The sequence below is a fragment of the Henckelia pumila genome, chromosome 4 (genome assembly GCF_033568475.1).
Source record: "Henckelia pumila isolate YLH828 chromosome 4, ASM3356847v2, whole genome shotgun sequence".
In the NCBI taxonomy this organism is placed as follows: domain Eukaryota; kingdom Viridiplantae; phylum Streptophyta; class Magnoliopsida; order Lamiales; family Gesneriaceae; genus Henckelia; species Henckelia pumila.
Genome location: NC_133123.1, coordinates 215,607,026 through 215,751,204, shown reverse-complemented (window position 1 = coordinate 215,751,204; position 144,179 = coordinate 215,607,026). Strand labels below are relative to the sequence as shown.

General features: G+C 37.9%; 3 protein-coding genes across 3 annotated transcripts; 2 read left to right on the top strand and 1 right to left on the bottom strand.

Annotated features, from left to right (window-relative positions):
- Positions 1 to 31,975: 31,975 nt before the first annotated feature.
- Positions 31,976 to 82,522, bottom strand: LOC140862757 (uncharacterized). Its single transcript, XM_073265792.1, has 11 exons — positions 82,400 to 82,522; positions 77,587 to 78,304; positions 77,464 to 77,494; positions 75,917 to 76,313; positions 44,361 to 44,518; positions 43,408 to 43,904; positions 43,088 to 43,329; positions 36,586 to 36,743; positions 35,636 to 36,132; positions 35,316 to 35,557; positions 31,976 to 31,990 (listed from the first exon to the last, which is right to left on the bottom strand). The coding sequence occupies exons 1-11, from the start codon at positions 82,520 to 82,522 to the stop codon at positions 31,976 to 31,978; spliced, it is 3,078 nt and encodes a 1,025-aa protein (XP_073121893.1).
- On the top strand, positions 82,295 to 83,351 carry LOC140867768 (eukaryotic initiation factor 4A-13-like). The gene is made up of 4 exons (XM_073272807.1): positions 82,295 to 82,461; positions 82,584 to 82,653; positions 82,747 to 82,853; positions 83,019 to 83,351. Exons 2-4 carry the CDS (start codon positions 82,586 to 82,588, stop codon positions 83,126 to 83,128), a joined length of 285 nt encoding a protein of 94 aa, XP_073128908.1. The 5' UTR covers positions 82,295 to 82,461; positions 82,584 to 82,585; the 3' UTR covers positions 83,129 to 83,351.
- Positions 83,352 to 114,653: 31,302 nt separating this feature from the next.
- LOC140865364 (dehydration-responsive element-binding protein 2A-like) lies at positions 114,654 to 116,413 on the top strand. The gene is made up of 2 exons (XM_073269977.1): positions 114,654 to 114,771; positions 115,290 to 116,413. The coding sequence occupies exon 2, from the start codon at positions 115,292 to 115,294 to the stop codon at positions 116,111 to 116,113; it is 822 nt and encodes a 273-aa protein (XP_073126078.1). The 5' UTR covers positions 114,654 to 114,771; positions 115,290 to 115,291; the 3' UTR covers positions 116,114 to 116,413.
- The last annotated feature ends 27,766 nt before the right edge of the window (positions 116,414 to 144,179 follow it).

The following is a 144,179-nucleotide window of genomic DNA, read 5'->3' as shown; positions in this document are numbered from 1 at the left end:
CCAACAGAGGGGTTTGGAGGAGTTGGGAGAAATTTTGATTTCTCTTGCCAATAGAGGGGTTTGGAGGAGTTGGGAGAAATCCTGATTTTTCTTACCAACAAAGGGGCAATGCGGCGTCGGAAGTATTCTCGATGTCCTTGCCGGCATAGTGTACTAAAGCCATGATTGGTCAAATTATTAAAGAAAACGTCACAATCAATGATCTAAGTTCTCAGAAAAGAAAGTAAAGTTCAAGGAAAGTTTATGAAAGTTTCATGTTCAGTTTCAAGTTCAGTTTCAAGTTAAGTTAAGAAAGATCAAAAGTCTCATAGCGTGAGTTGGCGTGAGTTCATTGTTTACAGGTTGTCTCATTCTCTTGTATCATGCATATTTTCAGTTTAAGTTGCAAAGTATATTATGTACAGTACTTTAAGTATTGCCACATGTATTTTTAACCCTTGTTATTACAAATTTTATACTTGTTGAGTCATTAGACTCACTATGCTTGTTTGGTGCAGGTTAGATTATCATTGAGATCGAGGGGCAAGACCATCGAGTGGACTGCGATGCGGGCACGTCACATCCCTCCGACCTATGCTAGACTTCCGCAAAAGTTTACTTTAATGCTTTAAAGTCTTTCATTTTTGTTGATTGGATAAATGTAAGTTAAAGGATTTACCGAATTGTTTGTGGGCATGTAAAGTCAGAATTTTGAACTTTTGGATGTTGTATTTTCGGAAGATTATGATTATCGTGTTTGCCTTCCTTTTTAGCTTCTATTATATTTTTGAATTGCTGAGTGAGACAGGTTGGTTTTAAGTATTTTCAAATAGGTCATGACAAAATTTTTAAAAATCCGTATTTTTCTTTATTATTTAATTAAGTAGAGGTTAGGGTCGTTTCAGTATGAGTATACAATATTATATGTGCATGAATGCAAATGTACGGGTACCAAGACTCGAGGTCATGAACAAACTAGGTCCTTGGGTAGGTAGCACGTTGTGCCGTCGTTTCAAGAGGTGATCTACATATCCAACTGATGGTGACCTGACAAAAGTCCATGTGTCCAACCATCTACTAACAAGATAGGGTAAACACCCTACTATAGGATATCACAAGGATACAAGCTCAAGATGATCATGCATGCAACATAATAACATGTCATAATATATGCAGATAAAACCATGTCATATAACTCATGCAACACATAATACATGCATACTCAGTCAGGGTATCTCGAACAATACTTTTGTACCTTAATTCTACTAGGCAAGCTACACCAGCTCTATGTCCAAGCCTATAGTCTGCACTACAATGCAAAATACTCATGCATCATAATCTTATTCTAAAATCCTTAAATAAGCTATAGCATACTCCCTATTTTCTATAAGGAGCTAGAGCTATACCTTCGTCCGTCGTCAGCCCGCTGATGACGATGACCCCAGAACTTGGCCACTACTCCGCTGAGACTTCGGAGCACCTCGACAACTCCTGGAACAAGCCTAGGAAGGTTGGAAACCCTCCAAAACAACACACAACACGAGAGCAGAATTTGGGAAAGGTGTGAGAAATCTGAATCTTGGAACCCCTATTTATAAGCGGAGATCGGATGCTCCGATCAAGGGTTCGGATGCTCCGATCTCTGCATGCAGACCACGTCACTGCATGAACAGGTCGGACGCTTCAAACTCTACTTCGGAGGCTCCGAACTTCATCGTGTCCGATCAGTGTTGACACCTCAACAGCTGCATGGCCTAACTAAGTTCGGACGCTCCGAACTCAACGTAGCCTCCGAAGGGTTCGGACCCTCCAAAATGTCCTTGTCAAAATCCATAATTCGTCCAATTAAATACAAATTAAGTCTCTAATCCATGCTTAAACATTTTTACTCATTTAATCTTGTAAATGGAACCGGGCTACTATATTCTCCCTCACTTAAGATATTTTCTCCCTTGAAATAAATCTTAAGTAAGCACACTGAACTTTGATCAAAATATCCATTATTTAAACTGAAAATTTTACAAGATACAACTTGAGATACAAAACAGTTAAAACAACTCTGGATAGTCTGTACACATACGACTCTCAAGTTCCCAAGTGGCTTCTTCAGTGCCTCGCCGCTGCCACTGAACTAGAACAAGAGGAATGATATTGTTAAGCAACACCTTGTCCTTATGACCTATAATGCGCAATGGTCTCTCTACATATGTCAAATCTGTATCTAACTGAACTTCAGACGGCTGCAAGATGTGAGACTCATCAGCCACATACCGTCGCAACAGTGATACATGGAACACATCGTGGATATTAGACAAATACGATGGTAATGTCAATCTATAAACTAAATCTCCAACACTTTCCAGAATTTAAAACGGACCAATGAATCTAGGAGATAGCTTACCCTTGAGACCGAATCTCAAAATCCTGCGAAATGGTAAAACTCGCAAGAACAATTTCTCGCCCACCTCAAACTGCAAAGGTCTGCGCTTAACATTCGCATAGCTAGCCTGTCGATCCTGTGCAGTGTTAATCCGCTTTTTGATCTGCCCAACGATATCAATAGCCTACAGGACTAATTTTGGTCCCACTACCTGCCGTTCCCCCACTTATTCCAAGAATTGTGGAGTACGACATTGTCGTCCGTACAATGCTTCAAACTGTACCATACCAATGCTACGGTGATAACTGTTGTTGTACGTGAACTCAATTAATGGCAACTGGTCTTTCCAAGTTGGTCCAAAATCCATAGAACAAGCTCTCAACATATCTTCAAGAGTACGAATCGTACACTCTGACTGTCCGACAGTATCTGGGTTATAAGAATTAATCAAACTGAGTGTAGTGCCTAATGCACGCTGGAAACTCCCCCAGAATCTAGAAGTAAACCCGGGGTCTCGATCACTGACAATGCTCACAGGCACTCCGTGCAATCGTACAATCTCCAAAATGTACAATCAGGCCATCCTGTCAAAACTATATCTCGGTTATAAGTAATGAAATGTGCTGACTTGATGATTCGATCCACCACAACCCAGATAACATCGCAATTCCTTGAGTATACCAGCAAATGGGTCAAAAAATCCATCGTGATAAACTCTAATTTCCACTCAGGAATAGGCAAACTGTGAAGCAATCCTCCAGGTCGTCGGTGTTCTTTCTTTGATCTGCTGACACACCAAACATCTCAAAACATACTGATACACACTATGCTTCATTCCTTTCCACCAGAACCGAGTACACAAATCCTTGGACATCTTGTTGCTCCTTGGATGAATACTCAACTTATTACGATGAGCCTGGGATAAAATCTCTTCCCTCAGAGTATCATCCTCCGGATCTACAATACGGCCAGACAAACAAAGAAAACCATCTGACTGATAATGAAATCCTGACGTACTATCCTCGTTGGCTAGACGGGCCAAATGTTTGGTCTTCGGATCAAACATCTGAGAATCTCGAATCCGAGAATAAAAAGCTGGCTTAGATAAAATTGCAAACATCTGGATACACTGCATAAATTTCTTATGCTTGAAGGTATACCATGAAGAATAACAATTCTCAATCGCACTGGATACCAAACAAGTCTGAAGTGTGGATACTCTCACCTTGCGTGAAACGACTAGCTACTACTACTCAAATAAATAAAAGAAAATAATACGCGGATTTTCAAAATAATTAAAATTTGCAAAAAATTTTTGGCATGACCCGTTTGTTTATAGAACCAACCACCAACACAGACAACAATTCAAAATATTCTAAATAAAGTCTCCCAAACATTCAACAAGTACCTAAAACAAGTAACATGATAGTTGAGTGCCACACCGGGCAACCAAACGTAAAAGCGGTACAATACAAATGTTTCTAAGCAGGGAAACACATCCTGCTACCAAATAAAATGAGAAATTAAGAATGTAAATTTATTACAGACTCTCAAACTGAAATGACACAACGGAAAATAAATGGAGCCATGGTCACAGGCCTGCGCCTCCGGGAATCTCACCCAAGGGATCCTGCCCCTCAGTCCACTGATACTCGTCCTCACCTCAAAGTAGGAAGAAGTGGGATGAGTCTAAAAGATCTACCAAGATCATTGGGGGGGGGGGATAACGAGTACTACATAACTACAAGCACACACAAAATTCAAAATAGTGCATAATAAAATAACCGTTAGTGCCCCTGAACTTAAAAGTTATGAACATGTATAAAAAATGAATGCATGAATATGACATGTGCAAGCTTAAGTCAAATAACTCAATGAATAGCATAAAATGTACTGAACATGGTCATATGAATTTTGAGTGAACTCCGATCCATGAATTGTGACTCTGTGATTGCGATCATGATCATGGCTATAGTGCACAATGCCGCAAGGAGGTCGAGATGAAACTCAACCCAATCTTGCCCTAAATTGGTAAGGGAGACCAGAATAGCTCCGGTCCCACATGAACACATGCTAAGGTAAGAAAACCCATAATGATTTGGTAAGGGAGACCAAAACGTCTTTCAGCCCCACACAAACACATGAATATGTAGTCACAACCATCTCACTTTGTTCAAAAATATTTCTTTCCTTTATTGAATTTGAGACTTAGCATGCACATGTTGATGTAAAGTTTACGAAAATATTGACTCAATGAACATGCAAAGGACTCGATGGTGAATGCCTGGAATGGTGATACAAGGGAGTACCAAGACGGAAATCTAAACCATGAATAAGGCACTTAGGTGAACAGAGTTGTACACTCTATAATCTTATAACTCACTAAGGACTTGTCCAAGAGAGGAATCTACTAGAATCAATACTTTCCCTAACCTTTTAACTTAATTCCAACACCGAGTCCCTAACCCAAATCTAAATTTATCTTTGTCTTAAAAGCTCAACTTGAACAGAAATCTTATAGTCTAAAATTCTGCCCCTCTTTAGTCCCAAGACTTAAAACCTAGGAAAAACTCAACCAAATTGGATTCCATTCGAAACGTCATTTCCCTAACACGGATAGGTACCACCATCACCAACGTTGCATCGAATCTAACCTCAACCTTGCTGTGGACTCCCCCTTTTCTGGACAGCTCACCAAGGCACCAAATTCTGCTCACCTTACTTCCCTCCAAATCGATCCAAACCTAAAAAATGGTCTTTCAAACCCCGAGCCACTATCCTAACATTCATGCTAGCATCTAAGCTTGTCCACAGCTCCTTCGTATACAAAAAAATCCCCTCACTCACGCTCCTTCTTGACCCCGCCATACACAACTCCTACCCTTGCTAACCCAATCGAAAACTGCCCTCTATCAATCTCCATCCCATTTCGATCATCCTAATGCTACCACGTGAACTACATATCACCCGTGGTAGCTCCTAATTCCCCACACCAATCAACACCATCAAACATACGACAGAAAATTTAAACATGAAAGCCAACAGATTTCTGGGATTCTCGAAAATGCACTAGCATGATAAACATTCATTCCAAAGCTCTAAAATTGATTAATCTATACATATGATCATCATACAATCGACTACAATCAAAATCCCAAGCAAGAGTCGATCGGCCGTGAGAAAGAAATCAACACAGGGCATGCATTCATCGTTTCATTTCAAAAAAATCAAAAATGGGGAAATGCAACATATAACACCAAATGCAAAACGCAATAATCATATATAAAATGCGAGGAATAAACCACAATCTTGCCTAAACTAAATCAAGCAAGAATCAAAATTCTCGAACAAGAAGTGAAGCTGCGGCGTGAGTGAGGCGAGGGGGAAAACATGAGAGAATCGCAGGACCCGAGCTCCAACCACCATTCTAGCTAGCCAAGGAACGATTTCGTGGAGGAAAAGGATGGAAAAATTGATGGTCTCCCGTGAAGATTTGTAGGACCGAACTCGCTCAAGAACAGGGGAGGCGGAAATGGCTTTTGCGCGATGAGTGAGTGTGTGTGTGTGATTTAAAAGCTAGGGATACCCAACCCTAGGTGTAAAGTGCCAATTAAAATTTAAAAAGTGCTAAACTAAGGTGATAACTTTACATTTCTAAATTAATTCGCACCAAAATACACACCAGGATTTTCCAAATCAAAATAAAAGATCGAATTCGATAGCCCAGAAATTAAAATACTAATCCTCGTAGAGATTTAAAAGAAATGGCTCAAAAGCGCGGGAAAATTAAATTTAAAAGCGACTGTCACCGAAAATTTAAAATAATTAAATAATATAAAATTTAAAATTGATTTAAGCAATTAAATACCAAAAATTAAAAATTATAAATATTAAAACAAGTTTAGGCACAAAAATCAAATTATGGAAATTCTAGGCGTCAAAGTTCCTCACTCCCTAATACAAAATTTCGTCCTCGAAATTCGAGACTCACCAAATAGTTCCGGATAACGAGCTCTGATATCTGCTTCTATTTCCCAAATGGCCTCTTCATCCGAATGGTTCTGCCATCTCACCTTGATAATTGGAATCGACTTCAGTTGTTTAACCATGTATGAATTACATGCATGAAGTACTGGGAAAGTAGTAGTGACAAAAGAAACTGAAAGTAAATCCAACAGAATTGCAATTGCCGATACTAAATTTCCAAAATAAGGAAGCAGAAAAAAAGATAACAGATGGTTTATGTAACAGATGGTTACTTCAAATCCGAAATAAGATCAACTTTTCGAAGAATTTTAGTTCGAAACTACTAAAATCGTCATGATTTTGCGATTTAGATGTAGTAGATTTCGACAGATTCAAGAATATGCTGTATTAGATATGATACAGACATAAAGAGATATTTGTTAAGAAGGTAGCAAGATGATATGATTACAGGAATTCATAAAATCTATTGTCGAGATATAGACTTTAGATTTGTTGGCTAGATTGTGGCACTGATTGTCAGATGTTCTGAGTGTTTGGTTGTATGAGATTTAATTATACCATCATCTGATTTATGCACTGTCAGATATGACTATCTAGTTTTTCGAGGATATGCTCATAGCTATAGTACTAGATTCGGTACTAGCTGATTGACTTTCTGCCACTTGCTTATGATAATTCCTGTGAAAGTTATCGGATAGATATAGAGACAGTGTTTTGGTTCTTAGATAAGACGAAATACAGAATTGTCTTTATATTGAAATGATATTTCAGAAGTATCAGCTATTAGATCAGATATGAGTCAAGAAAAGATAGAGAATGTGAAGATTTCTTTGAACAGAATAAGAATAGAGCAGCATAGACAGAGTTAACAAATGAGCAACAGATATAGATTTTGAAGCCTGAATAGAATGCTCAGCAAGGAAGTTTTTTCCCGAGCATCATTAAGTTCGGAAAGAGATTTTAGAAGTGAATCAATAATTGATCTCTGTGAGTATTTGATCTAGCTTATTGATTAATACTCAATTTTAAATTGTCAGATAGATGAATTGTTATCCATATGCATTGGCGGAAGAATATCAACTAGAATATGTATGTGCATTCAATTCAGATAAAGCAGAAGCCGATAAGATTTTACGCAAGGCAAACTAATCGATGCAGAGTTAGATCACGAGAAAGAGAAACTTAGATATAAGTTGACTCGGTGATTATATGTTAATGAGAATAGATATGATTGCAGAAGCGATCAGAAAGAAGAATAAGATACGATAAAAGAGAAGATATCTGAATAGATATCTAAAGCTCACAGAAATGAAGTAAGTATTACTTCAGTTAGCTATACATCTTACGAGAATCAGCAGTAAAATCGAATGCGATTTCAATGACGAAATCGTTCCTTAGAGGAGAAGAATTGTAAGGCCCAAAAAATATTAATTTATTAATTATGAGATTTAATATTTAAATTTTTAATATGAGAAAATATTAATTGGAAATTTATGGAAATTAGAGATTTTAATTTCGGGTCAAAAATATTTAATTTGAGGATTTTTCGGATTTTAAGATTTTAATATTCGGAATTTTTAAATTAAAAGATAAAAATATTTGAATTAAATATTTATGGAATTTAAGATGTAAATTCCAAGATTATAAATATCATTGATTTAATTTGAGGATGAAATTCGAGCAAGTACCAATTTGCAAATATGGAGAAGTTCAAGGACTAAAATGCGATAAGGTCCAAAATTATTTCATTTTAATCCAAGAATATTTAATTTTAGAATATTTAGAGTTTAGAATTAAATTCTAATATTCTTAAATTATTTAGGATTGAAATTGAATTAAATCGTTTGTCCGGCGACTGATTTGCAATTATGCCAAAGTTCAGGGACCAAAGTGCAAATTACCTTGCAACTTGCTTTTGAAACGTGTAAGAAGAATGGAATGCATCAGATTTTCAGCCCAAAAATTTAGAAGCAACCGAGAGAGATAAGGGCAAAGCTTCCAAGCCATTTTTGATTCTTTTAACTCCGATAAAAATTGATTCGCCCGGTAGATTTTTGATTGATCATATATTTGCGATCACGGCTTTGAGTGATACATTTTGACGTAAGTTTTACGAATTTCTACCATGTTTGAATTTTATGATGTTGTTAGAATTAAGATTTAATTGTATAAACGTGTTCTAGTATATACGACGATAGCATATCTAAGACGGATCAAGAAAAGATCGTCGTTTGAACATGTATTCGATTTTGAAAGACTTTTTGAAATTCTGATTTTTGGGGGCTGTATAATTCAAAATATAGCTGCTGAATTGGTGATGATAATGAGTTTAGATGTTTGTTAAGATGGTGTTTACGCTTTCGGAATTATCGATTTCAAACTGTTACGCCGCCGGTTTGCATTTTAATCCGATATCAGCTATAGATTGAACTTAGCACTAAATATCAGATGTGATAATGATATTAAGCATATTTTACACCTCATTTCAGTTGGGAATTGAAGTTATCGAAGTGGAATCGACGAGTTCAAGCCGTTTGAACAATTAAAGTTAAATCAAAACTTTGATCAACTATCAACGTCAATGAGCAAGCATGAATGAATAGACGTTTCGAGATGCCATCTGAGTTGAAGCTAGCAAGATTTAATACGTCAAAATGACGATTGGAAGGTATGATTCGACATTATCCTTGCCAGGTAGAACAACTCGAGAACGTGTTGGTTTTTGAATTTTTTTAAAATCACATACTTACTTGTTTAAGTGCTCTTATGTGATTTACTTGTTATTATTACCTTGCATGATTCTTGAATGGTGTGTTCAAGATTTTTATGAGTATGTGTATGATTTAATGCATCAAGATTATGTTGCATTCATCTTGAACCCCTACCTTAAAAGCATAAAGAGCAGATTGGCCCAGATTGCGAAATGACATTTAGAGAACTATAGTTCAGTGGCATGGATTGTAGATTCGCTTTCAGAGCTAGAAGACTCACTATAGTTGCACCAAAGTAAGGGAACTTGAGATATTTGACGCCACCTTGATTGGGAGAGTCGGTGTTAGTTAAAGATTTTATTTTCCGGGATCCCAAGAACCAAGATTTATTCTTATCAAACTTGATAGCTTATTCCTTAAAACATGCATTGCATTTATGCATTAGCCTAGAGATTTATATGGTTTGAATATGCGTTTATAAATGCAAGCTTGTTATTATATGTCATTCAAGATGTGAATGTGTTTATATGCTTGATATGAGATTGCTAAAGATGAAAAGATATGCTATAAGAAATTAGTATGCTTTTATGAATTTACATGTCCTTACATGTTGGGAAATAAGATAGCATATAGATTTATATCATGTCTTTCATACTGAGATTTATTCTCACCGGAGTTATCCGGCTATTGCTTTATTTTCGTATGTGTGCATTGCAATAGGTTGGGCAGGAACGAGTCAGACGAGACTTGGTTAGCTCAAGATTGAAGAAGTTAGAAGTGGAGACTCGAGTTAAGATTTAGCAGATGTTTTGCTCTTTAATGTTGATCAAGCATATTCAAATGTTAAGTAAAATATGTGTTGAAGAATACATCTTGAGTAGGTTATATACTCTAGTTTTCTCATGTATTTAGATTACTAGATGATGTAAGAAATACATGAAACCATGTTTGGAAACATGTTTAGAACTTGATAACAGTGTATGTGCATGTTTTAGATTGAAAAGATCAAGCTTTGGAGGAGATTAAACATAGCAAAGTCTAGCTGCAGAAAACAAGGCAGATTTCTGCCTATGGCAGCGCCCGAGCTACAGAAAATGGCAGCCTGGGAGCAGCCCTGTGTAACCCAACCTGTAGGTTGGTTCAAGAGGGAGCGCCCGAGCGGTCATATATGGCAGATCGAGCGCAACCCCCTCCGAGATAAAAAAAATTAAAAATTTATTTTCGCGACGTGAATTTGCGTCGCCAAATGTATGGTTTTGCGTCGCTAAATGACTTAAATGATTTTTGGTTTTTATTACTTGGATTAATATTCAGATTGAATATGTCTTATGAATTAGACTTAAATTGTTACATGGAATTATTGTGATTATGAGATTAGCACCCGAGGTCCCCACATGAAGTCTATAGATTTATTACCATACCTATTCCACCTTTATCAAAGCTACATTTTTGCATGCTCAAAATATTATTCAATTTATTACTACTAACATTGAATTTATCAAATGATTCTTTTAAGTGAGCTATATCATCCTTTAATCTTAAGTTTTCATGCTCCTTAAATTCTAATTCATTTTTAAGACTTCTATTTTCCTTTTTAAGTGATTTAGCCATGTCAAACATAAGTTTATAGACATGTATTAATTCATCATACGAAGGTACCTCATCATCGTCTTCAGAGATGATGTCATCATCCTTAGCCATGAGACAGATATTGTCTTTCTCATCGTTGTCGTCACTGTCGCTCCACGTTTCTATGAGTGTCTTCTTTTTTTTCTTTGTCAACTTTCTTCTTGAGAGGGCCTTCATTTTCATAGTGCTCTTGTTGTTGGCAATTGTAGCATGTTACTTCCTTCTCCGGCTTCTTCTCCTTTTTGAATGTATTCCCTCGTATGAATTTCTTGAATTACCTTGCGAAGAGTATCATAACATTATCTTCTTCTTCTTCAACTTGGCTTGATAAGGATATAACCTTTGATTTGATTTTTTCATCTTCCTTCTTTATCTTTTTTCTTGTGGATAACTCTAGTTCATGGGTTTTTAGGGTCCCATGAATTTGATCAAGATCATAGGAGGCAGTTTCAACTTTGTTGGATTCAATGACCGACATTCTCTTTGCATCTCACTCCTTGGGTAGTGCTCGAAGTGCTCTTCTCCATACTTGTTTGGTTGGATTATTTTCGCATAGTTGGGCAAGCTCATTGATGATTTGAGTGAGCCTTCGGAACATGGTATCAATATATTCCTTGGCATCCATCTCGAAGGTCTCGTATTTTAGTTGTAGAAGATCAATCTTTGTCTCCTTCACTTGATTTGTTCCCTCGTGGCAAATCTCCAATTTGTCCCAAATCTCTTTTGCAGAGGAGCACATAGAGATCCGGTTGTACTCGTTCATATCTAAAGAACAATGCAAAATATTCATAGCTTTAGCATTTTGAGAAATTAATCGCATATCCTCTGTTGAAAAGTCGTCCACTCCTTTCGGAATTTCGATACCATCCACTATTTTCATAGGGACGTAGGGACCTTTCACCGTCACTTTTCAAAGTTCATATTCTACGGATTGGATATATAGAGACATTATATTTTTCCAATAACTGTAATTTATGCCGTTGAAAATAGGAGGACGATTGGTTGATTTATCTTGAGCATAATCACTCGCTAGATTTGTCATAGAGCCTTTTGAAAAATATTTTCAAAATGTGGTTCTGATACCACTTGTTGGAACTTAATGGGGGGATTAGGTTCTATTGCAACTTTAGAAATTTAAAATGTTTTTGCAAAAAACGCAAGCGGAATACTTAGGGCAGTCAAATATAAATGTAGTAAGTAAATAAATTAAATGACAGAAAGTAAATAAAGCGGTAAATAAGAGAGGAAATGTTTATGGAAGTTCGACGATAAATTGTCTACGTCTCCCCTTCTTGGTTAAGATCGATTAACCAAAGTATCACTATCACTTCGACTTGGTCTTTATAGCTCCAAGTATAGCCGATACAAAAATAACACGATCACCGCGTTTCTTGGCCTTGAGGGCTCCAAGGATAGCCTCACAACAACTCGAAACACTTGGCCTTAAAGGCTTCAAGGATAGCCACAACAACTCTTTAAACTCGGCTTCACACTCGAGTGTATACAACTACGATTTCCAAGCACTTATACAACTCGATACACAAATATATATTGAGAAACTTTGAAATGGGCTTAGAATGCTTGAAGGATTGCTCAAATGGTTCTTGAATGAATGAGAGAGTTGGATGTTGAGTTGTGATTCCAAATGACCTCGGAATGCCTCTATTTATAGTGTTGAATCAGGTGAGATCGGACCGTCCGATCTGGGCTTCAAAGCCTCCAAACTGTACTGATTCAAATTCAAATATATGCGGCTATGGCACTATTCGGATCGTCCGAACTGAAGATCGGATCGTCCGATCGGCTGCATTAAATCCATTGTCGATCAAAAGTCTCCGGACAAGATCTGTTATCGCCATAAAGAGATCGAAGCGTCCGATCGGGTCTTCGGATCCTCCGAAAACTGGCTTCATGCCCTTCAAACTTGACTCCGAAGATTAAAATATTTATTATATGGTTCGGACCGTCTGATCTCCAATCGGAGCGTTCGAACCCATGCTTCGTGTCCTCCGAACTAGCATCCGAACATTTAAAAATTGATGTAAATACTTCGGACCATCCGATCAGGCATCGGATTGTTCGATCTCTGTAGTTCGAAATTTTCAACTTCTGAACATGTTCTTCGATTTTAAGCCACCAACTTTGTTCTTCGATTTTCAATATTTTTCTAACACGAAAAAATAATATCTGCAAATTTCTCACTTAAAAATATTAGTAACAATTAACCTAGTTTTGTAATCATCAAAACATAATATTTGAGACTTGTTAATGCATTAAAAACATTAATCTTACAACACGAGATTTGTATGTGTTTTAAGGCGTAACAGAGGTTTTTGGGTTGATCAGTTTAGTAGAGGCACTTCCATAATGTGTTCCCTGTCGAAACAAAAATCAGAATCGACTCTTAGTGTCATCAAGAGAAAGCTTTGATACCAGATGGAAAGTATCGATAGGACATAACAAAAAAAAAAACTTATGGTGATTAAAAACATTGGTGTTGTCTTATGGTATTGAGAAAACCAGAGACAACATCAACTAACAATTAATAAGTTCGAATTAAAACGTTTAAGAACGAACATTTAATTACGCAGCAAAAATAAATATTAAAATAATAAACAATTAACACAAAAATTAATATACACTAGTACAAATACTTGTGGGATATCTTATGGCAAAAAAACGATTACTAGACAAATGTAATATTTGATTACAAAATCAATACTACTATTCCAATAAAAAGTTAGATTTCTCATTACGTTGAGAAATTCAAACTACACTCTAAAATCAATACTAGATTGAAAATAAAAACCAAAGAGTGTAAAAGAAAAACCAAATATTCTCAACGAGTTGAGAAATTAAAATCGCACCCTAAAAACTATAATACGAGTATATAAAAAAAAGTTGTAGAAACAGAAATAGAAACAAAGCCGCAAGGTAAGAGCCAGAAAAGTCACAGTGTTGTGTACCAGTGTCACTACAACAAATATGCTAATTAACCACACTAAAAAGACAACGGTTTTATACATAAACTGTTGTATTTTGGCCTTTAACAACGGTTTTTAACAAAACCGTTGTCGTTGGCCATATTTTAATGAAAAAAAACAACGGTTTTTAAAAAACTATTGTCTTATATGTGTCAAAGACAACGGTTTTAAAAAACCGTTGTCTATGAGCAAGTTTTATGGTCTATGACAACGGTTTTAATTAACCGTTGTCTATGTGCGTGTTTTTTTGGGGTCAACGACAACGGTTGTTTTTTACCGTTTTCTTTTTCTGTTGTTTTATGTAGTTTAAGACAACACTTTTGTCAAAACTGTTGTCTTTTTTTTTTTCTTTTTAAATTTTTTTTTTAAAAAAACCAATAACTTACGTATTTGAGTAATATATATATTTACCTAAACGCTGCTTAACATAAGAAAGAACATTTGTCAAAAAAAAAAAAAACAGAAGAAAGAACAAAGGAAAGAAAAGAAAATCCAAACCCTAGCTTCAATCCATTGCCCCTTAGACCCAGCTTAACTCCGACGCCGTAGTCACCGATAGATCGTCGGAAACAGGTTGTCCGACCTCCTTTCAGTTAGGAGCCCGACTGTGTGTCACTCGAAGCCATGTTCGTGGTTGATTCTGCACCAGGTGACTGTCCTTCTCCTTTATTAGCTATTTTGGGTCGATTAGTACTGTTTTAGCTTTGATTCGAAGTTTAGGGAACCATTCTGAAACATTCCAATCTTGTGAGCCGCGGCCGCCGCCCTCTCTGCTCTAACTCCGGCAAAACATTAAGAGAAATTGACGGGTATCAAGTTATGGTTTTTGTTGTGGTGTTTCTTTGTATTTTTTTGTTAAATTCGTTGAGGTGTATCTAAGAATGAGAATGATATTTGGTAACTTAAACGAGGAGCTGATAAAAAAAATTGTAATATATATATTTTAAAAAAATTATGGTGATAAAAATCTATTAATTCTACATAAAGACATTTGCGGCTCACAAGATTTGAAGTGCACCCTTATGATTTACGTGTCTGCTTCTGCACTATAAATAATTTGCAGGCAGATTGGCATAAAGACATTTCCTAGGCAGTTGCTGAAATCTCTTTTGTACATTGTTTTGGCAGTTGAGCACCACTGGGTCGTAGAGATTGATAATATCAACATTAATCTGGCTTCCTTAATCGCCTCCGGTGAGCTTCTTATAAACCATACTTGGTCCATATACAAAAAAAAAATTAAAAAAAAATAAACAAATCATCAAGATTCCAAGAATTTGAAACTTGATAAATGTGAGGTTCATGAAGGGGCTACAATAGCCGGATTAGTTCAACAGCTGAAGGGGCTTTGAAGATCAATAATTTGACCGTGGCGAGACACAACCATCAGTCTGACTGTATGTAAAGGATGGAATGTAAGAAAAACAAAGAAGATACATGATTAGGATACATAAAGAAGGTAGTTTACTAATTCCTAATATGTTGTCGAGTCCTAGGAGTGAAAAGAGAGTGAGGCTTAAATTATCAGAGGGTTTCCACAATCAAAGGTACAAAGAGAGAAGATCATGGGCGAAGGAGAAGGAGAAGGAGAAGTTGAAGCGGATTGCGGCGGTCGCCTACAAGTTACGATTATGAGAACGATGAGCGGTGGGCGGACTACTGGTCAAACGTGCTCCTTCCTCCTCACATGTCTTCCAGATCTGATGTCGTGGATCAGTTCAAGCGCAAGTTCTACCAGCGGTACATTGTATGCTCTTATTTTCTTTATTTTCTTTTGTATTTAATTGATTTTGATATGGATATGCTTTTAATTTTCGTTAGTTTGTTTCTTTATTTTCTTTATTTCTTTTGTAGAATTAATGGCATCGAGGTTTAATCTTTTTATTCCCTCTTCAATGTTGAAAATTTAATCTTGGCTATATCCATAGAGTTTAATTATTTTAATGCTTTTCGTTTCTTCTCGCTTGAGAATTATGATGGTTTTAGCTGCTTAGTTGGTGTTTTTCAAACGAAATTAACAAATTTTATCTGGACCGGATCGTTTTTGTGGTATAGATGGGCAGCTGGTGAACATGGGAATATGGGAATTTTGTTTATTGGAATAATTTTTCATGGGACCGCTTCAGTTTGCTATTTTAAACTAAGGAACAATTATTCGCGAAATAAATCGAGCTGAAGGAACTTTTTGAGCCAGTATGTTCTTCGTCCAGGTAACCTCACTAACCAGCATCAAATTAAATTAGAGTCGCTATGGATAAAAATTCTGAGTCTACTGCAAAAAGATCGAGGTGGAAGGAACTTTCTGAACCAGGAGTTAAACATGCATTGGTATTAGGTGTCGGAATTCAAATTCTTCAACAGGTAAATATGCTCTGCCAACTGAAGAATGTACTTCTACCATTTTAAACTATTTTAAGCCGAATATACTCTTAGATATGATATCGTAATGTTTGCTGATGAAGGTATTGGGAATATAGTTTCCGGGTATCAATGGAGTTCTCCACTACACTCCTCAAATTCTGGAACAAGCGGGAGTGGGAGTTCTGTCGAATTTGGGCCTTCATTCGGACTCTGCATCTTTCCTTATAAGTGCTCTCACAACATTGTTGATGCTTCCCTGTATTGGTGTTGCTATGAGACTTATGGATATTGCTGGCAGAAGGTAAAATACTCTTCCAAGTAAATTCCTCACCTAAAATTCCAAGTACTAAGTTGATAGTCGTGTTTTGTTTGCATATTTTAATGTTATTTTGTTAGTAGTTTGCATGCATTTATTTGCTTTTGTTCATGTTTTATCTTAGTTTTGTCTTTTGCATGCATTTAGCTTCATAACATGTGCCCGGGTTTAATGTGTAGGAGATATCAAGTTGAAGAAAAAAAGGGCAGAATGTTGGCAAAAACTCATGCGCTCGATCCCACGTACTCATAGGATCGAGCGCGGCATCTGGATTGTAAAGGCAGTGGGCAAGGCATTTTCCATGCGCTCGAGCGGATGAATTCACACGATCGAGCGCGGCTACGAAATTTCAAAACAGTGAGATCGCATATTTTTGTTCGCTCGAGCGGACGTACTCATGCGCTCGAGCGCGCAAGTCTGTTTGGAAATAATTTTTTTAATTTTGGAAACTTTGTTATTTTGGACTCTAGGCTTTATTAAGCTTTTAATTTCGTTTTTGAGGGAATTATCAGACTTGGACATTCTCTCTTGGCGGCTAGGTTTTATTTTCCATCTCTCTTTCAAGTTTTCTTCTCTTCTTTTGAATTTTTCTTGAGTTTTTGGATGAATCGTTGTAGCTAAACTTTTATACTTGGTTGAGGAAGACGAAACCTTGATATAATTTATTCATGAGATTCGATTTGTAGTGTTTAATTCTTATTAAGTATCAATATTTGATCTGTTTTATTTCATGTTTGTATGCGAGATTTTAGGATTGGTCATCTTAGGATTTTTCCATGCAAACTATAGCTAAATTATAATTCAAATCCGTAATTGTTTGAAATAACTAATTTGCGAAGCAACTACGTTTGATATTTTCTGCTGTTGAATTTATTAAATCGTAGGATCAATTATTGACTAGGCTATACAACCGCTGATGTTTGTGTTGTCTAGATTCGTCAGTTTTACTAGATTGAATGCTACCATAAATTTAAATCTAGATCGCTGGAATCCGGATTAATTGGTAAGGGTTAATTTAGAATGCTGTTTTTTAATTAGCTAAAATTAAGGTGAAACAGGAATTTGATTTCCATTGATGAATATTTGATAGGATTAATTATTTTTAGGGGATCGATGATTGAATAAATGAATATCAAGGATGTAGTCGACCGATACCAAGTCTCGTCTTTTATTGATTTCTCTAGTTGAATTTTCATTCTTGCATGATAGTGATAATTTTAATTTTAATTGCTTAAAATTTTCAGTTGTTAATCTCAAATCTCAAAACCCCTTTTTTTGTTTATTTAGAACACATTAAATTTACCTTTCCTCGTGGGAACGATCCCTACTCACACTACTACATTTTTCATTGTTTAATCTGAGTTGGGTTAATTTGGGTGCGACACGACTAAGTGTTACCAAATTTTGGCGCCGCTGCCGGGGAACGGTGTTTAATTTATTGTGTTCTATTTATTTTTGTTTTGATTTGTTTAATATCACTTTCTTCTCTTTTCTTTGTTTCTAGTTCTCTCTTGTTCATACTTTCAGATGATTTTGCTGAAGAAGACTTTCTCTACGACCCGGAGATTGAAAGAACTTTGCACAGGCGAAGGAGAGAACTTTGTAGACAACAACAAGAAGCAGCTGCTCGAGTTGCTTTTTCAGAAGAAGAGATGGCTGCTAATGCAAACCTGAGTCTTAGACAATTGGGCACTCCTGATCCCAAACAACAACCTTTATGCATTACTTTTCCTACACTAGAAAATAATGCTACTTTTGAGCTTAAGTCTGGATTAATTCACTTATTACCTGCTTTTCATGATCTTGCAGGTGAGGATCCGAATAAACATTTAATGGAATTCCACGTGGTTTGCACGAGTATGAAACCACATGGAGTGACAGAGGAGCAGATTCAGCTGAAGGCCTTTCCTTTCTCTTTGAAAAGTGCTGCTAAGGATTGACTATATTCCTTGCCCTCTGGTTCTATCACAACATGGACGGAGATGAAAAGGATCTTTCTGGAGAAATACTTCCCAGCATCTAGGGCTGCAAACATCCGGAAGGAAATCTATGTAATCAAGCAATACTCCGGAGAATCACTGCATGAGTACTGGGAGCGGTTCAAGAAGCTTTGTGCTAGCTGTACGCATCACCAGATAAGTGAAAATCAATTAATACAATTTTTCTATGAAGGTTTGTTACCTCATGACAGGAGTATGCTAGATGCAGCTAGTGGAGGAGTTTTTGTGACAAGACTCCGGTACAAGCGAGAAACTTAATTGAGAATATGGCTGCCAATTCTTAACAATTTGGCACCATCAGGAATGAGCATGTACAAAAGAAGAACACCGAGGTAAATGTTTCTTCCCTTGAACAACAATTAAATTGAATTGACATCTCTTGTGCGTCAGATGGCTGTAAGGAATGGACAAACTGCAAAAGCATGTGGGATTTGTGCTGCTGTGGGACATGCTACTGATATGTGTCCCACACTTCAAGAAGAATCGGTTGAACATGTCAATGCTACTGGAGGATTTCCTGGACCACTATAGCGGAAATACGATCCCTATTCCAACACATACAATCCTGGTTAGAAGGATCATCCAAATCTGAGATATGGGAACCCTCAAGCAAATCAATCGGGGCCTCAAGCACCACCGCACAATCAAGCTTATAGGCCACCGTACCCTCAACAACAGCAGCGACCTCAGATACCAACACCAGGTGAGTTTCTTGAAAACATTGTTAAGGATCTTGCAACTAATACGGTAACTTTCCAACATGAAACAAGAGTAAGTATCCAAAACTTGAACACCCAGATGGGACATCTCGCCACCGCCATCAATAAACTAGAAGCACAACATTCCAATGCTCTACCATCTCAAACAATTCCGAACCCAAGAGAAAACGCAAGTGCAATAACTCTAAGGAATGGGAAGGAATTGAAGATCAAGGATAAAGAAGTGGAGGCTTCACCCAAGGAGAAGCCACAAGAAGAACCGAAGGCGACTGATGGAGAAGCATCCAAGGAAGAAGCCCAAGAGGTAAGTTTCCTCCACTTTCTGAATATAAGCCTGTTGCCCCTTTTCCCTTAGCACTTAAGGAATCTAGAAAAGATGAAGGGATAAAGGATCTTTATGAGACTTTTCGTAGATGTGAGGTGAATATTCCGTTGTTAGACGTTATTAAGCAGGTGCCTTGATACGAAAAGTTCTTGAAAGAATTGTGCACAGAAAAGAGGAAGCAGACACTGAAGGGTTGTCAAAAAGTAGAACTTGGTGAGAACGTATCTGCTGTGATCCAACGAAAATTGCCCACAAAATGCAAGGATCCAGGTATGTTTTCTATATCATGCTTTATAGGGAATGTTAGACTTGAGAAGGCCATGTTAGATCTAGGAACATCAATCAACGTTATGTCATATTCTATCTATGCATCCTTGAAACTTGGTCCATTGAACAAAACTGGTATTGTTATTCAACTAGCTGATAGGTCTAATGCATACCCTAGGGGAATAGTAGAAGATGTGTTAGTGCAAGTGAATGACTTGGTATTTCCTACAGATTTTTATGTGCTAGAGATGGAAAACGGTGATCATAATAATCCTATTTTGTTAGGCAGACCATTCTTGAAAACCTTCATGACTAAAATTGATGTTCACAGTGGCACACTGACTATGGAATTTGATGGCGAGGTTTTGAAATTTAATATTTATGATGCCATGAAATTTTCTGACAACGATGATTGTGTATTTTCTGTTGATATTATGGATTACTTGGCACAAGATTATTGTGAGCATGCAGGAAAAGATGATCTAGAGGTAGCTCTCGTTGCACCCATTCAGCAGGATGATGGAATTGGATTCAGCGAAGAAGTGAAGGAGATTGAAGGAATTCTGAATAATTCGCCTGAGCTACCTCAGTCAGGTAATGTCTCTTACATATCTTTACCAATCTCTAATACTAGGCGCCTTTCATCTGTTTTGCAGGCACCAGTGGTCGAACTAAAGACGCTTCCAAACCATCTTAAGTATGTTTTCCTTGGAGAAGGAGAAACATTACCAGTCATCATCTCAAATAGTTTGGAAGCCAATCAAGAGGAACAGTTAGTCAAAGTATTTCAAGAGCACAAGACTGCAATTGGATGGACCATAGCAGACATCAAGGGAATTAGCCCTTCTACATGCATGCACAAAATTTTGATGGAGGAAGGAGCGAGTCCCTCGCGTCAGCCACAAAGGAAGTTGAACCCACCCATGATGGAGGTGGTAAAAGCTGAAATTCTAAAACTACTTGAAGTTGGGGTCATCTACCCAATTTTTGACAGTCAGTGGGTCAGTCCGGTCCAAGTGGTACCCAAGAAAACCGGAATTACTATGGTGAAAAATAAGGATGAAGAGATGGTTCCCACCCGTATTCAAAATGGGTGGAGACTTTGTATTTATTATAGAAAGCTGAATGCTGGAACCCGAAAGGACCACTTTTCTTTACCCTTTATTGATCAAATGATTGAACGTTTAGCATGTCACCCTTATTATTGTTTTCTTGATGGTTATTCTGGTTATTTTCAGATTGCTATTGCACCAGAGGATCAGGAAAATACGACATTCACTTGACCGTTTGGCACCTTTGCATATCGACGAATGTCTTTTGGACTTTGCAATGCACCGGCCACTTTTCAACGATGTATGGTTAGTATCTTTTCAGATTTCATTGAGCATATCTTAGAAGTTTTTATGGATGATTTTATTGTCTATGGTGATTCATTCGAAAATTGTCTGTCTAACCTTGCGCTTGTCCTTAAGAGGTGTGTTGAAACCAACTTAGTCTTAAATTCTGAAAAATGTCACTTTATGGTTGGACAAGGTGTTGTATTGGGACATGTCGTTTCATCTAAGGGAATAGAGGTAGATAAGGCTAAAATTGATATTATTCAGTCTCTCTCTTATCCCACATGTGTGCGGAAAGTGCGTCCTTTTCTTGGTCATGCAGGTTTCTACAGGAGGTACATTCAGGACTTCGCCAAGATCGCATCCCCCATGTGCAAATTGTTGCAAAAATATGTCCCGTTTGAGTTTGATGAACCATGCAAAACATATTTTGACAAAACTCAAAGAATCATTGACATCTGCACCAATAATCCAACCACCGGATTGGAGCAAGCCATTCGAGATCATGTGTGATGCCAGTGTCTATGCAGTTGACGCTGTTTTAGGCCAAAAAGTTGGGAAAGCATCGCATGCTATATACTACGCTTCGCGTATCCTGAACGATGCCCAACGGAACTACTTCACCACTGAAAAGGAGCTTTTAGCTGTAGTTTTTGCATTAGAAAAATTTCGCTCTTATTTACTTGGTGCTAAAGTCATTGTTTATTCTGATCATGCAGCTCTTCGCTTTCTGATGGCAAAGAAGGAGGCAAAACCAAGGCTGATACGATGGATACTACTTTTGAGCGAATTTTATGTGGAAATTAAGGACAAAAGAGGGACCGAGAATCGAGTTGCTGACCACTTGAGTCGCCTAGTTCATGTTGATGAGGAGCTGAATTTGCGAGAATAATTTCTTGATGAGCAATTATTTTCAGCAAGCGCCGAATTACCCTGGTACGTAAATATTGTTAATTATTTAGTGACTAAAGGGTTTCCTTCTGAATTTTCTAAGGCGCAAAGGGACAAAGTGCGGAGCGATGCAAAGTATTATGTATGGGATGATCCATACTTGTGGAAACACTACACTGATCAGGTTATACGTCGATGTGTACCCGCGAGTGAGGTAATCCCTATCCTCACGTTTTGTCATTCGTATGCATGTGGTGGCCATTTTGGTGCGAAAAGGACAGCAAGAAAAGTGTTAGATTGCGGATTTTTCTGGCCATCTTTATTTCGAGACTCTTACGTGTTCTGTAAGTCGTGCGCTCAATGCCAAAAGACAGGTAATATCTCCCAACGTAAGGAGATGCCCCAGCAACCTATTTTAGTTTGTGAAATCTTTGATATTTGGGGCATCGATTTCATGGGACCTTTTCCAAGTTCATATGGATTTATGTATATATTACTTGTTGTGGACTATGTCTCAAAATGGGTGGAAGCAAGGGCCACCCGTACTGACGATTCTAAAGCGGTTGCAGAGTTTATCAAGCATAACCTTTTCTCTAGGTTTGGAATCCCGAGAGCCATCATCAGCGATAGAGGCACACACTTCTGCAACCGAACTGTGGCTAGTTTGCTTAAAAAGTACCATGTGATGCACAGGGTCTCCACTGCATATCATCCACAATCCAACGGTCAAGCTGAGGTATCAAATCGAGAAATTAAATCCATCCTAGAAAAGACCGTGAATCCAACAAGAAAGGACTAGAGCCTGCGTTTGGATGATGCCTTGTGGGCGTATAGAACCGCATTCAAGACGCCAATTGGAATGTCTCCATATCGGCTGATTTTTGGAAAACCATGCCATCTGTCAGTGGAATTGGAGCATAGAGCCTATTGGGCTATCAAAAACTTTAACATGCAGATGGATGGGAGTGGCGAGCACCGAAAGCTGCAGTTGCAAGAATTGGAAGAAATCCGCAATGATGCTTATGTCAGCTCCAAGATTTATAAGGACAAAACAAAGGTCTTCCACGACAAAATGATCTCTAAACGGGACTTCGAAGTCGGTCAGAAAGTTTTGCTCTATCATTCACGACTTCGGTTGTTTCCAGGTAAGTTACGTTCACGTTGAAATGAACCGTTTGTTGTAACTAATGTCTTTCCTCATGGTGCAGTCGAAATTCAAAGCTTGGACACATCCAAAACATTCAAGTTAAATGGCCACCGGCTTAAACACTACTATGAAGGAGTCCAAGCAAAATTAGGAGGGGATGAGCATGATATCACTCTAGATGCTCCGTCAAATGTCGACTAAATCGCGGCAAGCAGTCGAGCTATAGACTGACTGTAAATTTAGCGCTGACTGGGAGGCAACCCAGTATTTCTTTCCCTTCTGTTTTTATTTTCTTTTATTGTGTTTTGGTTTATTTTTTGCTTTAATTTAATTTTCGGAAAATTTTGGAAAATTATAAAAAAAATATTTTTTTTATCATTGTGCGCTCGATCCTGCGTACTCACGCGATCGAGCGCACGTTATTTCCCTAGTTCTCTGCCCGAATTTTTTTTAGGGCGCACTCAATTCTGCGTACTCACGCGATCGAGCGCACGGTTTAACCCCTGTTCTCTGCCCCTGATTTTTACGAGGCGCGCTCGATCGCACGAACTCACGCGATCGAGAGCGCGATCCTGTGCGTGTTATATCTTTTCTTTTCTTTCTTTTTCCCCTCACTTTTCATTCTCCCTTTACTTGGTTAAACTAGAACCCTAAACCCCCAAATTTCGAATTTGCTCAATCTTCACAAATTTTTCCTCATCTTTTGCAGGCATCCTTCCAAGGCTTGAATTCATCACTCCTCCTCTCATCTCCACTTCTCAATCGCCCTATTTTGCTCAGAAACATCGGAAACTTTGGTGCCCGCCAAGTGTTTGATAAAATTGCAACGGTCAAGTTTCTTGCTATTCTCACACCATTATGGGCCCGAAACGCACTCAAGAGCTCGGCAAATCTTCTCGCCAAGGAACAAGGGATGCCCACGATTCACTCAACCATTCCGGCCGATTCGTAAACCAAGCGGCTCGAGAAAGGTACGATCATGCGAAAACCCATCGCTCCCCTATTACTGAGAGGGGTTTTGATATAGCGGCTTACGACAGCGATGTGGCTAACCAAGTCGTGAACCGTGGTTGGGAAAAATTTTCTCAACAACCATCTCCGGCTATTGTCCCTATTGTGAGGGAATTTTATGCTAATGTTGCGGAACGCGCGGATAGTAAGGCCTTCGTTCGAGGCATTCTGGTTTTATATGCGCCCCAAGATCTGAATAGCCTTTTGGAGACGCCCGATGTCGATGATAGTTTGTACCAGAGCATAGCCTTCGCCCCAGATTTGCACGAGGTCATTCAACAATTATGCATGGCAGGGGCTGCCTGGCGGGATCCTGTTGCGTTCAAGTGCTTTAAAGAGAAATACCTGCTGATGGATCCGGCCACTTGGTACATTTTGGTTGCCCGCCGTCTGATGCCCATTTTACACACGAGTGAAGTGCATATTGAGCGTGCTATGCTCCTCTACGCTCTTGATCTCAATCTGCCGGTCAATGCGGGCCGAGTGATTCACGCACAGATGCGGCATTCCATCGCTACCAGGACATCGGCTCTTTTCTTTTCGATGATCATTACGCAGCTGTGCTTGCGTGCCGGTGTGCCACATCGACCCGACGAGGAATGACTGCCACCAATGCGCCCCATTGACAGCGTGACTATCAATGACAAGCGTGCATATCGGATGAGCCAATTCGTAGTGGACGATGGATTCGTGCCGATCCCGATCCAGTACGTCCTCCACCGCTCCCCCGCCGAACTACTACTGTCACTGTTAGGGAGTAGGCCCACCAGGCTCAGTATCAAAATTCCTTCAATTCCGCTGTGGCCTCAAATTTTCAAGTCCTGGACTATATTTGTCGTGGCATGTCTGAGAGACTCGGGATCGACCCTACCACGCTTCCATTGGATGTCCCATTTCCACATCCGTCCGAATTTCCAGGCGCCGATCCTGTCCTTCCTCCCCGAGCATGAAGAGGAAGACGCCGCCGACCATTGAACAAGGGGAGTTTTGTTTTACATTTTCGCATATCATTTTGTTTACGTTGTTTGGTTGTGTTTTGTGTTGGGATGCATTGGGGAAAATGCTTAGTTTAAATGTGGGGGGTTGCATTGCATGCATTTTATTTCCTTTATTTGTATTGCATTTTCTTGTTTTGTTTTTGCATAGTGTTGTTGTTGTTGTTGTTTGTATTTTTGTGTCTTGTATGCATGAGTTGAGGATGAAATTGTTAGCCTATGATGAGGTAGTTGAAAAATTATGAATTTTTGAAAAATTTTCACTCTTGATCAGATTTGAAAAACCTTAGGTTGTTTGTTGAATATTTTTAAGCACGCATGTTTAAACCGGTGAAGTGTAGCGATGTATTAGATATCGTGGATGTCTGTTGGACCATTGCACGACAATAGGTGTTTGTGGAACTTGATAGTTCTTGAATCTTGATTATTTCTTTGATATGATATACACTTTCTTGGGTGCACCTCAAAATTTTTTGTTTTATGAAAAAGAAAAAACAATTTTTGGAAACCAATTAACTCCATCCGGGTTGCGAGCAAGATGTTTGAAATTCTATTCATCTTGTTTGTGGCTAAGTATGCGGATTACATGAGGTTAATATTTTGAAAAAAATAAATAACTTTTAATTCCATCCGGATTGTAAGCAAGGAATTGAAATCCTAATACCTTGTTTATGGTTAAGTTTGCGGACCAAATGGGATTGTAGTTCCATCCGGGCTATAGACGAGGGGATTGAAATTCGAATCCTATCTAGTTATAGCTAAGTATGCGAGTAATTATTGAGACTTTAAAAATGTCGGGTGCAAAATCCGATGGTGCGTAATTATTCTCAAGGAAGTTATGTTGTGTTGAAGGATTGTTGAGAGGAGGGTTCTTGATTGTGAGACTTACACTGAATTGTTATAGGTCGGCGAACAGTCTTGAAACTTTGTATTTTGAAGTTGCATGTATCTGGAATAACATGACACACTCACACACGTTCGCATTCGACTGAAGGTGTATCATTGATGATTGAGAGTAGCTATGAACTTGTTTTGGATGAAAGTGGTTTTCTCTGAGGCTATATTATGCATGATTGTCCTTACTTATGTGTTTGTTTGTTGTTTCATTCCGTTTTTGCATGACTTGCTCGAGGGCGAGCAAGGATTAAGTGTGGGGATATTTGATAGTCGCGTTTTGTTTGCATATTTTGATGTTATTTTATTAGTAGTTTGCATGCATTTATTTGCTTTTGTTCATGTTTTATCTTAGTTTTGTCTTTTGCATGCATTTAGCTTCATAACATGTGCCCGGGTTTAATGTGTAGGAGATATCAAGTTGAAGAAAGAAAGGGCATAATGTTGGCAAAAACTCATGCGCTCGATCCCACTTACTCATAGGATCGAGCGCGGCATCTAGATTGTAAAGGCAGTGGGCAAGGCATTTTCCATGCGCTCGAGCGGATGAATTCACGCAATCGAGCGCGGCCACGGAATTTCAAGACAGTGAGATCGCATATTTTTGTGCGCTCGAGCGGACGTACTCATGCGCTCGAGTGCGCAAGTCTGTTCGGGAATATTTTTTAATTTTGGAAACTTTGTTATTTTGGACTCTAGGCTTTATTAGGCTTTTAATTCCGTTTTTGAGGGAATTATCAGACTTGGACATTCTCTCTTGGCGGCTAGGTTTTATTTTCCATCTCTCTTTCAAGTTTTCTTCTCTTCTTTAGAATTTTTGAGGGAGACGAAACCTTGATATAATTTATTCATGAGATTCGATTTGTAGTGTTTAATTCTTATTAAGTATCAATATTTGATCTGTTTTATTTCATGTTTGTATGCGAGATTTTAGGATTGGCCATCTTAGGATTTTGCTATGCAAAGTACAGCTAAATTAGAATTCAAATCTGTAATTGTTTGAATTAACTAATTTGCGAAGCAACTACGTTTGATATTTTCTGCTGTTGAATTTATTAAATCGTAGGATCAATTATTGACTAGGCTAAATACAACCGCTGGTATTTGTGTTGTCTAGATTCGTTAGTTTTACTAGATTGAATGCTACCGTAAATTTAAATCTAGATCGCTGGAATCCGGGTTAATTTATTGGTAAGGGTTAATTTAGAATGATGTTTTTTAATTAGCTAAAATTAAAGTGAAACAGGAATTTGATTTCCATTGATGAATATTTGATATGATTAATTATTTTTAAGGGATCGATGATTGAATGAATGAATATCAAGGGTGTAGTCGACCGATATCAAGTCTAGTCTCTTATTGATTTCTCTAGTTGAATTTTCATTCTTGCATGATAGTGATAATTTTAATTTTAATTGCTTAAAATTTTCAGTAGTTAATCTCAAATAACAAAACCCCCTTTTTGTTTATTTAGAACACATTAAATTTATATTTCCTCGTGGAAACGATCCCTACTCGCACTACTACATTTTTCATTGTTTAATCTGAGTTGGATTAATTTTGGTGCGACACGACTAAACGTTACCATAAGTGCACACTCAAGCTTGACTAACCTTGCAATGATAACCCTTCCAATGAGCAAATCAAAGATTTCTTACAAGGGGGGTATTTCCCTCAAAGCTCTCCAAACCGCGCTGTTACATTTGAAACCCGACCCTAATGCGATCTGCCACACGCGATTCCCTTTAAAGACCCTGCCTTTAGCTTCAGTGTAGTCCAATATGATTTGCATGTTTCTGGCCATGGATTGTAGCAAGATATAATTACTCCCACCTTTCCCAAACAAGAATTCTGACAAGTACTTTTATATATATATATATTATATCTCCGATTCGATCCGATTCGCTTTTGGCTTATCTATACTTCTGTTGTATATAGCAGCATCCAACGCATGTATCTTGATTGAATTCATGTTATTTATGAGTTATGCTAAAGAGGAAGTATAGTGATCATCTTGATTTTCTCTGAAACGGTCGCGGTTATTTTACAAGATTTGTTTTTGGAAATATTTGAATTATCATCTAATTTGTTTAATTTTAAAAATCATAAAATCAGACACCGAGTTTGTTACCGGAAATTTCAAGTTGTCTTTAGGGAGTCTGATTTTATAATTGAAATGAACTTGACATTTACTATAATATACTAATCAATTGTATACAAATATATTGATGTTGATTATCATTTCAAAATAAAATTAAATATTGGTCCTTAATCTCTCGTGGTCATATTTTTTACATGCATGTCTCTAAGATGCAACGTACTTAATTGGATTCCATAGTATATTATACATGTGCTTATACTTTTTTGTTTAATAATTAATTATTTCTATATCTATTTCTTTAATCAGTGCATACGCACAACAGATACCGGATCTCTCGTGCCCAAGATGCAGCGAAAGTTTAAAATTTTTATTTTAACGTTCAAAATTATCTTGGGCATTCGTATGGTTAATATAATATTCGTAGAGAATAAAAGATTTATACCTATCAATCTTAAAAGATTGATGATGGCTCCAACTATTTCGGAATAAACATAAATAGCTCTTGTTGTATATCCCTACGAACAATCAACTGGATTTTTCCTCCTTTCTTCAAATCAGGTCCACGACCACATTTCCTGCTCCTCTTCTAAAACACACTTAAGAAATAGAAGAAATTATGCGTTGAAATAAAAGAAGAATACGACTGGCCGTGAGAAGAACTACGAGCAGAGAAGAAAACTTTTTTCTTCGTTCTATTTTTTCTGAGAGCATCGAATGAATGCTATCATTCCCCTCAATAAATTAAAGTAATTGATTGAGGGAAAATGAATGAGTTGTCGGCAGAGAACTCATTCAATTCAATTCAATTTTTTTTAAATTATAATAATATAATATATATATATATATATTATAAACATAAGGTCCCACAATCATAAATATATATTATATATATCCATATATATATATATATATATATATATATATTGTATGGGTCCTTAAATCCAAGTCCAACTCGAGCAAAATTAATTAAAATTTTTTAATTAATTTTGCTCTAAAAAATTTCTATAAGCTCTTATAAACCATTTATAAGCTTATATATCGATCCAGTCTAATTTGTTTATCATAAATTCAACTCTTTGAATTTATTATCTCAACGGAAATAGGGAAACCAGTACTTGTGTGACCCTCAATGGTTCAGGGATACAGCTAGTCGTGGGTTCACAACTCTTTGTGATTCAGGACAATTTCCTTTATGTAGACTCACCCTTATTAGTCCCATTTTATATATCAACTCCTTGATCAAAAAAATGTCAGAACTCATTTCTGATTTGACCCATCGAATCATGGTAAGTGAAACGACCCTGACTCAACATAAGTAATAATTAAATAAAATGCGGATTTTTCAGAAAATTTTATAAAAATTTCGGCATGACCTATTTGTTTAAGTGAAAACCCGTCTGTCTCAGACAACAAACAAAATAATGTGAAAGAAATAAACAACCGACGACACAAGTAAACTAATCCGAGAAAAGAACGAGAACCCAAGAAAGAGATTCGACATAACAAATATCCGAAAGTGCATAAAAGTCTAATGTTTACATGCACCAAAACAATTCCAACTAAACATTGCATATATATTTGACAAATAAGCAAAATAAATGCTTCATAACATATAAATTCTATTAACTATGCAGAAGACGAGCATAGGTCGGAGGGATGTGCCATGCCCGCATCGCAGTCCACTCGATAGTCTTGCCCCTCGATCTAGATGAAATACTCCTCACCTAAAAACAATAAGTGTAGTGAGTCTAAAAGACTCAGCAAGAATATGGGGGAATAACGAGTACTACGTAAAAACAAGCACACGCAGAATAAAAATAGCTTGATAATAAAAATACTTTTTGTGCTCTTAATTTAAACAAATAGTTTCTAAATAAAAGGGGTGAACATGAATGAAACATATGCATGACCAAGTCGAACATAAGCAAAATAACTGAGTAAACTGTACGGAAACATAGACATAAATATTTGAACTTAGATCCTTGAATTGTGACTCTGTGATTTCGATCATGATCATGGCTGCAGTGCACTATGCCGCAAGGAAATCAGGATTTCTCCCAACCCGTCTTGCCCATACTTGGTAAGGGAAGCTAGGATTTCTCCCGGCCCGTCCAAACCCATACTTGGTAAGGGAAGCTAGGATTTCTCCCGACCCGTCCAAACCCATAAATTTGGTAAGGGAAACCAGAACATCTCCCAGCCCATCCAAACCCTTACTTTTTATAGTCACAATCATCTCACTTTGTTCCTAAAAATATTTTCTTTCATACTTGAACATGGACTTAGCATGCATATGTAAATATGACGTAAATGTAAATATGTATCGATAATCATGCATATGACTCACACATGGATTATCGGGATGGTAATTTAGGAGCCAAACCAAAGGATGAAAAAATATTAAACCATAACGTAGCACTTAAAGACAAAATGAGCAGTTTGCCCGCAAAATTCATAACTTACTCAATTCTCACTCAAAAACAGTTCCGCTCGAAACCACTACTTCCTATCACTTAGAATTAACTTAAGAAGTCATCCTCGAATTTTATTTCCCAAGCAACCATTTTATGAAAATCGGATTTCCGGGCAGCAGCCCCTATTCCACAAAATTCTGCACGCACCTATCCATCCGAACATTTAAAACTAAACCAAAACTTAACCGACTTAATTTCCGCTTAAACCGACATATTCCCAACATCCTAGACTAATTCCTGGCCCGAGCCCTTGGCCAAACCCCAAGTTTAACCCCTGTTTAAAAATTGATTTCCGAACAGCCCACTCACTTTACAAAAATCTTCTCATGACTTGTTTTCAAACTTAACCAAAACTTAACTATAAATCCTCCAATCTTCCAAGTCTCTAATCCTAGGAACAAGACCAATATACCACCTCATTTCCAGCCCTTACAACTCAACTTGAATCGCCTTAGATTCAGCTCAAAGGCAGCACCTCGAGCACCCTCATATCTGAGCCCCTACTCCCTTTAGACATTTTGAAATTCCTACAATCCCAACTCACATTCTTCTTCACACATCCTAATACTACCATGTGAACTACATATCAACCATGGTAGCTCTAAATCACCATCCGAATCAACACCACAAAACATCATATATAATCGAACCAACAAGCTAAGGGAAAATTCTGGAAATTGTTCGATCATCATGCTATGCAACAAATGAAACTTTCGAACTCTAGGCATGAAGGAAAGCTGAAAAAAATGCTCAAAGAATATACTATGCAACCTCTAAAAATTTGAACATCATGACTCGCAATAACCTGGAAATTTTCGAACTACACCATGTAAATAAATCTGGAGATTTGCTGAGCAATTGCTAAGCAAATTTCTGCATTTTCGATAATCACAAGCATGGAAAAATCTGGAGTTTTCGATGGTAATGTAGCTTTATTGACGCCCCTTTTTAAATGCCCAACAACTTTTCATACTTCGCAAACAAGGAATAAGGCATCGTAATGTAAGGAAGTTAAAAAGAAATTTGCTCGCATCGTAATGTAAGGAAGTTAAAAAGAAATCTGCTCATTCACGTTTCAAAAATAGGGCACAATCATACATAGGAAATTTCGAATGCTCAAAGAAATGCAACACACAACACATAATAATCACATAACAAAGCAAGGAAACCATATCCTTTCCTATCCAAAGAAAATCAAAAGAAATGAGAGCCCGGAGCCCAAAAATCAAAACCACAAAACTGAACCGCTCGAGCAGGAGGAAGCTGAAATCGAGCTCAAGAATCACGACCAGCTTGCCCAGGAATGATTTGCCGGGGAAGAAATGAGGATTAAAGGCTTAGTGAAGAAGGATTTGAAGAAGCCGATGCCTCCCTTGAAGAACAGGGCAATCTCGGCTGTGTGAGTGTGTGTGGTGTGTGTTTAGCATGTGGTGTGAGTTTTGTGTGTGGCTAGGATTAAATCTTTTGCTAGATTAGGTAACCCTAGAAAAATGGAAGTATTAAGAAATTTAGGGAAAAAATTTAGGGAAAAGTGCTATGCACTAAAAAAAAAAAGCCAAACCAATAAAGAAATTAGGACTACAATTAAATCGCACTAAATAAAAATACAAGCTTGAAAATCCAAGAATTAAACACTTTAAATATTCTGATGTCACGACGACGAGTAAAATATTTAAATAACAAGCAGAGCGATTAAAATAATTTTAAACAAACTAAACTAACGTTTAGGAGCAATTTAAATAAATACAAAAACAGAAATAAAAACATTAAAAATGATTTTGGAAAATTAAAAGGATTTAAATAAAGAAGCTAGACATTTACAATAGTTTAAAATAATTTAAAATAACTGACCGCTAAACTTAGACTATTTAGAATAAATAACTTGGACACTCGAAAATATTTAAACAAATAAGCTAAACAGTTAAAATCATTTAAAAGCATAAACTAAACAATTAAAAATCATTTAAATATGCAAGCTTAAACCTTTAAAATAATAAAACAATTAAATTGCATAATAAAAATTATTTTGACAAATAACATTAAACAATTAAAAACATTAATTAAATAGTTAGTACAATAAAAATTATTTGAATAAATAATAAAATATTCTATTAGCACGCAATTCAAATAAGGAAGGAATTTAAATCAGATAAACTTAAAAATAAAAATCTTAATATTTATTAAATTTAATGCATGCGATTTAGTAGATTGGATTTTAGGCGTCACAATTCCTCCCCATCCTAAATGGAATTTCGTCCTCAAAATTCAAGACCTGCTAAATAGGTTCGAATACCTTAGACCAGATCAACACTAGATTACCAACTTTGCATGCACCCACGTGAGTTTGCCCAAATCAGCTTTTGTTGCGCCACTCTGATACTAATCGAAACCTACAAGCAAGGAGCCGACTAACTCCCACTGCGAAATAAATTTTCAAATTCCTATCTGTCCCCAAATGATTGTAGCCTAAGAGAAATTTCTTATCACTGTTCTCATGTGACTGTAAAAGTTTTAATTCGTCACCTAAAGTCCTAAAATATCCGATAATTTCCTTAGTTCGATCACCTTAAATCCCTAATCACCGCTTCAAACAATAGATTCCGTATAACCAATAAATAATTCATGTCGACCGTACCTGTAGTGACCCTTATCGAGATCACCTACTAAACATGTTGGAAAACTGGCGGTCAGATCAATCACGATTGATACCCGGTGCAGCGGAAGTTTAAAAATTTTATCATGGAACAATTCCATGGTGTGGGTATCAACCATTCAACGATTAAATTATTGTGTGTGTAAAATTCAAATAACAATTAATTAAATTTTACCTTCAATCTCGAAGCGAGATTATTGGACACCACACAGATTTCTCTGCGCTTCTTGTATCTCCCAGGAACTGATGAACTCCTTCAATCAGGTCCACGAATGAGGTTTAAATCCCTCTGACAGATTGCACTAGAAAATCTATCAGAAGTTTTTCTGCGAAGAGATTAAACGAATCTGATTCGTTATTCCTGACTGCAATTCAAAATCACAGACCGGAATTTCTCGGGCAGAGTATGGGAGGGGTCGGCCGATTATTACTTTGAGAGGCTAGGGTTTTCGATTTTTGCTTCTCAAAAATAATGAGCTGTTGTGTGTAATTTCTGTACTGCAATAACTTATTTATAATGCAGGCCACTAACACCTTAGGGCCCATTAGTCATAAGCTAGGGCCCGACAAGCAAAGCCCGCACGTTCAGAAATTAATATAAAATTCATCGTGACTCCGATTGATGAACCGATTTCACCAATGTGCACAGAAACCATTTCTGCACATTTTAAAGTCAAAATAAATTTCCTGAATCCGAATTCAGTGGTTTCCAAAAATGTCCATCCCTATGTCATTTTAGGAAATCCTACTCCCTTACTCTTATTTAAGAAGTCCAACTCCTTAGTTCATTAAATTTAACTCTTTAAATTTAACTATCTCAACGGGGATTAAAACTCCATTACACTGTGTGACCCTCAATGGTTCAGGGATACAGCTAGCCGTGGGCTCACAACTCCTTGTGACTCGGAACAACACTTTCCGACTTGCCCAACGAATCAAGGTAAAGCGCCTAGCAACATCGCCCCATGATTCCCTAGGTATCACTGATAGTGCCTACAAGAACCAGTAGATTTTGGTTAGCGTACAGTACGGTCCCTTCATCCATATATCCCGATCGAATCAACAACCATTGGTATATCGAGAGTCGCTCAAGATTCGATAACTATGCAATACATCTTGAAGATCAAATTAGTGACATCGCATGTGCTACTAAGAAACCATTTCTTAAATCACATCAAGTACTCTGGCCAGAGATTTGTCACACTAATATCTTCTCAGATCGCATAGGATATCCACACTCGCAAGTATGTGGTGAATCCTTGACAACAATGCATTGACTCCTATATGTGTCGTAACTGTACCCAATCTCGACACCTAATGACCCCCATAGAGTCGGTAAACGAGTCAAAGCACAGCACTAGCATATAGAGTCTCCATGATGTTTCAAGTCGTAAGGACTAATGGTGTACAACCAAAACCGCGGACTTTATCCACTCGATAAGTGATAACCACTTGGAAAGTCCGGATAGGGTAGTTCGATTATTCATCCTATGAATATCCATTTGCATGCTTCGAACATCTCCATGTTCCCTACCAATGAAACGTGGTACTCCGCATCGCAAATGCTAGTCTCAAACTCGAGCGATCCTTATCCTTATTATCGGACGGCTCAATCGACTAGGAACGGTTTTAGAATATACAGTGACTATAAGATGTATTTCATGATAGACATCCCCATGTTCTACCACATCTTACATACACTATAGTATATTCAAGGTCTTTATCAAAACAACAATAGTATATCACAATATAACAATATGAAGTAATATAAAGTCATTGCCATTAATAAAAGTGTAAATAATATTAAACAAAAGATTGTTTATACAAAGAGTCATCAAAGCCCATAGCCACACGGTTGGCTCACTGGGCACCTACTCTTACAATCTCCCACTTGCCCTATAGCCAACTAGTCATACTACGTAGACCCATTGCTTCGCGATGTTTGTCAAACAATGGTCCTGGCAAAGGCTTAGTAAGCGGATCAGCGATATTGTCTGCAGAGGCCACTCGTTCGACAATGATGTCTCCTCTTTCCACAATCTCCCGGATTATGTGGTATTTCCTCAGTACGTGTTTGGATCTTTGATGAGACCTTGGTTCCTTTGCTTGAGCAACGGCACCCGTGTTGTCACAGTACACCGGGACTGGACCAACAAATTCAGGAATAACGCCCAACTCTTGGACGAACTTCCTCATCCAAACGGCCTCTTTAGCAGCAGCTGATGCTGCAATGTATTCAGCCTCAGTGGTGAAATCCGCTGTGGTGTCCTGCTTGGAACTCTTCCAAGAGACAGCACCGCCATTGAGCATGAACACAAATCCAAAGGTTGACTTCGAGTCATCCACATCACTTTGGAAGCTAGAGTCGGTATAGCCTTCCAATTTGAGATCTCGTCCTCCATACACCATGAACATATTCTTAGTCCTTCGCAAGTACTTAAGAATGTCCTTCACGGCTTTCCAATGCATTTGACCAGGATTAGACTGATATCTGCTCGTGACACTCAGAGCAAATGCTACATCCGGTCTGGTAGATATCATCCCATACATGATACTACCTATAGCTGACGCATATGGTACATGTGTCATATTCTCTATCTCTGCATCAGTCTTGGGACACATAGACTTGGATAGAGAAACTCCATGACACATGGGTAGATGTCCTCTTTTGGACCCATCCATTGAAAACCGTTTCAATATGGTATCGATGTAGGTTGATTGAGTGAGTCCTATCATTCTCTTAGACCTATCTCTATAGATCTGTATCCCAAGAATGTAGGATGCCTCTCCCAAATCCTTCATCGAAAATCTACCTGATAACCATATCTTTGTTGACTGCAACATCCCTACATCATTCCCAATGAGTAGGATGTCATCAACATAAAGTACTAAGAATGTCACCGCATCCTTAACTACTTTCTTGTACACGCAAGGTTCCTCCGGGTTCTTGATGAAACCAAAATCTTTTATTGTTTCATCAAATTTCTGGTTCCAACTTCTTGATGCTTGTTTTAGACCATAAATTGATCTCTGAAGCTTGCATACCTTATGCTCGCTTCCCATGGATGTGTACCCCTCAGGCTTCATATAGATTTCTTCCTTAATGTCTCCATTAAGAAAAGCAGTCTTCACATCCATTTTCCATATCTCATAGTCATACCATGCAGCTATGGCAATCAGGATTCTTATGGACTTGAACATTGCAACTGGTGAAAAGGTTTCATCATAGTCAACTCCTTGCCTTTGAGTATAACCTTTCGCCACCAATCGCGCCTTGTAGGTCAATACCTCACCATCAGGCCCAAGCTTTCTCTTGTAGATCCATTTACACCCTATTGGAACAATTCTATTGGGAGGATCTACTAAAGACCAAACTTGGTTTGTATGCATCGAATCCAATTCTGACTGCATAGCTTCAAGCCATAAATTCGAATCCGCATCAGAAATTGCTTCCTTGAAGTTTCTTGGATCACATCCAATGTCGGGTTCATCTTGATCCCCTTCAAGAAGAAGACCATATCGAACTGGAGGTCTAGAAGTCCTTTCGGATCTTCTAGGTGCAGGCGTGTCCAGCAATGGTTCCTGAGGTGTAGGATCGTTATTTTGTATTTCGGGTTCTTCTCGAACTTCTTCGAGTTCCATCATCTCGCCTTTCTTATCCAATAAGAACTCCTTCTCCAAGAAGGTGGCATTCCTAGAAACAAACACCTTTGTTTCAGCAGGATAATAGAAATAATATCCGATTGAATTCTTCGGATACCCTACAAAATAACATAAGCTGGATCGACTATCCAACTTATCTCCCACTGTCCGCTTCACGTAAGCAGGACATCCCCAAATCCTCAAGTACGAATACTTAGGAGCTTTGCCATTCCATAACTCGTATGGTGTTTTGTCCACTGCTTTAGTGTGGACGTTGTTCAACAACAATACCGCCGTTTCAAGCGCATAGCCCCAAAACGAAGGTGGAAGCTCAGTGAAGCTCATCATAGATCGAACCATGTCCAACAAAGTTCGATTACGACGCTCCGATACACCATTAAGCTGTGGTGTCATAGGAGGAGTCCACTGAGAGAGAATCCCATTCTCTTTCAGATAGTCCAAAAACTCGGTACTCAAGTATTCTCCACCTCGATCCGATCGAAGTGCTTTAATACTTTTACCTAGCTTGTTTTCTACTTCAGCCCTGAATTCTTTGAACTTTTCAAATGCTTCAGACTTATATTTCATTAAATATAAATACCCATACCTTGAATAATCATCAGTAAAGGTAATGAAGTAGGTGTGGCCATGTTGAGTCCCTACTCTAAATGGACCACAAACATCTGTATGGATCAAATCCAACAGATTCTGACTACGCTCAGGTTTCCCCTTAAAAGGAGATTTAGTCATTTTTCCTTTTAGGCAGGATTCACAAGTAGGTAGAGAATTAATATCAGACATATCAAACATGCCCTCTCCCACTAGCTTGTTCATCCTCCTTGAGGAAATATGACCTAGCCTAGCATGCCAAAGGTTTGCCGGGTTTTGACTATCGATTTTCCTTTTGTTTGTTGTCGCCGGTTTATCAACATAATTCACTGGAACGTCTTTTAGTTTTAAGTTGTATAGATCGTTTTCAAGTTGTCCATTTCCAATTAAACATTCATTCTTGTAAATATTGCAAATCCCATTCACAAAATTGCAAGAATAACCATCTCTATCAAGCATAGAAATAGAAATAATGTTTTTAATTAAATCTGGCACAAATAAAACATCTCTTAACAATAATTTAAAACCGTTCTGCAAAGTCAAACAAACATCTCCAATGGCCGTAGCTTCAACTCTGGAACCATTCCCGAGCCTCAGCTGGGTCTCACCCATTCTAAGCCTGCGACTTCTTGTCATCACCTGCAAATCATTGCAAATGTGAGATCCACATCCGGTATCCAATACCCAAGAAGTTGTATTAAGTGACATGTTTATTTCAATATAGAACATACCCTTTGCAGTTCCCAACTGCTCAAGATATTCCTTGCAGTTGCGCTTCCAATGACCCGGCTTCTTGCAGTAATGGCAAACATCCTTGGATTTTCCATTGTTTGAAGCCTTTGTCTTTTGCTTCTTCTCGGGCTCGACTTTCTTGGGTGGGGTAGAACGTTTCTTGCCCTTCATACTTGGCCCCTTCTTAGCAGAAGATGAGGAGCCCACCAAGAAAGCTGACTTATCCTTCTTAAGTGTGGATTCATATGTAACGAGCATATTGACCATCTCTTCTAGGGTGGCCTCTATCTTGTTCATATTAAAATTTATCACAAATCCATCAAATGAAGAAGGAAGAGACAGAAGCAATAAATCCACATTGAGTTCATGCTCCAACACCAAATTTAGGGTCGCCAACTTCTGTATGAGCCAAATCACTCGTACCCCATGATCACGGACCGAAGTCCCTTCACGCATGCGGCACGTCATCAACTCCTTAACAGTAGCGAAACTTTCAGCCCTCGACTGAGCCCCAAAAAGTTCCTTGAGTTGCGCGTGAATGTCAGCAGCATTCACCGTGTCCTCAAATCGCCTCTGGAGTTCATCAGACATCGAGGCTTGCATATAGCATTTGGTCTTGATGTCATGGTCACACCATGCATCAAGTTTGGCCAATTCCTCCGGACTTATGTCAGCTGGTGCTTCCTTCGGAGGTGCTTTCTCTAACACGTAGAGCATTTTCTCCGAAGTTAAGACAATCTTCAACTTCCGGAACCATTCCGTATAGTTGGCGCCAGTCAACTTGTTTTGTTCGAGGATCGAGAATAATGGATTTCGCGAATTCATTGTATGAAATACTGAAAAGAAAAACAGACATATATCAATGATTGTTTAACAATTTACTAAGACATAAAATAGGCGAATTTAATTTTATGAATCTCACTCCCACTATTTTAACGATTTCACCACCCTCTAGTGAAAACGGGAAACTTTTTCCTTAGTGAGAACATGGAGTCCAATTGACAAACTTATGGTCCCGAATAATATCAGCCAACCATAATTCTCAAAAGGTAGAGCCCAATTGCTTCCTAAGCAACCCCCATGTGTTTACCTCATGTCCAATAAGGGCCCAATAATATGACGCCGTTTAAAGTGACATGTCAAGATGACCCATCAATATTAAGTTGTGATGGACGGTCGCCATGTGGATCTCCCAATAATATGAGCCGATCCCATGGGAGTTCCACCCAACTTACAACATTTGTCGATCCAATGTACAGCTTTCCGACGGACGGGCCCCCCCAATAATATGAGCCGGACCGTATCCGCGGGTAGCATCACATACATTGATCGTTGATGGAAGGTAGGAACATTTAAACAAATTTAAATTTCCTTTATTTATCTTGATATAAATTTTAAATCATATTTAAAATGAGGGATTTTTAATTATAAAAATATTTGTCTCATCATATTTAATTTATTGCATGCTTGCCGGATTCACGCAATTATGTCTAAACATGCATACAATCATAATATCAAATATTATATAGGATGATCGATTCCATTTCTAATTGACCCGTGGTTGCCAATCACGGGTCTTAGTCCAATCCTAGGTAATATGCAGTATGCAATGCAATCCTATTACATGTGCTTCCAATTTACATTTCTTCAGTCTTTATTGTCTGCTGGGCCCACCGTCTTCAAATCTTGATCTCCCACTAAATCTAATGTATTTACAATAAATAACAATGACAAGTAGGGGATACATTTTTAGGGGTGGGAACGGGCTATAAACCAAGCCCACTTTTATTACATATGACATTCATATCGGGCCATAAACCAGGCCCATTAATAAAACCAACAACAATAAAAACAAAATGTAAATTCCTAACATACACCTACAAAATTGGTCATGGCAATCGATCATCCTTATCCAATAACATTTAATTCAAAATTAATTTATTGGATAACATGCAGTGGCAATTCAAATTTAAACAAGATAAAATCATATTTTATATATAAAATCTCATTTCACATATAAAATCATATTTTATCTCTATATCAAATAAAATCATATTTTATCTATAAAATCCAATTTTACAAATAAAATCATATTTTACTCAATATATCATAAGATCATATCTTATCATCAATTGTACCAAAATAATTGATTTCAAAATTCAATTTACGGATAAAACATTAAAATTTTCCAAAAATTCAAATTTATCCAAAATCAATTTTAAAATTTACGGACTCGAACAATTCGATCCGAAATCTCGTGAACCAATCAAAAACAATTTTTGACCGGACCAAAAATAAAATTTTATCACATTAAAATTAATTTTAAATAAAAATTTAATTTTTCCCGCGGGCCGCCCGGGACACTCCCGGGCCGGCCCGCACCCGGGGCGCGGGCCGGGGGCAGCCTGGCTGCCCCCTTAGGGCAGCGACTCTCGCTGCCCTGGCGGCGCCTGGTGCCGCCGCTGGGCGGCGCCGTGCGTCGCCGCTGGGCGGCGCCGAGCGCCGCCCCTGGGCAGCGCCGAGCGCTGCCCTGCGCAGCGCCCTGCGCAGCGCCCTGCGCAGCGCACAGCGCTGCCCTGGGCGGCGCCGTGCGCCCCCTTTGGGCGGCGCCGTGCGCCTCCCCCGGGGGCAGCGACCATCGCCGCCCCCTCCGGGCAGCGATCCAATCGCTGCCCGGGTTTTGCCCCGAAAAAAAAAAAAATTTTATTTAAAAATATTTATTTTGTTTAAAAAACCGAGACTCAAAAATTTTGTACAATTGATTAATTCAATCGTTTGATCTGAGCAACCTGGCTCTGATACCACTGTTGGAAAACTGGCGGTCAGATCAATCACGATTGATACCCGGTGCAGCGGAAGTTTAAAAATTTTATCATGGAACAATTCCATGGTGTGGGTATCAACCATTCAACGATTAAATTATTGTGTGTGTAAAATTCAAATAACAATTAATTAAATTTTACCTTCAATCTCGAAGCGAGATTATTGGACACCACACAGATTTCTCTGCGCTTCTTGTATCTCCCAGGAACTGATGAACTCCTTCAATCAGGTCCACGAATGAGGTTTAAATCCCACTGACAGATTGCACTAGAAAATCTATCAGAAGTTTTTCTGCGAAGAGATTAAACGAATCTGATTCGTTATTCCTGACTGCAATTCAAAATCACAGACCGGAATTTCTCGGGCAGAGTATGGGAGGGGTCGGCCGATTATTACTTTGAGAGGCTAGGGTTTTCGATTTTTGCTTCTCAAAAATAATGAGCTGTTGTGTGTAATTTCTGTACTGCAATAACTTATTTATAATGCAGGCCACTAACACCTTAGGGCCCATTAGTCATAAGCTAGGGCCCGACAAGCAAAGCCCGCACGTTCAGAAATTAATATAAAATTCATCGTGACTCCGATTGATGAACCGATTTCACCAATGTGCACAGAAACCATTTTTGCACATTTTAAAGTCAAAATAAATTTTCCTGAATCCGAATTCAGTGGTTTCCAAAAATGTCCATCCCTATGTCATTTTAGGAAATCCTACTCCCTTACTCTTATTTAAGAAGTCCAACTCCTTAGTTCATTAAATTTAACTCTTTAAATTTAACTATCTCAACGGGGATTAAAACTCCATTACACTGTGTGACCCTCAATGGTTCAGGGATACAGCTAGCCGTGGGCTCACAACTCCTTGTGACTCGGAACAACACTTTCCGACTTGCCCAACGAATCAAGGTAAAGCGCCTAGCAACATCGCCCCATGATTCCCTAGGTATCACTGATAGTGCCTACAAGAACCAGTAGATTTTGGTTAGCGTACAGTACGGTCCCTTCATCCATATATCCCGATCGAATCAACAACCATTGGTATATCGAGAGTCGCTCAAGATTCGATAACTATGCAATACATCTTGAAGATCAAATTAGTGACATCGCATGTGCTACTAAGAAACCATTTCTTAAATCACATCAAGTACTCTGGCCAGAGATTTGTCACACTAATATCTCCTCAGATCGCATAGGATATCCACACTCGCAAGTATGTGGTGAATCCTTGACAACAATGCATTGACTCCTATATGTGTCGTAACTGTACCCAATCTCGACACCTAATGACCCCCATAGAGTCGGTAAACGAGTCAAAGCACAGCACTAGCATATAGAGTCTCCATGATGTTTCAAGTCGTAAGGACTAATGGTGTACAACCAAAACCGCGGACTTTATCCACTCGATAAGTGATAACCACTTGGAAAGTCCGGATAGGGTAGTTCGATTATTCATCCTATGAATATCCATTTGCATGCTTCGAACATCTCCATGTTCCCTACCAATGAAACGTGGTACTCCGCATCGCAAATGCTAGTCTCAAACTCGAGCGATCCTTATCCTTATTATCGGACGGCTCAATCGACTAGGAACGGTTTTAGAATATACAGTGACTATAAGATGTATTTCATGATAGACATCCCCATGTTCTACCACATCTTACATACACTATAGTATATTCAAGGTCTTTATCAAAACAACAATAGTATATCACAATATAACAATATGAAGTAATATAAAGTCATTGCCATTAATAAAAGTGTAAATAATATTAAACAAAAGATTGTTTATACAAAGAGTCATCAAAGCCCATAGCCACACGGTTGGCTCACTGGGCACCTACTCTTACAATCTCCCACTTGCCCTATAGCCAACTAGTCATACTACGTAGACCCATTGCTTCGCGATGTTTGTCAAACAATGGTCCTGGCAAAGGCTTAGTAAGCGGATCAGCGATATTGTCTGCAGAGGCCACTCGTTCGACAATGATGTCTCCTCTTTCCACAATCTCCCGGATTATGTGGTATTTCCTCAGTACGTGTTTGGATCTTTGATGAGACCTTGGTTCCTTTGCTTGAGCAACGGCACCCGTGTTGTCACAGTACACCGGGACTGGACCAACAAATTCAGGAATAACGCCCAACTCTTGGACGAACTTCCTCATCCAAACGGCCTCTTTAGCAGCAGCTGATGCTGCAATGTATTCAGCCTCAGTGGTGAAATCCGCTGTGGTGTCCTGCTTGGAACTCTTCCAAGAGACAGCACCGCCATTGAGCATGAACACAAATCCAAAGGTTGACTTCGAGTCATCCACATCACTTTGGAAGCTAGAGTCGGTATAGCCTTCCAATTTGAGATCTCGTCCTCCATACACCATGAACATATTCTTAGTCCTTCGCAAGTACTTAAGAATGTCCTTCACGGCTTTCCAATGCATTTGACCAGGATTAGACTGATATCTGCTCGTGACACTCAGAGCAAATGCTACATCCGGTCTGGTAGATATCATCCCATACATGATACTACCTATAGCTGACGCATATGGTACATGTGTCATATTCTCTATCTCTGCATCAGTCTTGGGACACATAGACTTGGATAGAGAAACTCCATGACACATGGGTAGATGTCCTCTTTTGGACCCATCCATTGAAAACCGTTTCAATATGGTATCGATGTAGGTTGATTGAGTGAGTCCTATCATTCTCTTAGACCTATCTCTATAGATCTGTATCCCAAGAATGTAGGATGCCTCTCCCAAATCCTTCATCGAAAATCTACCTGATAACCATATCTTTGTTGACTGCAACATCCCTACATCATTCCCAATGAGTAGGATGTCATCAACATAAAGTACTAAGAATGTCACCGCATCCTTAACTACTTTCTTGTACACGCAAGGTTCCTCCGGGTTCTTGATGAAACCAAAATCTTTTATTGTTTCATCAAATTTCTGGTTCCAACTTCTTGATGCTTGTTTTAGACCATAAATTGATCTCTGAAGCTTGCATACCTTATGCTCGCTTCCCATGGATGTGTACCCCTCAGGCTGCTTCATATAGATTTCTTCCTTAATGTCTCCATTAAGAAAAGCAGTCTTCACATCCATTTTCCATATCTCATAGTCATACCATGCAGCTATGGCAATCAGGATTCTTATGGACTTGAACATTGCAACTGGTGAAAAGGTTTCATCATAGTCAACTCCTTGCCTTTGAGTATAACCTTTCGCCACCAATCGCGCCTTGTAGGTCAATACCTCACCATCAGGCCCAAGCTTTCTCTTGTAGATCCATTTACACCCTATTGGAACAATTCTATTGGGAGGATCTACTAAAGACCAAACTTGGTTTGTATGCATCGAATCCAATTCTGACTGCATAGCTTCAAGCCATAAATTCGAATCCGCATCAGAAATTGCTTCCTTGAAGTTTCTTGGATCACATCCAATGTCGGGTTCATCTTGATCCCCTTCAAGAAGAAGACCATATCGAACTGGAGGTCTAGAAGTCCTTTCGGATCTTCTAGGTGCAGGCGTGTCCAGCAATGGTTCCTGAGGTGTAGGATCGTTATTTTGTATTTCGGGTTCTTCTCGAACTTCTTCGAGTTCCATCATCTCGCCTTTCTTATCCAATAAGAACTCCTTCTCCAAGAAGGTGGCATTCCTAGAAACAAACACCTTTGTTTCAGCAGGATAATAGAAATAATATCCGATTGAATTCTTCGGATACCCTACAAAATAACATAAGCTGGATCGACTATCCAACTTATCTCCCACTGTCCGCTTCACGTAAGCAGGACATCCCCAAATCCTCAAGTACGAATACTTAGGAGCTTTGCCATTCCATAACTCGTATGGTGTTTTGTCCACTGCTTTAGTGTGGACGTTGTTCAACAACAATACCGCCGTTTCAAGCGCATAGCCCCAAAACGAAGGTGGAAGCTCAGTGAAGCTCATCATAGATCGAACCATGTCCAACAAAGTTCGATTACGACGCTCCGATACACCATTAAGCTGTGGTGTCATAGGAGGAGTCCACTGAGAGAGAATCCCATTCTCTTTCAGATAGTCCAAAAACTCGGTACTCAAGTATTCTCCACCTCGATCCGATCGAAGTGCTTTAATACTTTTACCTAGCTTGTTTTCTACTTCAGCCCTGAATTCTTTGAACTTTTCAAATGCTTCAGACTTATATTTCATTAAATATAAATACCCATACCTTGAATAATCATCAGTAAAGGTAATGAAGTAGGTGTGGCCATGTTGAGTCCCTACTCTAAATGGACCACAAACATCTGTATGGATCAAATCCAACAGATTCTGACTACGCTCAGGTTTCCCCTTAAAAGGAGATTTAGTCATTTTTCCTTTTAGGCAGGATTCACAAGTAGGTAGAGAATTAATATCAGACATATCAAACATGCCCTCTCCCACTAGCTTGTTCATCCTCCTTGAGGAAATATGACCTAGCCTAGCATGCCAAAGGTTTGCCGGGTTTTGACTATCGATTTTCCTTTTGTTTGTTGTCGCCGGTTTATCAACATAATTCACTGGAACGTCTTTTAGTTTTAAGTTGTATAGATCGTTTTCAAGTTGTCCATTTCCAATTAAACATTCATTCTTGTAAATATTGCAAATCCCATTCACAAAATTGCAAGAATAACCATCTCTATCAAGCATAGAAATAGAAATAATGTTTTTAATTAAATCTGGCACAAATAAAACATCTCTTAACAATAATTTAAAAACCGTTCTGCAAAGTCAAACAAACATCTCCAATGGCCGTAGCTTCAACTCTGGAACCATTCCCGAGCCTCAGCTGGGTCTCACCCATTCTAAGCCTGCGACTTCTTGTCATCACCTGCAAATCATTGCAAATGTGAGATCCACATCCGGTATCCAATACCCAAGAAGTTGTATTAAGTGACATGTTTATTTCAATATAGAACATACCCTTTGCAGTTCCCAACTGCTCAAGATATTCCTTGCAGTTGCGCTTCCAATGACCCGGCTTCTTGCAGTAATGGCAAACATCCTTGGATTTTCCATTGTTTGAAGCCTTTGTCTTTTGCTTCTTCTCGGGCTCGACTTTCTTGGGTGGGGTAGAACGTTTCTTGCCCTTCATACTTGGCCCCTTCTTAGCAGAAGATGAGGAGCCCACCAAGAAAGCTGACTTATCCTTCTTAAGTGTGGATTCATATGTAACGAGCATATTGACCATCTCTTCTAGGGTGGCCTCTATCTTGTTCATATTAAAATTTATCACAAATCCATCAAATGAAGAAGGAAGAGACAGAAGCAATAAATCCACATTGAGTTCATGCTCCAACACCAAATTTAGGGTCGCCAACTTCTGTATGAGCCAAATCACTCGTACCCCATGATCACGGACCGAAGTCCCTTCACGCATGCGGCACGTCATCAACTCCTTAACAGTAGCGAAACTTTCAGCCCTCGACTGAGCCCCAAAAAGTTCCTTGAGTTGCGCGTGAATGTCAGCAGCATTCACCGTGTCCTCAAATCGCCTCTGGAGTTCATCAGACATCGAGGCTTGCATATAGCATTTGGTCTTGATGTCATGGTCACACCATGCATCAAGTTTGGCCAATTCCTCCGGACTTATGTCAGCTGGTGCTTCCTTCGGAGGTGCTTTCTCTAACACGTAGAGCATTTTCTCCGAAGTTAAGACAATCTTCAACTTCCGGAACCATTCCGTATAGTTGGCGCCAGTCAACTTGTTTTGTTCGAGGATCGAGAATAATGGATTTCGCGAATTCATTGTATGAAATACTGAAAAGAAAAACAGACATATATCAATGATTGTTTAACAATTTACTAAGACATAAAATAGGCGAATTTAATTTTATGAATCTCACTCCCACTATTTTAACGATTTCACCACCCTCTAGTGAAAACGGGAAACTTTTTCCTTAGTGAGAACATGGAGTCCAATTGACAAACTTATGGTCCCGAATAATATCAGCCAACCATAATTCTCAAAAGGTAGAGCCCAATTGCTTCCTAAGCAACCCCCATGTGTTTACCTCATGTCCAATAAGGGCCCAATAATATGACGCCGTTTAAAGTGACATGTCAAGATGACCCATCAATATTAAGTTGTGATGGACGGTCGCCATGTGGATCTCCCAATAATATGAGCCGATCCCATGGGAGTTCCACCCAACTTACAACATTTGTCGATCCAATGTACAGCTTTCCGACGGACGGGCCCCCCCAATAATATGAGCCGGACCGTATCCGCGGGTAGCATCACATACATTGATCGTTGATGGAAGGTAGGAACATTTAAACAAATTTAAATTTCCTTTATTTATCTTGATATAAATTTTAAATCATATTTAAAATGAGGGATTTTTAATTATAAAAATATTTGTCTCATCATATTTAATTTATTGCATGCTTGCCGGATTCACGCAATTATGTCTAAACATGCATACAATCATAATATCAAATATTATATAGGATGATCGATTCCATTTCTAATTGACCCGTGGTTGCCAATCACGGGTCTTAGTCCAATCCTAGGTAATATGCAGTATGCAATGCAATCCTATTACATGTGCTTCCAATTTACATTTCTTCAGTCTTTATTGTCTGCTGGGCCCACCGTCTTCAAATCTTGATCTCCCACTAAATCTAATGTATTTACAATAAATAACAATGACAAGTAGGGGATACATTTTTAGGGGTGGGAACGGGCTATAAACCAAGCCCACTTTTATTACATATGACATTCATATCGGGCCATAAACCAGGCCCATTAATAAAACCAACAACAATAAAAACAAAATGTAAATTCCTAACATACACCTACAAAATTGGTCATGGCAATCGATCATCCTTATCCAATAACATTTAATTCAAAATTAATTTATTGGATAACATGCAGTGGCAATTCAAATTTAAACAAGATAAAATCATATTTTATATATAAAATCTCATTTCACATATAAAATCATATTTTATCTCTATATCAAATAAAATCATATTTTATCTATAAAATCCAATTTTACAAATAAAATCATATTTTACTCAATATATCATAAGATCATATCTTATCATCAATTGTACCAAAATAATTGATTTCAAAATTCAATTTACGGATAAAACATTAAAATTTTCCAAAAATTCAAATTTATCCAAAATCAATTTTAAATTTACGGACTCGAACAATTCGATCCGAAATCTCGTGAACCAATCAAAAACAATTTTTGACCGGACCAAAAATAAAATTTTATCACATTAAAATTAATTTTAAATAAAAATTTAATTTTTCCCGCGGGCCGCCCGGGACACTCCCGGGCCGGCCCGCACCCGGGGCGCGGGCCGGGGGCAGCCTGGCTGCCCCCTTAGGGCAGCGACTCTCGCTGCCCTGGCGGCGCCTGGTGCCGCCGCTGGGCGGCGCCGTGCGTCGCCGCTGGGCGGCGCCGAGCGCCGCCCCTGGGCAGCGCCGAGCGCTGCGCTGGGCAGCGCACAGCGCTGCCCTGGGCGGCGCCGTGCGCCCCCTTTGGGCGGCGCCGTGCGCCTCCCCCGGGGGCAGCGACCATCGCCGCCCCCTCCGGGCAGCGATCCAATCGCTGCCCGGGTTTTGCCCCGAAAAAAAAAAAAATTTTATTTAAAAATATTTATTTTGTTTAAAAAACCGAGACTCAAAAATTTTGTACAATTGATTAATTCAATCGTTTGATCTGAGCAACCTGGCTCTGATACCACTGTTGGAAAACTGGCGGTCAGATCAATCACGATTGATACCCGGTGCAGCGGAAGTTTAAAAATTTTATCATGGAACAATTCCATGGTGTGGGTATCAACCATTCAACGATTAAATTATTGTGTGTGTAAAATTCAAATAACAATTAATTAAATTTTACCTTCAATCTCGAAGCGAGATTATTGGACACCACACAGATTTCTCTGCGCTTCTTGTATCTCCCAGGAACTGATGAACTCCTTCAATCAGGTCCACGAATGAGGTTTAAATCCCACTGACAGATTGCACTAGAAAATCTATCAGAAGTTTTTCTGCGAAGAGATTAAACGAATCTGATTCGTTATTCCTGACTGCAATTCAAAATCACAGACCGGAATTTCTCGGGCAGAGTATGGGAGGGGTCGGCCGATTATTACTTTGAGAGGCTAGGGTTTTCGATTTTTGCTTCTCAAAAATAATGAGCTGTTGTGTGTAATTTCTGTACTGCAATAACTTATTTATAATGCAGGCCACTAACACCTTAGGGCCCATTAGTCATAAGCTAGGGCCCGACAAGCAAAGCCCGCACGTTCAGAAATTAATATAAAATTCATCGTGACTCCGATTGATGAACCGATTTCACCAATGTGCACAGAAACCATTTCTGCACATTTTAAAGTCAAAATAAATTTTCCTGAATCCGAATTCAGTGGTTTCCAAAAATGTCCATCCCTATGTCATTTTAGGAAATCCTACTCCCTTACTCTTATTTAAGAAGTCCAACTCCTTAGTTCATTAAATTTAACTCTTTAAATTTAACTATCTCAACGGGGATTAAAACTCCATTACACTGTGTGACCCTCAATGGTTCAGGGATACAGCTAGCCGTGGGCTCACAACTCCTTGTGACTCGGAACAACACTTTCCGACTTGCCCAACGAATCAAGGTAAAGCGCCTAGCAACATCGCCACATGATTCCCTAGGTATCACTGATAGTGCCTACAAGAACCAGTAGATTTTGGTTAGCGTACAGTACGGTCCCTTCATCCATATATCCCGATCGAATCAACAACCATTGGTATATCGAGAGTCGCTCAAGATTCGATAACTATGCAATACATCTTGAAGATCAAATTAGTGACATCGCATGTGCTACTAAGAAACCATTTCTTAAATCACATCAAGTACTCTGGCCAGAGATTTGTCACACTAATATCTCCTCAGATCGCATAGGATATCCACACTCGCAAGTATGTGGTGAATCCTTGACAACAATGCATTGACTCCTATATGTGTCGTAACTGTACCCAATCTCGACACCTAATGACCCCCATAGAGTCGGTAAACGAGTCAAAGCACAGCACTAGCATATAGAGTCTCCATGATGTTTCAAGTCGTAAGGACTAATGGTGTACAACCAAAACCGCAGACTTTATCCACTCGATAAGTGATAACCACTTGGAAAGTCCGGATAGGGTAGTTCGATTATTCATCCTATGAATATCCATTTGCATGCTTCGAACATCTCCATGTTCCCTACCAATGAAACGTGGTACTCCGCATCGCAAATGCTAGTCTCAAACTCGAGCGATCCTTATCCTTATTATCGGACGGCTCAATCGACTAGGAACGGTTTTAGAATATACAGTGACTATAAGATGTATTTCATGATAGACATCCCCATGTTCTACCACATCTTACATACACTATAGTATATTCAAGGTCTTTATCAAAACAACAATAGTATATCACAATATAACAATATGAAGTAATATAAAGTCATTGCCATTAATAAAAGTGTAAATAATATTAAACAAAAGATTGTTTATACAAAGAGTCATCAAAGCCCATAGCCACACGGTTGGCTCACTGGGCACCTACTCTTACAAAACAGAACTTAGGCATGCAATTAACTTAATCAAATAATAAATCAGAAGTGAACTGCGGAAGAAATAAATATTATACAATCCCAAGGAAAGGAATCTGTAATTATCTAAATATAATACAACCAAATCGAACAGCTATATCAACCCAATACAACAGAAAGATAAACCCTAGGCGAAGCTCCAGCTGGCCAACCACTGCCTAGCCCCTCTTGGATCCACCCGCCTCGTCCAATCGCAAACCTGCCCCATGGAATAGGGTGTCCAAAAACACAGAGTACGAGACGTGAGCATAAAACGCTCAGCACGAGAGTATGAGTATACATGCATGCAAGTGTACCGTCTACTGACTGGAGGTCAAGAATTAGATAACAAAGACAGACCGGGCCCTGGTATGTAGCACGCTATGCCGTCGCTTCAGTACCAAAATACCAGTGGATACGCGGGACCCAAATCGATGGAAGTTCATCCACTAACAGTATAGGGTAAAACCCTACTAATAGACATCTCAAAAGAGATAGCTCAAGATGCAAATGTATGCAGCATAAAATCATGGCATATAAATCATGCAGTCACATAATACATGCATACTCAGTCAGGATATCTCGAACAGTACTTTCGTACCTTAAATACTAGGCGCGCTCTACCAGCTCTAGGTCTACGCCTATATCCGCACTACACTGCCAAATGATACTAATATCATTATAGTGCTCTAAAAGCCTTAACTAAGCTATTGCATACTCTTAAATATTTTTAGGAAGCAAAAGCTATACATGCGTCCGTCGTCATCCATTTGCTGTCGATTGCCTCAAACTAGGCCACAGCTCTGCTACAACGCCTGGATCGCTACGCCACTTTCGGATTCCCAATGGGACGCCTAAATGCTCTAGATCTAAGCTAGAAGACCGAGGAATCGAGAGAGAAGAGGTGAATGGTGCGTCTTAAAGTGAACCTCGGCACCTCTATTTATAGACCACGAACGGAACGTCTGTTCCTCATCGTTGCATTTGTTCTGCCTTACGAACGTTGCTTCCGATCCCCATCGTTGCTTCCGATGTCCCATCAAGTGCGTAAGAAATGACGTAATATTGTTTGACGTCATGGATGACATCAGCTGCAGAACGTTGCTTCCATTCCCTGGATGTTGCTTCCGTTCTGCCTGACCCTTCGGACCATTTTTTATCATTCTGGGCCTATTCCTGGGCTCCGTTAATCCATTAAGAGTTCCCTTATTCATGTTAATTGGATTAATTAGAAATTACTCACTAAAACTTGGTTCGGGCTACTACATTACCCATAACTTAAAAGCTTCCTAACAACGAAACTATGCTTAATGTCAAATCATCAGCTAAACTTAAATCATATAATCTAGAACTTGAGCTCTTGAGAAATCCACAAGTTCCCAAAATACTTAGCAACTAATCACCAAAATTTTCTAAATAAGAAGGCTAAAGGAAACTATACAATTCTACTTCAACTGCTCTCAGGATACAAGATGGGTCTGACCCATACTTCCACAACATCGACACATGAAACCTATCATGTAATACTAACAACTCTGCGGCATACCCAAACGATAAAACAAATTACCAATCTCCTCAACACATTCGCATAAGGACCGACAAAACGAGTTAATTTTCCTATATACCCAAATCAATAGTATTACGGAACAATGATACATTCAAGAACCACCTAACATCCAATATTGAATTCTAAAGATTCACGCCACTTATTAGTAGTGCTACACTTAATGGTCCTGGGCTTATGTTCAATCCCTTACGCAATGACTAAGAAATCCATAATTACACTTCAAGTCAAAATATACCATGAGTTATTATCCAATTATTGGATTAGATGGTCTCTAAGCACCAAAAAATTCCTACATATCGCCTGAAGACATATCTCAAATCCCTAGTTCCACTTGACAGCAAGTTTGAAAATCCAAAGAAATTCCCAAATTGTTATATGTACAACCTGAATTTATATTTCAAGAATTTAATACCCAATTAGACATCTTGAAGAGTTTGTAATTCGATTGCAATTGCTTTCTAACTGTTCCTCCAGTACCTTAGCATTTCACCGGTAAGTAAGTCCACAGCTTATCCAGAAATCTTCCTAAATATTCTCTTCATCATTCTATGCCCATAGTTGATGCATTAGTCTTACCGGTTGACATTCACAAATCTTAGAATGCTAGTATAAAGTACCCAAATCCAGCTTACCAAAAATCATTTGTTTACTCTTATCGATCTTATTTAAAATTGAAACAACTCATTCAAATAATTTAATACCTAGCAGTCTTCTCGCTAAAACTAGATATAATTGATAGTCGTCATTTCTCAGAAAAAAACGATAACTTAGGATTTTATCTTAGTACTAATAATAAATTCAAACGGCCTAAACACTTACTATGCGGCTACGAGACAAATCTCTAAACAAGAAATCGAAATGATAATTGGAATTATGATCCACCCAAATAATTCAACATGATGGATCAGGAAAGGAAACAGACATACAAGTAATGTTGCTTAATATGAAATGAAATAATGCAAGCATTACAAACAAACGAGCTGAAAATAAAAATCTAGATAAGTGAAAACAACTCACTCATAATTAAATTCTAGAGGTGGGTGAATATTAATGGAGGCTCCAAGAATAATGATTATGAGCCAACAAAATAACAACTCTGGTGATCACTCATCCAAAGGTAATGACATCATGTTCAAACAATCAAGTACAATTAAAACAATCGATGTGACTTCAGTCGAAAGAAGTACACACTAGTCAATAATCAGGTGAAATAACGGTCCTAAGACATTTTTAGATGTCAACCACAACGTAAGTAGATCACAAAATAAAATCGAGCTAAATCTTACTCACATCAACAACCGAAGAAAAATTTCAAGAAGTATAAAACATGAACAAGATTTTATTAAGAATTTCGACTAATGCCAAAGTAGCTGAATACAACGTTGACTGGTGTCATACGAATTCATAAATGAACAAATGATGTGCAAAGAATTTTTGGATACTCAAAAGTATATGTTGCAAGGGATTTGAGCACAAAAGAAAGAAAAAGGAAATAACGATCGAAATAATAGTTCACAAAATTGAAAGGCACACAGTAACCGACTCACTAATTCCAAGATCATATTTGTCCAAATAACAAAAGAAAAACTCAAACTATCCCTAATAATATAAAACCAAGTTCGTATCCCAAGTCTTCACACTAGCTCGATACATAAACTTAAATGACTAAACACACGCCTATAAATTTCTAAGAAACCTATACACTTAGTTGTATCCGACTAGAATCCAGTATAAGAAAACAACTTACAATATTAACACACAAATTATATTTCCTAATACACAAGTTTAATATCTTCCAGCAACCCCTACAAACTCATCAAAATTATTAGTACTACCTAATAACTCAAACAACATTCACGTACTATCCAAAACTGGAAGGAATATTAGTACACCAATTTCGTTTAACATGGAACAGCATGCTACAAAAATAAACAGTCAAATAATACACTTTAAATTATAAAAGAAATTTTAAACAAAAATAAACACTAAACTACACACTTAATTAAATTAAACATCTAGTTTTGAAAATATTTTAAAAATAAGGTGACATCAAAATATTTAAAGTAATAAATCAATTACGACTACCATATAAAATTCATTAAATCTTACAAACTTTGAGGCGAGATTTCTCGAGTTTCTTGCAACCGGCAGTAGGCACAACCCAAACCAGAACCATGCTCTGATACCAACTGAAACGACCCTGACTCAACATAAGTAATAATTAAATAAAATGCGGATTTTTCAGAAAATTTTATAAAAATTTCGGCATGACCTATTTGTTTAAGTGAAAACCCGACTATCTCAGACAACAAACAAAATAATGTGAAAGAAATAAACAACCGACGACACAAGTAAACTAAACCAAGAAAAGAACGAGAACCCAAGAAAGAGATTCAACATAACAAATATCCGAAAGTGCTTAAAAGTCTAATGTTTACATGCACCAAAACAATTCTAACTAAACATTGCATATACATTTGACAAATAAGCAAAATAAATGCTTCATAACATATAAATTCTAGTTATAACTATGCGGAAGACGAGCATAGGTCGAAGGGATGTGTCATGCCCGCATCGCAGTCTACTCGATAGTCTTGCCCCTCGATCTAGATGAAATACTCCTCAATTGAAAACAATAAGTGTAGTGAGTCTAAAAGACTCAGCAAGAATATAGGGGAAATAACGAGTACTACGTAAATACAAGCACACGCAGATTAAAAATAGCTTGATAATAAAAATACTTTTTGTGCCCTTAATTTAAACAAATAGTTTCTAAATGAAAGGGGTGAACATGAATGAAACATATGCATGGCCAAGTCGAACATAAGCAAAATAACTGAGTAAACTGTACGGAAATATAGACATAAATATTTGAACTTAGATCCTTGAATTGTGACTCTGTGATTTCGATCATGATCATGGCTGCAGTGCACTATGCCGCAAGAAAATTAGGATTTCTCCCAACCCGTCTTGCCCATACTTGGTAAGGGAAGCTAGGATTTCTCCCGGCCCGTCCAAACCCATACTTGGTAAGGAAATCTAGGATTTATCCCGGCCCGTCCAAACCCATAAATTTGGTAAGGGAAGCCAGAACGTCTCTCAGCCCGTCCAAATCCATACTTTCTATAGTCACAATCATCTCACTTTGTTCCTAAAAATATTTTCTTTCATACTTGAACATGGACTTAGCATGCATATGTAAATATGATGTAAATGTAAATATATATATCGATAATCATGCATATGACTCACACATGGATGATCGGTATGGTGATATAGGAGCCAAACCAAAGGATGAAAAAAATATTAAACCATAATGTAGCGCTTAAAGACAAAATGAGCAGTTTGCCCTCAAAATTCATAACTTACTCAATTCTCAATCAAAAACAGTTCCGCTCAAAACCACTACTTCCTATCACTTAGAATTAACTTAATAATTCATCCTCGGATTTTATTTCCCAAGCAACCATTTTATGAAAATCGGATTTCCGGGCAGCAGCCCCTATTCCACAAAATTCTGCACGCACCTATCCATCCAAACATTTAAAACTAAACCAAAACTTAACCGACTTAATTTCCGCTTGAACCGACATATTCCCAACATCCTAGACTAATTTCCGGCCCTTGCCGTTGGTCAAAACCCGCGTTTAACCCCTGTTTAAAAATTGATTTCCGGACAGCCCACTCACTTTACAAAAATCTTCTCATGACTTGTTTTCAAACTTAACCAAAACTTAACTATAAATCCTCCAATCTTCCAAGTCTTTAATCCTAGGACCAAGAAAAATATACCACCTCATTTCCAGCCCTTACAACTCAACTTGAATCGCCTTAGATTCAGCTCAAAGGCAGCACCTCGAGCACCCTCATATCCGAGCCCCTACTCCTTTTAGACATTTCGAAATTCCTACAATCCCAACTCACATTCTTCTTCACACATCCTAATACTACCATGTGAACTACATATCAACCATGGTAGCTCTAAATCACCATCCGAATCAACACCACAAAACATCATATATAATCGAACCAACAAGCTAAGGGAAAATTCTGGAAATTGTTTGATCATCATGCTATGCAACAAATGAAACTTTCGAACTCTAGGCATGAAGGAAAGCTGAAAAAGATGCTCAAATCATATACTATGCAACCTCTAAAAATTTGAACATCATGACTCGCAATAACCTGGAAATTTTTGAATTACACCGTGTAAATAAATCTGGAGATTTGCTGAGCCGATGCTAAGCACATTTTTGTATTTTCGAAAATCAAAAGCATGGAAAAATCTGGAGTTTTCGATGGTAATGTAGCTTTCTTGACGCCCCTTTTTCAATGCCCAACAACTTTTCATACTTCGCAAACAAGGATTAAAGCATCATAATGTAAGGAAGTTAAAAAGAAATCTGCTCGCATCGTAATGTAAGGAAGTTAAAAAGAAAAATGCTCATTCACGTTTCAAAAACAGGGCACAATCATACATAGGAAATTTCGAATGCTCAAAGAAATGCAACAGAGAACACATAATAATCACATAACGAAGCAAGGAATCCATATCCTTGCATATCCAAAGAAAATCGAAAGAAATGAGAGCCCGGAGCCGAAAAATCTAAACAACAGAACTGAACCGCTCGAGCTAGAGGAAGCTGAAATCGAGCTCAAGAATCACGACCAGCTTGCCCAGGAATGATTTGTCGGGGAAGAAATGAGGATTAAAGGCTTAGTGAAGAAGGATTTAAAGAAGCCGATGCCTCCCTTGAAGAACAGGGCAATCTCGGCTGTGTGAGTGTGTGTGGTGTGTGTTTAGCGTCTGGTGTGAGTTTTGTGTGTGGCTAGGATTAAATCTTGTGCTAGATTAGGTAACCCTAGAAACATGGAAGTGTTAAGAAATTTAGGGATAAGTGCTATACACTAAAAAAAATGCCAAACCAATAAAGAAATTAGGACTACAATTTAAATCGCACTAAATAAAAATACAAGCTTGAAAATCCAAGAATTAAACACTTTAAATATTTTGATTTCACGGCGACGAGTAAAATATTTAAATAACAAGCAGAGCGATTAAAATAATTTTAAGCAAACTAAACTAACGTTTAGGAGCAATTTAAATAAATACACAAACAGAAATAAAAACATTAAAAATGATTTTGGAAAATTAAAAGGATTTAAATAAATAAGCTAGACATTTAAAATAGTTTAAAATAATTTAAAATAACTTAATGCTAAACTTAGACTATATAGAATAAATAAGTTGGACACTCAAAAATATTTAAACAAATAAGATAAAAAGTTAAAATCATTTTAAAGCATAAACTAAACAATTAAAAATCTTTTAAATATGCAAGCTTTAACCTTTAAAATATTAAAACAATTAAATTGCATAATAAAAATCATTTTGACAAATAACCTTAAACAATTAAAAACATTAATTAAATAGTTAGTACAATAAAAATCATTTGAATAAATAATAAAATATTCTATTAGCACGCAATTCAAATAAGAAATTTAAATCAGATAAATTTAAAAATAAAAATCTTAATATTTATTAAATTTAATGCATGCGATTTAGTAGATTGGATTTTAGGCATCACAGTAAGAGCATCAAGTAGCACCGCCCCATGATTACCTAGGTATCACTGATAGTGCCTGCAAGAACCAGTCGATTATGGTTAACGTACAGTACAGTTCCTTCATCTCATATATCCTGATCGAATCAGCAACCATTGGTATATCGAGAGTTGCCTTTGATTCGATAACTATATTTTATCTTCTTGGATAATGCATAGTGATATTGTATATGTAACTAGATAAACCATTTCCCTAAAACATATATCATGCACTGGCCAGAGACTGAATACACTATCATTTCCTTAGATCATATAGAATATCCACATTTCATAAATGTGCGGTGAATCTCCGACTACAACCACTGATTCCCATGTATGTCATAGCTACACCCAACCATGCCACTGTGGTGCTCTCCTGGAGCCAGTAATCTGATCAAAGTGCAGTATTAATACACAGAGCCTAGTGTTGTTCCGGGTCATAAGGACTAATGGTGTACAAACATAATCAGGACTTCATCCACTCGAAAACTGATAACCACTTGGAAAGTCCTACGAGGGTTGTTCTATGACCACATCCTATGTGTCATCATCTATATGCTTCGGACATCCAATGTCTATTACCAATGAAACTGTAGTAGCCCGTAACCAAAATCAGTAATTAAGGGATTAATCATAAGTACTTGGGTAGAGTTCGGAAGCTCCGAAGGTGAGATCGGAAGCTCCGAACAGGATCGGAAGCTCCGATCGGTATTACGTCAGGCATGACGTGTGGCAAGATCGGAAGCTCCGATCAGGACCGGAGGCTCCAATCACCCCTATCCGGAGTCAACAAGTGATATTTTGACACGTGGCAGATCAGGATCTTCGGAAGCTCCGATGACAGGATCGGACGTTCCGATCGAGGTTCGGACGTTCCGATCAAGGATCGAAAGTTCCGATCGTTGTCTATAAATAGAAGGCCGATACTTCACTTTCATTTGCCAATTCCGAGTTCTCCTTTCCTTTCTAGTCCTTTTGGAGCTGTTCTAGTCTTCTTAGGCTTGGTCCGGAGGTCGGCGAGGCGTTCAGTAGTCGTAGCGGAGTTGTGCCCAAGTTCTGGAGGCATCGACATCAAAGGGCTAATGACGGACGAAGGTATAGCTTTTGCTTCCTATAAATATTTAGGAGTATGCAATAGCTTAGTTAAGGCTTTTAGAGCACTTTAATGATAGTAGTATCATTTGGCAGTGTAGAGCAGACTATAGGCATGGACCTAGAGTTGGTAGAGCTTGCACTGTATTGAGGTACGAAAGTACTGTTCGAGATATCCTGACTGAGTATGCATGTATTATGTGACTGCATGATTTATATGACATGATATTATGCTGCATTCATTTGCATCTTGCTGTATCTCTTTCGAGATGTCTGTTAGTAGGGTTGTACCCTATCCTATTAGTGGATGGACTTCCATCGATTTGGGTCCGGCGTATCCACGGTTATCTCGGTATGGGAGCCACCTCCTGAAGCGACGGCACAGCGTGCTACATACCAGGGCCCGGTCTGTCTCTGTTCTCTGATCCTTGACCTCGAGTCTATAGGGAGTTCACTTTGCATGCATGTATACTCATACTCTCGCACTGAGCGTTTTATGCTCACGTCTCGTACTCTGTATTTTCTGGACACCCTATTCCATGGGGCAGGTTTGCGATTGGACGAGGAGGGTGGATCCAGGAGGGGCTAGTCAGCGATTGGCCGGCTGGAGCTTCGCTTAGGTTTTATTACTGTTGTTTTGGGTTTATACAGCTATTCGATTTGGTTGTATATTATTGGATAAATTACAGATTCCTTTACTTGGGATTGTATAATGTTTATGGTTTCCGCAGTTTTATTCTGATATCTGTTTCATTAAGTTAATTGCATGCCTAAGTTCTGTTTAGTAGGTGATCCGGGTAAGGGTCACTACATTTATGGTATCAGAGCATGCAAAAGATTTCCTGGGATTTAGTCTCATCTTGAGGTATTTTTGTAGATGTCAAATCGTGACGACCGGAGTTCTCATGGCAGTGTTGGTGGGCGTTGGGGTGATGCCGACCGGGAGCCTCGTCGAGAACGGCGTCATCGTCACCATGACGACGAGCGTTTCACTGTACGCCGATTCTTAGCTATGGGTCCTAAACCCTTAGTTGGAGGTGAGTCTCCGGAGGATGCGGAGAACTGGTTAGACCGCATGGAGACGACTTTTCAGACTTTCCAATGCACCGATGAGCAGAAGGTGGAGACCCTTGGCTATCTTCTGGATGGGCGTGCGCGCAGGTGGTGGAGGTTTACTTCTGCACCTTTTGTTACGGCGAGAGGAGTGGCCACCTGGGCCGAGTTTCGCACAGCTTTCCAAAAGCGGTATTTTCCTCCTGCACTCCGTCAGTCGAAGGCAGGCGAGCTACTGAGTCTGCGACAGGGAGCCATGTCTATCAATGAGTATCAGCAGAGGTTCTTTGATCTGCTATCCTATTGCCCCGAGATTGCTGATAGCTCAGAGATGAAGTATAATCTGTTCCTTCAGGGCCTTAACCCTGAGATCCATGACCGTGTGGCGGTTGGCGACGACATGTCCTACGAGGGTTTGGTGAGCCGTTGTCACCAGGCGGAGGACAGCATTCGGCGGAACAAGTCCTTCTCTCAGTCGAGACCTGCTAGTTCTTTGGGTCCCCATGCCCAAACTTTCAAGAAGTCTGGATCTTCTTCTTCCTCTGGTTCTGGAGGTGTTGTTCGTTTCGGTAAAAAGGACAAGTGTGATCACTGTGGGAAGAACCATCCATCCGACAAGTGCCGCAGAGCTTCTGGAGCTTGTTTCCGTTGTGGAGAGACTGGTCATATCCGGAGGGATTGTCCACTGTCTGGGGGAGGCGGTTCTGGTTCTGGTTCAGGATCTGGTTCTCAGGCCACCGTTCAGCAGAGGTCGCAGGGACAGTCTGCTGGGAGTTCTCATTTGAGGCCACGAGCTTCTGGCCAGGTGTTTGCCCTGAGACATGATCAGGCTGTGGAAGAGAATGAGAAAGTCATCGCAGGTACATTTCTGCTTTATGGTATACCTGTTCTTGTACTTATTGACACTGGTGCATCTCATTCCTTCATTTCTGCACGTTTTGTTAAGAGGCATAAGTTACCATGCATTGCACTAGACGTAGTGATGTCTGTTTCTACTCCGACGAGCCAATCTGCTTTGGCTAAGAGTCTAGTGATGGGTTGCCCTTTAGAGTTCGAAGGGAACATTCTGTTAGAGAATCTCATGGTCCTGGCGATGGACGACTTTGATTGCATTCTGGGAATAGATGTGTTGACTACCTATCGAGCTTCAGTGGACTGCTATCAGAGATTAGTACGCTTTCATCCGGAGGAGAGTGAGAGCTGGTTTTTCTATGGTGAGGGAGCGCGACCCCCGATGCCTTTGGTATCAGCTTTGAGAGCCTGTCGAGCTCTGGAGTCTGGCGGGGAAGGCTACCTTATCTATGCAATTGATTTGTCCGCTGAGAGTATTGGCTTAGAGAGCATTCCTGTTGTGGATGAATTTCCAGATGTATTTCCTGATGAGATTCCGGGTTTTCCTCCTGCTAGGGAAGTCGAGTTTGGCATAGAGTTGATGCCGGGTACTTCGCCTATTTCTAGAGCACCGTATCGTCTGGCTCCGTCAGAGATGCGTGAGTTGAAGAATCAGCTACAGGATCTTTTGGACAAGGGGTACATTCGTCCTAGTGTGTCTCCTTGGGGAGCTCCTGTTCTCTTCGTAAAGAAGAAGGATGGGTCGATGCGGCTGTGCATTGACTATCGACAGCTGAATCGAGTCACTGTGAAGAACAAGTATTCGTTGCCTCGTATTGATGACTTGTTCGATCAGCTGCAGGGCACATCAGTTTACTCCAAGATTGACTTGAGATCTGGGTATCATCAGTTGAGAGTCCGTGATCAGGACGTAGCCAAGACTGCATTCCGTACTCGCTATGGGCATTACGAGTTCCTAGTGATGCCATTTGGTTTGACTAATGCGCCGGCTATATTCATGGATTTGATGAACCGTGTCTTCAGGGAGTATTTGGACAAGTTTGTCGTGGTCTTTATTGACGACATCTTGGTGTATTCGCGTAATACGGAAGAGCATGTTTCTCACTTGCGGTTGGTACTACAGACTCTTCGAGATGAGCAGTTGTACGCCAAGCAAGTGTGAGTTCTGGATGGATAGAGTGGTCTTTCTTGGCCATATCATATCCAAGGAGGGGATTTCTGTTGATCCAAGCAAGATTGAAGCGGTACTTAATTGGTCGCGTCCGACGACAGTTGCTGAGATCCGTAGTTTTCTGGGTCTAGCAGGGTATTATCGTCGCTTCATTCTGAACTTCTCTCAGTTAGCTCGACCGTTGACGCAGCTTACCCGCAAGGGTGTGGATTTCGAGTGGTCCTCCGAATGCGAGGAGAATTTCCGTGAGCTTCGACGGCGGTTGACTTCTGCGCCGGTGTTGGCATTACCGTCAGGATCTGGAGGGTATGTGGTCTACACGGATGCTTCTCTTCAGGGGTTAGGTTGTGTCCTGACTCAGAATGGGCATGTGATCGCATACGCTTCTAGACAGCTGAAACTTCACGAGGACAACTACCCAGTCCATGATTTGGAGTTAGCAGCCATTGTGTTCGCTTTGAAGATCTGGCGTCATTATCTGTATGGCGAGAAATTTGAGATCTTCACCGACCATAAGAGTCTCAAGTATTTGTTCACTCAGGCAGAGTTGAACATGAGGCAGAGACGTTGGATGGACTTGCTTAAGGACTATGATTGCGAGATTAAGTACCATCCGGGAGCTGCTAATCTCATCGCTGATGCTTTGAGTCGCAAGGTGCGACTATCCGCACTTCAGACTTGTTCGCTATCTAGTGCGATCAGTGACTGTTGTACTTCAGGTTATACCTTCAAGCATAAGAAAGGTATGCAGAGTATCCAGATGTTTGCGATATTATCTGAGCCAGCCTTGTATTCACGGATCCGAGATGCTCAGATGTCTGATCCGAAGACCCAGCGTTTAGCTCGTCTAGCTAACGAGGGTAGCTCATCTGGATTTCATTATCAGTCAGATGGCTTTCTGTGTTTGTCTGGTAGGCTTGTGATTCCACAGGATGAAGAGTTGCGAGAGGAGATTTTATCTCAGGCACATCGCACTAAGTTGAGTATTCATCCTGGAAGCAACAAGATGTACAAGGATCTACGTACTCGTTTCTGGTGGAAGGGAATGAAACGCAGTGTTTATCAGTTTGTTTCGAGATGTTTGGTGTGTCAACAGGTCAAGGCAGAGCACCGACGACCTGGAGGATTGCTTCACAGTCTGCCTATTCCTGAATGGAAATGGGAGTTTATCACTATGGACTTTGTGACCCATTTGCCGGCATCCCCGAGGAACTGTGATGCTATCTGGGTTGTGGTGGACCGACTCACCAAGTCAGCGCATTTCATTGCCTATAGCCGAGAGTACTCTGTGGATCGCATGGCACGGATGTACATTCAGGAGATCGTCCGACTTCATGGAGTGCCTGTGAGCATTGTCAGCGATCGGGACCCCAGGTTTACTTCTAGATTCTGGGGGAGTGTTCAGCGTTCGATGGGTACTACTCTCAGTTTGAGTACAGCCTATCATCCGGAGACTGATGGTCAGTCAGAGCGCACTATCCGTACTTTAGAGGATATGCTTAGAGCGTGCGTCTTGGATTTTGGTCCAGCCTGGCAGGATCATTTGTCGTTGATCGAGTTCGCTTACAACAACAGCTATCATACTAGTATTGGGATGGCACCTTTTGAGTCGTTGTATGGGCGACATTGTCGTACTCCACTCTTTTGGGAAGAAGTGGGGGAGAGACAGGCTGAGGGACCGGAGTTTATCCAGCAGGCGATAGACATTGTTGATCAGGTCAAGAAACGGATTAAGACTGCACAGGATCGTCAGGACAGCTATGCTAATATCAAGCGTAGGCCTTTGCAGTTCGAGGTCGGGGAGAAAGTGTTTCTGAGAGTGTCACCTTTCCGCAAGATTCTCAGATTTGGCCTTAAGGGCAAGTTGTCTCCCAGATTTATCGGTCCGTTTGAGATCTTGGAGAGCATTGGCGATTTGGCTTATCGACTAGCTTTGCCACCGCATCTATCCAGTATTCACGACGTGTTCCACGTATCTCTGTTGCGACGGTATGTGGCGGATGAATCTCATATTCTGCAGCGGTCTGAGGTTCAGGTAGACAAGGATTTGACTTATGTTGAGAAACCTCTTCGTATCCTGGATTATAAGGATAAGGTTTTACGGAACAAAGTCATTCCTTTGGTTTTAGTTCAGTGGCAGCGCCGAGGCACTGAGGAAGCTACTTGGGAGCTTGAGGACAGGATTTGTAAAGACCATCCTGAGTTGTTTTGATTTCATTCTTTAAAGTTATATTCAGTTGCAAACTCTGTAAACATTTGATTTGAATAAAGAATGTTTCTGATTTTTGTATTTTGCATTCGGTACTTAAGATCTGTTTTCGAGGACGAAATATCTTAAGTGGGGGAGAATGTAGTAGCCCGTAACCAAAATCAGTAATTAAGGGATTAATCATAAGTACTTGGGTAGAGTTCGGAAGCTCCGAAGGTGAGATCGAAAGCTTCGAACAGGATCGGAAGCTCCGAAAAGGATCGGAAGCTCCGATCGGTATTACGTCAGGCATGACGTGTGGCAAGATCGGAAGCTCCGATCAGGACCGGAGGCTCCGATCACCCCTATCCGGAGTCAACAAGTGATATTTTGACATGTGGCAGATCAGGATCTTCGGAAGCTCCGATGGCAGGATCGGACGTTCCGATCAAGGATCGGAAGTTCCGATCGTTGTCTATAAATAGAAGGCCGAGACTTCACTTTCATTTGCCAATTCCGAGTTCTCCTTTCCTTTCTAGTCCTTTTGGAGCTGTTCTAGTCTTCTTAGGCTTGGTCCGGAGGTCGGAGAGGCGTTCAGTAGTCGTAGCGGAGTTGTGCCCATGTTCTGGAGGCATCGACATCAAAGGGCTAACGACGGACGAAGGTATAGCTTTTGCTTCTTATAAATATTTAGGAGTATGCAATAGCTTAGTTAAGGCTTTTAGAGCACTTTAATGATAGTAGTATCATTTGGCAGTGTAGAGCAGACTATAGGCGTGGACCTAGAGTTGGTAGAGCTTGCACTGTATTGAGGTACGAAAGTACTGTTCGAGATATCCTGACTGAGTATGCATGTATTATGTGACTGCATGATTTATATGCCATGATATTATGCTGCATTCATTTGCATCTTGCTGTATCTCTTTCGAGATGTCTGTTAGTAGGGTTGTACCCTATCCTATTAGTGGATGGACTTTCATCGATTTGGGTCCGGCGTATCCACGGTTATCTCGGTATGGGAGCCACCTCCTGAAGCGACGGCACAACGTGCTTCATACCAGGGCCCGGTCTGTCTCTGTTATCTGATCCTTGACCTCGAGTCTATAGGGAGTTCACTTTGCATGCATGTATACTCATACTCTTGCACTGAGCGTTTTATGCTCACGTCTCGTACTCTGTATTTTCTGGACACCCTATTCCATGGGGCAGATTTGCGATTGGACGAGGAGGGTGGATCCAGGAGGGGCTAGTCAGCGGTTGGCCGGCTGGAGCTTCGCTTAGGTTTTATTACTGTTGTTTTGGATTTATATAGCTATTCGATTTGGTTGTATATTATTGGATAAATTACAGATTCCTTTACTTGGGATTGTATAATGTTTATGGTTTCCGCAGTTTTATTCTGATATCTGTTTCATTAAGTTAATTGCATGCCTAAGTTCTGTTTAGTAGGTGATCCGGGTAAGGGTCACTACAGAAACATGGTACTCCACATCACAGATGATATTCTCAAACTCAAGTGACCCTTATCCTTCTTTTGGGTGGCTTAATTGACTAGGAACAATTGTTTAGAATATACAGTTGAATAAAGATGAGTTTCATTCTAATCATCCCATGATTATTTCATCCTTCATGCACTATGGCATATTCAAGGTCTTTATCAATGCTGCTTGCATGGGTATAGAGATAAAGTTTTCCATATACAGAAGATAAATTGTATTAAATAAAGATTGTTTGTACATAGAGTCAATAATGTCCTGCCAATAGTTGGCCTTATAAGCACCTACTCTAACAATCTCCCACTTGCCCTAATGTCAACTACTCATTATTTTTAAACCCATTGCTTTGCGATGTTTTTCGAACAATGGTCCTGGCAGGGGCTTTGTAAGCGGATCAACAACGTTATCTGTAGAGGCTAGCCTCTCAACAATGATGTCTCCTCTTCCCACAATCTCCCATATGATGTGGAACTTTCTCAGTATATGTTTGGATCTGTGATGAGATCTGGGTTCCTTTGCTTGCGCAACGGCACCAATGTTGCCGCAGTATACCGGGACTGGAACAACAGCACAAGGAATAACACCCAAATCTTGGATGAAATTCCTCATCCAAACTGTAGCGACCCGACCCGGATCCACTACCTAATTAGAGTTAAGAGCATAATTAAGCATGCATTAAATAAATCGCTGCGGAAGACTTAAATACAAGTATATCGGCGGAATACAACCGGTTAAACAAATTCGATTTATAAAACCCAATCGAATAACTTAAATAAAACCTACAACTAATCTTGCTGTCTTCAAGGGTCACTGGCCTCTCCAAGCTCCTGGTGCTCAATCCTGCACCTATACTTGCCCCGTCGAATGGTGTTGGAAAACTGGGGTCTCAGATCAATCACGATTGATACCCGGTGCAGCGGAAGTTTAAAAATTTTATTATGGAACAATTCCATAGTGTGAGTATCAACCGTTTAACGATTAAATTATTGTGTGTGTAAAATTCAAATAACAATTAATTAAATTTTACCTTCAATCTCGAAGCGAGATTATTGGACACCACACAGATTTCTCTGCGCTTCTTGTATCTCCCAGGAACTGATGAACTCCTTCAATCAGGTCCACGAATGGGGTTTAAATCCCTCTGATAGATTGCACTAGAAAATCTATCAGAAGTTTTCTGCGAAGAGATTAAACGAATCTGATTCGTTATTCCTGACTGCAATTAAAAATCACAGACCGGAATTTCTCGGACAGAGGGGAAGGTTCGACCGATTTCTTTTGAGAGGAGGCTAGGGTTTCGAAAATCCTGTCTCAAAAATTATGACCTGTTGTGTGTAATTTCTGTACTGCAATAACTTATTTATAATGCAGGCCACTAACACCTTAGGGCCCATTAGTCATAAGCTAGGGCCCGACAAGCAAAGCCCGCACGTTCAGAAATTAATATAAAATTCATCGTGACTCCGATTGATGAACCGATTTCACCAATGTGCACAGAAACCATTTCTGCACATTTTAAAGTCAAAATAAATTTTCCTGAATCCGAATTCAGTGGTTTCCAAAAATGTCCATCCCTATGTCATTTTAGGAAATCCTACTTCCTTACTCTTATTTAAGAAGTCCAACTCCTTAGTTCATTAAATTTAACTCTTTAAATTTAACTATCTCAACGGGGATTAAAACTCCATTACACTGTGTGACCCTCAATGGTTCAGGGATACAGCTAGCCGTGGGCTCACAACTCCTTGTGACTCGGAACAACACTTTCCGACTTGCCCAACGAATCATGGTAAAGCGCCTAGCAACATCGCCCCATGATTCCCTAGGTATCACTGATAGTGCCTACAAGAACCAGTAGATTTTGGTTAGCGTACAGTACGGTCCCTTCATCCATATATCCCGATCGAATCAACAACCATTGGTATATCGAGAGTCGCTCAAGATTCGATAACTATGCAATACATCTTGAAGATCAAATTAGTGACATCGCATGTGCTACTAAGAAACCATTTCTTAAATCACATCAAGTACTCTGGCCAGAGATTTGTCACACTAATATCTCCTCAAATCGCATAGGATATCCACACTCGCAAGTATGTGGTGAATCCTTGACAACAATGCATTGACTCCTATATGTGTCGTAACTGTACCCAATCTCGACACCTGATGACCCCCATAGAGTCGGTAAACGAGTCAAAGCACAGCACTAGCATATAGAGTCTCCATGATGTTTCAAGTCGTAAGGACTAATGGTGTACAACCAAAACCGCGGACTTTATCCACTCGATAAGTGATAACCACTTGGAAAGTCCGGATAGGGTAGTTCGATTATTCATCCTATGAATATCCATTTGCATGCTTCGAACATCTCCATGTTCCCTACCAATGAAACGTGGTACTCCGCATCGCAAATGCTAGTCTCAAACTCGAGCGATCCTTATCCTTATTATCGGACGGCTCAATCGACTAGGAACGGTTTTAGAATATACAGTGACTATAAGATGTATTTCATGATAGACATCCCCATGTTCTACCACATCTTACATACACTATAGTATATTCAAGGTCTTTATCAAAACAACAATAGTATATCACAATATAACAATATGAAGTAATATAAAGTCATTGCCATTAATAAAAGTGTAAATAATATTAAACAAAAGATTGTTTATACAAAGAGTCATCAAAGCCCATAGCCACACAGTTGGCTCACTGGGCACCCACTCTTACAAATGGGGTGTCCAGATACACAGAAAAGACTGGACGTGAGCTCTAAGATCAATACGCAAATACGGATAAACATACAAATATGATTCATGCAAATGACAGGGTATCCATATCAGGGATAACTGTATACAAACTGCTCAGACTGGCGCATGGGATATGAGCTCGTCACATCGGGGTAGCTAACCACTGTGTGCAACCACTCACTCCCGAATCTCGGATGCGGACCACGGAGTTCTCTAGGTACCAGTACCTAAGGTTACTCGATATCAAACGTCCAAATAGGGCTGAGCAACCCTAACTGGCTCATCTCAAAATATGTACAGATGTACAGGCACAATATGATATGTACATGTCATATATCAATAACAATAACATGCAAACACATAAATGCAACATATAAGTATGCATATCCGCTGGAAATCTTAGTCGGTACTTACGTACCTTACTACAGGCAGTCCTAGTAGTCCCACTCTAGGTTCCAAGCTTATCATCAACTCTACAATGCAAATACCCATGCATCATCTATTAAGCTTTAAAAGCCTTAACTAAGCTATTGCATACTTCTAAATAATTTTAAGGAGACCATAGCCATATCTGCGTCCGTCGTTAGCCCGCTGATGGCGACTATCCCGCAACTAGGGGCACACCCCTGCTGCAGCTCCACAGCCTCGAGCACGGCTCTACTACACAAGCACTGCTCCGCTACTATGTCAGACACTGTCTGACTATGCTAATATATATTCCTTACTCCAACTCTAAAATAAGAGTACCCAAAGACCTAAAATAGAGCCACGCGGGCGAAGGAGAGGAACTTGGTGTGGCTAAAAAATGAGCCTCTCGGCCCCTTTATATAGGCGAGGGTTCTGACCGTCCAAACCTCACTTCGGACCGTCCGATCTTTGCATGCGTGACAAGTGTCCCTACCAGCACTTCGGACCGTCCGATCCTGCACTTCGGTTCGTCAGAAGTCACCCCCGTGATGTCACTAATGGAATATTATATTGGGACAGCTAGGCGCACACGAACGGATCATCCGAACTCCTTGGGGCCTCCGATCCTTGGCTCAGTTTACGTTCGGATCCTCCGAACTCAGTTCGGGTCGTCCGATCCTCCCAAACCTTTTCCACCATTTTTGAGTGTCTTGGATTCATTTTCGGACTCCGTTAATCCCTTGGGAATTTCCTCAATAATGTTTTAATTAATTTAAACATGATCGTAAAATTAAGTACTCATTAATCATTAGTTTTGGATACGGGCTACTAAATTTCCCCCCCTTAAAAGATTTCTTCCTCGAAATCTAGGGTAACCCTCGAGAACATAACATAGACCACTTGTCCAATTCACCAATAGTTCCGGTTCAAAATATCTGGTCGAATAACCTTCGAAGATCCCAAACCTCGCTAAACCTGAGGGTCTGTTCAATCACTAAACCACATCAGAACTTATATTTTGTTTAGAATCTGTGCTGGATTCTAAACTCGTACACCTAAAACGATTACCTTGGCAATCAATTTCTTCATATCCGCAATCCTGCTAGAATTGTGTAACACTACTGACTACCGTCAGTTATCCATCGTTAACCGCAAGCGACACGGCACATTTGATTCAAATTTCCGACTGTATCAGCCACACTGCCTACAAATCTTAGCGATGACACTCCTGCTAAGATCGTAACTAGTCATCAGCTATCTCTAGACATGCACAAACTTCATCGCTGACCAACGAGAAAAAACAAGATACAACACATTGTATCTCACTGGTCTAACGATAACATCGCATCCCTCGATGTTATCGCAAAGCGCTAAACAATCGATCTAGATTCCACTCTAACCATCTGAAATCCTCAGACTGATTGCGATCAACCATGATTTGAATCTCGCTATCGTAGATAGCATCTACTCGATCACATTAGTCATCCTGCCATGGATAACAACCAAATCCTGACAATTCCTGGCATCATAGCACTTACCTTCAGTACTTACCCTGCCCGATGCTGACGAATGTTCCCAAATAACACCAACTAAGTAAACAGATGACAAAATCTTTGTCTACTAACCCCAATTGTGACAAAATCATTGTACACAATTTCTTATCTTAATGCACTTTTCGAAGTCGTTGCCTCAAAATACACTACCATCCTGCTGAAACTCTCAGATGGACTAACACCATCCTCAGCATTAGTAGTCTATATCGAACGCTTACCTCTATCTCGTCACTAGAGATAGTATCGACAAAAACGATTCTGGTTATCCTATCCTAGATAACGGAAAATCCTTGACTCACTAATTGGGATAACCAAACTGGTTCACCTTGATCCCACACATAATCTATCAATACTAGCGGCAATCCCGCTATCTCAACCTCTCAATGACACAACATATCAGAACGCACTGGGATATCAGCGACAACACTCCTGCCAGACTCAGAAACACAAGTCTCAGCTGATGTCTCATCCCATGAAACAACTAATTCTAACCTGCTAATGCTCATTGAAATCCATAAGCACTTGTCGAATCGCCTCTCAAAAACAACTCTTGAGAAATCTGCTGGAAGCACCCAAGCAAAACACTCCGACTAACAGTCCCCAAAATTTGTCCGCTGACAATCCTGGGACAATCACTGAATCCTATTTCCGCAAATTGGATCAATCATTGCTAATACCAAGCAATGCTCAGATCAAAATCCGTCCATGGTAATCTCAGCAACGCTATCAACAAACTATGATCACAAGAGCCAACCTATGACCACTTTCGTGATTCGCAGAATTCAAAAGCCCCAATTCCCGTATTCCTGGAGATCCTTAACGATTAGAAAATTCTCTAAATGCACTTGAGTCGCTGCATCTAAACATACCATGCTTCTAGTACTACCCCAAGTACTTCCTGATTCACTATATCCCAATCAGCACCAATTGGAATAATCTGATCGATCAAGTCGATCTACTGTAGCTCTCGCTCTGTTCGACGGTATCAACCCTAATCAGACAATCATTGATCAATGAAAAACTCTCATGGCTCGATCAATATCGATGATCTCACCGCCATACTTCCGCTAATCCGAAATACTGGAAGTCAAAAGAATCACACCTGATTCAATCCTCTATCTCTGACAGAGTCAAACAACAGCTACAAGTAGTCACTAGTGTCAAGCCTGCACCCGTCTAAACATACTATCCACTGTCTATATTCATTCAAGATGATCATTAGGACTTGCCAAACCCAAGACGCAATACAAGTACGAAAGATTTCAACTAACGCTGAACATGCTCGTGATAATTATATCTCTCGCTAAGACTGCAACAAATCAAGACTGAGGTAACCTACCACGATGTTCAACCTGGAATCACCACCAAGTGTACACTGGCATAAGTCACGCTTCTCTCATGCCTCAAATAGTCATGTACAATCCTTAGCATCGGATATAATCCATTACTGAAGGAAACCATCATTGCTGGAAAATACTCACCCCCGAGTCAATGTGCCAGATAGTTTACAAACTCATGTCTTGGATAACCCCTATCACAAGAGAACCCAATCACCGACTAGATCCACTAGTCTAGCAGTATCCCATTGACTAAAACTATCTGCTCAGAGTACACGCTCGTCAAGGAAATCCCTCCAAAGCTGGTCCTCATGGCAGAACTCCAAACCAATATCTCTGACGACAGTCAGACGATATCTAAACCACTGATACCTAACCAGGCATCTAATCCAAGGTCATACCTCGTCCTGACTGTTACCAAGACTCTATACTGAGAAGCATTCCTACCGTCGATCCTGAAGCACGAAGGCTTCCAGGCAACCTCTGAAGTACAAAGACTCCCAGAGTACACTGGTAGAGGGTCGCGCCCCATCATGTCTAATCATGGTCATAGTCCACTACTCTCGGCATATACTCGGCTTGGCATCCCGATGAAATCCCATCATCACGAAGGTCAAACAGACTACTGTTCTAAGGAAATAACCTAGAACAAAACTCAAAATTCCAAACCGAACAATATTTCCATGCCTCCAGGTGAATCTCCTCATCACTGGCACTAAACCAGTCAAACGAATAATTAGGTCAATCCTAGGGAAAACACCTAGACTAACCCCATGTCAATCAGTTACAGGTGGCTTACTCAAACCCATGAGCTAGCATAGTTGATCACTAATCAACTAGAACCAATACAAGCTTAGAAAAATCACTTGTAATCATTCACGATTTGCTGGATAATTAATACATGTATCATTATTTCAAGTTATGTACAATTCTTTATTATAATCCCATGTAATACAATTACAGTATTTCTAAAAATACAACGAAAATGTATAACCAATAACTTGAAATGATACAACCAGATTTTGATGATTCATTACAACTGAAATATTGTTTTACAATTATATCAATACAGTATTTAAAATCATCGTACTAGTCTTTGTTCCTTGAGCATGAAGCCTCTAATCGACACACGCATCAATGCAAGCGTACTCCTGACCAACTCTCTCTACCCGTCCTCCTGCAAAGACATCCGGAGAAATGATCCGTGCTCGCTAACCAGCTATGCTCTGCATCAGTGCTTGTCAGTCGACCTCTTCTGCTCACGATCTACCGCCAGCTTTCTTCTTGTAACTATTTCATGCTTTTGAACATGAAGTTTTCTGTTTGACTACTGAACGCATCGATACATGCATACCGTCAAAACCATGTTCTGCATGAGTTTAATGACCTTACGCTCAAAACCCGTCATGCCTTAAGCACTCGAGGCACTTCCTGGTGAAGGTCTGTATGAAAGTCTCTCCAACTACGAGTGGAGAATCTCTTCGGACTGAAACCACATGGGTTATTACACCCCATTCGTTCCAAAAAGTCCTCAGAGGTATCTGACGCGATATACTCGTTTTTTGATTCCAGTCTTTCCCGGCTGGAATCCATATGTTCTTCGATCAGCATCCCAATGCATCGAATGATGAACCGTACAAAACAGTCAACCTATCTATCGATATGCTACTACTGGTGTTCTCATCACTATTGCATTCCTAATAGTAAAGACTTCTGCCGCAAACCTCGGCAATGAAGAACCAAATCTTCTTTCTTTAGGTCTCATCAATCCTACAAGGATAATCCAAAGTCTCAGTACTATATCCCAAGTCTTTTGCATGCTGCTCTAATATCATAAATGTAGCGACCCGACCCAGATCCACTACCTAATCAGAGTTAAGAGAATTATTAAGCATGCATTAAATAAATTGATGCGGAAGACTTAAATATAAGTAGACCTGCGGAATACAACCGATTAAACAAATTCAATTTATACAACCCAATCGAATAACTAAAATAAAACATACAGCTAATCTTGCTGTCTTTAAGGGTCACTGGCCTCTCCAAGCTCCTGATGCTCAATCCTGCACCTATACCTGCCCCGTCGAATGGGGTGTCCAGATACACAAAAAAGACTGGACGTGAGCTCTAAGCTCATTATGCAAATACGGATAAACATACAAATATGATGCATTCAAATGACAGGATATCCATATCAGGGATAACGGTATACAAACTGCTCAGACTGGCGCCTGGGATATGAGCTCTTCACATCGGGGTAGCTAACCACTATGTGCGACCACTCACTCCCGAATCTCGGATGCGGACCACGGAGTCCTCTAGGTACCAGTACCTAATAGTACTCGATATCAAATGTCCAAACAGGGTTGAGCAACCCTAACTGGCTCATCTCAAAAGATGTACATATGCAGGCACAAGATGATATGTACATGCCATATATCAATAACAATAACATGCAAACATATAAATGCAACATATAAGCATGCGTATCCGCTGGCAATCTCAGTCAGTACTTACGTACCTTACTGCAGGCAGTTCTAGTAGTCACACTCTAGGTTCCAAGCCTATCATCAACTCTACAATGCAAATACCCATGCATCATCTATTAAGCTTTAAAAGCCTCGAGCATGGCTCTACTACACGAGCACTGCTCCGCTACTATGTCAGACACTGTCTGACTATGCTAATATATATTCCTTACTCCAACTCTAAAATAATAGTACCCAACGCCCTAAAATAGAGCCACGCGCGTGAAGGAGAGGAACTTGGTGCGGCTAACAAATGAGTCTCTCGGCCCCTTTATATAGGCGAGGGTTTGGACCGTCCAAACCTCACTTCGGACCATCCGATCCTTGAAAGCGTGACAAGTGTCCCTGCCAGCACTTCGGACTATCCGATCCTGCACTTTGGATCGTCCGAAGTCACCCCCGTGACATCACCGATGACATATTATATTGGGATAGCTGGGCGCACACAAACGGATCGTCCGATAGGACTTCGGATCATCCGAACTCCACAGGGCCTCCAATCCTTGGCTCCGTTTATGTTCGGATCCTCCGAACTCAGTTCGGGTCGTCCGATCCTCCCAAACCTTTCCCACCATTTTTGAGTGTCCTGGATTCATTTTAGGACTCCGTTAATCCCTTGGGAATTTCCTCAATCATGTTTTAATTAATCTAAACATGATCGTACGATTAAGTACTCATTAATCATTAGTTTTGGATACGGGCTACTTCACAAACGGCCTCTTTATCTGCATCCGATGCTGCTATATATTTTGCCTCAGTGGTGGAATCCTCCACGATGTCTTGCTTGGAACTCTTCCAAGAGACAGCGCCACCATTTAGGGTGAATATAAATCCAGAGGTTGATTTCGAATCATCCACATCCGATTGGAAGCTAGAGTCGGAATAGTCTTCCAATTTTAATTCTCCACCCCCGTATACTATGAACATATCCTTAGTCTTCGCATGTATTCCAGAGGTTGAAACATCAGGCCTTGTTGAAATCATACCATACATGACACTACCAATGGCTGATGCGTACGGTACGCGTGTCATCATCTCTATATCCTCGTCATTTTTAGGGCACATTGATTTAGATAGAAAAATTCCATGACACATTGGTAGATGTCCTCTCTTGGACTCTTTCATAGAGAACCTCCTAAGTATGGTATCTATATAGGTGGCTTGGGTCAAACCCAACATCCTTTTTGATCTATCTCTATAGATCTTTATGCCCAATATATAGGATGCTTCACCCATATCTTTCATCAAGAATTTACTGGATAACCAAACTTTATTTGATTGCAGCATTCCTACATCAGTCCCAATGAGTATAATGTCATCAACATAAAGTATTAGGAATGTTACTGCATCCCTATGAACTTTCTTATACACACATTGTTCTTCAGGATTTTTAACAAAACCAAACTCTCTGATAGTGTCATCAAATCTGAAGTTATAACTTCTTGATGTCTGTTTAAGACCATAAATAGATCTCTAAAGTTTGCATACCTTATGCTCACTATCCATGGATGTAAACCCCTCTGGTTGAGATATATAAATCTCTTCTTTAATGTTGCCATTAATAAAAGCTGTCTTTACATCCATTTGTCATATTTCATAGTCATACCATGCTGCTATGGCTAGCAGTATCCTAATGGACTTGAACATAGCTACTGGTGAAAAAGTTTCCTCATAGTCAATTCCTGGCCTTTGAGTATAACCTTTTTCCACCAATCGAGCTTTGAAGGTCAATACCTTCTCATCCACCCCAAGTTTTCTTTTGTAAATCCATTTACAACCTATGGGAATTATTCCATCAGGAGGATCTACCAAGGTCCAAACTTGTTTGAAATGCATCGAGTCAAACTCTGATTGCATAGCTTCAAGCCATTTGGATGCATCGACATCAAAAATAGCTTCTTTGAAAGTTCTTGGATCATATCCAACTTCAAGTCCAACCTGATCACCTTCAAGAATCAGACCATATCTCGTAGGTGGTCTTGAAGTCCTTTCGGATCTTCTAGGTGTGTGTATATCTTCGATTGGCTGTTGGGGTGTAGGATCTTCTATAGGTTGTACTTGAACCTCTTCAAGCTCTATTACACTGCCTTTTCTATCCAATAGAAACTCCTTCTCAAGAAAGGTGGCATTCCTAGAAACAAACACCTTTTTTTCTTTAGGATAATAAAAATAGTATCCAATAGAATTCTTTGGATACCCTATGAAGTAGCATAAAATGGATAGACTATCCAATTTATTTTCCACCTCCTGCTTTACATAAGCAGGATATCCCCATATTCTCATGTAAGAATATTTAGGAACCTTTCCTTTCCATATCTCATATGGTGTTTTTTTCACTGCTTTAGTATAAACATTGTTCAACAACAGCATTGTCGTTTCAAGCGCATAGCCCCAAAACGAAGAAGGTAATTCAGCGAAACTCATCATTGATCGGATCATATCCATCAATGTCCTATTTTGACGTTCTACAACACCATTTAATTGTGGTGTGCCAGGATGAGTTAACTGAGAGAGAATTCCATTCTCTTTTAGATAGTCTTGAAACTCGGTACTTAAATATTCTCCACCTCGATCAGATCGAATAGTTTTAATATTTTTACCAAGTTTCTTCTCAACTTCATTTCTGAATTCTTTGAACTTTTCAAAAGATTCAGATTTGTGTTTCATCAAGAACACATATCCGTACCTTGAATAATCATCGGTAAAAGTAATGAAGTAAGTATGTCCATACTTAGTACCAATACTAAGTGGACCACACACATCCATATGGATCAAATCCAATAGGTTATGTGCACGTTCGAATTTACCATAAAATGGTAACTTGGTCATTTTTCCTTTAAGACAAGATTCACAGGCTTGTAAAGAGCTTATATCGGTCATGTAAAACATGCCCGCTCCCACTAGCCTATTCATCCTTTCTTGGGACATATGTCTAAGTCTAGCATGTCATAAGTGTGCGGGGTTGGGACTATCAACCTTTCTTTTTGTTTGAATATTGTTCAATGGGATTTCTTTAATTTCTAAGTTGTATAGATCATTTTCCGATTTCCCATTTGCAACCAAACATTCATTTTTGTATATTTTACAAAACCCTTTCGCAAAAATACAAGTGAATCCATCTCTATCAAGCATAGGAATGGAAATGATGTTCTTTACAAGATCAGGGACAAATAAAACATCTTTCAAATACAACTTGAAATTATTATTCAACAATAAATAAACATCTCCAATGGCTTTTGCAGCAACTCTTGCTCCATTGCCCAATCTCAAGAAAGTCTCACTTTCTCGGAGCCTCTTGCTTCTTGTCATCACCTGCAAATCATTGCATAGATGAGAACCACATCCGGTATCTAATACCCAAGAAGAAGAATTAATTGAAACGTTTACTTCAATGTAGAATATACCTTTTTCAGAACGTTTCTGAGCTAGATAATCCTTAAAGTTTCGCATCCAATGCCCTGGCTGTTTGCAGTGATAGCATACATCGTCTTTCTTGTCGGATTTGGGAGCGTTCAACAGACGCTTCTTGATGGGTTTGTTTTTTCGGGTTGGGGCAGAACGTTTCTTGCCCTTTCCTTTAGGCCATTTATTCGCACGAGACGAAGAGCCAACTAGAAGAACCGGTTTTTCCTTTTTCATGGTTGCTTCAAATGAAGTAAGCATGTTGATCAACTCTTCAAGGGTGGCCTCAATCTTATTCATGTTGAAGTTTACCACAAACCCATCAAATGAATCTGGTAAAGACAATAGCAGGACGTCAACTAAAAGCTCATGGGGAAGTACCATGTCTAGGCTTACCAACCGCTCAATGTACCCAATCATGCGGACACCATGCTCATGAACCGAAGTCCCTTCTCGCATACGTGTAGTCATGAGTGCCTTTACGGTTGTGAACCTTTCAGCTCTTGTTTGTGCACCATACAACTCTTGTAGGTGTAGGTGAATGCTAGCAGCATTCATAGCCTCCTCAAATCGCCTTTGTAATTCATTTGACATCGAAGCCAACATATAACACTTTGCTTTAAGATCATGGTCCCACCACGTCTCAAGCTTCTTCAGCTCATCAGGGCTGATGTCTTTAGCTACCTCTTTTGGAGGTGCTTTTGTTAGTACATATGTTAACTTCTCCAACGCGAGTACGATTTTTAGGTTTCTTAGCCAATAGAGTAATTTGGTACAGTAAGTTGTTATTGAGGATAACAGATAGTGGATTGCGATGAGCCATATTCGAAATCTTTACTGAAATTAGAAACATATAAAATGTTACTGATTATTTAATCAATTTAATAAGACATAAAGTATGGTCTTTTATTTTATGAATTTCACCACCTTTAATGAAAACGAGAAATCATATTTCCTCAGTGAGAACATGAAGTCCAACTGGCTAATTTTGATCCTTGAATAATATCAGCCAATCTCAATTTCCAAAGGTAGTTTCCAATTACATCCAATGTAACCTTCATGTTATTCGCCTCATGATTATATATGAGCCCAATAATATGACGCCTCATATAAATTTCATGTCAAACCGACCCATCAATGTCGAGTTACAGTGGACGGTCTCATAAGATCCCCCAATAATATGAGCCGAAGTTATGGGAGTTCCACCTAACTCACATCACATATGTCAGTGTAAGTCACAGCTTTTCGATGTCCACGCCTTCCCAATAATATGAGCCAGACCTGATTATGGGTAGCGTTCATTATGCAACCACCGTTGATGGAAGGAAGGAATCATTAAACAATTTAATTTTCCCTTTAACGGTCTTGATATAAATTTTGAATCATATTCAAAATAAGGGATTTTAATTTTGAAATTTATCTCATCTTTTGAACATTTCAAAATTGTGCCATGTTTGTAGTATGTTTGTCGGATTAAGCAATTTTGTTATCTTATAACACACTACCGGATTTACCATATATATCGCATATATATATAATAAATATTTAGGATGATCGATCACCGAGATCTATGTCGATCCTTGTTTTACCGAGACAAGGATCTAGGTCGTACCCTAGGTAATGCAGGTATGCAATGCAATCTTATTATATTGTATCATTTATTTTACACATCTTCGGTCTTCAGTTTTGATTATCATCTGCATCGTCTTCGAGCTCCCACTAATTCTAATGTCGTACATTAAAATTCCATGGAACAAAAAGGGATACATCACTAGGGGTGGGGATTGAGCTATAGAACAAGCTCATTATGCAATGATAATTCATTATTACAAAACCGAATGAAAAATTAATCCTAGCATTCACCTAGCACATTGGTCATGGCTCTCGATCATCCACGGAATAATAATATCAAATATTATATAATACATCAAGTCATGTATCTTGTAATTTTATTACTAATCGCACAATTATTAATGAATTAACAAATTAAATAAACATCTTTATTTAATTTCTAATTAATTCAATAATAATTGATTTTCTTGTAAAATTCATTTTACTATAAATAAATAAACTCACATTCTAATTATTTATTTCATAAGAAAATATTTTAAAAATCGCATCGGGTTCGAAACTCCTTTCGAAATACCCATTGTCCGAACAATTCGGTCAGCCATTAAGTGGACCGTGCAAAATAATTTATATTCATACACAGTATTTCATGCAATTCACGAATTGCAACCATTGCAATTATTTATTGGCTATTGGCCCACTAGTTATCATTATTAAAAATATATATATATATATATATCATTATTATATATATCCATAAATATATATACATATATCGTGTATATATATATAATATAACATATATCCATATATCATTATTATATATATCCATAAATATATATACATATATCTTGTATATATATATAATATAACATATATCCATATATATATATATATATAAATATATTTTAAAAAAAATTTATGACGTAGCGATTTTGTAAATTTTCTTATGCGGTTAGAAACAAAAATACTCAACATGAAATAAACCATACAGTATAAAGAACCCGGCTCTGATACCACTGTTGGGATATCGGATCTCTCGTGCCCAAGATGCAGCGGAAGTTTAAAATTTTTATTTTGACGTTCAAAATTAACTTGGACATTCGTATGGTTAATATAATATTCGTAGAGAATAAAATATTTATACCTATGAATCTTAAAAGATTAATGATGGCTCCAACTATTTCGGAAAAAACAGAAATAGCTCTTGTTGTATATCCCTACGAACAATCAACTAGATTTTTCCTCATTTCTTCAAATGAGGTCCAGGACCAGATTTTCTGTTCCTCTTCTAAAACGCACTTAAGAAATAGAAGAAATTCTGCGTTGAAATAAAAGAAGAATACAACCGGCCGTTACTATTTTTTCTGAGAGCATCGAATGAATGTTATCATTCCCCTCAATCAATTTAATTAATTGATTGAGGGAAAATGAATGAGTTGTCGGCAAATCATTCAATTCAATTCAATTTTTTCTTAAATTATAATAATATAATATATATATATATATATATTATAAATATAAGGTCCCACAATCATAAATATATATTATATATATCCATATATATATATATATATAGAGTTTCTTTTAGCTGCCCACCTACAATGCCCACCACCATACCCACCAATGATGTGGCACTATTCTATTGGATGTGATAAAGATGTGATAAATTGTAGGTCTAATAGAATAATGCCACATCATTGGTGGACATGGTAGGTGGACAGCTGAAAGATACTCTATATATATATATGCATTTATATATATATTTTTTGGATCCTTAAATCCATGTCCAACTCAGAAAAATTAATTAAATCTTTTAAATTAATTTTGCTCTAAAAAATTTCTATAAGCTCTTATAAACCATTTATAAGCTTATATATCGATCCAGTCTAATTTGTTTATTATAAATTCAACTCTTTGAATTTATTATCTCAACGGAAACAGAAAAACCAATACTTGTGTGACCCTCAATGGTTCAGGGATATAGCTAGTCGTGGGTTCACAACTCTTTGTGATTCAGGACAATTTCCTTTATGTAGGCTCACCCTTATTAGCCCCATTTTATATATCAACTTCTTGATCATAAAATGCCAGAACTCATTTTTGATTTGACCCATCGAATCATGGTAAGAGTGTCAAGTAGCACCGCCCCATGATTCCCTAGGTATCACTGATAGTGTCTGCAAGAACCAGTCGATTATGATTAACGTACAGTACAGTCTCTTCATCTCATATATCCTGATCGAATCAGCAACTATTGGTATATCGAGAGTTGCCTTTGATTCGAAAACTATATTCTACCTTCTTGGATAATGCATAGTGATATTGTATATGTAACTAGAGAAACCATTTCCCTAAAACATATATCACGCCCTGGACAGAGACTGAATACACTATCATTTCCTCAGATCATATAGGATATCCAAATTTCATAAATGTGCGGTGAATCTCCGACTACAACCACTGACTCCCATGTATGTCATAGCTACACCCAACCATGCCACTGTGGTGCTCTCCTGGAGCCAGTAAACTGATCAAAGTGCAGTATTAATACACAGAGCCTAGTGTTGTCCCGGGTCATAAGGACTAATGGTGTACAACCATAATCAGAACTTCATCCACTAGAAAACTGATAACCACTTGAAAAGTCCTACGAGGGTTGTTCTATGACCACATCCTATGTGTCATCATCTGTATGATTCGGACATCCAATGTCCATTACCAATGAAACGTGGTAATCCACATCACAGATGCTATTCTCAAACTCAAGCGACCCTTATCCTTCTTTTGGGCGGCTTAGTTGACTAGAACAATTGTTTAGAATATACAGTGGAATAAAAATGAGTTTCATTCTAATCATCCCATGATTATTTCATCCTTCATGCACTATGGTATATTCATGGTCTTTATCAATGCTGCTTGCATGGGTATAAAGATAAAGTTTACCATATACAGAAGATAAATTGTATTAAATAAAGATTTTTTGTACCTAGAGTCAATAATGTCCTGCCAATAGTTGGCCTTATGAACACCTACTCTAACAATGAATTGCTAAATTTTTACAAATTTCGAATTTCATATATATATATATATATATATGTGTGTGTGTGTGTGTAACAATTCTGCTAATTACGTGTTATTTCGTGAGCTGCAGGTTCTTCTGGACAGCATCCAGCACCCCCCTCCCGCCCGCATGATGCAGAAGTTCCCGAAAGCTAGCTTGAAATCGGGTACATAAGGCCTCACCTTAGCACCCACAAGATTCCTCTTCAGTAAAGTGACCAGAAACATCAGCTGCTCTGTAAATGGTGATACTAGAGGGCCTAATTTGGTTATGTTCGTCTTCAAGGCGTCGCCTTTGACCGCCATCAACTTTTATAACTATTATGAGTGTTTATTTGCTTTTCTTTTCTTGTCTCTTTGTATGCAGTTATGGCTGGAATGACAAACGAAGGTTCTCAATTTGACGCTCATCAATATGATGTGAAAATGAATGAGTTGTGAGTTCTTTTCTTTTGCCTGTAGCTTTCAGCATTGTAAATGATTTATTTCTTTCTCCGGCTTTCTCTGACGGTATGGATTTGTGGGCACAGACTTGGAACTGATGGAGAGGATTTTTTTACTAGTTATGATGAAGTATATGATAGTTTTGATGCTATGGGTTTACAAAAAAATATTCTCAGGGGCATCTATGCTTACGGTATGTTCAAGTTAAAAGTATCTGCTATATGTGCTATTGACTTCTAATCTAATTTATGTTGTTTGGAAATGGGGTGCTTTTTCTTGTTTAGCCTATTTTTGGGGTGAAATAAAAATGATCTCTTTGGTAAAAAAAAAATTAAAATGATCTCTATATGTATTTAAGGTTTTGAGAAGCCCTCTGCTATTCAGCAAAGAGGTATTGTTCCCTTCTGCAAAGGACTTGATGTGATCCAGCAGGCTCAATCTGGAACTGGGAAAACTGCGACCTTCTGATCTGGAGTTCTGCAGCAGCTAGACTATAATGTAGTTGAATGCCAGGCTTTGGTTCTTGAACCTACTCGCGAGCTCGCACAACAAATTGAGAAGGTCATGCTAGCATTGGGTGATTATCTCGGTGTCAGGTTCATTATTGTGTTGGAGGAACAATTATTCGCGAATATCGGAGAATTCTTTCCGCTGGTGCGCAGCAAATTGAGGTCATGTTATCATGTTGTTTTACCACATTTGTATTGTTCTTATAATTGAGATTGCTTGTCTATATATCGAATGATTCGAAAAATATATTATAATTGAGAATGCTACATTTGTATTGTCCAGCAAAGATTGTAGATTGAAGATTGTGAAGAGATTGAAGAATGAAGATTGTGACAGGGTTTCAAGTTTATCAAGATTAGTTTATAGCTCTATTTTCTAGTATGCATTGAATTAAAAGACAACATATTTAAATGTTGCAAAACCGTTGTTGTATATCTCCAAAGACAACATATTTAAATGTTGCAAAACCGTTGTCGTAAGCTTCAAAAGACAACTGGTTTAAACTGTTGCAGAACTGTTGTCATATGCCTCCAAAGACAACTGATATAAACTGTTGCAAAACCGTTGTGGTATGTGTCCAAAGACAACGGATATAAATTGTTGTCATTGGGCATGCTTTCGACAACACCTAAAAGTACAACGGTCTTTTGATCCTTACGATTAGAGCTGTCAAACGGGCCAACCCATGGCGGGGCGGGCCGACCCACCATCCTGGCGGGCTAGAAATACTCAACCCAACCCAACCCAATGTGGGTTGCGGGTTAGGCGGGCCGGCCCACGAGTTGGCTTATGACAAATAAAAATAAATAAAAAATATTATAATTAATTATAAATATCATTTCATAAATAAATATTAATAGAAAAATATTAATAAAAATTTTAATTATTGATTTCATGTGTGTAAATTTTATATAAGGTAATTAATACACACAACTTTTATTAAAAAATACATATATCATAATAAAAATAAAAATAAATTATTAATTTTCCAAGCCCGCGGCGGGCCAACCCGCGCGGGTCGCGGGCCTAGGCGGGTTGGCCCATCTAGGCCCACCTTTTGTTGGGTTGAAAAAAATTCAACCCAACCCACTTAAAATGTGTGGCGGGCCGGGACAACCCGGCGGGCCACCTTTTGTTTTAATTAATCTAAACATGATCGTACGATTAAGTACTCATTAATCATTAGTTTTGGATACGGGCTACTTCACAAACGGCCTCTTTATCTGCATCCGATGCTGCTATATATTTTGCCTCAATGGTGGAATCCTCGACGATGTCTTGCTTGGAACTCTTCCAAGAGACAGCGCCACCATTTAGGGTGAATATAAATCCAGAGGTTGATTTCGAATCATCCACATCCGATTGGAAGCTAGAGTCGGAATAGCCTTCCAATTTTAATTCTCCACCCCCGTATACTATGAACATATCCTTAGTCTTTGCAAGTATTTCAGAATATCTTTCACAGCTTTCCAATGCATTGGACCGCAAATGCAACATCAGGCCTTGTTGAAATCATACCATACATGACACTACCAATGGCTGATGCGTACGGTACGCGTGTCATCATCTCTATATCCTCGTCATTTTTAGGGCACATTGATTTAGATAGAGAAATTCCATGACACATTGGTAGATGTCCTCTCTTGAACTCTTCCATAGAGAACCTCCTAAGTATGGTATCTATATAGGTGTCTTGGGTCAAACCCAACATCCTTTTTGATCTATCTCTATAGATCTTTATGCCCAATATATAGGATGTTTCACCCATATCTTTCATCAAGAATTTACTGGATAACCAAACTTTAGTTGATTGCAGCATTCCTACATCAGTTCCAATGAGTATAATGTCATCAACATAAAGTATTAGGAATGTTACTGCATCCCTATGAACTTTCTTATACACACATTGTTTTTCAGGATTTTTAACAAAACCAAACTCTCTGATAGTGTCATCAAATCTGAAGTTCCAACTTCTTGATGTCTGTTTAAGACCATAAATAGATCTCTAAAGTTTGCATACCTTATGCTCACTTTTCATGGATGTAAACCTCTCTGGTTGAGATATATAAATCTCTTCTTTAATGTTGCCATTAAGAAAAGTTGTCTTTACATCCATTTGCCATATTTCATAGTCATACCATGCTGCTATGGCTAGCAGTATCCTAATGGACTTGAACATAGCTACTGGTGAAAAAGTTTCCTCATAGTCAATTCCTGGCCTTTGAGTATAACCTTTTTCCACCAATTGAGCTTTGAAGGTCAATACCTTCCCATCCACCCCAAGTTTTCTTTTGTAAATCCATTTACAACCTATGGGAATGATTCCATCAGGAGGATCTACCAAGGTCCAAACTTGGTTGAAATGCATCGAGTCAAACTCTGATTGCATAGCTTCAAGCCATTTGGATGCATCGACATCAGAAATAGCTTCTTTGAAAGTTCTTGGATCATATCCAACTTCAAGTCCAACCTGATCACCTTCAAGAATCAGACCATATCTCGTAGGTGGTCTTGAAGTCCTTTCGGATCTTCTAGGTGTGTGTATATCTTTGATTGGCTGTTGGGGTGTAGGATCTTCTATAGGTTGTACTTGAACCTCTTCAAACTCTATTACACTGCCTTTTCTATCCAATAGAAACTCCTTCTCAAGAAAGGTGGCATTCCTAGAAACAAACACTTTTTTTTCTTTAGGATAATAGAAATAGTATCCAATAGAATTCTTTGGATACCCTATGAAGTAGCATAAAATGGATAGACTATCCAATTTATTTTCCACTTCCTGCTTTACATAAGCAGGACATCCCCATATTCTCATGTAAGAATATTTAGGAATCTTTCCTTTCCATATCTCATATGGTGTTTTGTTCACTGCTTTAGTATAAACATTGTTCAACAACAGCATTGCCATTTCAAGCGCATAGCCCCAAAACTAAGAAGGTAATTCAGCGAAACTCATCATTGATCGGATCATATCCATCAATGTCCTATTTCGACGTTCTGCAACACCATTTAATTGTGGTGTGCCAGGATGAGTTAACTGAGAGAGAATTCCATTCTCTTTTAGATAGTCTTGAAACTCGGTACTTAAATATTCTCCACCTCGATCAGATCGAATAGTTTTAATATTTTTACCATGTTGCTTCTCAAATTCATTTCTGAATTCTTTGAACTTTTCAAAAGATTCAGATTTGTGTTTCATCAAAAACACATATCCGTACCTTGAATAATCATCGGTAAAGGTAATGAAGTAAGTATGTCCATACTTAGTACCAATACTAAGTGGACCACACACATCCGTATGGATCAAATCCAATAGGTTATGTGCACGTTCGACTTTACCATCAAATGGTAACTTGGTCATTTTTCCTTTAAGACAAGAATCACAGGCTTGTAAAGAGCTTATATCGGTCATGTAAAACATGCCCGCTCCCACTAGCCTATTCATCCTTTCTTGGGATAAATGTCTAAGTCTAGCATGTCATAAGTGTGCAGGGTTGGGACTATCAACCTTTCTTTTTGTTTGAATATTGTTCAATGGGATTTCTTTAATTTCTAAGTTGTATAGATCGTTTTCCGATTTCCCGTTTGCAACCAAAAATTCATTTTTGTATATTTTACAAAACCACAAGTGAATCCATCTCTATCAAGCATAGGAATGGAAATGATGTTCTTTACAAGATCAGGGACAAATAAAACATCTTTCAAATACAACTTGAAATTATTATTCAACAACAAATAAACATCTCCAATGGCTTTTGCAGCAACTCTTTCTCCATTGCCCAATCTCAAGAAAGTCTCACTTTCTCGGAGCTTCTTGCTTCTTGTCATCACCTGCAAATCATTGCATAGATGAGAACCACATCCGATATCTAATACCCAAGAAGAAGAATTAATTAAAACGTTTACTTCAATGTAGAATATACCTTTTTCAGAACGTTTCTGAGCTAGATAATCCTTACAGTTTCGCATCCAATGCCCTGGCTGTTTGCAGTGATAGCATACATCGTCTTTGTCGGATTTGGGAGCGTTCAACAGATGCTTCTTGATGGGTTTGTTTTTTCGGGTTGGGGCAGAACATTTCTTGCCCTTTCCTTTAGGCCATTTATTCACACGAGACGAAGAGCCAACTAGAAGAACCGGTTTCTCCTTTTTCATGGTTGCTTCAAATGAAGTAAGCATGTTGATCAACTCTTCAAGGGTGGCCTCAATCTTATTCATGTTGAAGTTTACCACAAATCCATCAAATGAATCTGGTAAAGACAATAGCAGGACGTCAACTAAAAGCTCATGGGGAAGTACCATGTCTAGGCTTACCAACCGCTCAATGTACCCAATCATGCGGACACCATGCTCATGAACCGAAGTCCCTTCTCGCATACGTGTAGTCATGAGTGCCTTTACGGTTGTGAACCTTTCATCTCTTGTTTGTGCACCATACAACTCTTGTAGGTGTAGGTGAATGCTAGCAGCATTCATAGCCTCCTCAAATCGCCTTTGTAATTCATTTGACATCGAAGCCAACATATAACACTTTGCTTTAAGATCATGGTCCCACCACGTCTCAAGCTTATTCAGCTCATCAGGGCTGATGTCTTTAGCTACCTCTTTTGGAGGTTCTTTTGTTAGTACATATGTTAACTTATCCGACGCGAGTATGATTTTTAGGTTTCTTAGCCAATCAGAGTAATTTGGTAGAGTAAGTTGTTATCGAGGATAACAGATAGTGGATTGCGATGAGCCATATTCGAAATCTTTACTGAAATTAGAAACATATAAAATGTTACTGATTATTTAATCAATTTAATAAGACATAAAGTATGGTCTTTTATTTTATGAATTTCACCACCTTTAATGAAAACGAGAAATCATATTTCCTCAGTGAGAACATGAAGTCCAACTGGCTAATTTTGATCCCTGAATAATATCAGCCAATCTCAATTTCCAAAGGTAGTTTCCAATTACATCCAATGTAACCTTCATGTTATTCGCCTCATGATTATATATGAGCTCAATAATATGACGCCTCATATAAATTTCATGTCAAACCGACCCATCAATGTCGAGTTACAGTGGACGGTCCCATAAGATCCCCCAATAATATGAGCCGAAGTTATGAGAGTTTCACCTAACTCACATCACATATGTCAGTGGAAGTCACAGCTTTTCGATGTCCAGGCCTCCCCAATAATATGAGCCAGACCTGATCATGGGTAGCGTTCATCATGCAACCACCGTTGATGGAAGGAAGTAATCATTAAACAATTTAATTTTCCCTTTAACGGTCTTGATATAAATTTTGAATCATATTCAAAATAAGGGATTTTAATTTTGAAATTTATCTCATCTTTTGAACATTTCAAAATCGTGCCATGTTTGTAGTATGTTTGTCGGATTATGAAATTTTGTTATCTTATAACACACTACCGGATTTACCATATATATCGCATATATATAATAAATATTTAGGATGATCGATCACCGAGATCTATGTCGATCCTTGTTTTACCGAGACAATAATCTAGGTCGTACCCTAGGTAATGCAGGTATGCAATGCAATCCTATTACATTGTATCATTTATTTTACACATCTTCGGTCTTCAGTTTTGATTATCATCTGCATCGTCTTCGAGCTCCCACTAATTCTAATGTCGTACATTAAAATTCCATGGCACATAAAGGGATACATCACTAGGGGTGGGGATTGAGCTATAGAACAAGCTCATTATGCAATGATAATTCATTATTACAAAATTGAATGAAAAATAAATCCTAGCATTCACCTAGCACATTGGTCATGACTCTCGATCATCCACGGAATAATAATATCAAATATTATATAATACATCAAGTCATGTATCTTGTAATTTTATTACTAATCGCACAATTATTAATGAATTAACAAATTAAATAAACATCTTTATTTAATTTCTAGTTAATTCAATAATAATTGATTTTCTTGTAAAATTCATTTTACTATAAATAATTAAACTCACATTCTAATTATTTATTTCATAAAAAAATATTTTAAAAATCGCATCGGGTCCAAAACTCCTTTCGAAATACCCACTGCCCGAACAATTCGGTCAGCCATTAAGTGGACCGTGCAAAATAATTGATATTCATACACAGTATTTCATGCAATTCACGAATTGCAACCATTGCAATTATTTATTGGCTATTGGCCCACTAGTTATCATTATTAAAAATATATATATATATATATCATTATTATATATATCCATAAATATATATACATATATCGTGTATATATATATATATATATCGTTATTACTATAATATAACATATATCCATATATATATATATATATTTTAAAAAAAAATTATGACGTAGCGATTTTATAAATTTTCTTATGCGGTTAGAAACAAAAATACTCAACATGAAATAAATCATACGGTAATAGAGAACCCGGCTCTGATACCACTGTTGGGATACCGGATCTCTCGTGCCCAAGATGCAGCGGAAGTTTAAAATTTTTATTTTGACGTTCAAAATTATCTTGGACATTCGTATGGTTAATATAATATTCGTAAAGAATAAAATATTTATACCTATGAATCTTAAAAGATTAATGATGGCTCCAACTATTTCGGAATAAACAGAAATAGCTCTTGTTGTATATCCCTACGAACAATCAACTAGATTTTTCCTCCTTTCTTCAAATGAGGTCCAGGACCAGATTTCCTGTTCCTCTTCTAAAACGCACTTAAGAAATAGAAGAAATTCTGCGTTGAAATAAAAGAAGAATACAACCGGCCGTTAGAAGAACTACGAGCAGAGAAGAAAACTTTTTTTTTCGTTCTATTTTTTTCTAAGAGCATCGAATGAATGTAATTGATTGAGGGAAAATGAATGAGTTGTCGGCAAATCATTCAATTCAATTCAATTTTTTCTTAAATTATAATAATATATATTTATATATATATATAAGGTCCCACAATCATAAATATATATATTATATATATATATATATATATGCATTTATATATATATTTTTTAGATCCTTAAATCCAAGTCCAACTCAAAAAAATTAATTAAATCTTTTAAATTAATTTTGCTCTAAAAAATTTCTATAAGCTCTTATAAACCATTTATAAGCTTATATATCGATCCAGTCTAATTTTTTTATCATAAATTCAACTCTTTAAATTTATTATCTCAACGAGAACAGGAAAAACAGTACTTGTGTGATCCTCAATGGTTCAGGGATATAGCTAGTCGTGGGTTCACAACTCTTTGTGATTCAGGACAATTTCCTTTATGTAGGGTCACCCTTATTAGCCCCATTTTATATATCAACTCCTTGGTCATAAAATGCCAGAACTCATTTTTTATTTGACCCATCGAATCATGGTAAGAGCGTCAAGTAGCACCGCCCCATGATTCCCTAGGTATCACTGATAGTGCCTGCAAGAACCAGTCGATTATGGTTAACGTACAGTACAGTCCCTTCATCTCATATATCCTGATCGAATTAGCAACTATTGGTATATCGAGAGTTGCCTTTGATTCGAAAACTATATTCTACCTTCTTGGATAATGCATAGTGATATTGTATATGTAACTAGAGAAACCATTTCCCTAAAACATAGATCACGCCCTGGCCAGAGACTGAATACACTATCATTTCCTCAGATCATATAGGATATCTAAATTTCATAAATGTGCGGTGAATCTCCGACTACAACCACTGACTCCCATGTATGTCATAGCTACACCCAACCATGCCACTGTGGTGCTCTCCTGGAGCCAGTAAACTAATCAAAGTGCTGTATTAATACATGTTAGAACCTAATGGGGGGGGATTTAGGTTCTATTGGCAACTTTAGCAATTTAAAGCGATTATGCAAGTACGCAAGCGGAAGACTTAAGCAATCAAATAATAAGTGCGGTAAATAAATGCGTAATGTAAATAAAGCAGTAAAAGGGATAAGAGATGTTTATGGAAGTTCGACGATAAATCGTCTACGTCTCCCCTTCTTGGTTAAGTCGATTAACCAAGGATCCACTAGCACTTCGAACGTCTTGGCCTTGATGGCTCCAAGGATAGCCTTACAACTTGACACGATCACCGCGCCGATACAACTCAACACTCTTGGCCTTAAGGGCTCCAAGGATAGCCTCAACACTCGTAAAATACACTTGGCTTCACACACAAGTGTTTATAAAACCGAGCAACCAACTCACAAACTAACAACCCTCGATATTACAACCCCGAATACAACTCGATATGTGAATATATTTTGAACACTCAAAAGGGGCTACAAATTGCTCAACAAATGACTTGAATGATGCTTGAGAGGATTGAGAGACTTGAAGATGTTGGGATGATTTGAATGGCCTCGGAATGCCTCCTTTTATAGCTGAAATTTTGACATCGATCGGAACTTCCGATCCCTGCATCGGAGCTTCCGAAATTTGAATTCTGAGACACGCGGGTGTACTGGATCGGAACGTCCGATCCACTTCGGAGCTTCCGATCGGCGCAATAAATATGGTGTCGGGCAAAAGTCTTCCGGACAAGATTATCAGGCGGCCGTTCAGGATCGGAACGTCCGATCCTGTTCGGAGCTTCCGATCTGCTTCACTTCGTTGCCTCCGATCTGCTTCCGAACAATATAATTTTACATAGAAACTGATCGGACCTTCCGAACCACGATCGGAGCTTCCGAACCTGTTCTTCGTAGCTTCCGTTCCTCATTCCGACCAATATAAAAAATCCCTGAAATAGATCGGAGCTTCCGAACCAAGATCGGAGCTTCCGATCTACCCTTAGCTTCCGAAGATGCTTCTGATCATGATCGGAGGTTCCGATCGCCAATCGGAGCTTCCGATCCCGTAGTAGTAAACTTCTTCGAATTTTGTTTCTGATCTTTGAGTATGAATTTAGTATTAATTCATCTTTGAAAATTTTAACTCTGTAATAAGCTCAATGTAAATATTAGTAACATTTTAACCTAGTTTTGTTAATCATCAAAACATAGAGAAATAAGACTTGTTAATGCATTAAAAACATTAATCTCATAATTCGAGATTTATATGCGTTTAAGGCGTAACAATCTCCCCCTTTTTGATGATCACAAAACATGGTTAAAAACAGGAGATAAAATATACGATAATCATAAACAATTTTTATTAAGCAACAGATTTTAACGGATAAACAAATTTTATCAGATAAACAAATTTTATCTTAATTAATATTTTAACCATTAATTCTCCCCCTTTGTGATAAACAAAAAGTAATGAAACATATAAAAAATACTCAACAATTTCATTTACAATAATAAATTTTTAATACAACGCAAGAAAGAAGAGAAAAAAATACAAATAAAATAAAAATCTAAGAGTCATCATCATGCTGCGGAGGAGGGTAGCGAGCGGCGAAATCATCAAATCGAGTCTCCAGAGAGGCAACTCTAGCAGTCAACTCGGTAAAATGAGTGTGCATACTCGTCTCAATGCGATGAAGAGCCTCGAAGAGTCGGTCGCTAGGAAATTGGTTTATTGGTGTAGGAGGGACCTCAGGAGCCTGGAAAGGAAGATCACCAATGGTAGACGCAAAGGCCTCAAAACTGGAAGAGGATGGAATATCAGTGTTGGGCGGACCAGTCGGAAAGCCTTTGGTTTGGATAGAGTGAGGAAGAGAGGAAAAGTCTCGATGAAAATCAGAAATAGGAGAAAATCTAGAAAAAGCTCGACTAGGATCATCAACCCATCGAGAATACACAGGATTCCAAGATAAATCCATCCTGATAATAGACTGATGGTTGATGATATGACTCGACTGGATTTCAAGAGAAGGGATCCCCTCAAAATCAATATCAAAACGACTCAAAATCCGGTTAATAAACCGGGCAAAAGGAAAGGAAACCTTTTTAGCCGTCGTTGCCGTGTGATGCATAGTCTGCATAACAAGGCGCGGAAGGTTAAAAGGTCGAGAGGAGATGATATGAAAAAGAATATACAAATCCAGATATTTGCAAGTGGAGAGGTCTCCACTGCGGGGAACTATGGATGTGGTGATGAGTTTTTGAATGATTTGGAAATCAGGACAAAGACTCTTGAGATGGATTCGATCATCAGCAGCAGTGGCTTGACGACCGAGAATAGTAGAAAGAAAGAGATCACGATCAAAGTTTGGATCATTTTGTGGCCAAGTTTGGGAAAAGTATTCACCGGGTCCATTTCTGGGAAGATCAAACCAGGAGGACAGATCAGCAGAAGAAAAAATGATATGCCTACCTTGAACGATGGTGGCAATGGTGATATCACCATGCCCTAATTCGAGTTCAAGGTTGGCATAGAACTCGTGAATTAGTGGAGGAAAGATTCGGTCGGGGACAGATGGCTGAAAAAAGGATTCCCAATGTTGAACATTGATTAAGTTCAACAGTAGGAGATGGGATTGGGCCAAGTAAGTAGTATCTAAGATACGACCCGGATGAATCTGACGATGTAAATAATCATCAGGTATGGGCCTAGACACAGCTGGTTGGGTAGGATCACGGACAATAATAGGACGACTAGAACTCGCCTGATCGCGACGGCGTTTGACAGGCATTTTAATATGTTGGAATCGGATAAAATAGAGATAAGAGAAGAATTTTAGGTGCAAGAAATCGGAATGAGCGATCTGATATTTATAGGGGATGGAACGATCGGAAGCTCCGATCTGGATAGGTCGTTCCGATCGTGCGGTCCACTGAGGTAAGGCCACGTGTCGATCGGAAGCTCCGAACAAGCTTCGGACGTTCCGATCCTGAGGCGGTAATTAAAGATAAGACGGTTAAAAGTAATTTGAAAAGTCGGATTAGATGGGGATCGGACGTTCCGATCGTGATCGGTGGTTCCGATCCGCATCTAGGAGGGAAAAATTACCGCGCAAGATGAAAAGTGGCGGGATACAGATTGGTGGTTCCGATCTGGATCGGTGGTTCCGATCTGGAGCGGTGGTTCCGATCTGCCATAGGAAGAATGCATGATTTCTACTCTTTTAAAATTTATTTTATTTAACATTTAAGCAAATAATTCACATAAAAATGTGAGCTTCTTAATTTTGAATAAATACAATTGATTTGCATTATCCAAAATTAATTTGCTCGAATTTAATATTAAGCTCCCCCTTAATATGACATTAAATTTAATTTATGCCTACAAGTGATTACAATTCAATCATGCCAAGTTCACCACGCAAACGAATAAAAGTATTTTCATCTAGTGGTTTTGTAAAAATATCGGCAATTTGATTTTTAGTGTCAACATATTGAAGTTCAACTTCATTTCGTTCGATGTGGTCACGAATAAAATGATGACGAATGTCAATATGTTTGGTGCGCGAATGTTGAATCGGATTCTTTGTAAGACAAATGGCGCTAGTGTTGTCACAGAAAATAGGGATTTTTGAAAAAGAGACGCCATAGTCGAGCAATTGATGCTTCATCCAAAGAATTTGCGCACAACAACTATCGGCAGCCATATATTCGGCTTCGGTCGTTGACAACGCAACACAGTTTTGCTTTTTGGAAAACCAAGAAACCAAACAGTTTCCTAAAAAGAAACAGGTTCCACTAGTGCTTTTTCGGTCCACCTTATATCCACCAAAGTCGGCATCACAATATGCTTTTAAATCAAAGAAAGAATTTTTCGAATACCACAAGCCGAGATTTGGAGTATTTGAAAGATATTTGAAAATGCGTTTTAAGGCGAACAAATGTGATTCCTTTGGACATGATTGAAATCGTGCACACAAGCAAACACTAAACATAATGTCCGGTCTACTAGCAGTAGCATATAATAAGGAGCCAATCATACTACGAAAGGAAGATTGATCTACAGTTTTACCATTTTCATCCTTGTCGAGTCTGATTGCTGTGCTCATCGGTGTGGATGATGATTTTGTGTTCTCCATCCCGAATTTCTTTAGAATCTCCTTTATGTATTTGCTTTGGTTCACAAAGAACCCATCCTTGCACTGCTTGATTTGTAATCCGAGGAAATAGTTAAGTTCCCCCATCATGCTCATCTCAAAGTGATCTTGCATAAGCTTAGAAAATTCTTGGCAAAGATCTTCGTTAGTAGAACCGAAAATGATATCGTCCACATAAATTTGCACAATAAGCAAATCATTATCTCTAGATAAAGTAAACAATATAATATCAACAATTCCTCTAGTAAAGCCATTGGTAATAAGGAAAGAAGAGAGTTTTTCATACCAAGCTCGAGGAGCTTGTTTCAATCCATACAAAGCTTTGTTGAGTCTATATACGTGATCAGATAACAATTTATCAACAAAGCCATCAGGTTGTTCAATATAGACCTCTTCTTTCAAATCACCATTCAAGAAAGCACTTTTAACATCCATCTGAAATAGTTTAAAATTTCTAGAGCATGCAAAAGCAAGTAACATACGAATGGATTCAAGACGGGCAACAGGAGCATAAGTCTCATCATAATCAATGCCTTCTTCTTGACTATATCCTTTAGCTACGAGCCTAGCCTTGTTTCTAGTGATGGTGCCATGCTCATCAAGTTTATTTCTAAACACCCATTTAGTACCTATCACAGGTCTATCATGCGGCCTAGAAACAAGATCCCAAACATTATTGCGTTTAAATTCATTTAACTCATCTTGCATAGCAATAATCCAGGAATCATCAAGTAAAGCATCATCAACACATTTTGGCTCAACATGAGAAACAAAAGCAAGATGATTACAAATATTATTGAGAGAAGAGCGAGTAGATACTCCCTTTGATGGACTTCCAATTATCAGATCTTTAGGATGATCTTTGTGATGTGTCCATTCCTTAGGAAGTGGTGTTTCCTCAACTGTAGCATCTATATCATTTAAGCTTGAGGAAACCATCTCTTCTTCAAGTATTTCTATATCATCATTGTTAGTGCGAACAATAGTAGACATAGATTCATCAAAAATAACATGCATTGATTCTTCAACAAGTAAGGTGCGCTTATTGAATACTCTATAAGCCTTACTTGTAGTAGAATACCCAAGAAAAATACCTTTATCGGATTTGGCATCAAATTTGCCAAGGTTGTCCTTACCATTGTTGTGAATTAGCACTTAGATCCAAAAGCCCGAAAGAATGAAATGTTAGGATTTCTCTCCCTCCATAACTCGTATGGAGTTTTCTTGAGAATTGGCCTTATTGATACGCGATTGATGATGTAACAGGCAGTGTTCATTGCTTCAGCCCAAAAATATTTTGGTAGAGAATGCTCACATAACATGGTCCTTGCAATCTCTACTAGTGTCCTATTTTTCCTCTCAACGACCCCGTTTTGTTGAGGAGTCCTAGGACAAGAAAAATTGTGACCGATGCCTTTTTCTATACAAAAGTTTGAAAAATTCTCATTTTGAAATTCAGTTCCGTGGTCACTACGGATCTGTTTTATTGAAAGATTTTTCTCATTCTCAACTCGTTTAGCAAAAGTTTTAAAATACTCAAAGGCATCATTTTTGTGAGCTAAAAACAATGTCCACGTGTAACGTGAAAAATCATCTACAATGACAAACGCATAAAGCTTTCCTCCTAAACTAGCGTTCCTCGAGGGACCACATAGATCTAGGTGGAGAAGTTCAAGGGGCATAGAAGTGGATACAAAATTTTTGCTTTTAAAAGATTCCCTTGTATGTTTGCCAAATTGACACGCATCACAAACAGAATCAAGTTTCAAATCAAGTTTTGGCATACCAACGACTAAGTCAAGTTTTAAAAGTTTTTCGATGGTACTAGGACCAACATGACCCAATCGTCTATGCCAAAGAATGTTATCATCAACATTCACGGATACAAGGCTTTTTATATTTGATAAAGATAAATTATTTAAAGAGACCTTGTAAACGTTCTCACTTCTATATCCTTTGAATTTTATGGATTTGTCACTAATAAATGATACAGTGCAGTGTTGGGGAGTGAATTTGACTTCATAACCTCTATCGCACAATTGACTTATGCTTAGTAGATTATGCTTAAGTCCTTTCACTAGGAGTACATCATCAATTAGACAAGAATTAGATATACCTATTGAGCCGATGCCTTCAATTACTCCTTTGCTGTTGTCTCCAAAGGTGACAGTCCCCTTCTCCTTTGGTTTGATTGATTGAAGAAGATCCTTGTTCCCCGTCATATGTCTAGAACATCCACTGTCTAGATACCATATGCTAGGGATAACATTTTTCTTGTTTCCCTGAAAATAATTGATTTTGGTACCCTTTAGTTCTTTTGGGTCCACAATGTTAGAAAAGAGAGATACAAAATAGACTTCTAAGAGTTCAGTCTCTCATAGCAACATCATCGCCACTTTCCAAGAGTGCTCCCAGTAGTAGGTAGGGCATATGGCTACTTTAAAAACCTATTTCCTTGGACAGAGCAACGTTCAACAGGGAGACCAGCCGCAAGTCAAGGCATTTTTAAGCCGGTCTATATTGAACTCCCTTAGATTGTGATCTCATAATGTCGACTAATGAGTTGTTAAGTACTCTTAGGCCTCCATTTCATATAGCTCTTTTGAACATATTGATATTTCAATGATCTGCATTTATGTCTAACATGACCAGATTTGCAACAATAAGAACAAGTAGGGGGTGATCTCATCTTAGCCTTAGCTATTAGACTAGCAAAGTCTATAGACTTCTTACCATAGCCTATTCCTCCCTTATCAAAGCTACATTTCTGCATGCTAAGTAGCTTGTTTAATTTATTGCTACTCACATTGAATTTATCGAAAGATTTTTCTAAGTGATCTAAGTCATCCTTAAGTCTAAGGTTATCATGCTCCTTAGTTTCTAATTCCTTTTTAAGATTTCTATTCTCTTTTCTAAGAACCTTAACCATATCAAACATATCTTTATAAGCATGTAAGAGTTCATCGTAAGTAGGTACCTCGTCATCGTCGTCAGAGACGATGTCATCACTTTTAGCCATTAAGCAGAGGTTTGCTTCCTCGTCGTCGTCGTCGCTATCACTCCAGGTAGCTAGTAGGGCTTTCTTCTTTCCTTTGTCCACTTTCTTCTTGAGTGGGCATTCATTGGCGTAGTGACCTTGTTGTTGACAGTTGTAGCAGGTCACTTCTTTCTCAGGTTTCTTGTCCTTTTTGAATTTGTTTCCTCGCATGAATTTCTTGAATTTTCTTGCGAAGAGAGCCATGTCATCATCGTCATCTTCTTCGACTTGTGTAGTCAAGGCTATCCCTTTGTGCTTGACATCTTCTTTCTTTGATTCTTTTCTTGTGGACACTTCTAACTCATGGGTTTTTAGGGTCCCATGTAGTTGATCAAGATCATAGGCGGCAGTGTCCCCTTTGTTGGATTCGATGATGGCGGTTCTCTTTGCATCCCATTCTTTTGGTAGGGCACGAAGAGCTCTCCTCCAAACTTGCTTGGTAGGATATTGTTCTCCCAATTGTGCTAACTCATTGATGATTTGAGTAAGCCTTCGAAACATGGTGTCAACATCTTCGTTGGATTCCATCTCAAATGTTTCGTATTTGAGTTGGAGTAAGTCGATCTTTGTTTCTTTCACTTGGTTGGTGCCTTCGTGACATATCTCTAGCTTGTCCCATATCTCTTTAGCCGATGAGCACATCGATATCCGGTTGTACTCGTTCATATCTAAGGAACAGTGCAAGATATTCATAGCTTTAGCATTTTGCGAAATTAATTTCATGTCCTCTTTTGAAAAGTCATCCATTCCCTTAGGAATTTCAACCCCATCAACTATTTTCATAGGTGTATAGGGACCTTTCACCGTCACTTTCCATAGGTCATAGTCTACGGATTGGATATATAGGGACATACGATTTTTCCAATACCCGTAGTTTATGCCATTGAAAAGAGGAGGACGATTAGTAGATTGCCCTTGAGCATAATCACTTGCTAGGTTTGCCATAAAAAGGTTTTGAAAAGTATTTTCAAATGGCTCTGATACCACTTGTTAGAACCTAATGGGGGGGGATTTAGGTTCTATTGGCAACTTTAGCAATTTAAAGCGATTATGCAAGTACGCAAGCGGAAGACTTAAGCAATCAAATAATAAGTGCGGTAAATAAATGCGTAATGTAAATAAAGCAGTAAAAGGGATAAGAGATGTTTATGGAAGTTCGACGATAAATCGTCTACGTCTCCCCTTCTTGGTTAAGTCGATTAACCAAGGATCCACTAGCACTTCGAACGTCTTGGCCTTGATGGCTCCAAGGATAGCCTTACAACTTGACACGATCACCGCGCCGATACAACTCAACACTCTTGGCCTTAAGGGCTCCAAGGATAGCCTCAACACTCGTAAAATACACTTGGCTTCACACACAAGTGTTTATAAAACCGAGCAACCAACTCACAAACTAACAACCCTCGATATTACAACCCCGAATACAACTCGATATGTGAATATATTTTGAACACTCAAAAGGGGCTACAAATTGCTCAACAAATGACTTGAATGATGCTTGAGAGGATTGAGAGACTTGAAGATGTTGGGATGATTTGAATGGCCTCGGAATGCCTCCTTTTATAGCTGAAATTTTGACATCGATCGGAACTTCCGATCCCTGCATCGGAGCTTCCGAAATTTGAATTCTGAGACACGCGGGTGTACTGGATCGGAACGTCCGATCCACTTCGGAGCTTCCGATCGGCGCAATAAATATGGTGTCGGGCAAAAGTCTTCCGGACAAGATTATCAGGCGGCCGTTCAGGATCGGAACGTCCGATCCTGTTCGGAGCTTCCGATCTGCTTCACTTCGTTGCCTCCGATCTGCTTCCGAACAATATAATTTTACATAGAAACTGATCGGACCTTCCGAACCACGATCGGAGCTTCCGAACTTGTTCTTCGTAGCTTCCGTTCCTCATTCCGACCAATATAAAAAATCCCTGAAATAGATCGGAGCTTCCGAACCAAGATCGGAGCTTCCGATCTACCCTTAGCTTCCGAAGATGCTTCTGATCATGATCGGAGGTTCCGATCGCCAATCGGAGCTTCCGATCCCGTAGTAGTAAACTTCTTCGAATTTTGTTTCTGATCTTTGAGTATGAATTTAGTATTAATTCATCTTTGAAAATTTTAACTCTGTAATAAGCTCAATGTAAATATTAGTAACATTTTAACCTAGTTTTGTTAATCATCAAAACATAGAGAAATAAGACTTGTTAATGCATTAAAAACATTAATCTCATAATTCGAGATTTATATGCGTTTAAGGCGTAACAATACACAGAGCCTAGTGTTGTCCTGGGTCATAAGGACTAATGGTGTACAACCATAATCAGGACTTCATCCACTAGAAAACTGATAACCACTTGGAAAGTCCTACGAGGGTTGTTCTATGACCATATCCTATGTGTCATCATCTGTATGCTTCGGACATCCAATGTCCATTACCAATGAAATGTGGTACTCCACATCACAAATGCTATTCTCAAACTCAAGCGACCCTTATCCTTCTTTTGGGCGGCTTAGTTGACTAGAACAATTGTTTAGAATATCCCGGTGATCTGGAACTGGGAAAACTGCGACCTTCTGATCTGGAGTTCTGCAGCAGCTAGACTATAATGTAGTTGAATGCCAGGCTTTGGTTCTTGAACCTACTCGCGAGCTCGCACAACAAATTGAGAAGGTCATGCTAGCATTGGGTGATTATCTCGGTGTCAGGTTCATTATTGTGTTGGAGGAACAATTATTCACGAATATCGAAGAATTCTTTCCGCTGGTGCGCAGCAAATTGAGGTCATGTTATCATGTTGTTTTACCGCATTTGTATTGTTCTTATAATTGAGATTTCTTGTCTATATATCGAATGATTCGAAAAATATATTCTTATAATTGAGAATGCTACATTTGTATTGTCCAACAAAGATTGAAGATTGAAGATTGTGAGAGGGATTGAAGATTGAAGATTGTGAGAGGGATTGAAGATTGTGACAGGGTTTCAAGTTTATCAAGATTAGTTTATAGCTCTATTTTCTAGTATGCATTGAATTAAAATTCGAATTTTGAGTGATTTGTAATATTGAAAATTGTATATTAAATTTAATTTTTGGAATTTTAAATTTTTATTGATTTATAATATTGAAAATTTGTATATTAATTTTTTTTTGTTTTTTGTTTTTAGAAACGACAACGGATTTAAAATGTTGCAAAACCGTTCTTGTATATCTCCAAAGACAACATATTTAAATGATGCAAAACCGTTGTCGTAAGCTTCAAAAGACAACTGGTTTAAACTGTTGCAGAACTGTTGTCATATGCCTCCAAAGACAACTGATATAAACTGTTGCAAAACCGTTGTGGTATGTGTCCAAAGACAACGGATATAAATTGTTGTCATTGGGCATACTTTTGACAACACCTAAAAATACAACGGTCTTTTGACCCCTACGACAACGGATATATCCTTTGTCGTTTTCCATTTTTCTTGTAGTGTGTTTCCAAACATGGTGAACAACACCAGACATCGACGAGAATTCTTTGATTACTTGGTCTCATAATTATTTTCTAAGTTTTTGTGTATTCTCTGCTCTCTCCTATCTTGTTCTCCGTATCTATATATGTAGCAATATCCTTAAATAAGATTGTTTTCTTTTGATAGAGTCCTACAAAGAAAGAATTTAGTCATTTAGTCTTCAATAAGGTAACAACTTTTTTAAATAAAAGATATGAATAATCGAATCAAATAATAATATCACTTAATAAAAGATAGTAATTTTTATAATTAAGGATACAAAAGGAGTAAAAGAAAAGCAAAACACAGAATTACAATTTAGATCAAAGAATAAAATAATTGAAAAAAAATCAATGTCTTGCAAAAAAAGTCATATTTTCCTTTCAATGACTATCTTAGAAAAATTTTAAAAAAGTTTCAACAATAAATTTCATAATAAAGATCGTTAAATTATTTGATCTTATCATTTGTATTTTTTTGTTTATGTTTTTCTGTTAACAGTGAATTCGCATTTTCATTTGCGTAAGTAGCCTTTTTTTTATTTGCTTTTGTTAATGGTGAATTTCATTTTAATCATATAGCTTGCATGTACTTTTTTTTCTTCTTATTTTTGATTTATTTACTAATGTCCATCGTGTTTAATTACGAGACGTGGATGTTAACATAAACTTTTGAAAGAAATATAATTATGTGTCGTGATTATTTTTTAAACATTATTCGGATTTTTTAAAAGTTCATGTCTGGATCTACCGCTGTTACATAAATAATTTTCGTTCGACGGACTCTGATAAAAAAAAAAGACCAAAATTGATCAATATAAGGACCTTAACTTTAATAAAGAACATGTATATATAGATTTAAATATGAAACTTATCGTTGTAACAAGATCATCAATATATAACTTACACGTATATAATAATTCGAAAATAAGACTTCACAAATCATTTAAAAGTAATTTTTTTAAAAAAAATACAAAATTATATATTTAGTTTATAGTTATAATCATTTGATGGGTTCTCTAAACTAGCTACACACGCACAGTGTAAAATATAATGTATAAAAAATAAAGGGTAGTGGGAAAAGTGAAGAAAACATGGGCTTTAGATGAGAAGTTGAATTTAAAATGGATCATGTAAATTACCATATTGTCATTCAATTATTTTTTATCAATAAATAAAATTGAAGGGTATTTTAGTCTACACACATAAATTACCAAATCAATTACTATAAGGGGTTGAGATTTTATTAAATGATGATGATGATGATGATAAGATGATATCACATAAAAATTGAATATATATATATATATATATATATATATATATAATAGTCGTTTGCACACCAACGCGTGTGAGATTAAAATATGAATATTATCATTTATTGTATATATGTATTATATCTTTGTTTCAAATTTAAATTTAAAAATAAAATGAAATCACAAAAGGGATATTATAATGGACAAATGACGTTTAAAAATAAAGATAGAGATTTTGTTTTGTTTTTTTTTTCTTTTTCAAAGATATTTTAGATATTTTGTGTTTAATCTCATCAAATTAATTTTAATTCCGTTACTATGTGGTATTTTTTTTTTTAGTAAAATAGTAAGATATATATAAAAGTTTTCGTATTTAAGAATCATGTATTTGTGGGAAACATTTATTTATTTTTATTATTTGTAGTTAAGGCAATGCGTCATCATTTGGTCAACGCGTGTATGCAGATGATTGAAATTGCCCTTGTCTATTTTATTTCTTCAGTGGATATGTATGCCAACAAACAGTGCACGTTACCAACAATCCGGGAACGCTACCACATACCTTGCCATCATCCGATTATCGACACGTGGCTTACATGCATTCCATCAATTTCCTTTTTGTTTTTTTTTTTTTTTGAAACTTTCTTTTTTTTTTTTCAAACCACACACAAAAGAACCGTGGAACCTAAAACTATTTTTTTTTTCTTGAAACAATATATGTTAACAAATAATAAAGCCAACAAAAATACATTCAACAATCCATTGAATTATTTTTGGAAAAATCATTAAAAACTTATTCAAGAAAATTAAGAAATAAAAAACCAAACAACTTAACTCTAATCTGTGGACAAAATCAACCAAAATTCTGAAGAGTAGATGTACGTCCATGATTTCATAATAAAAATGGGGATTTTTTTTTTATACAAATCTGCAACTTATCTTCAAAACACAAATCTAAGTTATTAAACATAAAAATTAAAATAAAATCCACTCAAACTAAACAGTTCAGCCATGAAGTAACTTTGTCAATAAAATTTATGAACTTAAATAATTTTTTTTGGAAAACCCGAAGGCTCGGAAAAGTGATCTTTGTTGGAGTATGATAAGTTAATTTTGTGTGCATTATTTCGTGTTATTTTATGTTTATTTTGTGCGCATTCATATTGTTCTTTGTGTGTTTTTATGTGTTTTATAGTATGTGTGTGCATTTCACTCTCTGAATTTTATTTGTAGGAAAAGCAAAGAAAGAAGAAAATATTATAGCTCTAAGATGAAGCTCTATATAACAGCTCTAGGAGAGAGAAATAAAAAAGAAATAAATGGTAGCGCTATTGCGCTTAGGAGCAGCACAAGAAGAAAGAAACCAGCGCTTCTGCGCTTAGAGAGCCGCAACTGCGCCACATGAAGAATCAAGCGGCGCATATGCGGGAAAGAAGGCACTTCTGCGCAACTGAAGAAAAGAGGACGAGGCGCTTTTGCGTAAGGAATGCGCATCTACGCAATGATTTGGGCGAAGAAAATATTGAGGAAGAACTTGTCTCACTCGAGCGGGATTTTCTACCGCTCGAGCGAGACTTGAGAATCGTGAAAAAAGAATTGGGGCAGAGTGTTGCTCACTCGAGCGAGATTTTTTTTACCGCTCGAGCGAGATATCGCAAATCACGAAAAATCTGAATTTTCGGAAATTAAATCTTTTATTTTATGGACTTTATTTCATGGGCTTTTAAAGTCATATAAAAGGGAGTTTTATCAGATGTGAGAAGGGAGGAGATCGCACAACACAGAGGCGGCGGCTACAGGCGTGGAGATTGAAGATTTCGGCACTCAGTTTTTCTTCTCTTCTTTAATTTTATTTATTTTTAGTTCATGATTAAAAACTTTGTTTGAATCATGATTTCGTTTATGGAGTAGTAGTTTTTTTTTCTATCAAGGCCATGAGATTGGGCCGAACAAATCATTGTTGAATACTTAGATATTATTTTGGGATTTTTCAGATTTTTATTTATATCATTGATTATTGGATTTAAATTCTGTCTTGTGAATAATTTGATCAACTATTTACTTACTTGTTAATCGATTCCAATTCGACAGATGAGGAATTGATTTCGATCACTTCAATAATTAACATATGGTTAAACCGACTAAAAATAGTATTCGGTTTCAGTATGCGATTTTAGGTGAAAACTGAATTCTCAAAATTCCTAATGCATTCGAATTTGATTTGAATCATGAAAGATTGATCCGTCAATATTTGAATAGGTTTAATTGTTCTAGAAATAGACTGTTAAATAATTTAGGGGAATTCGTCGTGATTTAATATTAATCTGAATCCAAAATTTGTCATTTGGTTGCATGATTTGTTTGGTACCTGCGTGTGTCCTTGATCGAATTTCTCGTTATTGAAGTTTATTCTAAATATTTTGCTGCGCATTTTATTTTAATTTTTTATATTGATTTATTTAATTAGTATTTTTATTTTAATTTATTCAATCAAATCAATTTTATTGTTTGGTATAGATTAGGTGGAAATAAATATATTTTGATAATCATATATTTAGTCCATGTGGGTTCGACATCTGGACTTTTGTCTACTATCTATAATTTGACCTGGTACGCTTGCTAGTAGATTTTTATCACACCTATTTTAGCGGTCAAGAGTACCGTTTTTCTCGTGTCCAAGATGCAGCGAAAGTTTAAAAATTTTTGTTTTGACATTCAAAACATGCTTGAACACTCGTATGGTTTAATTGATAATCATAGGGTGTTTTGAGATAATACCTTTGGTGAATTAATTCACTTGACACCAATTATTTCAGGATTAGCGGAGATAGATCTTATTGTAACTCCCTACGAACAATCAACTTGAATATGTCTTTCTTCAATCTCCGAATCAGGTCCACGACCGGATTACTCGTTCTTCTTCGAACTCGCACTAGAGAGATAGGAAGAAGTTTTTTGTTGAGATTGTAAAATCACAAGAAACGCCACACAAAATTTCTCTATCAATTAGAGATAGTGGCTGAATTCTTGCACATCATCCTTGAGAGTGATTTTTCGAAAATCATACATATACAATTATGTATTTTCTTAATGAGCAATTTTGTATGTTAAGGTAATAATATATCAACCATTGTATATTATTACCATATATACATATATATATATATATCACATATATGTATACATATATATTAATATATATTTATATACACGTTATATATATATATATGTATGTATGTATGCATCGTGGACTCTTTTATTCCAAGCCAACTAGAATAAAATTAATTAAATCTATTTAAGACTTTAATTATTTTGCATTATGGATTTGTATTCTTAAAATTCCATAAATCATGCGCCCATTACAGTGCTCTCATCATAATTCCGATCAATGATCCAACATCATTGATGTGACAACTTTAACTTGCTTGTTATTATGATGCACATTTTGATTTTCGAAATCACTAAAAGGCAACTGCTAATTTTGGAACACTTCCACTGAAATTAAGCAAGTGCACTAAAATTTTTATAAGCTCTTATAAACTCATTTATAAGCTTATTGTTTGATCCTATCAAACTTATTATTTGTTATAAATTCAAGTCCTTGAATTTATTATCTCAACGAGAACATGGAAACCAGTGCTTGTGTGACCCTCAATGGTTCAGAGATACAGCTAGCCGTGGGTTCACAACTCTTTGTGATTAAGGACATTGTCCTTTATACGGGCTTTGTAGTAACCCGGATTCTATTTTAAGATAATAATATGTTAAACATGATTAAGGGTTAGTAATTAACCAATTCCATGGCTTAATCGGACTTCAGAATTAAGAATTGGGCTTCCAATGTTTGGGCCAGTTCGGACGGTCCGAAGAGGAATTCAGACGCTCCGACTCAGCAGTCCGTGGGCTCCGAAGAAGGCCTATTGACTTCAAAGTTAAGGGGCGATCGGACGATCCGAACTCCCCTATACCAAGTAGGCAGGATTACTCAGTCATGAATTTTGACAAGTGTCGGACTTTGAACACTTCGGACGATCCAAAGTGACGATCGGACGGTCCGAACTCGACGTGTTTTGCATGCAGGAATGGAGCTGGATCGGACGATCCGAACTCGAGTTCAGAGGATCCGAACTTGAACGAGAATTTTCCTATAAATAGGGGTCTTCAGAATTCATTTTGAATTACGAATTCCCGAGTTTCATTCTTCAGTTATATAGTGTGAGATATACACTTGAGGGCTAAATCGGTTATTATAGAAGTTCTGGAATAACCAAGGCGTGGTTATAGTCATCCGGGTCTAGCGACTCCAAAGGGCTTACTACGGACGAAGGTATGGTCCGGGAATCTATTTAACTTTTGGAAGTATTTATTAGCTTAGTTAAGGCTTATAGAACTTGTGTAGTGATACGGTAAACATTTGAATATAGGCTTGGAACCTAGGATCCTACTAGATTTGAACTAGCCTAGAGGTACGTACACATTGACTGAGATTGCCAGCGAGTATACATGTTTATCTGTTTCATTTATTTGACATTATTATATGACATGATATATAATTTACCGCTTTCGATATTCATATGTCATGTGTATATACATGTTGAGCCTATACTTTGTTATACCTGATTATAGAGCCGCTCAGCTCTATACTTGATAGTTTTTCACTGAGAGTACCGCAACGACGGGGAGATGTATGTCTGAATACTCTGGTGTACTAGACGAGTGTGGCTGCACCCAGAGGTTGATCCGCGAGATTGCAGTACTCATGTGGCACCTGTACTGAGAATGACTTATCAGATGACCATTTACCAGTCATCACGGTTGCATGCATCATATACATATGTTTACTTATGTTTATGTATTGGGCATTAGCTCTCATGTCCTAGTTGTTATCTTGGACATCCCATTCCACAGAACAGGTTGCAGGATGGACGGAGCCGGTAGTTCGAGGCAGGACTAGGGAGCAGGAGTCTACAAGGGATATTTTATACAGCAAGATTTCGATATAGCTGTATAATATTTACTTTAAATTATTTCGATATGGTTGTATCACTACAGTATTAAGCCTTGAACTTTTGTACTAAGCTGTTATGTAAATTATGAGTTATGTTTCCGCACGTTTTTCTCTATTTAGTATTTATGTTTTAATTAAGTTTAATGCATGTCATAGTTTCCAGTTAGTAGGTGATTCAATGTTGGGTCACTACATTTTTTGTATCAGAGCATGCATAGATTTTGGGATTAGTACTTGGGATTTAGCCTAGATTTGAGTGATTTTGCATATTTGGGATTTTAAATGTGCAAATATTTTCAGATAATGGCTGATGGAGGTAACGAGAGTCATGGTAGTATTGGCCAGGGAGGTAGTCATTAGCATCGTCACCATCTTCATCATCATGAGGATCGACATCGTCCTCACGAGGGTAGACGTCGCTATAAGATCAATAAAATTCTGCAGATAGCACCGAAAAACTTGTTGGAAGGCGAGAATCCTGAGGAAGTGAGGAACTGGATGTTTATAATTGAATGTGTTTTTCGTGCTTTCAAGTGTACAGAGGAGCAGAAGATGGAGGTTCTAGAGTTTGTTCTAGATGGATGTGCATGCTTATCGTGGGATGCCAAGGCAGCTCAGGCGCGTACTGAGAGAGGATGGGTGACTTGTGAAGATTTCCGTCCGCAGTTTTAGAAATTATATTTTTCTCTAGCAGTCCATCAGGCACGATCAATGGAGTTTCTTACGCTGAGACAGGGATCTATGACTATTGATGAGTATCAGCAGCGATTCATTGATCGCTACCCTTCAGTCCCCATATTAATGAGAGTGATGCGTCCAAGTATGATATCTTTCTGCAAGGCTTGAATCATGATATTTATTCACAGGTTGTTTTCTGTGATGATCTGACATATTACGAGACTCTGGTTAATCGGTTCCATCAAGTGGATAACAGCAACAGGCGAGCACATTTGATAATGTCAGGAAAACCTAGTGGATCTCTTGGGCCTAGGTCTCAATCTGTTGTGCAATCTGGACCTATGTCTTCTTATACTACTTCATCTGGATCTCATGGTTCACGAGGTATGTTCCGGTTCGAAAAGAAGAAAAAGAAAAATGAATTTTGCAGTCACTGTGGTGGGAAGCATTCTGCAGCTTTTTGTCGGAAGGCTTCTGGTGCATGTTTTATTTGCGGTGAGCAGGGACATCTGCGAAGAGATTGTCCTCAGCGTATGGGAGCTGCTAGTGGATTGGGATCGCAGATGGGATCTCAGGCTTCTACTCATCCACGTCAGCAGCCAGCACTAACTAGTTCTTCCAGTTTTTCGCCCGCACATGCAAGGGTAGGTATTTGCTCTGTCTCAGGAACAGGCTACTGAGGGAAGCGATCACATGTTTGCAGGTACCTTTTTACTATGTGGTATTCCCGCACTTGTTTTAATTGATACTGGAGCATCGCATTCCTTTATTTCTAGTCGCTTTGTTAAGAGACATAGATTACCTTATGTATCATTAGACCTGGATTTAGTTGTATCTACTCCGCTGGAGCAGGAGGTAGTAACTAAGCGTCTAGTGATGGGTTGCCTTCTAGAGTTTGAGGGTCATGTGTTATCGGCTAATCTGATAATCTTAGCGATGACATATTTTGACTATATTTTGGGAATAGATATGCTGACTTTGTATCACGCTACTATGGATTGTTATCAGTGTCTGGTACAGTTTCATCCGGATGAGGGTGATAGCTGGTACTTCTATGATGAGGGAGCACGACCTCCGATGCCACTTGTATCGGCTTTGAATGCATGTCATGTCTTAGAGTCAGGTGGGGAGGGATACCTCATTTATGCAGTTGATATGTCCACGAGTAGTCCTGGTATTGATCAGTTACCGGTGGTCAGCGAGTTTCCTGATGTATTCCCTGATGAGATTCCTTGTTTCCCTCCGGTTCGAGAGGTTGAATTTGGTATTGATCTAGTACCAGGAACAACGCTTATATCCCGAGCACCTTATCGTCTGGCACCTTCAGAGATGAGGATTGAAACAGCAGTTGCAGGATCTGCTTGATAAGGGATATATTCATCCTAGTGTTTCTCCGTGGGGAGCACCTGTTTTGTTCGTCAAGAAAAAGGATGGATCAATGCGATTATGTATTGACTATAGGCAGTTTAATCGTGTCACCATCAAGAATAAGTATCCTTTGCCGCGAATTGATGATCTATTTGATCAATTACAGGGTACTTCTGTCTACTCCAAGATAGATCTAAGATCTGGATACCACTAGATGCGGGTACGAGACTCAGATATTTCTACGACTGCTTTTAGGACCAGATACGGGCATTATGAATTTTTGGTGATGTCATTCGGTTTTGACGAATGCACCGGTAGTCTTTATGAATATGATGAATCAGGTATTTCGAGAATATCTGGATAGATTTGTCATCGTCTTCATTAATGATATTATTGTCTATTCTTGTGACAAGGATGCATGCACAGCATCTGAGAATTGTATTGTAGATGTTACGAGATAAGCAACTATATGCGAAATTGAGAAAGTGCGAATTTCGGCTTGATCGGGTAGTGTTTCTGAAACAACCCTAACTCTACTTTAAATTAAACTAAATAAAAATACGGGTTTTCCAAAAAAAAAATCGGCATGACCTCTCTATATATATTCAAACCCGCCTGTCCCAGACAGCAAACAAAACAAAATAAAATCAACAACTGACAACAATAAATAAACTAGACCGAGGAAATGAACGTAATCTGAAAAAAAAAAAAAGGAATTCGACACTTCAAATCTCCAAAGGTAAAACAATTAGATAATTACATTCTCATGAATAAATCTAACATTCCTTACATGTGCAATTGTCCAATCAACAAAATGAAAGACTATAAAATGATAAAATAAACTTTTGCGGAAGGCTAGCATAGGTCGGAAGGATGTGTCGTGCCCGCATCGCAGTCCACTCGATAGTCTTGCCCCTCGATCTTAAAGATGACTTATACTTGCCTGAAAAAAAATAAGTGTAGTAAGTCTAAAAGACTCAGCAAGAATATGGGGGGGGGGGGATAACAAGTACTACGTAAAATACAAGCACACGCAGATTAAAAATAGCTGATACTAAAAATACCTTTGTTTTGTGCCCCTTTCTTTAAACAGAAATAAACTTCAAAACAACTGGGAGAACATGAATGAAAGTTTATGAAACATATGCATGGCTAAGTCGAACATATCAATTTAAATGCATAAACTGAACTGATACATGGTCATAAATGATTTGAACTGTAACTGTGAACTTAGATCATTGAATTGTGACTCTGTGATTTCGATCATGATCAGGGCTGCAGTGCACTATGCCGCAAGGAGGTCAGGATAATACCCAACCCAATCTTGGCCTGAATTTGGTAAGGAAGGCCAAGATATCTCTCAGCCCCACACAAACACGTGCTAAGGTAAGGAAACCCATAATGATTTGGTAAGGTAGGCCAAAACGTCTCCCAGCCCCACACATACACATGAATAAATACAGTCACAACCATCTCACTTCGTTCAAAATATTTTCTTTTCTTCTTGAATATGGGACTTAGCATGCATATGTAAATATGATGTACATGTAAATGTTAATCAATAATCATGCATATGTCGTTCTTGAGCTAAGATAGATCGTATATTCGAATTCGGATTGAAAAAAGAACGATGTTTGGATTTGTTAGGAACTTTGAAAGCAAAATTCGAAAGTTGGGTTTTTAGATTTTTTGGTATTGTTGTTGTTATGAGTTGTATTGGATCGATATACTGCTGTCTTTGGTTTTCGATTGATAAGATTATAATCGTTATGCCGTCGGTTTGAGATTTTCAAATTTTAGTGAGTTTGATTGGGTTTTGATAGTTGTTTGAATTGGATTGATTGATATTGGATTTTATTTATCTCCGTACAGATTGGTTGAAGATTGTTTAGCCCAGAGTTAGCCGAATTTGAATCGTCGAAGAGTTAGTCGAAGAGCGGTAAAGAGTTTTACCTTAATCGTTTGAATTATTGGTTGAATAGATTTTGATATAAATATCTTATTGTAGCTTATCCAGAGTTGGAGCTTTTGAATCGAAAAGGTATAAGCAGACATCGTTTAAGCGGGATAGAACACTAAGATAGATGGTTCTTGAGTTTTCTCTAAATCACATACTTGCATCAATACTTGTTCTAGAGTGGGAACTTGTATTTTGTTGATTGAACTCTTGTTATTAATTGAATTATGTTTTAATGCATTTCGTTTTCTATATGTGCATTCATCTTGAGCCTAAATCTTTGATTTCAGCGGGCAGAACGACCCTTTTATTTTAGACGTTCTGGGGGCTATATTCGAGTGGCCTAGGTTGTAGAAGTTCACCTAGTGTCAGCATACTCCTTATAGTCGCACCAAAGTCTAGAGGATGGAGATACATGACACCACCTCGATCGGGAGAGTCGGTGGGTTGTTTACGTGATCTCATCCTCGGGATCCCAAAAAAATAGCAGAAATTCTTTCATTTATCAGAGTTGATATCCCGGATTTAAAGACATGCATTTACTCGTCTTACATTTGAATATGTTGATATTGTATCATGTTTATGAGATATTAGTTGATATTGCTTGTTATGTCGCTTTTACTGGGAATGTTATTCTCATCGGTTTATTCGGCTGTTGTCTTGTCTTTGTATGTGTGCTTGGCAAAAGGTGGGGCAGGACCAGGTCAGAGGCAGCATGACTAGATCGGGATTGTGATGATAGAAGTGAGGATTCGGTTTAGGATTCGAATAGCATGTCGAACTTTTGTTATATTGAAAGCATGTTAGAACTTGTACTTTCTTTGAATTATGTTGTATAGAATATTCGAGCTTTGAGGTTTGCATGTCGTTGTAGTTTGTATTTTATTCTCGACATGTTTTTGAATTGCTTTGGAGTTAAAGAAAATGGTTAGAGCAAGTTCTGAGTTTTTGGTTCAGTCTCGCTCGAGCGGAGGAATTGTACCGCTCGAGCGAGGGGCTTTTTATTTTTGAGTCAGAGATTGGCTCGCTCGAGCGGACGTTTTTTCTCGCGAGCGAGAGTTATTTGTACCAAATACTCGTATGAAATATTGAAAATGCACACTTCTTCCTTGTGAAATTTTAATAGGCATCTTCAATCCTGACCTTTTATAAAATTTGCACACGTGCCCCTCTATATGAGCGATTTTTGTACACATGTCCCTCATGCGACTGGACAAACATTTTGATTTTTTTGGCATCAAATACCCCTGTGAAATATTAAAATTGCATATTTGACCCTTTGAGAGTATAATTTTTAAATATTTTCAATCCATAAAATCCAATTATAAAATATTTATCAAACATTTACATTTTATGAATTTTTATTTTTATTTAAAATTTATTATTATTAATTAATTTATTTCTAAAAAAAATATTATTACTTTATCTTGATATCATTATTTTATTAAAAAAATGCATTCATAAACAAGGATTTTAATACGTAAAAGTACCAAAATATTAAACTAATTAAAATGATAAGTTTAAGAATATTAATTTTTCGATGTATGACTATATAGTATTGAACCAAAATCTAAATTTTTGAAAATATACATTGCACAATTTGCAATAAATAATAAAAAAAATAAAATAATTATATAATGATAAAATTTACTATTACTTCTATATTTAATTGAATAAAATAATATTTTTAATTAAATAAATATAAAAAATATTAGTTATACAAAAAATATATTTTAATAGTAAAATTTATCGTTATATAACCATTTTTTTTATTATTTACTGCAAATTGTGCAATACATATTTTCGAAAAATTTAGATTTTGGTTCAAACATATATATTCTTAAATTGAAAAAGTAATATGCATGAACTTATAATGTTGGTTCAATATTTTGGTACGTTTAGGTATTTAAATCCTTGTTTATGAATGCATGTTTAATGGAGAAATTGGAAACACGAAGTGATTTAATAAAATAATGATATCAAGATAAATTAATAATATTTTTTTAAAAAACTAATTAATTAATAATAATAAATTTAAAAATAAAAATAAAAATTCATAAAATGTAAATGTTTGATAAATATTTTATAATTGAATCTTACGAGTTGAATAGATTTAAAAATTATACTCTCAATGGCTCAAATATGTAATTTTAATATTTCACATGAATATTTTGGTGCCAAAAAAATCAAATTATTGACTCAGTCGCATGAGGAGCACGTGCGCAACAATCGCTCATATGAAGGGGCATGTGTGCTAATTTTATAAAAAAATCAGAGTTGAAGATACCTATTAAAATTTCACGGAAAAGAAGTGTGTATTTTAAAAATATTTAACCGAGTGATTTGGTGCAAAAAAACTCATTTTATTTAATATAATATATAAGATATTAAAAAAATAAATGTAAAAAATATAAAATACATGGATAAATACAAATAACCCCATTAGGGAAATAGGGAGACACGGAATATGCTGAAAACCATTTGCTTGGCACACAAAGAAATTAAAAAGGAAAAACCCTCGATCGTAGGAAAAGACTACGTGTTTCTCGAAGCTGCACGCGACACGTGCTCAAATCTCGGGTCACACGGTTGCCACGTCAACATCAATTAAACAATTAAAAAATAAGTAATTCATCCTGAGGGTGTTCTGGTAATTTCACATGTCTTGGAAATATCTAGAGAAAGGCTATAAATAAGCCAAGCAGCGCTCTCTCCCCGTGATTTTTAATTAATCGCATAGGAAAATCAGAACTACATATCCGCTAAGGAAGAATTTGAAGAAAGAGATATCCAGGTGAAAATCTAATCTGATATTGTGATAGAGGATTTCACAGAGAAGAGGGAGAGATTGTTGAAGGTGATTTCCGTTTTTCGTTTTTTTATTGTTGGGATTTGTTTGTGTGTGTGTGTGTTTGTGAATATGGATATGGGCGTGTGAATTTCTTGGTTAGAATCTGATTTGTTGTGTGCATCTTAATCTTATTAGGGGATTTTCTTCCTAATTTGAAGATCTTAATCTTATTTAAGGGATTTGTTTGCTAATTTGAAGACCTTGTTGATCAAGGAAAGTAGTTTTAGAGTCATATGAAAGCTTAATTTTGTTCTTGTAGAATATTCCCTTGGGTGGTCACGTTTCTTACTTTAACTATTATGATTTTATATTTTTGTCATATTTTATAGTGACCAGCTATCTTTTTAGTGGTTGGGGAAATTTATTTAAATAATTGATCGTTATTATTGTGAGAGTTTAGTTTTTTTGCTGATTTTTTTTTAAAAGATCTTTATTGTTATGGGACTTTCGATTTTTTTTTTTTAGTGTTAAATGGAAGCCCAGGATTTCGATTTTTTGATTTCTTGTATTCTTCTGTTTTGCAGAGATGGCGCTGTTGCATCAAGATGCTATCCTGGTTTCTGAGCCTGTGAATAATTCAAGAAGTCGAAAAACGAGAAGGCGTAAGGATGGAACGAAAAACGTGGCGGAAACACTTGCAAAATGGAAGGAATATAACGTGAAACTTGATTCGGTGGAGAAGCCAAAACGGAAAGCTCCAGCCAAAGGATCCAAGAAAGGGTGTATGAAAGGCAAGGGAGGTCCGGAAAATGTTCGATTCAATTACAGGGGCGTTCGCCAGAGGACTTGGGGAAAATGGGTGGCCGAGATAAGGGAACCACACAGGGGAAATAGACTCTGGTTGGGCACATTCAGCTCTGGGTTTGAAGCTGCACTTGCTTACGATGATGCCGCACGGGCCATGTATGGGTCCGTTGCGCGCCTTAACTTCCCAAATTATGACTTGTCAAAACTTGGTGCCGAAGATTTCTCTTCCGACTCCAACTATTCTAGTATATCAGAGGTTGGGCATGGTCATAATAATAAAATTGAGGATAGTGATGGAATAAGAGAGGAGGGTCTTAGGATAGAAGGAGTGGGGGAAGAAGTGGATCAAGAAGATATATGGAGGGAATTAAAGAAAGAACCTTACGAATTCTTGTCTAATAAGAAGGAAGATCAGCTGGATTCCCTGTCGTTTGATCAAATGTTCGACGCAGAAGAGTTACTCATGGCTTTAGATTCAGTTGGAGTTCAAACAGACAATGCAAGTACCGGATTGGAATTTTTGCAGCCTGGTCGACCCGAAGACGATAATCTCACGCTCGACGATTTGTTTCTCGACATAGATCCAGACCTGGTTATCTAGAAGCTACCTGAGATGACAAGCTTTTTTTTTTTTTTTTTTTTTTTTTTTGGGACATCCAAGCCACCATAAAAGCCGAGACTCTTACGTGTTTTTGAGGATAGGGAATTGGCTGTGAGATATATGATATGGTGTTGGGAGGAGGATTTTTTTATAGACCAATCATCCTCTTGTTGTACAGTTGTTACTCCGCAACTTATAGAAGAATGCTGATACTTGTAAAACTTTCTTGATATCTTACTGTGAACTCAAGAAATCTAACAAAAATTCAGGATTTGTGTTTTTCATTATAAAATAATTTTTTTCAGTTCCTGCTAAATCTTTTCTCGTATGTAAAGAATCTGTCATTTAGATATCATATTTTGTTTTACAAAAATTATCTTTATATAATATAAATATTACATTTTTGTTTTGTTTTGTTTTTGTTTTTTAATTTCAAACATTTCAAATTACAATTTAGTTATCGATAATTTTTACAATTATATTATTATTCTCATTTGAATATAAATCAGATTAATTACAAAAATATTATAGAAGCATGCTACGTGTGCATTAATACACTAGTATTAATAAATTATAAGGTAAAGAGATCCTTCTATTTTTTAACTTGTTAGATTAAACCATATATTATTAAATTAATCAATAATTAAATCTTATGACCATAAACCTTTGTGTGCGTGTATATTATATATATTAGCAACTGGGCACACACATTGTGTGTGAAACATAATATGTTTGCATATTTATTTTTTAAAAATTTCAATTTAATTATTATATTGTATAAAAATAAATATGATATAAAATTTAGTAAGATAATTCTTTATATAAAATATGAGAAATTAAGCATCTCTATAAAATTAAACGTTAGATATTGGCAGACAAAGTATTTACCTTGTATAAATATTTTTCATTAAACGAGTATAAGTTTCTGGTTCAAAAAATAAATAATGTGGTGCTAAAATTTATAGTATTGACAATGTATGTTCACCAAACATTTTAAATACTTGTCCTTTTTTGGATCTCATCACATTTATATAAGACCATGATTTTGTTTATTTGCCTTACAAAGACGACAGGATTATTATTAACCTCATTATTCCACACGCACCATTGAGGTACTGATATTATATTGTAAGTACACATTCTTTAATTTAAACTGATAAAATATTCAAATATAAAGGATAATAATTAATTATAGGATAATTTGTTTTGGTGTAAACAAAGAGATCGATTCAGATCAATTTCTGCTCACATCTGGAACTAATATAAAAATAACTGATCGATTAGATAGAATGTTGCACCGATCCTATCCATTAAGTTTATGTGATTATGTCGTACGATGAAACTCGTTCGTACATCTCTAAATGATATGATGATTTTTTCATCTTATAAATTCTCTCTTATATATATAGAATTAGAGATGTCAAACGGGCCAACCCATGGCGGGGCGGGCCGGCCCATCAAAAACCCACCTTTTGGCGGGTCGATGGCGGACTGACCTACCATCCTGGCGGGCTGGAAATTCTCAACCCAACCCAATCCAAGGTGGCTTGCGGGTTAGGCGGTCCGGCCCGCGGGTTGAATCACGACAAATAAAAATAAATAAAAAATATTATAATTAATTATAAATATTATTCATAAATAAATATTAATAGAAACATATTAATAAAAATTTTAATTATCGATTTCATGTGTGTAAATTTTATATAAAGTAATTAATACAAAAAAATAACAACTTTTATTATAAAATACATCTTTAACAGTAAAAATAAAAATAAATTATTAATTTTCCAGGCCCGCGGCGGGCCAACTCGCGCGAGTCGCGGGTCTAGGCAGGTTAGCCCATATAGGCCCACCTTTTGTTAGGTTGAAAAAATTTCAATCCAACCCATTTAAATTGTGTGGCGGGCCAGGCCAATCCGGCGGATCTAACCCAAATTGACGGCTCTATATAGAATGCCAGTTATTATCTGATATTACTGAGTGTTGTTTGTCGCATACTTTTTGTATTTGTAGTATAAAATTAATGCCAGTAATTATATGATATTACTGATTGGTGTTTTATTATATGATATTACTGAGTGGCGTTTGTAGCCTAGCTACCTTTTGTATTGTAAGAGCTCGAAGTTATTTATTAATCATGTTTTTAGGTAGTGATTGAGAGATTTTTAAGAGGTATTTCTCATTAAATTTTACCTCATTAATTTTTGTTAAAAACAATATATGAAGTGTTTTTTAAAAGTTCTCAAAAATTATACCTAATTTCAAAAATTGATTCTCTTTTTTATTCAAATTAAAAATGGATTGTAATAAATATATTGTTATTATAGATGATTATCTTTATCATTTAAAAGATTACAATCAAGTTAAATATTTCAAGATAATATCTGCAAGGATTTATATTATATTATTTTCTCTTATAAATAAGAGTGATTAAATTCAATAAAAATTGGACCTAATAATTGATTCATATAAATTATGTTTATCTCATAAATTCTCTATACTCATCTCTCTATTTCTTTCATTATTTATAACACATTATCAGCACGATGTTATAACCAATTGAAAATGAAAATAATTTTCGTTTCATTGATGTTATTGGAATAACACAACGTTAATTCTCGTTTTATTTATGCTATTATAATAACACGTGTTGTCAATACTCATTTTTATGAGAGATGTTCATTGGTGCTGTAGTGACCTGCACCGTGATCACCTACTAATTAGAACCTTATCCATGCAATAATCTTAATTTAAAACATAACTAGATAAAACACAACGGAAACTAAAACAATATTTCAACCCAAGTTGTTGAATCTGTAAATACTGAATTTAGTACAACCATATCGAATAAAAGTATTCAGTATCCAACCAACCAGTGAAATATAGACAAAAAAAACTCTGCTTAACTAACTCCCACTAGCTGCCAAAACCTGCAACTAAGTCCTTCTTGAGCCTCCTGCTCCGTCCAACCTGAGGTCTGTCCCGTCGAATGGGGTGTCCAAGAAATACAAAAACATGGACGTGAGCGACTACGCTCAGCATGAGAGTATGAGTATACAAATACTATATGAGCATGAATGCAAGTGTATGAATACCAAGACTCAAGGTCAAGAAACTCTGATCAAACAGACTCGGCGCCAAGGTATGTAGCACTCTGTGTTGTCGCACCAGAAGGTGGCTCACACACCCTACTGTGGATATCGGTGACCTGATCACGAGTACATGTGTCCAACTATCCACTAACACATTAGGATAACCACCCTAATATAGGATATCTCAAGGATAAAAGCTCAGTATGATAATGCATAAAACATAATATCGTGACATAATATATGCAGATAAAATCATGCCATATAAATAATGCAACAAACATAATACATGCATACACAATCAGGGTATCTCGAGCAGTACTTTCATACCTCAAGAATATTAGGTAAGTTAGACCAGCTCTACTGCCTAAGCCAATAATAACAAGATTACTATGTCACTAAAAATCATCTAATAGCCTTAATTAAGCTAATAAATACTCCCAAACTATATATAGGAATTTGGATTATACCTTCGTCCATCGTTAGCCCGTTGACTATTGCCCCAAAACTTGGGCACAACTCCGATACGACTCCGGAGACGCCTCGCCAAGGCCCATCTGTTAGGTTATAAACACATGAGGTGTCCATCCCAAAACGCTTGCCTATTGAGTGGGTTATCTCAAGGGTTTATAACTCACTCTTTGTTAGTTTTATTATTCAATGTGGCGCAATTGTAACATTGCCGACCCCTTGAGAAGCCGACGTCTGCGGTGGCGTACTCTAGACGACTTTCACTCACCTTTCAGTATTTAATTCATGCATCCATACACCTTAATCCGGCCTATAATTTTTCCAATTATCGACACTGATCCAATGGTAGCCTTTTCCTAGGTCGCCCCTTTCGCTACGCCGACTCTCAACAAGAGCACCAATGTTAGGTTATAAACACATGAGGTGTCCATCCCAAAAGATTTGCCTATTAGGTGGGGTTACCTCAAGGGTTTATAATCCACTAGCTCTTTGTTAGTTTTATTATTCAATGTGGGACAATTGTAACACCGTCCCTCGAAAAAGAAGTCTGGAAAGCCCCCAAACCACTCAAGAAATGAGAGAAGATGTTGATGAATTAGCAAAGAAAATGGGCTCCATGATGCCCTATTTATAGGCAGAGATTGGACGTTCCGAACTCCTGATCGGACGTTTAGATCTGTCACGATCGGAAGCTCCAAACTGTCTGATAGGTTGAAGATTCATCCAACTTTTCATGCCACGTTCCGAACTGTCACGATCGGAAGCTCCGATCCCTAATTCGGAAGTTCCGATCTCATGCATGCAGTTACGTGTTCAAACATCAACGACACATCATAAGTGCGCATGGCCAAACTCGATGGGAAGTTCCGATCTCACCTTGGTATGTTCCGATCTAGCTTTCGAAAACCATCGCTTGATCCGATCACTTCGGATCTTCTGATCTCGTTCGGGCCTTCCGAACTTGTCCAAGTCCACTTCGACCCTCTGACCATTTCTGACATCATGGAGTCGATTTATTGGTCCGATTAATAAAATTAAAATCACTTAATTACGTTTAACCATTTAATATAGTAAAATGAGACTGGGTTACTACAGGTGCTCTAGAAGTAGCACAGTGAAAATTCATGATCATGATATATGTTGATGGCTAAAAAGTGACACAACATGATTTTTTATTCATAATCTGAAAAAATTCATGATCATGATATAACATATTGAGAATTTTGAGAGATTCATGATTAAGATTTTGATATACCGAAAGGAATTTATGATTCTGACATAATATAATGAGAATATGAATAGATATATTCAATATAAAGATGTCATATATGATTTTGTATATCGAGACACTGAAGAAATAATGGTTGATATCTGATATGATATCCAATATCTATAAATATAATTGAAGAAATAGATCTCATGTCAAAATATATTAATATTGACATATTGATAAAAAAAATTCAAGATTGTATCAATATTGAAATATTGATAAAAAGATGCAAGATTTGATAATATTAATTAAGAATATTAATATAAAATCAAAGATTTAACAATATTCTTGAAGAATATTAATTTAAAGTGTCTTTGGTTGAATGATTTTTTGAGAATATTATAAATAAATAAATTCATCAAAATTTCTTAAAGAATATCAATTTGTGATCTAAAATTGTCAATATTCATCAGAAAATGTTATAAAATATATGAGATATATATCAAAAGATATTGACTTGATATCGATATAAATCATATATTTGTTGTAAAAGCTCTAGAAGAAGCATGATATATTATTTGACACATGTTTTATGAAAAGTGACTTTATATTCAATAATGAATTGCATATGATATTTACTAAAAATTACTAATGCGCGGCAGTAAGACCGCAATGCCATCAACCGAGAAAGAAAATAAATGTTAAATCCAATTGTGCGTAATATCTTGCTTGCAAGCGCACGATTGTCAAGTTTTAATATAGAGTAAATAGAGTATCGTTCCCACGAGGAGTATGCTTAAAAATTATATTAGTGCTTCTAGTTAAAATAGGCTAAATTTTATCTAGAAAATTAAATAAGAGAATTTGGTTTTCAAACTAAAATAATTAAGAAAAACTAGTAAACAACTACATACTTGATATAAATATCACTGAGAGAAAATAACTAGAGGATTTGATTCACTTAGTTTCGATAACAATTACTTTTAATTAATTTATGTTTATGATTTCCATTCATCTAATAACCAAGAACACTTAAGTATTTTTATTTCTCTCTCTAGAGAAACAAATGACGCCATGGTATGTAGCAAACTGGGCTGTCGCATCAGGAGGTACTCCCAAACCATAAGAAATGCGTGGAATATCTGGACCCAAATCCATGAAATCCATCCACTAAGCTTTTGGGTTGAGAAACCCCTCTATAGGTAATCTCAAGGTGTAGGCTCAACATGATAATGCATGGATCATAATAAACGTGACATAATGAATTCACATAAGATCATGCCATATAAACCATGCAAATATAAAACATGCACACTCAACCAGGGTATCTCGGATAGTACGTCCGTACACCAGAATAAGCAAACTAGTGATACTGGATAGGGGTGGAATAGGGTCGGGACCCGTCCCGTAAACCCCCTACCCAACTCCCGTCCCGAAAAAAATCGAAAAACTTTTTTTTTCTCCCGATCCCATACCCAAAACATTTCGGGACCCGAATATTCGGGATCCCGTCGGGTAGGGAGAGAAAATCCCGAATTATAAAAAACAATTGTGATTATTTTATTAAATATACTATTTAGAAACTTATATTTATAAATAAAAATAAATATTTAACTTAAAAAATATAATATTAAAATATTTTGGATTATGTTTCAAGGTTTTGTTAAGTGAAAAAATGTATTGGATAATTATTAATAAAATGTTCGGATACAAATTCTAAATAAATTTTGTTAAATAGATTGTCAAATTAATATCTTGAGCCTTGTTCTACATATTTGTTCTAATTAGATAATTATAAATATTAATTAAATTATTAATTTATTTTTTTAAAAAAATACACAAAAATAAAATGTCATTTCGTGATTTTACAATTTTATCGTTCCAACAATAAAAATTATGCGAATTAAGTCCACAATTAAGTGTTATATGAGTTGAAACCTAATAATATTTAGCTTATTATATTAATAAAGTTATTAATAAAATATATTATTATATTATTTCGGGACGGGTCAGGAATCCCTTCGGGATAAGGTTTTATTCCCGATACCTCTCCCAATATTAATCGGGATGGGAAAAATCCAGAAAGTTCGGGTCGGGAAAATTTCGGGTTGAGATTTTTTCGGGACGAAAATGGGATGAGATTCGGGAAGGGTCGGGATTTCGGGAATTTTTGCCACCCCTAATACTGGCTCTTTAGTTCAAGCCTATAAGAAGACAATACCGTATCACTAAACATCTACTCAAAGCCTTAACTAGACTCACTGAAGGTAATCAGAGTCTAGCAATATACCTGAGTTCGTAGTCAATGTAGTAGCTTGGTTCCATTTTACAAGATTAAATGATTAAAAATTGTTAAGCATGAATTAGAGACTTAATTTGGATTCAATTGTATGAATTATGGATTTTGACCAAGGACAGTTCGGAGGCTCAGCCCATATTTTGGAGGTTACGTTGAGTTCGGAGCATCCGAACCATGATCGGAGCGTCCGAACTTAGTTAGGCCATGCAGTTGTTGAGATGTCAACACTGATCGGACACGTAGAAGTTCGGAGCCTTCGAAGTAAAGTTCGGAGTGTCCGAACTTGCATGCAGTGACGTGGTCTGCATGAAAAGATCGGAGCATCCGAACCCCTAGGGTTCCGAGATTCAGATTTCTCACACCTTTTCCATCTTCTTTTGTTGTGTGTTGTTTTGGGGATTTCCAGCCTTCCTAGGCTTGGTCCGGGAGTTGGCGAGGTGCTCCGAAGTCCCAGTGGAGTAGTGGCCAAGTTTTGGGGCCATCGTCATCAGCGGGCTGACGACGAACAAAGGTATAACTATAGATCCTTATAGAAAATAGGGAGTATGCTATAACTTAATTAATACTTTTAGAATAAGATTATGATGCATGAGTATTTTGCATTATAGTGCGGACTATAGGCTTGTACATAGAGCTGGTGTAGCTTGCCTAATAGAATTAAGGTACGAAAGTACTGTTCGAAATACCCTGACTAAGTATGCATGTATTATGTGTTGCATGATTTATATGACATGATTTTATCTGCATATATTATGACATGTTATTATGCTGCATGCATGATCATCTTGAGCTTGTATCATTTTGATATCCTATAATAGGGTGTTTACCCTATCTTGTTAGTGGATGGTTGGACACATGGACTTGTGTCAGGTCACCATCAGTTGGGTATGTAGGTCACCTCCTGAAGCGACGACACAACGTGCTACCTACCCAGGGCCCTAGTTTGTTCTTGACCTCGAGTCTTGGTACACGTACATTTGCATTCATGCACATATAATATTGTATACTCATACTCTCGTACTGCGCATTTTATGCTCACGTCTTTGTACTATTTTGGACACCCTATTCCATGGGGTAGGTCTCACACTTGATGGAGCTGGAGGCTCAGGGAGACCGTAGTTGCGGGTCTGCAACAGTGGTGGAGTTAGGTTCTGATGTTGGTTGTTAATTTTCCAGTTGGACTGTTGAACTCAATTTATTTCGATATGGTTGTATAACTTAAGTATTTTACAGATTCATTTCCTTGGGATTGTATTTGATTATGTTTTTCGTTGTTTTAATTCTGATTATTGTTTAATTAAGTTAAATGCATGCTTAAGCTCTTGATTAGGAGGTGATCACGGTGCGGGTCACTACATTTATTGTATCCGAGAATGCATAGAAATATTGGGATCTAGATTTTTCCTTGGAATTAACCTTTTGATCATCGTGTAGATGGCGGGTTATGATGATGATAGTAGCCATGGTAGCGTAGGTGGAAGCTGGGGCATTAAGGAAGATTGTGAGCATCATCGGGGCCAACATCACCATCGTCATGATAACCATAGACGCTTCAGTATGCATTGATTCATGCAGATGAGTCCTAAGCCGTTGATTGGAGGCGAGTCTTCGAAAGATGCAGAGAATTGGATAGAACGCATGGAAAACTGCTTTCGGGAATTTCACTGCACAGAGGAGCAAAAATTGGAGACTCTTAATTTCCTACTGGAGGGTCGTGCTCGGAAATGGTGGAGGTCCAGATCTACACCCTTCATCACGGCATGAAGAGTAGCTACTTGGACAAAATTTTGCACAGCTTTTGATAAGTTGTATTTTCCTCCCGCACTTCGACAGGCAAAGACGAGTGAATTGCTGGGATTGAAGCAGGGCTCAATGTCAATTGACGTGTAGTAGCCAAGTTCCATTTTACAAGATTAAGTTGCTAATCATGTTTATATTTAATTTAACATGATTAAGGGATTTGAATATGATCAATCGGACTAAGGGATTTGGTCCAGTATGCCCAAAAAATGTTTAATGGGCTTATTGGGCCTAAATAGGATCGAAACTTCCTAACCAGGATCGGAATGTCCGATCAGATCGGAAGCAAAAAAGCAGTTTGGAAGCAACATGAGAGATCGGAACGTCCGATCATGAGATCAAAGCTTCCGATATGCATCAGCTGGGATGTGGCATTAGGATTTGTACACGTAGCTGCATGCAGGAGACCGAAACCTCGGAAGTGCAGATCGAAGCTTCCGATCTAAGTTGATGGACATGTTGCATGCATGCAAAGATCGGAGCTTCCAATCAGGCGATCGGAGCTTCCGATCTTTTTCTTTAAATAGGGGTCTGAGGCCTCATTTTCAAATGCTCATTTCACCTCTCCTTGGCCCATGTTAGCTCAATTTTAAGAGCTTTTGGGTACTCTTATTTTAAGAGTTGGAGTAGGTAGTAGTTTTTATATAATGAACAGTGTTCGTAGTAGCGGCTGAGCGGCGGAGCTCTGGCTAGACGTCCAGGGGTCGTAACTAGGCTGTGTCCAGCCTCTGGGGCATTCGACATCAGCAGGCTGACGATAAACGAAGGTATGGCTCTGGTTCCCTATAGTAAATAGAGAGTAATCTATAGTTTAATTAAGGTTTTCAGAGCCTGTTAGGCGATGTTTGGCATGTGAGATAATGCATGGTATTTATGAGTTGTAGTGCTGCATGGTAGTCTTGGACCTAGATGGGAGCTTCTAGGATCTGCCTTAGTAAGATACATAAGTATTATTCGAGATATCCAGCTAGAGTATGCATGTATTATGTGTTTGCATGGATTATGTGTGGGGACCTCGGGTTGCTAATCTCATCTTAGGGCAATAAACGATTAATAAATAATTAATCATAACATAAAATAATATTCAAACCAAGAGCTAAAAAAAAATTTTTATTTTTTTTAAAATGAGCCCCTCGCTCGATCGGTAAAACTTGCCCGATCGAGCGAGCCAAAATATTCTGCTCTCGGGTCTGAACAAAAATGGCCTCGCTCGATCGGTGAAATGTTACCTATCAAGCGAGCAACAAAAAGCTCAACCTCTGTTTTGCAAAATAAGGCCTCGCTCTATCCGTCGATATTAACCGATCGAGCGGGCTCCAAAATACTGGAAATCTGCTACATCAAAAAGGCTATCAATTAATATACATGCATTGGCAAATAAATCCTATCTTATAAATACATCAATTCAAGAGAATATAAACTAGGATTTATCAACTAAAAACATGTACAAGATCTCTGTTTTCTAACATGTTGGCATACAATACATTTCATCTACTTAAAACCCGAGTCCTCACTTGCTAAAACTGTTTTTGCTGCTATCCAAGCCAACTCTAGCTTGATCATGCCCCCAACCTGATGCAATGCACACATACAAACAAACCAACAGCCGGATAGCTCCGGTGAGAATAAATCTCAGTATAAATAGCATGCATATACATCATTTAAACATATAACTAATTCACATCTTGAATTAACATAACATGCTAGCATTTATAAACGCATAATCTAAACCATAGAAGTCTCTAGGTTAATGCATAAATGCAATGCATGTGCCAAGAAATAGGCTAGCAAAGCCGATACCAATAAAGCTTGGTTCTTTGGGATCCCGAGGAATAAAATAGCTCTTAAACTACCGACACGCCCATTCGAGGCAGCATCAAGTATTTTACTCCTCTGATTTTGGTGCAACTATAGTGAGTCTTCTGGCTCTGAACATAAATCCATATTCTGTGCCATGAGTCAAGCTGACTCTAGAAATAAATCTACATTCCATGCCACTCACTACAGCTCTCCAAACGTCATCTGCACTCTAGGAGATGGCTGCCCTCTGTGCTATTAAGGATGGAGTTCAAGATGAATGCAACATAAGCTGTATGCATTAAAAGCTATAAAACACCTTGAGCACTTGCTCAATAACCAACTAAGCAAAACAAAGCAGCTAATCACATAAAGATAGCAATAAATCTGCAAGCATCTCATAAAACATGTAAAACATGTTCAATACAGAAAATACTACAAATCAGTTTAAACAGGTAAACATTTACATAAATGTTCTGGAAAATTCAAGAAAATGGCTATCTTGAATAATCTATCCCATTTATGTAAACTTCAACCATAACATATATACAAATAGACAAGTATGTGATTTTAGGCAACTCGATAAGCAAAACAAGCTCGAGTTATTCTGCCCATCTATTGATGTCTATTCATACTTGCATTTCTGATTCAAATAGCTGACACTCTGTCAATTCTTGATCAACTACAAGCTGTCCAAATCTGACATCAAATTCTGCTTATTTCAATCAGTGCTACTTGAAGGTATTCTTGATTCAACTTCAAACACTTCAAGTCATTCGAACTCGAACTCGTCAATTCAACTTCGATAATCTTCAAGTCAAATCTGAAATAATGTATAACATATCTAAACATCAATTTCCAATCTGAATCGATGTTTCTTTAAAGCTGATACATTTCAAATCTGACTAATACAATCGGAATTCAAACCGAAGTCGCAACTATTCGACTTCGATAATTCTTTCGATTCAAATATCATTCTAAACTCAATTGCATATTCAATTCATCCACTAAACACTTGAGGATGAGCTTTAGACATTGATAATACATATCAATTCAAAATCTTGAACCGGCGGCGTAACGATATGATTTCGGTCTATCCAAAAGCTTAAACATCATTTAGACAATCATATCAATCACATATCATCACCACTTCTAGCAGCAAATAACGTGAACATCATCCCCTAAAAATCATAATTGCTATAATTCTTTCAATATTTCAAAACATGTCCAAACGACGATCTTTTCTCAATCCGTCTTAGATATACTATCGTTGTATATGCTAGAACATGTTTATACAATCAAATCTTAATTCTAACAACAACATAAAATTAAAACATGGTAGAACTTCATAAAACTTACTTCAAAACGTACACTCGGAGCTGTGATCGCAAATATATGTTCAATTGAAAATTCTACCGGACGGATCAAAAGATATCGGAGTTTGAAAAGGCAAAAATGGCTTAACCCTTCTTTTTTTCTTTTCTCACGGTTTCTTATGTTTCCACTCTGAATCCCACGTGAATTCTGCTGAAAAGAGTGAATATTAGATATATATTGGCCTAATTGCAATTTAGTCCCTGAATTCTTCAATAATTGCAATTTGGTTCTCGGCCAATCTTTTAATTTAATTTTAATCCTAAATAATTTAAGAATATTAGAATTCCAATCTAAACTCTAAATATTCTCAAATTAAATATTTTCGGATTAAAATTAAATCATTTCGGACCTTATTTAGTCTTTGAACTTCTCAATATTTGCAAATTGGCCCTTTCTCGGATTTTATCCTCAAAATTCATTCTTGATATTTATCATCTTGGAATTCACATCTTAAATTCCATAAATATAAATTGCAAATATTTTTAATCTTTTAATTTAAGAATTTCGGATAATAAACTTCTTAAAATCCGAAAATCCTCAAATTAAATATTTCTGACCCGAAATTGCAATTCCACATTTCTTAACTTCTTCAAATAAATATTTTCTCATATCCGGAATTTAAATCTTGAATCCTGTCATTAAGAACTTAATATTTACGGGCCTTACATTATGTGATTTCATGTTTTATATGCCTTTATATACAGCATGACATGATTGTATGTTGCATACATGAGCATACTAAGCCTTTACTGTTGGAAAACGATGATCAGATCAATCAGAATTGATACCCGGTACAGCGGAAGTTTTAAAATTTTATATGGAACGATTCCATATCATGGGTATCAAAACTTTACGATTAAATTGTGCGTGTAAAAATTAAATAACAATTAAATTTTTATCTTGAAATCTCGAAACGAGATTATGGACACCAACAGATTACTCTGCTCTTGTTGTATATCCCAGGAACTGATGGACGAACAATTCTTCAATCAGGTCCACGAACAGAAGTTTAATCCCTCTGATATATTGCACTAGAAAATCTATCAGAAGTTTCTACGAAGAGAATTAACGAATTTGATCCGTTAAACCAGACTGCAAATTCAAAATTCACAGGCTGGAATTTTTCGAGCAGAGAGGGGAGAGGGGGCGGCGGCCACTAGGTCTCAAAAACCCTAGTGTTCGAAATTATGAGCCTCTGTTGTATAATTTCTGTACTGCAATAACTTATTTATAATGTGGGCTGCTAACAGCTTAGGGCCCATTAGTCATAAGTTCAAGCCTGACAAGCAAAGCCCGCATGTTCAGAAATTAATATAAAATTCATCGTGACTCATATTGATAAACCAATTTCACCAATGTGCACAGAAACCATTTCTGCATCTTTTAAAGTCAAGATAAATTTTCTGAATCCGAATTCAGTGGTTTCCAAAAATGTCCATCACTATGTCATTTTAGGAAATCTTACTCCCTCTACTCTTAAATAAGAAGTTCCACTTCTTTATTCACTAAATTTAACTCTTTAAATTTAATTATCTCAACGGGGATTAAAAATCCATTACTTGTGTGACCCTCAATGGTTCAGGGATACAGCTAGCCGTGGGCTCACAACTCCTTGTGACTCGGAACAACAATTTCCGACTTGCCCATCGAATCATGGTAAGAGCGCCTAGCAACATCGCCCCATGATTCCCTAGGTATCACTGATAGTGCCTGCAAGAACCAATAGATTTTGGTTAGCATACAGTACGGTCCCTTCATCCATATATCCCGATCGAATCAACAACCATTGGTAAATCGAGAGTCGTTCGAGATTCGATAACTATGCAATGCATCTTGAAGATCAAATAGTGACATCGCATGTGCTACTAAGAAACCATTTCTTAAAACACATCATGTACTCTGGCCAGAGATTCGTCACACTAATATCTCCTCAGATTGCATAGGATATCCACACTAGCAAGTATGTGGTGAATCCTTGACAACAAAGCATCGACTCCTATATGTGTCATAACTGCACCCAATCCCGACACCTGATGACCCCAATAGAGTCGGTAAACGAGTCAAAGCACAGTACTAGCATATAGAGTCTCAATGATGTTTCAAGTAGTAAGGACTAATGGTGTACAACCAAAACCGCGGACTTTATCCACTCGATAAGTGATAACCACTTGGAAATTCCGGATAGGGTAGTTCGATCATTCATCGTATGAATATCCATTTGCATGCTTTGAACATCTCTATGTTCCATACCAATGAAACGCGGTACTCGGCATCGCAAATGCTAGTCTCAATCTCGAGCGATCCTTATCCTTATTAACGGACGGCTCAATCGACTAGGAACTGTTTAGAATATACAGTGACTATAAGATATGTTTCATGATAGCCATCCCCATGTGCCACCACATCTTACATACACTATAGTATATTCAAGGTCTTCATCTAAACATCTTATAGTATGTCACAACATAATAATATGATAAAAGATAAAGTAAACGCCATTATAAAAGTGTAAATTATATTAAACAAAATATTGTTTATACATAGAGTCATCAAAGCCCTTAGCCACAAGTTGGCTCACCGGGCACCCACTCTTTCAATCTCCCACTTGCCCTAAAGCCAACTAGTCATACTACGCAGTCCCATTGCTTTGCGATGTTTGTCAAATAATGGTCCTGGCAAGGGCTTAGTAAGTGGATCAGCGATATTTTCTGCAGATGCCACTCTCACGATAGTGATGTATCCTCTTTCCACGATCTCCCGGATGATGTGGTATTTCCTCAGTACGTGTTTGGATCTTTGATGAGACCTTGGTTCCTTTGCCTGAGCAATGGCACCCGTGTTGTCACAGTACACCGGGACTGGACCAACAACTTCAGGAATGACGCCCAACTCTTGGACGAAATTCCTCATCCAAACGGCCTCTTTAGCAGCAGCTGATGCCGCAATGTATTCTGCCTCAGTGGTGGAATCCACTGTGGTATCCTGCTTGGAACTCTTCCAAGAGACAGCACCGCCATTGAGCATGAACACAAATCCAGAGGTTGACTTCGAGTCATCCACGTCACTTTGGAAGCTAGAGTCGGTATAGCCTTCCAATTTCAGTTCTCTTCCTCCATATACCATGAACATATTCTTAGTCCTTCGTAAGTACTTAAGAATGTTCTTCACGGCTTTCCAATGCATTTGACCGGGATTGGCTTGATATCTGCTCGTGACACTCAGAGCAAATGCTACATCCGGTCTGGTAGATATCATCCCATACATGATACTACCAATGGCTGACGCATATGGTACATGTGTCATTTTCTCTATCTCTTCATCAGTCTTGGGACACATAGACTTGGATAGAGAAAATCCATGACACATAGTTAGATGTCCTCTCTTGGACCCATCCATTGAAAACCTTTTCAATATTGTGTCGATGTAGGTTGCTTGAGTGAGTCCTATCATTCTCTTAGATCTATCTCTATAGATCTGTATCCCTAGAATATAGGATGCCTCACCCAAATCCTTCATCGAGAATCTACCTGATAACCATATCTTTGTTGACTGCAACATCCCTACGTCATTCCCAATGAGTAGGATGTCATCAACATAAAGTACTAAGAATGTCACAGCATCCTTAACTACTTTCTTGTACACACACGGTTCCTCCGGGTTCTTGATGAAACCAAAATCCTTTATTGTTTCATCAAATTTTTGGTTCCAACTTCTTGATGCTTGTTTGAGACCATAGATCGATCTCTGAAGCTTGCATACCTTATGCTCGCTTCCCATGGATGTGTATCCCTCAGGCTGCGTCATATAGATCTCTTCCTTAATGTTTCCATTAAGAAATGCAGTCTTCACATCCATTTGCTATATCTCATAGTCATACCAAGCAGCTATGGCAATAAGGATTCTTATGGACTTGAACATTGCAACTGGTGAAAAGGTTTCATCATAGTCAACTCCTTGTCTTTGAGTATAACCTTTCGCCACCAATCGTGCCTTGTAGGTCAATACCTTACCATCAGGCCCAAGCTTTCTCTTGTAGATCCATTTACACCCTATTGGAACAATTCCATCGGGAGGATCTACTAAAGACCAAACTTGGTTTGTATGCATCGAATCTATTTCCGACTGCATAGCTTCAAGCCATAAATTTGAATCCGCATCAGAAATTGCTTCCTTGAAGTTTCTTGGATCACATCCAACGTCGGGTTCATCTTGATCCCCTTCAAGAAGAAGACCATATCGAATAGGAGGTTTAGAAGTCCTCTCGGATCTTCTAAGTATAGGCGTGTCCTCTGAAGATTCTTGAGGTATGGGATCATTATTTTGTATTTCGGGTTCTTCTCGAATTTCTTCGAGTTCTATCATCTCGCCTTTCTTATCCATTAAGAACTCCTTCTCTAAGAAGGTGGCATTCCTTGAAACAAACACTTTTGTTTCAGTAGGATGATAGAAATAATATCCGATTGAATTCTTCGGATACCCTAAAAAATAACATAAGGTGGATCGACTATCCAACTTATCTCCCACTGTCTGCTTCACGTAAGCTGGACATCCCCAAATCCTCAAGTACGAATACTTAGGAGCTTTGCCATTTCATAACTCGTATGGTGTTTTGACCACTGCTTTGGTGTGGACGTTGTTCAAAAACAACACCGCTGTTTCAAGCGCGTAGCCCCAAAACGAAGGTGGAAGCTCAGTGAAGCTCATCATGGATCGAACCATGTCCAACAAAGTTCGATTACGACGCTCCGATACACCATTCAGCTGAGGTGTCATAGGAGGAGTCCACTGAGAGAGAATCCCATTCTCTTTCAGATAGTCCAAAAACTCGGTACTTAAGTATTCTCCACCTCGATCCGATCAAAGTGCTTTAATACTTTTACCTAGCTTGTTTTCTACTTCAGCCTTGAATTCTTTGAACTTTTCAAATGCTTCAGACTTATATTTAATTAAATATAAATACCCATACCTAGAATAATCATCAGTAAAGGTAATGAAGTAGGTGTGGCCAAATTGAGTACCAATTCTAAATGGACCACAAACATCTGTATGGATCAAATCCAACAGATTTTGACTACGCTCAGGTTTCCCCTTAAAAAAGAGATTTAGTCATTTTTCCTTTCAGGCAGGACTCACAAGTAGGTAGAGAGTTAATATCAGACATATCAAACATGCCCTCTCCCACTTGCTTGTTCATCCTCCTTGAGGAAATATGACCTAACCTAGCATGCCAAAGGTTTGCCGGGTTTTGACTATCGATTTTCCTTTTGTTTGTTGTTACCGGTTTATCAACATAATTTATTGGAACGTCTTTTAATTTTAAGTTATATAGATCATTTTCAAGTTGTCCATTTCCAATCAAACATTCATTCTTGTAAATATTGCAAATCCCATTCACAAAATTGCAAGAAAAACCATCTCTATCAAGCATAGAAACAGAAATAATGTTTTTAATCAAATTTGGAACAAATAAAACATCTCTCAAAAGTAACTTAAAATCGTTCTGCAAAATTAAATAAACGTCTCCCATAGCTTTGGCTTCAACTCTAGAACCATTTCCGAGCCTCAGCTGGGTCTCACCCATTCTAAGCTTGCGACTTCTTGTCATCACCTGCAAATCATTGCAAATGTGAGATCCACATCCGGTATCCAATACCCAAGAAGTAGTATTAAGTGAAACATTTATTTCAATATAAAACATACCCTTCGCAGTTCGCAACTGCTCTAGATATTCCTTGCAGTTACGTTTTCAATGACCGGGTTTCTTGCAGTGATGGCAAACATCCTTGGAGTTTTCCATGTTTGAAGCCTTTGTCTTGTTCTTCTTCTCGGGTCCGGTTTTCTTGGATGGGGTAGAACGTTTCTTACCCTTTGTACTTGGCCCCTTCTTAGCAGAAGAAGAGGAGCCCACCAAGAGAACCGGTTTATCCTTCTTTAAAGTGGCTTCATAAGTTACAAGCATATTGACCATCTCTTCAAGGGAGGCCTCTATCTTGTTCATATTGAAATTCACCACAAAACCGTCAAACGATGAAGGAAGAGAGAGAAGTAATAAGTCCACATTGAGTTCATGCTCCAATACCAAATCAAGCGTTACCAACTTCTGTATGAGCCAAATCACTCGTACCCCATGATCACGGACCGAAGTCCCTTCACGCATGCGACATGTCATTAGCTCTTTTACAGTAGCGAACCTTTCAGCTCTCGATTGAGCCCCAAAAAGTTCCTTGAGTTGTATGTGAATGTCAGCAGCATTCACGGTATCCTCAAATCGCCTCTGGAGTTCATCAGACATCGAAGCTTGCATATAGCATTTGGCCTTGATATCATGGTCCCACCATATATCAAGTTTGGCCAACTCTTTCGGACTTATATCAGCTGGTGCTTCCTTCGGAGGAGATTTTTCTAACACGTAGAGCATCTTCTCCGAGGTCAAGACAATCTTCAACTTACGGAACCATTCCGTATAGTTTGCGCCAGTCAGTTTATTTTGTTTGAGAATAGAGAATAGTGGATTGCGCGAATTCATCTTAATGAAATACTGAAAAGAAACAGACAATAATCAGTGATTGTTTAATTAATTTACTAAGACATAAAATAGGCAAAATTTATTTTATGAATCTCACTCCCACTATTTTAACGATTTCACTACCCTCTAGTGAAAACGGGAAACTGTTTTCCTTAGTGGGAACATGGAGTCCAATTGACAAACTATGGTCCCGAATAATATCAGCCAACCATAATTTTCAAAAGGTAGAGCCCAATTGCTTCCAAAGCAACCTCCATGTTTTTTACCTCATGTCCAATAAGGGCCCAATAATATGACGCCGTTTATTGTGACATGTCAAGATGACCCATCAATATTAAGTTGTAATGGACGGTCGCCATGTGGATCCCCCAATAATATGAGCCGATCCCATGGGAGTTCCACCCAACTTACAACATGTGTCGATCCAATGCACAACTTTCCGACGAACGGCCCCCCCAATAATATGAGCCGGACCGTATCCGCGGGTAGCATCTCATACATTGATTGTTGATGGAAGGTAGGAACATTTAAACAATATTTAAATTTCCTTTTAATCTTGATATCAATTTTAAATCATATTTAAAATGAGGGATTTTAATTTTGAAAATTTGTCTCATCATTTAAAATTTGTATGCTTGCGGGATTCATACAATTTAGTCTAAATATGCATACAACGATAATATCACATATTATATAGGATGATCGATTCCATTTCTAATCGACCCGTGGTTGCCAATCACGAGTCTAAGTCCAATCTTAGGTAATATGCAAGTATGCAATGCAATCCTATTACATTGTGCTTCCAATTTACATTTCTTCAGTCTTTATTATCTGCTGGGCCCACCACGCTTCCAATCTTCATCTCCCACTAAGTATAATGTATTTACAATAAATAACTATGACAAGTAGGGGATACATTTTAAGGGGTGGGAACGGGCCATAAACCAGGCCCACTTTTATTACATATGACAATTCATATTGGGCCATAAACCAGGCCCATTAATAAATCCAACAACAATAAAAACAAATGTAAATTCCCTAACATACACCTACAAAATTGGTCATGGCAATCGATCATCCTTATCCAATAATATTTAATTCAAAATTAATTTATTGGATAACATGCAATTACAATTAAATTAAAAGGATAAAATCATATTCCATATATAAAATCTTATTTTACATACAAAATCATATTTTATCTTTTTATCAAATAAAATCATATTTTACATATAAAATCCAATTTTATACATAAAATCATATTTTACTCAATATTTTCATAAGATCATATCTTATCATCAATTGTACCAAAAATAATTAATTTCATAAAATCTGATTTAACGGATAAAATCTATAAATTTTCCAAAAATTCAAATTTATCCAAAAATCAATTTTAAAATTTTCGGACTCGAACAATTCGATCCGACGCCTCGTGAACCAATCAAAAACAATTTTCGATCGGACCAAAAATAGAATTTTAACATATTAAAATTTTAATTAAAAAATTAAAAATAAATTTTCCCGGGCCGCCCGGGACGATCCCGGGCAGCCCGCGCCCCAAAAGGGGCTCGGGCCGGGCAGCCCATCGCTGCCCCGGGTTTGCCCATTAATTTTTAAATTTTTTAAAATCTTTTGTTTCAAAAACCAAGGCTTAAAAATTCTTGTACAATTGATTAATTTAATCGCTTGATCTGAGCAACTTGGCTCTGATACCACTGTTGGAGAATGGTGATCAGATCAATCAGAATTAATACCCGGTGCAGCGGAGGTTTTAAAATTTTATATGGAATGATTCCATATCATGGGTATCAAAACTTTACGATTAAATTGTGCGTGTAAAAATTAAATAACAATTAAATTTTTACCTTGAAATCTCGAAACGAGATTATGGACACCAACAGATTACTCTGCTCTTGTTGTATATCCCAGGAACTGATGGACGAACAATTCTTCAATCAGGTCCACGAACAGAAGTTTAATCCCTCTGATAGATTGTACTAGAAAATCTATCAGAAGTTTCTACGAAGAGAATTAACGAATTTGATCCGTTAAACCAGACTGCAAATTCAAAATTCACAGGCTGGAATTTTTCGAGCAGAGAGGGGAGAGGGGGCGACGGCCACTAGTTCTCAAAAACCCTAGTGTTCGAAATTATGAGCCTCTGTTGTATAATTTCTGTACTGCAATAACTTATTTATAATGTGGGCTGCTAACAGCTTAGGGCTCATTAGTCATAAGTTCAAGCCTGACAAGCAAAGCCCGCATGTTCAGAAATTAATATAAAATTCATCGTGACTCATATTGATAAACCAATTTCACCAATGTGCACAGAAACCATTTCTGCATCTTTTAAAGTCAAGATAAATTTTCTGAATCCGAATTCAGTGATTTCCAAAAATGTCCATCACTATGTCATTTTAGGAAATCTTACTCCCTCTACTCTTAAATAAGAAGTCCCACTTCTTTATTCACTAAATTTAACTCTTTAAATTTAATTATCTCAACGGGGATTAAAAATCCATTACTTGTGTGACCCTCAATGGTTCAGGGATACAGCTAGCCGTGGGCTCACAACTCCTTGTGACTCGGAACAACAATTTCCGACTTGCCCATCGAATCATGGTAAGAGCGCCTAGCAACATCGCCCCATGATTGCCTAGGTATCACTGATAGTGCCTGCAAGAACCAATAGATTTTGGTTAGCGTACAGTACGGTCCCTTCATCCATATATCCCGATCGAATCAACAACCATTGGTAAATCGAGAGTCGTTCGAGATTCGATAACTATGCAATGCATCTTGAAGATCAAATAGTGACATCGCATGTGCTACTAAGAAACCATTTCTTAAAACACATCATGTACTCTGGCCAGAGATTCGTCACACTAATATCTCCTCAGATTGCATAGGATATCCACACTAGCAAGTATGTGGTGAATCCTTGACAACAAAGCATTGACTCCTATATGTGTCATAACTGCACCCAATCCCGACACCTGATAACCCCAATAGAGTCGGTAAACGAGTCAAAGCACAGTACTAGCATATAGAGTCTCAATGATGTTTCAAGTAGTAAGGACTAATGGTGTACAATCAAAACCGCGGACTTTATCCACTCGATAAGTGATAACCACTTGGAAAGTCCGGATAGGGTAGTTCGATCATTCATCGTATGAATATCCATTTGCATGCTTTGAACATCTCTATGTTCCATACCAATGAAACGTGGTACTCGGCATCGCAAATGCTAGTCTCAATCTCGAGCGATCCTTATCCTTATTAACGGACGTCTCAATCGACTAGGAACTGTTTAGAATATACAGTGACTATAAGATGTGTTTCATGATAGCCATCCCCATGTGCCACCACATCTTACATACACTATAGTATATTCAAGATCTTCATCTAAACATCTTATAGTATGTCACAACATAATAATATGATAAAAGATAAAGTAAACGCCATTATAAAAGTGTAAATTATATTAAACAAAAGATTGTTTATACATAGAGTCATCAAAGCCCTTAGCCACAAGTTGGCTCACCGGGCACCCACTCTTTCATTTACCTTAGAGGTATCCTATAGTAGGGCGCTCACCCTACGAGTTTGTGTAGGGTTGGATACATAAGTCTTGTGTCAGGTCACCATGATGGTTGGACTCTTGTACTAGTATCAGGTCACCATTATCCACTGGGTATAGGAGCCACCTCCTGATGCGACAGAATAGCGTGCTATATACCTTGGGGCCGGTCTATGAGCTAGTTTCTTGACCTGAGTGTCTTGGTACCTAGTTCGCTTGCATACATGCACATATAATACCATATACTCATACTCTCGTACTAAGCGTGTTAGGCTCACTTTTGGTTGTTTTCTGTTATCTGGATACCCCATTCATTGGGGCAGATGTAGGTTGTTACTCCTGAAGTCAGGGAGATTAGGTGGTGACCAAGGATGGATGACAGAGTTGACCAATAGGCTTTACTTTCTGATATATAGTTCCTTTTAATTCTGCAGTTTCTCTGATTAAGATTATTTATTGTTTATTTGAATGCTTAAGCTTCTGATTAGTAGGTGGTCACGGTGCGGGTTACTACATTTATGGTATCAGAGCATGAAATAAGATTCTTTGGGACATAGAATTGGTTTTGGTTTATCCTTTGTAGGATTACAAGTTGGATTCAATGACGATAGCAGTATCAGGAATTGAAATATCAAGATGTTTAGGCTTTTCCAAGATCTTCATTGCCAAGATTGGCAGCAGAGGTTCGTATTATGTGGATCCCAGCAGAATGGAGCTGGAAGAGAAGATAAAGTTTTCAACTCCAGGCGCTTCTCAGGGTTGAATGGAATGTGTGACATGTAGTCATCCATTATGCGTCGACCAAGGAGGCCACCCCTGAAAACTCTTCACTAGTAGTTGGAGACATTGTCAAAAAAATCTTGTCTCATCTACCAGATAAGGAACCCAACAATATTGAAAAGATCCGGTAGATTAGGAAGATTTTATCTTTTAGATCTTGCGATGAAAAAGGTCTGTTACGCCTTAAACGCATACAAATCTCGTGTTATGAGATTAATGTTTTTAATGCATTAACAAATCTCATATTATTATGTTTTGATGATTACAAAACTCGGTTAATTGTTACTAACCATTTAAAGTGAGACTTTGCAGATTAGATCATATTAACAATCAAATTCTTGGAAGTTACTTTGAAGTTGTAAAAGAAATGGACAAGGACAAGCCAATATTATAAAGCAGAAACTTGCAAAATTCACCGGGCACTTTTTCGGTCATCCAATTCAGATCTCCAACAGTGAAAATCAAGATCAGGATGTTCTCAAGCTTCTCTCCAAATTTCATAGCAATCCAACGGCTGGATATGAAGATATGAGTTTTTTTAACAAAGCTGCACAGTACTTACTTCTGCAAAGAATGAACTATGAAGACTCAACTTCAGAAAATAACTGGGAATGCTTCGGTTATTAAGATCAGATCTCCACCGATCACATGGATTTCTATGATGTTTTAAAGTTTGTATCAAAATTTCAAATCAATCCAACGGCTGGATATGGAGTTATGATTTTTGCAAATATGTTGAACAGTAGCTATTTCTGCAAGGAGCTAACTGCTGAAGTATCGGATTCAGAAGACTACTGGAATCGATGGAGGCATCCAAATCCAATCTCCACCAATCACGATCAATATCCGGATGTTACAAAGATTGTGTGTTAATTTCAGGCCAATCCAACGGATGGATTGTGAGATTCGAATTTTTGAAAAGTAATGCGCAGAACAAAAGCGAGAACATGATTTTGCGACTTCCGAGATTTACTGGAAATGTTTGACTCGTTAGAATCAAATCTCCACCGTTCAGATTGAAGATCAAGATGTTTTAAAGCTTCAGTTTAAATTTCAGATCAATCCAACGGTTATATTTGAAGATATGAGTTTTCCACAAAGGCTGCTCAGTGCTGGAAAAAGAAGGCAGCGGCGCCTACACTTTGTCTCTACTCCTTGGCTTCCCAATAAACGCTCCAAGCACACAAATTCAAATTCAAATCTTTTCCAACTATAAATAGAGGTTTTCCAAGACCATTTAGAGACATCTCAACTCATTTCTTCTCTCATTTGCAAGCAATATTCTCTCTACCAAAGTGCTCAATCAATATTTGAGAGTTATTTGTGAAAATAGTTTGTGAGTTGGTTGTGCTATTGTTGTAAACACTTAGTGTGAAGCCAAGTGTATTGTGAGATTGTTGTAAACACTTGAGTATGAAGCCAAGTGTTTTTGTTGAGGCTATCCTTGGAGCCATTAAGGCCAAGTGTTCGAGTTGTATCGGCGCGGTGATCGTGTTGAGTTGTAAAGGCTATCCTTGGAGCCATCAAGGCCAAGTGTTCGAGTGCTAGTGGATCCTTGGTTAATCGTACTTAACCAAGAAGGGGAGACGTAGACGATTTATTGTCGAACTTCCATAAACAATTTCTATCTCTCTTTTACTGCTTTATTTACTTTACGCATTTATTTACCGCTTTATATTTGATTGCTTTACTAGTCTTCCGCTTGCGTTTAGTATAATCGCTTTAAATTGCTAAAGTTGCCAAAGAACCTAATCCCCCCCCCCCATTAGGTTCTAACAAGTGGTATCAAAGCCATTTGAAAATACTTTTCAAAACCTTTTTATGGCAAACCTAGCAAGTGATTATGCTCAAGGGCAATCTACTAATCGTCCTCCTCTTTTCAATGGCATAAACTACGGGTATTGGAAAAATCGTATGTCCCTATATATCCAATCCGTAGACTATGACCTATGGAAAGTGACGGTGAAAGGTCCCTATACACCTATGAAAATAGTTGATGGGGTTGAAATTCCTAAGGGAATGGATGACTTTTCAAAAGAGGACATGAAATTAATTTCGCAAAATGCTAAAGCTATGAATATCTTGCATTGTTCTTTAGATATGAACGAGTACAACCGAATATCGATGTGCTCATCTGCTAAAGAGATATGGGACAAGCTAGAGATATGTCACGAAGGCACCAACCAAGTGAAAGAGACAAAGATCGACTTACTCCAACTCAAATACGAAACATTTGAGATGGAATCCAATGAAGATGTTGACACCATGTTCCGAAGGCTTACTCAAATCATCAATGAGTTAGCACAATTGGGAGAACAATATCCTACCAAGAAAGTTTGGAGGAGAGCTCTTCATGCCCTACCAAAAGAATGGGATGCAAAGAGAACCGCCATCATCGAATCCAACAAAGGGGACACTGCCGCCTATGATCTTGATCAACTACATGGGACCCTAAAAACCCATGAGTTAGAAGTGTCCACAAGAAAAGAATCAAAGAAAGAAGATGTCAAACACAAAGGGATAGCCTTGACTACACAAGTCGAAGAAGATGACGATGATGACATGGCTCTCTTCGCAAGAAAATTCAAGAAATTCATGCGAGGAAACAAATTCAAAAAGGACAAGAAACCTGAGAAAGAAGTGACCTGCTACAACTGTCAACAACAAGGTCACTACGCCAATGAATGCCCACTCAAGAAGAAAGTGGAAAAAGGAAAGAAGAAAGCCCTACTAGCTACCTGGAGTGATAGCGACGACGACGACGAGGAAGCAAACCTCTGCTTAATGGCTAAAAGTGATGACATCGTCTCTGACGACGATGACGAGGTACCTACTTACGATGAACTTTTACATGCTTATAAAGATATGTTTGATATGGTTAAGGTTCTTAGAAAAGAGAATAGAAATCTTAAAAAAGAATTAGAAACTAAGGAGCATGATAACCTTAGACTTAAGGATGACTTAGATCACTTAGAAAAATCTTTCGATAAATTCAATGTGAGTAGCAATAAATTGAACAACCTACTTAGCATGCAGAAATGTAGCTTTGATAAGGGAGGAATAGGCTATGGTAAAAAGTCTATAGACTTTGCTAGTCTAATAGCTAAAGCTAAAATGAGATCAACCCCTACTTGTTCTTATTGTTGCAAATCTGGTCATGTTAGACATAAATGCAGATCATTGAAATATCAATATGTTCAAAAGAGCTATATGAAATGGAGGCCTAAGAGTACTTAACAACTCATTAGTCGGCATTATGAGATCACAATCTAAGGGAGTTCAATATAGACCGGCTTAAAAATGCCTTGAGTTGCGGCTGGTCTCCCTGTTGAACGTTGCTCTGTCCAAGGAAATAGGTTTTTAAAGTGGCCATATGCCCTACCTACTACTGGGAGCACTCTTGGAATGTGGCGATGATGTTGCTATGAGAGACTGAACTCTTAGAAGTCTATTTTGTATCTCTCTTTTCTAACATTGTGGACCCAAAAGAACTAAAGGGTACCAAAATCAATTATTTTCAGGGAAACAAAAAAAATGTTCTCCCTAGCATATGGTATCTAGACAGTGGATGTTCTAGACATATGACGGGGAACAAGGATCTACTCCAATAAGTCAAACCTAAGGAGAAGGGAACAGTCACCTTTGGAGACAACATCAAAGAAGTCATTGAAGGCATCGGCTCAATAGGTATATCTAATTCTTGTCTAATTGATGATGTACTCCTAGTTAAAGGACTTAAGCATAATCTACTAAGCATAAGTCAATTGTGCGATAGAGGTTATGAAGTCAAATTCACTCCCCAACACTGCACTGTATCATTTATTAGTGACAAATCCATAAATTTCAAAGGATATAGAAGTGAGAACGTTTACAAGGTTTCTTTAAATAATTTATCTTTATCAAATATAAAAAGCCTTGTATCCATGAATGTTGATGACAACATTCTTTGGCATAGACGATTGGGTCATGTTGGTCCTAGTACCATCGAAAAACTTTTAAAACTTGACTTAGTCGTTGGTATGCCAAAACTTGATTTGAAACTTGATTCTGTTTGTGATGCGTGTCAATTTGGCAAACATACAAGGGAATCTTTTAAAAGCAAAAATTTTGTATCCACTTCTATGCCCCTTGAACTTCTCCACCTAGATCTATGTGGTCCCTCGAGGAACGCTAGTTTAGGACGAAAGCTTTATGCGTTTGTCATTGTAGATGATTTTTCACGTTACACGTGGACATTGTTTTTAGCTCACAAAAATGATGTCTTTGAGTATTTTAAAACTTTTGCTAAACGAGTTGAGAATGAGAAAAATCTTTCAATAAAACAGATCCGTAGTGACCACGGAACTGAATTTCAAAATGAGAATTTTTCAAACTTTTGTATAGAAAAAGACATCGGTCACAATTTTTCTTGTCCTAGGACTCCTCAACAAAACGGGGTCGTTGAGAGGAAAAATAGGACACTAGTAGAGATTGCAAGGACCATGTTATGTGAGCATTCTCTACCAAAATATTTTTGGGCTGAAACAATGAACACTGCCTGTTACATCATCAATCGCGTATCAATAAGGCCAATTCTCAAGAAAACTCCATACGAGTTATGGAGGGAGAGAAAGCCTAACATTTCATTCTTTCGGGCTTTTGGTTCTAAGTGCTTCATTCACAACAATGGTAAGGACAACCTTGGCAAATTTGATGCCAAATCCGATAAAGGTATTTTTCTTGGATATTCTACTACAAGTAAGGCTTATAGAGTATTCAATAAGCGCACCTTACTTGTTGAAGAATCAATGCATGTTATATTTGATGAATCTTTGTTAAATATTTCTCGCACTAACAATGATGATATAGAAATACTTGAAGAAGAGATGGTTTCCTCAAGCTTAAATGATATAGATTCTACAGTTAAGGAAACACCACTTCCTAAGGAATGGACACATCACAAAGATCATCCTAAAGATCTGATAATTGGAAGTCCATCAAAGGGAGTATCTACTCGCTCTTCTCTCAATAATATTTGTAATCATCTTGCTTTTGTTTCTCATGTTGAGCCAAAATGTGTTGATGATGCTTTACTTGATGATTCCTGGATTATTGCTATGCAAGATGAGTTAAATGAATTTAAACGCAATAATGTTTG

What these genes read in the sequence shown, in the direction of transcription:
- LOC140862757 (XM_073265792.1), bottom strand. Translation starts at nt 82,522, where the DNA reads ATGGCGGTCAAAGGCGACGCCTTGAAGACGAACATAACCAAATTAGGC. An exon ending in AAGCAAGAGGCTCCGAGAAA is followed by an intron (nt 76,314 to 77,463) that starts GTGAGACTTTCT and finishes GTTTGTTTCTAG; the next exon opens with GAATGCCACCTTTCTTGAGA. An exon ending in TCTGATGCGGATTCGAATTT is followed by an intron (nt 43,905 to 44,360) that starts ATGGCTTGAAGC and finishes ATTTGATGAAAC; the next exon opens with AATAAAAGATTTTGGTTTCA.
- LOC140867768 (XM_073272807.1), top strand. Translation starts at nt 82,586, where the DNA reads ATGGCTGGAATGACAAACGAAGGTTCTCAATTTGACGCTCATCAATAT. An exon ending in GATGTGAAAATGAATGAGTT is followed by an intron (nt 82,654 to 82,746) that starts GTGAGTTCTTTT and finishes TTGTGGGCACAG; the next exon opens with ACTTGGAACTGATGGAGAGG. An exon ending in CAGGGGCATCTATGCTTACG is followed by an intron (nt 82,854 to 83,018) that starts GTATGTTCAAGT and finishes TATGTATTTAAG; the next exon opens with GTTTTGAGAAGCCCTCTGCT.
- LOC140865364 (XM_073269977.1), top strand. Translation starts at nt 115,292, where the DNA reads ATGGCGCTGTTGCATCAAGATGCTATCCTGGTTTCTGAGCCTGTGAAT.